This window comes from Dermacentor andersoni, chromosome 8 (assembly GCF_023375885.2).
Source record: "Dermacentor andersoni chromosome 8, qqDerAnde1_hic_scaffold, whole genome shotgun sequence".
Classification (NCBI taxonomy): Eukaryota; Metazoa; Arthropoda; class Arachnida; order Ixodida; family Ixodidae; genus Dermacentor; species Dermacentor andersoni.
The window spans coordinates 50,906,401-51,035,664 of record NC_092821.1 but is presented as its reverse complement, the minus strand read 5'-3'; the positions used below and the strand labels follow the sequence as shown (position 1 = coordinate 51,035,664).

The 129,264-nt window shown below is 46.9% G+C and overlaps 1 protein-coding gene and 1 pseudogene across 2 annotated transcripts; one reads left to right on the top strand and one right to left on the bottom strand.

The window, feature by feature from the left end:
* Nucleotides 1-13,142: 13,142 nt before the first annotated feature.
* Nucleotides 13,143-71,238, top strand: LOC126526272 (uncharacterized). Of its 2 annotated transcripts, XM_055068080.2 has the most exons (7): nt 13,143-13,309; nt 20,879-21,000; nt 22,910-22,979; nt 24,533-24,622; nt 45,786-46,006; nt 53,849-53,999; nt 70,925-71,238. In XM_055068080.2, the coding sequence occupies exons 1-7, from the start codon at nt 13,228-13,230 to the stop codon at nt 71,167-71,169; spliced, it is 981 nt and encodes a 326-aa protein (XP_054924055.2). In that variant the 5' UTR covers nt 13,143-13,227; the 3' UTR covers nt 71,170-71,238. The 2 variants fall into 2 exon arrangements, with proteins under 2 accessions (XP_054924055.2, XP_050030137.3); XM_050174180.3 differs by lacking the exon at nt 24,533-24,622 and having other exon boundaries at nt 13,144-13,309.
* On the bottom strand, nt 46,819-51,959 carry LOC140219944 (uncharacterized; annotated as a pseudogene).
* Nucleotides 71,239-129,264: the final 58,026 nt, after the last annotated feature.

The window sequence follows — 129,264 nt, the reverse complement described above, 5'->3', positions numbered from 1 at the left end:
CGCAAGCAAGGATCACTGAGACAGTACATAAGTAACTCCAAAACGACACCAAGCGTAATCGCACTACAGGAAACAGGCACACACCCAACTCAAGCTGGCTACAACACACATACCACCACGCCTGAAAGCCGCGTGGCCACACTTACAGCTAAAACGCTCACAACCACACAACACACAATAAACGGCAGTGACGTCGATCATAACCTAATTGAGATCCTGCCGCTCCAACGAGGCCGAAAGAGCCTTTTCATACTGAATATATACAGCCCACCCAAGCAGAAGCAGGCCAAGTTCTACTACTTGATCACTAAAGCGATTGGCATAGCCAAAAATAATAGTCTGCTGATTGTAGGCGACTTCAACGCTGCTCACCAGGCATGGGGCTACACGACAGCCACATCAAAAGGCACTGCACTCCAGTGCACGATACAGCAGCACCGTCTCACCATCCTCACAGACCCCGCATACCCCACACGTCTAGGAAACAGCGTCTCCCGAGATACATGCCCTGACCTCACCCTCACCAAAGGGATACAGCAAGCTGCCTGTCACAACACGGAGGAAACTCTGGGCAGTGACCACTGCATACTTGCCACCACATTGAACGTTACGCATGCACGCCACCCGATAAAAAAGGCAACACTCACAGATTGGACAGCTTTTCGCAAAGAGCGAGTGGATGACTCCTCAACGGGTATTACGGATCTCGAGCAGTGGGTACGAGAGCTCCATCAAGACGTAGCCAGACATTCAAAACAGATCACACTCACCACAGACATACCGGCCGTAGACCCACACCTTCTTCACCTCTGGGAAGCACGTCGAGGCCTTGTTAGGAGATGGAAGCGCCAAAAACATAATCGTAAATTGAAACTATGTATAGCGAAACTCACGGCAACCGCGGAATTTTATGCTGGGGAGCTCACCCGTCACAACTGGCGACAACTATGCAACAAGTTGCAGGGTAATCTTAGCACGGCCAAAACATGGTCGCTGCTACGCCATCTTCTTGACCCCACACAAAGCAAGGCAATTAGCCAGCAAACAATCCAACGTATCCTCCACAACCATCCGGGTTCTGATGACGAAATCCTGGAGGAGTTGCGGGCGCGGTACATAGGCGATTTCGAACCCGCACAAGGACAACCTCCAACCTACAGCGGGAGCGACAATTACGACCTCGACAAGCCGATCACTATCACTGAGGTGCAACAAGCACTTCATGCACTCACACGAAACACCACCCCAGGCAAGGACAAAATAAATAACAAGCTCCTGCGCAATCTGGATGATGGCACCATTCAATCTCTTACTGACCTCTTCAATCATCACTGGGAAGCGGGTACACTACCAGCAGACTGGAAGCACGCGGACATCATACTCATTCCGAAGCCAGGCAAACTCTCCAGCATAGAAAATATGAGACCAATTTCACTGACTTCATGCCTAGGCAAGCTTCTGGAACATGTCACTCTGAACCGGCTTCAACCTTACCTAGAATCCAGCGACCTCTTTCCCGAAACAATGTTCGGATTCCGGCCCCACCTTTCTACCCACGACATCCTTCTTCAGCTGAAGGAACAAGTCCTTGAACACATCTCACCGCACAACACCGGAGCGATTTTAGCACTCGATCTCAAAGGCGCTTTCGACAATGTGGCTCACCATACCATCCTTACAAACCTAAGCCTCACGAACTGTGGTTGTAATACTTACAATTATATACGCGCCTTTCTAAGCAAACGCACGGCCACAATAGGCATTGGCTCACTCAGAACCCCGACGTTACCTACCCGCAACACAGGAACCCCACAAGGTGCTGTTCTATCACCCACCCTTTTCAATATTGCTATGATGAAATTACCTGACAAACTCAACGCAATACCAGGAATCAGGCATGCAATATACGCCGATGACATCGCTATCTGAACCACCGCTGGTTCCGAAGGAGAGAAACAAGACGCCCTTCAACAAGCTAACGACGTCGTCCAGCAATATGCACAAACAAGTGGTCTCCGGTGCTCCCCCGAGAAGTCAGAACTATTAGTCGTTCGACAGAAATCCCGAAGAAAACTCAATGAACTACCAAACATCACACTCACCCTCGACGACAAAGAAATACCCACAGTAAACCGCGTCCGCATTCTCGGACTCCACATACAACAGCACGGCGGAGGCGCATACACGATCCAACGTCTCAAGCAGACCACCTTCCAGATCATGCGAATGGTCAGCCGTATCACCACCAAACAATACGGACTGAAAGAAGACGACATAATACAGCTCGTCCAGGCCCTGATAATCAGCCACATTGCCTACGCTGCCCCGTACTTGCCCCTCACTCCCAAGGAGATAGATCAATTAGACGTACTTCTTCGGAAAGCCTACAAGCAAGCACTCGGCCTACCCCCGGGAACAGCGACACTCAAGCTTGAAGCTCTAGGAGTCCATAATACTATAAGAGAAATTATAGACGCCCACCTCACAAGCCAACGAGAACGACTAGCCCTCACACCAACAGGAAGAACAGTCCTAGCGCGCCTAGGCTACCCCACACACAGCAAAGGCCACGAACAAGCAATCCATCTGGCCCCCAACTTCCGAGAGCACATCAAGGTAGCCCCTATCCCCAGAAGCATGCACCCGGAACATCATGCCGATCGTCGCCAAGCTCGCGCAAAAGCTCTACAGACAAGATATGGCAGTCTCCCCACCACACTATACACAGATGCCGCGCAGTACCCCCAAGAAGCAGCCTTGACGGCCAGCGTTGTCGACTATAACCTACAAGAGGTGGTCTCGATGACTGTCCGCACTGCCAGCGCCCTCGTAGCGGAGGAGACAGCCATCGCCTTGGCCATCACCTCTAGTCTGACCAACGAGTACATCACAATTATTACCGACTCCCAGGCAGCTTGCCGTAGCTACGCGAGAGGTCGAATATCTTCAATCGCCCACCGACTCCTCAAACAGGCCTCCGCATTCCCGGACGTTGAAATAGTGTGGACACGAGTCCCTCCGTGGAAATCAGCGGGCGCACGCTGTAGCCCGAGCTCATGCCTCCCGGGCGCCACAAGAGAGGGATACGGACGCATCCATGGAGCCCGTACCTTTAGAATACAACGCCATACTACAACACCACAGATTGAACAGACGAAAATACCCACCTCCACACAAGACCCTCTCACGTGAAGACGCCGTAACATGGAGACAACTACAAACCAATACATACCCACATTTAAGCAGACTACACGCAATCCACCCTACACTATATTCATACAAATGTCCCCTTTGTAATGATTACGCCTCCCTATATCCCACCACATGGGCGTGCCCCAACGTGAAGGCGGCCCCGCAAGTACCCAACCCCACACCCGAGCAGTGGGAGGCCGTGCTGACTAGTTCGGACCCTCGTAACCAGCAGCAACTGGTGCGGCGGGCCCGGGAGACAGCAAGAGCCGCAGGAGCCCTGGACTAAGGGCGCCTCCCGCACAAGCAGAAAGACACCTGCTTGTCGTTTCTTTTTTTTTTTAAATAAATGTTTCTCCTCCTCCTCCTCCTCGGCCTATATATTATGTTTGGCTGCCTATTTTGATAGAGAGTACAGTTTATGTAGCTTTTAAACAGCAGCAGTCCTGAGATACTGCCCTGGTGCATCTGTTTGCTTATAGGTAGGCATCGGAAAAATAAAACGATTCAGACGTACGTATTTTGACCCAGAGCATAAGTAAGATATAAGATTCAATGCTTTCCCACGGATGCCGTAGTGTTCATGATTCAAAAATGTATCTTGTGGTTGTTTGCGTCGATGGCCTCGCTAAGATATATTAATATACCCAGAGCAAGAGCTTTATTTTCCAACCATTCCTATATATGCACTTTTTGCACGACCCAGGCAAGTTGGGTGGATCTGTTGCCTGCGAAGTCATATTTATGTGTGGTTAAAATTGAGTGCTCTTGAAAAAAAATACCAGGATGGAAATAGGTGATACGTTCCAGACTTTTAGAAAGGTACGGGAACACCAATATTGGCTTTATCGGTGTTGGACGTTCGTACCAGGATGTCCTTGTAGCCTATTTTGTATACAACCACTGCTTTTGCCATTTGAATTTCAGAACGAAACTTCCCCATCTATCGAGCGAAGTTAAAAATATGCGTCAGACTAGGTACGGTCTCGGGGAGAACTATTTTATTGTCCTGCTTTGTAGGTTGCCCCTGTCAAAACTGCTTGATTTTTGTAAGCTGTTAGAACGAGTGGACTTCACGCTCCACGGTTGGTTCTAAGAAAAATGATCAAGCTGTTCGTTAGCCTGAGGAATGAAGTATTTCCCCATTGCCAATCACAGTTACAGTATCACCTCGGGTAGTGAAACATTTATTAAACGCATTACCCATGCTTACTCTTGATAGTTTATTACCGCCGACTTTTATGCTTTCAGGAGTGGTACGCTGTTAACGTCTATTTAACAGCAAGTTTACACACCTGCACCTTTCTTTATAGTTTCTTTAGTAAGACGAAAATTTAAAAAAAGATATCGTTGTAATATTCATTTATTGGAGACATAATTCCGCGGTCAACATATTTAAGGGTAGATCTGGAGCGTGCAAGGGCGTCACTGTTTCTTTAGCTGTTTTTTTTTTGTCGCATTGAACTTGCATTTTTTTTAACGACGAAGCTAATGAATAAGATGACGGCTCATTCATGGTTTTTGCGCTTTCGAACAAGGCGCAATATTATTAATAGAAAAACAGTCCTTATCAATTTCAATGGCAACACTAAGAAACAGAGAATCAACGTTTTCTGTAGGAATTGCGATGCATCCAATCAACTCCTGTGATGCGGCTTTAAACGTGTCAAGCGTATGCGGAGTGATAAGCTGACGCTGCGTCTGTTGAATGGTTTCACGGTGCATGAGCCGGTGAACACATAACATCGCTGATGTAGTCAGTTGTAGGAACTTTTAAGGAGGCGTTGTTTTTATCATTTGCATGGGGTCCAAAACGGATGAGAAGGTAGTTTTGATGCGCTTGCCTTATTGATAAGGATGTGGAAAGCGGCAGTTGAAGTGTACCTGACCACTGTAATTGCGCTGCCAATATCAACGTTTGAAATTACCCGCTACGTAGCCGAAATTATTTCCACCAGAAGAATAGTAAAGTTCTTGCTCAAGTATATGAGGAAATTTTGTGAAATTTCCTTGACGTGGGGCGATACACGATACCAAAGATGCGGTGGCCGGTTCGCACAGTAGGCATTTCCTAGTCACTATTTAGATTTGCGAAGGTATGCGAAGGTTGTGGGATCGTTCCCCACCTGCGGCAAGTTGTTTTTCATCGACTTTCATTTCCAATAATTTATCGGTTCTTTATTTCATTAATTAAGCGCAAGTAATTTCCCCTATGTTGGCCTTGCTGACAGTGTTTGTTGGCTCCTTATGTTATGAATAATAAAAATCGGGCCTCTCGGTTAACCCCCTTTCTTCTCGCCTAGTCAGTGTTTATGATATTTCAGCTGGACCACTCGTCGCATGTGAAAGCATTCTTTACCAATATTGCAAGGGATCTGCCACGTTTTGCGTCGCGGTTGAGAAAAATTGACTTGTGGCAAGGAATACGTACAAAGTCATTATGACAACAATACCAGGTATCGTGCAGAAAAATGTCAACAAATTCCAAACTCTCGAGAAATAGAAGTCAGCTGTTCTGCCCTAGTTTCTGTTGTCTGCTAACGAAAATAATGTAAAGTAAAAATTTGGTTTTCTTTTCACTAAAACTTACATTCGACTGAACTGGTTAGGAAGGGGACATTGAAACCTGTCAGTGACATGTAAAATGGGCCATATGCATGAGAGTCCCGCCTGCACTTTACGTTATTCTTGATAATTCTGCCTGAGAGGTAACTTGAATGACATCAGAGTCATTGGTTTTTCACTCAAGAAGAATTGTATTTTTCTTCCGCTCGTGCTTCCACCGGACTTCTATCTTTTTTCTTTGTAAATAAAGCTCCAAGCATACGTTTGTTTTGAGGTGTCCGATGCTGGTTTACATCGACAGGTTGGCCATGCAGGTTAAATGAATCTAAGTGCTGGAGTTGGCAGCTTCGCTTTATCAGCGGCAGTGACCAGAATGCATTACCTTTTGATCTAGAGGAAAAATTATCGGCTACGTTCTCTCATTATCTTTCTTATTTAGCACACTATGCGCAATTTATATATCGTGCTCCAGCCACTGTCTTTCATAATGGCTGGAAGTCCTTTTGTTTCCACATTGTTACTTAACTTCCACGTGGTTAGTCCCACATTGTTACATTATAAATACTCAGAAATTCGTGCTATGCTGCAGTCAGCTTTTGACTTATTCCTCCATTTTCCTCTCTGAGAACTGGATAGTCATCTTTCATCCTGCTTAATTTATAAGCAATACTATCTCCTATCAAGCCTATCTCCTACAAGAGAAATCACCGGTTTTTGGGCGTCATTGTAGACCGGAACCTCACTTGGAGCCCTCATGTTGCCCACTTAAAGAAGAAGCTCACATCTATTGTTCACGTCTTCAAGTTCATCGCCAGCAAAACATGGGGATCGTCAGTGGGCTCCATGCTACAGATATATCGAGCACTATTCATCGGATTCCTACGCTATAGCTCCCCTGTGCTTGCTAAAACATGCAAGTCAAATCTTCGAGAACTTCAGAGCGTGCAGGCGCAGGCACTACGTGTTTGCCTAGGCCTTCCGCGCAGCGCCTCAACAGCTGGAACCATTATAATCGCTCAAGACCATTCGATCACGACTAACATTAGCACCGAAACGCTTAGAGCCCATGTTCGTCATGTTTCACGGATGCAGTCATGCTCTCTTGCGTGCCTGCCAGAACGACGACCACAGGCGTCCTTCTACAACAAGGTCAGCATCCATCGTGCCTCCTTAGTATCGGGTTTCACACCCTCTGCACGTTCAACCTCAGCTTTGTGGTGTCTAAAACAACCTCAAGTGCGTCTTACGGTTCCAGGGATAAGAAACAAGACCGACCTGCCTACCTTGGCCTTCAAGCAAGCAGCTCTGGATTGTTTGCACACTCTCTACTTTGATCGAGTCCACATATATACGGATGGCTCTTCCACTCAGACCAGCGCCGCCAGCGCAGTGGTTATACCATCGCGATCACTAAGCATCCAATACAAGATTTCTCACTTGACAACATCGACCGGATCGGAACTTGTTGCCCTCCGAGGTGCCATTGATTACATTAACAACCAACCCGCTAATCGGTGGGCAATATTCTGCTATTCGAAGGCGGCCGTACAATGTCTTCTGTCATCTGTTCGTCGCGGGTCGTGTGAACAACTCGTGTCGGAGATACGAGAAATGCACCATCACATGATCACGAAACGACACGACGTCGTGTTTCAGTGGCTGCCTGGTCATTGCGGTATCTCCGGCAACGACCTCGCTGACGAAGCTGCTAGAAAAGCACACGAAGGAGCAACCCTTGTTTCAATACCTTTATCGCGGACCGACGCAGCCCAACACTTAGGCAAGCTAGCGCGCTGTTTGACATTGGAGAAGTGGCGCACACCTGAATTCACTCAACATCGCTTGCATTCCCTCGATCCCTCTATGCAACTGCGGCTGTTACCAGGTCTTCTGCGAAATGAGGAAACAGTGCTGTGCCGCTTACGTTAGGGCGTCGCATTCACCAATGCTTATGCATTTCTGATTGGAATGGCTGATAGCACCGAGTGCAATGCCTGCGCTGTCGAGGAAACCATAGAACACCTACTGTGCTACTGCCCATCTTTTGAAAATGAAAGGCAAGACCTCTGCACAGCTCTCAATCAGCTACATGGAAAGCCGTTCACCTTGAACAAGATCTTGGGACCATGGCCTCGCATATCGCAGCTACAAAAGGCCACAAAAGCGCTGCTACGATATTTGAAAGCGACCGGATTGAGTCAGCGTCTGTGATCCGGACTGAGTGACCGACTGATATCTCCAGTGGACTTTCTCTCTCCTTTCTTTTAATCTTTCCGTCCCCCTTTCCCTTTCCCCAGTGTAGGGTAGCCAACCGAGCCCAGTCCTGGTTAACCTACCTACCTTTCATTTATCATTTTCTCTCTCTCTCTCTCTCTCTCTCTCTAGAGCTCGTTAAGAGCCACCCTAAGTTCGTCAGTTGACTCGGAACAGCATTTCAGGTTCTCCTTCACAATCCGCTACTTCACGACCATTTCTCACTCAAAGTCCTTCAGTGTCTTCACGACTTTCGCTGTGTCTGAAAACGTGTCCGCACCACTTCTAGCGCGCAATAACAAAGCAAATAAAAGAGAGAGAGAGAGAGATAGATAGATAGATAGATAGATAGATAGATAGATAGATAGATAGATAGAGAGAGAGAGAGAGAGAGAGAAAGAGAGAGAGAGAGAAGCAGCACTTAGTCGACAGTAGCGCAAATAAAGAACAAAGGCTAACATAAAAATGGTCAGAAACTGAGCCGCGAGTGAAATGACCGAGGCGCGGAGCATGAAGAAGCGGAGAGTGTTTCGATTGGGCCGGCCTAGCGCCGTAAAAGTAGACAACCGCGCGAGGACGGTAGGGCCGACGTCGGCGATCAGCCCACTTCTCCTTCTTTGCTTTCAGTGGCAGGTACAACATAACTCGGCGTGCAGCTGGAACAGATCCTCAGCGAAGAAGAGTTGGCAATGTGTTGTACGTGTCTAAAGGGTCCAGTAACGGTGTACTGCCACGCAAGTGTTTTGATTATGCGCGACTAAATCCGTTCTCCCTGACAGTTTCAAGTGGCCAGGGCGAGAGCAATCGGCGGGCAGCCATCTCCTTTAAATTTGTGAATGGGGCAGTCTTCGACTATTCAAAAGAAAGATAGCTTTTATTCCGCATGCTATTGCATCTTTAAGGCGCACACGTCACATGGACGCCTGGAGTGTTCGCTGTTTCGTGACGTCAAGGGACAGGGCGGAGCCCCCAAAAGTTCCAACAGGAAAGCGCTAATGGTGAAAAGGACGCAAAATCGAGACGAAGGAAGGAAAAAAGACGAAGACGAAGGAAAAAAGGTGATGCGTAAAACCTAATGTTAATGACGTGTTCCGCCTCCTGCAATTGCTTCCGTAGCGTGCATCGAGCAAAAGCATTGCCTTTGGGATCCGAATTTTTAACGCGATAGCGTTAAGGGCACCGTGTCGCTGAAAATCCGGCTTCAGTGTCGGCGTCATCGCCAGCGGCTACGTCCATATGAAAAAAATCATCCCTAACCATGCACCGGAATCCACGCAGGCCCTCTAGGTGGCGCAGAGGCGCTACCGAACTAATTGAATTTCTCAAAGTAATATGCATCAGAATATTTGTAAAGTTCAACTTACAAACAACCTACAGACACGAAAGCGTTGGATTGTAATCTGAATATACGAGCAAACACAAGTATGTAACGCGGAAACTCAAACAGAAACCCCTTTTCTAGCTGACATTTGAGGTCAGTCCTAGTAGCAGCGGAGCGCCACGCTCGGTTCCTTGTAACCCCATGCAGACCACACTTGCCTCGGCGCAACCGCGGCTGTGGCGGCGCCCGCCGTGGCGGGAGAACTAAAGAAAAAATAACCCGAGAGCGTGCCTCCGTGCATAGCGTTCGCCGCCAGCGTTTCCACGAAAACATTACTATTACATAGAGCTGCAGTTGCCGAGAAGCGCGATTAGCAGTCGGGGATCTTTGAATGTTCTGGCGTTCCCCTCTGAAAGGCGAAGCTTAAGCGTCCTCCAACTTTTGAAATGAGCTTTCACTTCCTCTCAATTCAACTGAAACGCTGGTTATGAGAGCATAGCACCGAATTTCTGAGATCATTCGACAATTCCGACGTCTGTAGGCTTGGTGGGACGTGTCCGCATAGTAACAGCAGAAAGGTTGCTAATGGATTGTCGTGGCTCAGATACGTTTGTCCCGACGCACCAACAAACGTCTACCTTTCGTTTGCTTTCCCGTACGTCAAACGAAAAGCCTTGAAGGGACGCACATCATACGTCCTGCAAAGGTGCCCGCGTTTAACGTAGGTAAGGCGACAAACGCTATTCTTTAACTGTCGACCTGTCTAAAAATGCTGCTTTGACTAATCTTAACTAGATGGCGAGCCAATCAGGTTTGGAGCTTTGACTACTCGCACCTAGATGGCACGGTGAAGTTTTGCGTTTCGCGGCGCATCGTTGTTTTTCCCTATACTGAAATTCAATCGAATGGTATCCCACAAAGGTTTAGCATGCGGAACACGCTAACGCTAACGCAAGCACATTACGCTATACTAAAGCTGCCTACTTGCTGGCTATCAACGATAACGAGAGCGTAGCCATTAGGAAATTTAGCGCAGAAGCTAGAGCCGTGGGTGCCGCCATGTGTGAGAACTCTGTTCTTTAGCGTACGTGAACATTACGTACACTAAACTCACCAAATAACGTACCTGAACATAGCGTTAGTAGGTCGCAGAAACAAAGTAAGGTACGGAGCACGGGCAGTAAGGACAACGATAATTCTTTACTTACGCAATGCGTTTAGTTTGATCGCAAACGATGTTGTAACGCTGTTTAATAACGGCACACTGCAGGTGACAGTAACTTCAGTAAGCGTTACTTTGACAAGATATTGTTTAAAAGCTCGTTAGTGGAACCATGATCCTGGTGAAACTGACACCAGGTGCATGTAAGTTTCCACGAACACCAGATTCACTCAGGGAATTGCTAGACGTCTACTTTATTGCTGTTTTAGAACTGAAAACACGAAGAAATATTAGTACTCTCAAAACATGTCTATTGTGCATCGCTTCTAACCCAGAAGTTTTCTTACGAACAGAATAAAAGCTAAACGAAGCCTATAATCCCCGAAGGCCACAATCCGAATAACACACGGGAGAGCACATTTCGCCGACGGTAGTGTGGAGGAGGCAGGATGGGATAACTGAAAGAGGGAAATTAAGAACTGTCACATTTTATACAGGACATCTCAACAGCCGTGTGGCCTCTAGAGGGTGTTGGTAGTGAGGACGAGTAAGTTGGGAGAAGGAAAGAGGACTAAAGAAAACGAGAATGAGTGGACTGCACCACGTGCTCAATCGATAGCCAGAGCCAAGCACGCACTGGATGAGTCAAAGTTATCCCGCCACCATGCTTCAGTGTCGATATAACTAATACTAACCTGTGGGGAGTCAATCGTGAGGCAAGGCATCATCTCGTGTCGAAGTGCATTCAACAAAAAGGCTAAAGAATGCTAAGAGCAATGTAAAACAATATTCAGTTTATTGGGATGACCACGACCAATATTTGCATTAAAACGTGCGGGTGCGGTGAAAAGGCAAGTATTGTCATATCGATGACAGGCAGGCTCAGGTGCAAGCATCAAACAGGCGTGCTCTCTATAAAAGCCCTCCCAAGAAATACCTAACCAAGCAAGTATGTGGGTGTTCCGGAGGAAATAACTTAGCAACCGAGGTTTCAAAGAAGCGTGTATCGTTACTGTGATATGCTACAAGATCTTTAGCTTCAACAGCACGGGGAAAATTCATGCATGGGGGACAAGGGAGAAAGCACGCTGAAATGGGGTTACCGACGAATAAGTGGCTTAACGATGTCGAATGGATACATGAAAAAAAAAAAAAAAAAGAACGAGCCAGGGGCCCTATAACGTAAAACTATTCCAATATGTTTTTATTCCAATCTCCTGACGTCAAATTTGCGTAACCGCCGACGCAAGCATCGGGCGGTCATCCGCAGGGTTGTCTGAACAGACCAATCAAACGCTCTCCTCGTTCATAGGAGGTTACATTTGTTTGCTTCAAAAACGAATACCATTGCCTACACTGAGCGGCTTGTTTTACCTCATTGGCTGACAAGAGGCGAGGAGCACGCTCAAGTGGAGAGGGATTCGATGGGGCCGAGCCACTGCATTGAAAATCGATAACTGGATGAAGAGGGTGACGCCGGCGTCTGCGATTGGTCCGCTTTCCTTTACATAGCTTGCGGTGGCTGGTCGAAAATCGCGGCGGCATGCAACAGAAATTTAAGAATTACGCTAAAAAAGATAGCGGAAATACCAAGCGACTAAAATACTAAAAAAGTGGAAATGCCAAGCGACAAGTTCTGTGCACTGGTTGAAAGGGGCTAGCTAGCGACCTTCGCGTTTCCCGTCACCGATGGGCAGTGACAGTCGTGCAGACGTAATGAGAGAGGCGTTGCGAAAATGCAAGACTGCGAACTATTAAGATTCAATAGTCGGATTTCACTGCATTGATATTTTTCTTAGGGAGCAAACAATGATTTTTTTTTTTTTTGTAACAAAGCTACTTATCGAATGTTAACTGACTCTATACAGGAAGAGATGATAAAATAGGCGAGCTTACGAAGCGGAACATGATGAGGAAATAGACGTCCTGACCTAGGTTAACCTGTACGTGAATGTTCCGATGGCCGTTTCGGGTGCCAGAAAAGCACCTTCAACTTTGAATTCCTCTAACTTAAGTCCCTGCGAAGTGATTGTGGGGTAGTATTTATAGTCATATAGGCCTGTCTGTATAGAACTGCCACCGACGTAATATCTCCTCTATCTGTAGTTCACTGCGTTCAAGGTCTAACTTAGCTTTACCGCATCAGTTAGTTTTAGTTAAGCATCCCGAGACAATTTCTGCCCAATTACATCATGGACTAAAGATGAGGTGTCTAGGTTGCTGCAGAGTGTATTGTTTCCGTTGCCCTCCCTCCCTCTCTCCCTCAAAAATAGTCGCAGTAAAAACATATTTTACGCATGTTTTCGCTTCGCCAAGAACACCGGTGGCTATAGCTAATCTAAGCTCCAAGTTGACCCGGTAAAAAGGAAGGAACCAGTGATTTATGAATGGCTAAGGGGGGCAGATCTGCAGTCGGCGTTATGAATTCGGTTCAGTAAACGCACTCCGAACGATATTTTCTACCCTCGCGAACTAGTAGCAGGAACCGCGCGAGGTCCGTTGATGCGCCGTAATGTCCGACAAAACTTGCATATATAAGGAAAAAGGAAACGGCCTCAACTGGTGGCACTTGACACTCTCACACCACGAAAGACAAGCGGCGGCGCGCAGGAGAGAGGGAGGCGGTCGTGCCAGGTCGGATGCGGCGGCCACCGGGCGGGGTTAAACGGCCAAGGACTCGGGCGAGGCCGTCGAACGGGGAGACGCTGCTTCCGGAGGTGTTCTTTCGCGGCCGAACATGCGATCCCGGCCGATGACACCGGTGCTGCCCTTGTGGTGGTTGTTGTGGTGTTCTTGCTGCTGCTGCTGTTTCAGCGCCGGTGAGTAACAGGCGCGATTCTTCTGATACAACGAGGCTGTCTGTATTTGTGCAGAGAGCAGAGGAAGGAAGACGGGAATTTTGAAATCTAATCGTTCCACATGTTTCAATGAGTCAATGTCAAAGCGATCTCGCTGCTTCTCAGGGATTTCCGTCGCTTATAAGTAATCCAGCGTCCCCGCACAGAGGGCGACAAGTGAAAATTGTGACTCTATTTGTGGCGTTTTAAGTGGAAACATAGAAGAAGAAACTCGTTGTAATGGTTTGACGATTCGTTTCTTGAATATAGAAAAAAAAACTAAGTATAAGAAAACAACTCTAATTAAATTTCAATTAATTTATTTCCTCCACACGGCCTAACACACTACATGTGCGGTACAGGAGAGGGGCAGATGGACATGTAAACATCAGATAACTACAGAAAGGAAAATTTGACAACCGACGTGGTTGCTTAGTGACTATGGTTTTCGGCTGCTAAGCACGAAGTTGCGGGATTGAATCCCGGCCACGGTTGCTGCATTTCGACGGGGGCGAAATGCGAAAACACCCATGTAATTAGATTTAGGTGCACGTTAAGGAACCCCAGGGGATCAAAATTTCTGGAGTCCCCCCCTACGGCGTCCCTCATAATTATATCGTGGTTTTGGTACGAAAACTATATATATTTTTAAATTTGACAAAAACCATGCAATTACAACAGCTATTACAAGAAATGAAAACAAAACAGAACCTCTTTCTAAGACGAGTAAATCTACATTCAAGATAAAGGCAGAGTAAAGCAGGCGTGATGACGAAAATTAGAAGTGAGGAAAACTATGTCGCGGTATCAAGAACAAATAATAATAGTAAAACAAAATGAATAGAAGGAACTACGAGTAAGGGAAGTCTGAAATACGGAAATGAACTTTAATTCTGCTTTCCTTCTCAGATGTTGGGAAAGTTAGAGACACGTACGTTATTGTGCCTTTTATTGGTGCCTTGTTTTAGCCACCTATGGTAATACCTGTGGGGCAGGTAAAAGCGTGATCGTGAGGCCCAATTTGCGACTGTCCACTGCGCTCACGTGCACAGTCTTTGAACCCCTGCAACTTGAGCACGCCCCCAAGTGCCTCGACCTGTACAACCTCGTTAAGCGCTTGCTGCGTTATTTAACTAGTCACAAATGAGTGAAGCTGTTTCACGCGGTGGTTAAATGTCTATGACGCTTGGTTGTTGAGCATCAAGTCACGGAGCCCTTCGATTTACAGTCGCAGCAGCTGCCTTCCGGTACGAAACAACGCTGGTGCGCTTACACATATATCGTCGAGGTAAATGATCCCTCATGGTCATGGTTATTCCGGATCGCCCCCCCCCCCCCCCCACACACACACACACACATACACAAGGTCCTTCTGGCCCGTGTGATGCTTCGAGAGGCTAAACCACAAGCAAATCTTAGTGTGACCAATGAGTAACGTTGGTGACCAGGAGGCGCTACGCCTATGATTGGGTAAAATGGCAAGATCATGACACCACAGGGCAGGAATTCTGCAAAAAAATGTCATCGCATTTCTAACACTCATCGACGCGCGTCAGTATCAAAGCTTTGTGTAGGCCATAAAGTATAGAGCCAGGCCACGTTCACGGCTGGGCGCGTGCAGAGGAGCGCACGCGTTTCTGCTTTCTATAAAACACCCCCGGTGCCCAGTTCGGTGAGAAGCTGAACACTTGCGGCTGAAGATCAGGCGTAAATTTGCCGCGGAGTGAAATGGTATTGCGGCTTGCTCCGCTTGCGGGGCTATGCGTTGCGGCGCTGTTGTTGGCACGCAAACTTTGCAATGGCTGTTGGCCCATTGCTCAACGAGAGGGCGCTCAAGTTGACGCATGAGACGCATATTCGCACCGCAAAGCATTCTGCGCACCTGACGCTTGAGATTCGCGACCTTCAGTTTGTCGGACGCAAGACAGCTTTTCTAGCTGTTCTACAGGTTTCTCCGTAAGTTCAGCCTTTCTTTTACTACACATAGATCGTAACCTTGTAAATTAAAGAAATAACAGTGGAAGGCGTAAATGCGACGTGCTTACCTCGGTGAGAGTTGGTGAGCGTAACCGACTCTGAGCACGCACACACAACGCCACGTGCATCGTTCTTCTTTACCACCCACACTGAAACGACTGAATGGCAGATGGTAAACTAGTGAGCGGCTATGCCCAATGTTGGAGTTGTAATTTTATTCTGTGGATTAAACACACAGAAAGAGAATATTCCAGTTCTTTTCTGTAATGCCGCCAATATAAATCTGAAAAATTTAGGATAGTAGTAAAATACATTCTTTGATTAGGGTTATTTGATTTATGAACCAACGTTGACCGATAACGTTGAGCTTGGCAAACGCTACAGCAACAATGAAAGTAATCACAAAAAAAAAAAAAAAATTGAGAAAGCATCACATGAGTGGCAGCCAATCTTCGTCTAGGTGACTAGAAAAACCCATGATGTTAGGTTCTACGAAAGCTGCAAGTATGGCGGTTCAGCCAGCGTGCCGATTTAATTATTTTAAATATAAATAAAGAAAATAGCTTGTCGAGGCTAATGCGATAGTGGATGCCGCGCAAAACAGACTAAAGTCCGATGAAGGACACTAATATGCATGCAGTTCTCGTGCAGGGGGGAGTGCATATGCGTAAGGAAAGAAAAAAAAAAAACAGAGAAAATGAATAACGTTCAAGTTATTTCCCCTTCCCGTACCACTTTATTCCTCCTGTTAGGACAAAATATTCCACCAACTAGCCCACCAATTCGCTATTCCACATCCACATCATGTGCAGATTGCAAGGTCAAAAACAGAACGCTAGCGTACATACTAATGCCCAGGAGGAAGCCCCAAAAGTACTATAAAAGATTTATTATTGTTCAAGAAGACTTCAGTGTATTCTGTAAATGCAGTGCTCGTGCTTGACCTGACCGACAGTTCCAGAGTTCAATAAATCGCGGGAAGTGGATTATACTATAAGAAATCCACATGAGTTTGCAAGAGTGAAATATCCACAGTTAGCGGCCGTTAATTTTCAATTACATCGTTGCAGGTTAAATGGGGTCATTCAGGAAAACAAATGGTGTGCAAAACAGAAGAACTGGGACAGTGCGTAATCCACTTCGTTAACTTTCTTTGCAGCGCAAAACAGCCCACTCGCTTACACGCACACACTCTCACACCTGGAGTAGCATGTCAGGCGAACATCTCAGGCACGCCATTAAAGGTAGTTTCGCTCTCTCACACACAAACACACAAAAAGGTTCACCGACGCTTACGATGCTCCTGTTGCGAATATTAAGCGCAACTGTCTAGGCGTTTGGAATTCGCGATATATTGTGGCAATGAATTTGATTCTGAACGGCAAGGTCCTCCCGGTGGCGGTGCTCAGCCTCTGCTCGGGCAGCTTGTTTAGCAGCCTCCATTGCATCTCGATCCTTCTAACTCACCGTGCAGCTGCAAGATCGCGAGAATACTTAGATAAGCAATGAGGTCGGAAAAGAGAGGGTACGTTGAAGCGAAATACGGGTTCACTTCGTGGAACGAGGATCGTTTTTCTGTCTGAATTTCTCGTGCCGTTTCAACTATAGACAAAGCTTTCTTTTGAAGTGATTCGACTGTATCTGAGTCATGAACAGCACATGGATTACCTAAACATTGCCTTTATGGCTTGATCCTGATTTGCAGTTGTCTAGGTCGACGATTTGGAACAATATCTTGCGTCATCAATGCATCAGCGTACAATGATTATGAATCGGAAGGACGCTTATTGCGTTGCCGGAATTACAAAATTATAAGCGCAAAGAGTAACGCTGTACCAATATCTGAGTCAGAAGCACAAAAATTAGACAAATTCACCTATTCTGCTGACAGTCCTCATCACAGCTGAATAATTGAAGCGCGATAATTCCGTCTAGCATTTACTGAGTGCCTCTGGTTCTGTTGCCTAACTAGGCTCATCGAAACCAAAACAAGAAATAAATAAAAACAATAAGTGCATAAAGGCGAAAAAAAAAAACTTTCTTTCTCGCTTTTCTTCCCCTCTATTATTCATTACTGAGTACAATCTTGCTCATCTCCCGCCCTACCTAGCTGATTCGACACACGCGTTTTGGGAGTTCTTTGAGAGTTCTTTATTGTGCATAATAATAAGGTTACAGATGGGGATTATGCATACATATAGAGGGAGGTCCCATAGTCAACAGACTGTACAGGGGACCTCCCATTACAAATGAGTAGGATATGTAAATACAAAGCAGCTATATGCAAACACAAAAAAAAAACACCATATTAAGTTAGTCACTAGCTTACGCTGTAAAATATTTAACGACACAAAGCATTTATTACTATAATTATAACGATCAAATTGTTATATTGAGTGCAAAAATTTACGAACGTTTGATTTGAATGTGTAAAAATGTGAGAATATCTTAATATGACACGGTAATGAGTTCCAAAGTAGTGTGGCTGAAAAATGACTAAACTTACCATAATTACTTTTAGGTTTTCGTAGTAAATAGCTGTTGGTAGAAGCGAAACAGGTAGACATGGAATATGGATACTGACTGTTAGTAATTATAGGGAACGGGAGCTTTCCGAGTGAATGGGAGCTTTCCGTTTGCCCTGAGATAATCAAGTTCTTTTTTCCCGAGTACAACAGAAGGAGCACTGACACAGTAATCGGTTTTATTGGAGATACAAAATGCTTCAAAAATTTCCCGGTTTTTCTGATTGCTATATTTGCGCTACACACATGTTCGTTCGAAAAAACGCCTTGCATGCTGGCTTGTGCGAGCAATGGCGAATGTGGTCGGCTAAATGACCAGTGCCACTTAGTGAAGTAGTTGGCTCTCTACCACCGAGGCCACGATTTCTCCGTGGAACCTGCAGCCTTCTCCAGACGCCTTAGCTGGCCGTCGACGCTGTCCCGAACTTGATGTTCACAGGACTTCTCTAGAGCCTCTAGTGCCTCGGTAATAGAGAGCCAGATTCGCGAGGTAAAGGTTGGTGGGAGTCGCAGGCTGAAAAAAGACGCGCGCCTGCTACAGCGCCCTGTCGTAGTGCCCTATTGGCACCAGGCTTCTCACCGCCTCAAGAAGGTTGGCGACAGGTGCGGGGTGCGTGTTGTGTTTTCAGCACCGGAAAAGCTGGGACGAATGTGTCGCCTAGTAAACCAATCTCAGAAGAAGCCAGCCCTCAAAATAAAGCACACCAAAGCCGTCGTTGAATGTGACGTTGGTGTTGTGTATAGTATTATTCCCCTTGCCTGTGGGAAATGCTATATTGGCCAATCCGGGCGCTGTCTGAATGAACGCCTGCTAGAGCATCGCAGGAATGCTACTTCACTAAGTGGCGCTGGTCATTTAGCTGACCACATTCGCCGTTGATCGCACAAGCCAGCATGCAAGGCGTTTTTCGAACGAATACGTGTGTCGCGCAAATTTAGCAATCAGAATGACCGAGAAATTTTTGAAGCCTTTTGTATCTCCAATGAAAACGATTACTGTGTCAGTGCTCCTTCTGTTGTACTCGGGAAGATTATTTCAGGGCAAACGTGTGTGTCGAATCAGCTAGGTAGGGCGGGAGATGAGCAAGATTGTACTGAGTAATGTGAAAAAGAGGGGAAGAAAAGAGAGAAAGAAAGTTTTTTTTCACCTTTTTTCACTTTAGGCTCATCGAACTCTTTGTCGCTGATGTAGTGCTTTGTCATAATAAGTTTATAGTGTGTTGTACTGGAACACCAAGAAATGAGGGCGCCTCGCTGCGGGTTAGAAACCCGAAATATAAACTAATATTTCTGAAGTAAAATAAGTGTTCTGGGATTCCTATTTAAAATACTCAGCCTGTATCGCACGCTTGAGAGAGTTGTAGGGTGTCCGCGATTCCGGTGGATGCAATGGCGTTTGCCCAATCCCTTGACACCGGACGCTGACAGCGCCACCTTGTGATACGTGGTCTAGTCTTAATGCCCTATAAACAGTTTCTTGTTGTCCTTGAGTATTATAGTCGCAAAAGCATTCGAAACGGTGGCGTGTTCACAATTACCCAGCTCCGCAAAATTTATACCAGCAGCGAAGTAGACTACGCTTGGTTACTGTCATATTAGATTTGTGTTTGTACAGTTTAGTTGTGTTGCCACCAGGTGGCGCCACAAACCAAACTGCTCACGTTAACGCCTCCGGCAAGTTTGCGGGCAAACTAGAACTATCTATTTGAAACGAACTTAAAGGAAATTCACCGATATTTACGATACTCCCTAATCGGAAATTTGAGCCAGCTCTATAAGTGTTTTTGTTCTGCGATATAATGACTCGCGCGGACAATCTGTATCGTGCGGTACGTTGCGAACGTAGTGAAATGTGGCGCGATTAACAGCAACTGCCACCGACAGACCTCGCGGACGACGCGCGCTACTGTGGCGCCATCTCGTAGTCATCGTAGCTGCATTGCGCTATTCTTCTCACGCTTTCGTCATCCCCTCCTCCGCTTTGCGCCTCATGGTTCCGCTGCATCCTGCTCTCCGCATATTTCCTCACGTCTTTCATCCCGAGCTGCGCTCCGTGTGCGCTTTCATCTTTCGCTGTGCTCGTTGGCACGGTCACGCCACCGCCGGCACTCGCCGCACCAACGGGCTTATGAGCTGCGCTCTAAAAGAAGAGCGGTAAATCTCAGACGAATGAGACCAAATGTAGATATTTAGTAAATCAGGTACTGCGACTATATTTAACGTACGATTAGTTATTTAAATAGTAAAGCTGAATTATTCATAATTTAGTTTACTTGGCTTATAAAATTAATCGTATTTGAAAAGTTGTACAGCGTTCTGTTTACGGAGACACATACAATGAAGTGGTTTTCATGATGTCTCTATTGCGGTCGTTTGTTGAGGGCTCTGAAGAAGCTCACAAATTATCCGCTGCAGTAGACCAGCGGCTGTGGCACTGCGCCGCTGATCTCCAAGACGCGGGTTTGATCTAAGCCGATGGTTGATGTGCACAAATGCTTGTACACTTACATTTAGGTGCACACTAAAGAATCCCAAAAGGAGATAATTGTTGGGCCAGTTGGCCCAACAATTATTGGCTTCAACGAAAAAACCCAAGGTGGCCAAAATTATTCTGGAGTACACCCTTCCGCCCTCCCCCCCTCCGACGCCTACGGCACGTTTCGTAACGAAATCATAGTTTTCGCACGAAAAACCTCAGAATTTACTTAATTTTAGAGCCGCTACGTGCTGACGGACTGCACAGGCGGACTTTGTTTCCTCCAATTTTTTTCTAAATGTTTTCAAAACACGATTGAGAGTGCAGTTATTCATAGAAGCAATAAAACAGTAAACGTCATATTTTTTTTCTCTTTTCATAACGCTTGATAAGATTCTGTAGTCATATCAAGAATCGCAAATTTTCTTAGTGAGAATCCATATTGCATCATAGGTTGCGAACAGAAAAAAAAAAAAAAAAAACGTCATTGTAGTCGTAGTACGTGGCGCTCTGTCGTTGTGAAATCAGTGCCTGAAACCACATCGTGCATGGCGTTTCTGTGTACATTAACAGAGTTGCCTGTGACTGCAAGCGATGTCCAAGTTACTACTCTGCCGTCGAGCAGCTCCGAGGCCGCTCCCACAACCATCTTTGCCGAGGCGACGACAGAACCCCTACCATCTAGCACACCAAAGGTAAGAACGGTGTACTTTTGTGCACAACAAAGCAGAAGAAAAGCGCTTCCAAAGTTTGTGCGCTGCTGAGTCACTGCCTAAAACTGGTGACGCACATCGAACACATGTTGTAAATTGAAATATGAATGGATTCCTTATTCCATTTACGAAGACAACATTCAATGGTGTATATCTGAGGTCGCTTATTTTGCCTTCATATTTCAGTAGTAAGCTGTAACAAGGTTCGACGAGGAGTCCGTTGCAGTGGAAACATTTTCCGCAATCACGACGTACAGAAATGCACAGGGTCATTGTACCATTATCTTTGCGAAAGCGACGTATTTAATGTGTTGCCGCTATGAATTTCTCTTCAGGTTCTTTCGATCACTGCTCGTCTAGCAGTTGCATTTTTATGTATTTCCTATGCATTTAACATAGGAAAATTACCTTGTGACGGACTTCTTAAACGCCCCACCCTTAGTAGTTAATGTCTTGACTCCTTGCCACAATATTTCGGGGCGACGAATAGCGATAATTTCTTGGAGGATCATCGTGAGTGAAATATAGTTCGTGAAACCCTTGAGTTGAAACTATTATTCTAGGCACGCTTAAAATGCATTCGACATAAATAAGTGAAGGTATTGCGGAAACGAATACAGTGACGGAGCTTTTTTCTGCTTTTTCCGTCAGGACAGTTACATTGTATTCCAGACCCGCCATGGTTGCTTAGTGGCTATGGTGTCGGGCTGCTAAGCGCCAGGTCGCGGATTCGAATCCCGGCCACAGTTGCTGCATTTCGATGGTGGCGAGAAAACCCGTGTACTTAGATTTAGGTGCGCGTTAAGAACTCCAGGTGGTCCAAATTTCCGGAGTCCCAAACTACGGCGTGCCTCATAATCAGATCGCGGTATTGGCACGTAAAATCCCGTAATTTAGTTTTGATTATATTCCATAGCTGTGCCATGCAGAGTGACTTTTTATGCTGACGAGTAGAGACCATAACAAGGGGGCTGCTGAACTACTTATAACGTACACAGATCGCAATTACCACAAGAATGAGCTTAAAGTAGGAATTTCTCATACCAACAGTTTGTTGCAGTCTACACAACTGGCTTGTCTACACGAAATGCCAAGCTTGTACAACACAACCAAAGCTTAAGAAGCTGCCGAACATGAATCCATTAATTCTTAGTGTGGCGCATCCGTTTGTAGGTTTACTATGGCCGCGTGTTTTGACACTGTTTCAAGATGTACGTATGGGAAGATATATTGCGAAAAATTGCACCTTTTGATGACATTCATTTCGTATAGATAAAGCGTTAATTGTACAACGGTTATTCTGGACATCACCACGTGACGCGATGTTTATTTGTAGCTTTGGACAAGCCACACGAGAAATGACTGCTAGTGCCAAAAGGGACCTGGAGGTAGCTTGACAGTGGTGATAATTTATCTATTTACACGCCGTAAAGCAGCGTAGTGTGATGGGAGATGCCTTGATAGTAGTCAGGATGAATTTGGCAATCGAGGGTCCACTGACGTACACACAATATTTATAAACCAATGTTTTTTTTAAGTTATCGGACAATGATTCTTGTAGCGCGTCTCCTGTCGTAAGCTTCAGCGAAAGCGCGAACCCAGTGTTAGGGAAAAATTGTAAAGTTTTGTTTTCACTTGTTCTGTTCTGCATCAACAAGGGCGATGATCATGGCTCAGAAGAGCTAACAAGTAGTGGTAATGGTAGTGGTAATGGTAATGGTAGTAGTGGTAATGGTAGAATTGGTAGTGGGAAAAAGTAGTGGTAGTGCATAAATTTAAGTGTCCACCCATGAGGCAGGAAACAGTTTTGGCAAGGGAAGCGCAGAATGAGTACTCCATGACCATAGTTACAGGGAACCCTGCAAGTGAACCGCCGTTACTACTTTTTCAGACGCCCACTACTACAGATTCTCCAGTGACGAATGACACCACTGAAGCTACATCTACGCAGGAGACTACAGGTGAGTGCAATTTCCGCAGTGCGATGGGGCTTTCCTTTGAAGTTCCCTGAATAACAGATGCACCAATAGTTTTGCCGGGGATGTAAAGGCAAAGTGTATGAACATTGCTGTGTTAGTCCACGGAGGAAAAACCACCATTTTTGAGTAGGGAGAGTTGAGGCGACAAAAAATACACTCATGTACATATTCCTTAGTCTTGGTGACTGTGTTTCCTAAAGATGAGGAAAAAATTATTATTTAGAGCAATCCGTGTTGTCGCTTTTTGCGAAGTCTGGTCGCTCCACAGTTAAAACAAACTTCTGCAGTGGGCACAACCAGAGTAATACGCAGAGGTAAATTTCATCCTAGCGTACATGTAGAGTGGAATGATACTTCATGTGCAAAACCACTGAAGTGTAGAAGTGTAGACCACAGAAGCATGTGCATGGCTTGGTATATAGGCTTGGTCTCTTTGAAAGAGGAAAATGATATGCAGCAGTAGCATCGCTCCAATATGCACAAATTAATAGGCGTCATGCAAATTCCTGCTTTAAATACAGTAAAAGAAAAAATGAGAATTTCCGCATCTCTGACCGACGCGCGTGTTTTGAAAATAGCATATGCGGGCGCAATGATAATGTCTTGGCGACGCATGTTTCTTTCACTATGCTCTTTTTACTCAAGATAATTTTTATGCCGTTCCTAATGTCATATAAACGAGAAGAAGGGGAAGCCGCGGGGCTCGGGTTTTTTAAGTCACGTGCATGTTTAGCCAACAGGAAATAGAGCGAAGGTAAGCATTGGGTAATTAGCTGTAGTTGAAATTGAAACATAGAAAATAACGAGGGAAAAGGTAATAAAATTGTACGAAAAGATAACTTGTCGCCGGTGGGCACTGAAATTTTCTCCCCTTCGCAATAGCCTTCACCGCTCACAGCCATGGCTCTGTGTGGCGCTTGTCAACATAAAAATTAAGAGTTTGACGAAATCTCGCCTGGTCGGGATCTAACAGCATAATAGGAAAGTACAGAAAAGGGCTTTCGTGTGGAAGCCGGAACGTTTAAACATTCTTTTTTTTGACAACCCCATTTTGGTCGAAGTTCCGTACTTTCCTATTACGCTGGTTAACACTGCTAGAGCAACATCTAGTACACATAAATACCCAAGTTAGTGGGCGGATCGATGGCCATCGCTGTAACTCAAGTGGAAGTGCATCGCACGTGTAATCCTAAGGTTGTGGGTTTGGTGCCCACCGGCAACAAGTAGCATTTTATTTTGCTTTCATGTCCCTTTTTCTCATAATTTTCTGCCCTTCCCTTTCAACCACCACTATGTACCCCTGTGCTCTGCTTGAATTCATTGCCTGTGAGCTTCATATGGTCGTAGTGTTATATAAATGTGTTTTTTGTGAGATGTAATATTATTATTAGCTTTTTCTACATCACCTATTCCAAATGTGTACGTCGAAGTGTACCACCTTTGTAGCACTGTTCTTAATGTAATGCCGTTGACAAAAATGAAAGCTTTCTGTACACCATGCTGAGCGATGCCTGGGTGGCGTCGCTTGGTTGCAGGGGTGCGCCAGAACCAAATCCAGATCCAGGTGTGCGTCTTATACTTTATCTGTATAGAAACTGCTACCGAGGATCCGCTGCGCCAAAGAGGTAACTAACTCACCTTTTCATACGTCTATCCCCAGTTCTATCCCGACAATGACAAACCATTGCTTTAGCAGTGGGCTTCAGCACACTGCACGGTATTGAAGCAAAGGTTTCCTTGCATAGTGTTCGGGCTTCCATGTATTTCCATCGGTCGGTTTCTCGGCGCGTAAAGTTGGCCGATTCCGGGGTCCATGTAATTAGCAAACTTATCCTACAGCGGAGATGGCGCACACAAAACTGGGCTGATTCCAGGTAGTGGCTCGCTGGGCCGATCCTTATACGGATGCATGCTCTTTCATGTGTAATTTCAAGAGTTTTGAGGCAGTGTTTAGCGCTAGCCAATCCGCCAAGCAGTGCAACGACAGTAGTCCTAATAATGCTGTGGCATTAGAGTTTCCCTGGTCTACTAACTTTCCTTGCTTCTTCCACTGGGTTTGACGTCGGTCTTGCGCCCAGACGGCATAGAGCGGAGCCGTGGCCTGCACTAAGCCGTGGCGTGCAGGTAAAAAGCAGGATAGTTACGGGACAGGGGACACTGGCAAAGGACCACGAACGTTTTCCAGGATAGACTCAGCGGGAGTTCTTCGCGGTCGCGTTGGCCAAGGTTTGTGGCCAAGGTCATATGTTCGTGAGAAGTGTTGAAGCGGTAAACGTGTATAACTATGTTTACCACATCCCTGTACGTACACATCTGCCCCGCAGTGCTTCGTTCATTCCTCACAAATCGTCTCATTAGGATATAAGGCATCGCTGCATGTAGGTTGAATACCGTGACGCTATGTGAAGTTGAGGTTACACTTAGAAAGTCGCTGCAAACAAGTGCCCGTCTTGTAAATAAGAAAATTGAACGCATGATCAGTCTCATTTCATAGTATTCAATAGAAACAACTAAAGAATGCTTAGATCAACATATATTTCAACAAGAGCTTTCAATTTGCAATAATTTCTACTTTTACAGAGTACCCGATTCCATGCTTCTCTGATAGCAGTATAGAGGTAGCAAACTTTCATGCAGTCCAATCACTTATCTTAAAACAAACAGTGCAGCCGGTGTTTAGACTTTTCATAATACCGATAAAGCTCTGGGGTTCTAGGATTAATTTATTTCGGCAAAAAATGTACGCGGTCGGCAGATGAGGCGTAGAAAATTTAGACAATTTCTTGACAAGTAGGCAACAAAGTTGAGCAATTGCTTCGGCTTTGAACAAACTTATTGTGACAGCAGGATTCTCCCACAGTGAAGACCACCACATAGTTTTTGCTTGCTTTCTTTTCCCTGAAATAATTGCGTTTACTCACTAGTGGACGCTGCGCAAGAAGCGAGCAACCACAGGGTTCCTATTTACGGTGGGGCAATGGTGCTCCCTTAGAATAATATAATAATGTTGAGTTACAACTTAAAGAAATACGTATTTATATCAACGTTGAAGTTATAATAATAAATTTTGTTATAATAGAGGATGAAGTAGTCGTATAGAAAAGTCAGTTTAAATTATTCTTTCTTGTAGTCCATGCAAACGCCTTAATTATGGTGTAGTTGTGAATCTTGTTAAATTGTGAATCTTGTAAAAACTAAAATAGCTTTCGTTACTGTAGGTTACATTTATTTAAGATAAATGTTTTTCTTTATGGAACCTTATGTCTGGAGGCTGATATACGTTTCTTTTTATTTAAGGTTGTCAATACTTTATTACTTGAATAAGCTTGATCGACACAATTCAAAACATATCCTACTTGTTTCGTATCTTTTTTTGTCATAATGCTGAGGCCAGCCACATTGTGGTCAGTGTCGTAGGCTTTGAGAAGTCGCGTAAAACAGTCATAATTTCTATTTGCATAAAGTCGGACAGCGTACAAACACGTACCTGACCGGCGTGTCTGCAACGTGGCCTCTGGTCTTGCCTTAAAAAATGAAGTTTCCTGACCCAATTTTGAAATGAAGTGTTTGTGCATATCGGTGTTAAAGCCGCAGGAGATGAGGCAGTTGCTGCGGTAAACTCTTCGTGGTTTTCAGGCTTCATGAGTCGTTTTGAAAGGCTCGGCGAGAGTACTTAGAATCCACTGACTAGTGTGCCATGCACCATCTCTCCTCAAGGAAGAGTATGGCGCCCTTTCCTACGAATGTTTCTGAGAGCCGCGGAGGGGCACTCGTCGTCGGAAGGGTGCACTGGCATGGCGGAACTGGAGGGTGCAGTAGCAGCGTTCCAGACGAGTTTGCATATGCATGGACTGTCTGGAACGCGCGTCTCGCGTTTGGAACGAGACGTACCGTCCAGACCGGCCCGTTGCATGCATTCCTGGGCGTACCCGTCCAGGTGGAGCACTTGCAGAGTTCTAGCTATGTTTCAGTAGGTCAACGCTTGCTCCGGTGCGGGCAAAAATAAATTTCTTTTGTGTGCGCTTTTAACAAGCAATATCACAGGAAGCCCTTTTATGATTCGGTTGGTGGACGAGGGCGAAGAGGCAACTGCTGCAGGAGAGAATGAAACAAGCAAAGGCAGGGATGTTAGTCTGACAGATGTCCGTTTGGATACCCGGAACGGACGAGAAGGGATGAGGGAATAAAGAAAGAAATCAGTGGTAAAATAGTGGTAAATGCGAGAAAAATACGTTAGCGTTACATCATCAATACGCCCACAAGATTGAGCACATGTTTATCACATTGAAATGTCATGTTGAGGGGCTCACTAGATAAATGTCCTGTCTCCTCGAAAGGCGAAGTACAACTGACGGTGGTTGTGAGTAAGTGACCGTGAGTGGCACTGCACACACACACACACGCACACACGCACAAACACGCGCACGCACACACACACACACACACACACACACACACACACACACACACACACACACACACACACACGCACACACGCACGCACACGCGCACGCGCGCACACACACACACACACACACACACACACACACACACACACACACACACACACACACACACACACACACACAGACGCGCGCGCGCGCGCGCACTTTCCCACGCCCTCTCTACCTCTAGCCCCTTACTAGATTCCGGCACTTCACGCACATGAACTTTCTTCCACTTTGACACCAATGAGGATGACACACTAAATAGGAGGCGGATGTTGTGAAGCATTCAAAGCGAGAGCGGTGGTGGAAAGAACGGAAGTATTTTGTGCCGCTGAACAGATGCGGAAAAAATTCGTGCAACTAACCTGTGTGTCCCTTCGTTCGTCGCACCATCCGAACCCGGACGTCTTACTGAAGGGGATAAATAATTGGAAAGGTCAGAGAAAAGGATGACGCCAACAGCTGCATTGCATGAACATCACTTTAAGAATAAACTAAACGTTATTTATCGAAATAAATTGCAAAGTTTCAGCACGATGTGTACCTTAAATGCCCCACATATTACACCAATGTAAAATTGGTATAAAGTATTGTATTGTTTTGTCAGGAATTCGGGCCTTTGGCATAGATAGCCGACAGAGCACGAATAACACTTTCTAGCGCTTGTCTAACGAATGTATTGAAGACTGTCATTGGCTGACGCTCTTGAAACTCCGCAAACATAGAGTTCATTTAGACTTTGGAAAGCTTCCTGCGAAGTTCGTATGATAGGCTTGAAAAGCTCTCTAACTTTTCCATAATTATATTCTACAAATGTAGTAATTAACGTGCACACTTCAAGCTTTCGGTACACGTGAAATGGAGCATCGCATTCATAATTTGCAGTATACAATTGCCATAAACATAACCATAGCGCTTGGTAGCGTTTGATATAACGAACAGGAAACAAATGATGGTCCAGCAATTATTATTTATTACTTACTTAAGCAACACACCTGCAGCAATTCCTGCATGCCAAAGCACCCTGTAGGCTCTTTAAATATAAACTCCGCGCATTATGTCGTAATTACGGGGGACCATATATAAACACGAATAATGTCTTCAAATGCTGACACCAACAACGCCACTTCGCCGGCGGGTACGATAGCGCAGGACTCGCCTAGTTGGGCACAGTCACACTGAAAAACTCGCATACTTTCAGCCACAAGCGCCGTGAGGCGGCCACCATTGGCTTTCAGTGTATTTGGGCATCGCCTTAAGGCTCTCGCTCAACGCACTAGCCAATATATTCTAGGCACTATACGCACGATCGGGAGTATACAAGTTTGAGGCCAAGACTTCTACAACTAATACCGTAAGCGAAATGACGGAGTGCCACCGAGGAGGCTTAAGCAAAAGTATTTTTATTCCCGGTACATATGCAGCGCTGGTATATTGAGTAATCGGGAGATGTCAATTCCGCGAGCTAATATGTAATAGACTATGTCGCGGAATTATCTATTATTTTTTTCTGTGCTTTCTACCAAGGCCCATTTTTAGGTTTAGTGTAGACCGTGCTTGAGGCTGATCACCGTTGTTCTCTTGTACGAACCACTTTTGTGCCGCCGACGCTGTTTTCAGCGGAATGAGAACGAAGGGTTACATGCCAACATACGACCATCTTGGCAAGAACAATTTGTATACAGTGCACATATTGCCATTACCATACAGCATTGCTTGTATCGGCACAGAAGTGTTTGTTCTGGCCTCATGCAAAACTCATGCAGATACGTCGCTGCTTTCTAAATCTCTGAAACACAGTTCTATCGCAATTGCCCGCCGTTGTTCTTGCATAATTGCTGAGTGGTTAGCGAGCCCAATTTCAAAATGTGCATTATTGTAGTGACGTGAGGTTGAATTCAAGTGGTGGCGGCTTGACTATATAATATGTTTGAGCCTTGTCATCTCATTGTCACATACATCTCTTTTGTGCTATCGGCGCTGTTTTCACGAGCATTAATGTGACGCATTGTACGTGAGCATACCCCCAACCTAAAAGAAATGCTTTCATCATGGTCCACTGCAAGTTTGCTTATTCTGCCACCAAAATACATGCAAAGATGTCAAAGATGCAAAGCTTACAATACATTCTCGGTTGTGTATGTTTCGCGATGGCTCAGAGTTTATCGCGCCTAATTCCCACAAGTCACTAACTGGCGATCATGAAGTCTTGTTTTATTCAATGCCGAACATAGTCATTTCTTAAAAAGAGTATCTGTAATGCCAATGCATATTGTCGGACACCTTGAAAATTAATATGCCGCAACTGGTGCTGTCCAGTGAGTTCATACATGTCTCTATGGCTACATCATTATGCATTAAACTCGTGCATAATGATGTTCGTCCATACTCTTACACTTTCTCTGTTAAGGTCCTCAACCATTTGTTGCAATTCATCCCTGGTGTTGTGGAACAGCGCACTATCATCTTGCAACCGAAGGTTGTTGAGATATTCACCCTTGATCCTCACTCCTAAGCACTCCCAGTCTTATAACATAAATACTTCTAAGCGTGCAGTGAATAGCACTGCAGACATTATGTCTTCTTGCGTGACTCCTTTCTTGAAGGGTACGGATCGCCTCCATGACTGTTAGTACCGCTACTGAATCGAATCTTAATATATGAAAGCCATAGAGACGTGTATGAACTCACTGGACAGCACCAGTTGCGGGATAGTAATTTTCAAGGTGTCCGACAAAATGCATTGGAATTACAGATACTCTTTTTAAGAAACGACTATTATAGGCATTGAAGCACAAAAGTAACTGTAACACCAATGCATTTCGACGAACACTTAATATGTGTAGGAACTTGTGCTGTCCAGAGAATTCGTTCTAAGTGAATCTGCCGTGCGAACTCAGAGGCTACAATTCGTAGATTTGTATATGCGGCACAAAGTAATTAATTAAAAAGGTAATTAGCGGATTTACATCACTAATTCATTTGAAAATTTTGATTTCTGGTACAAGTAATGGCCGCATCATCGAGTAATTTAGAGCAAAGGATAGAATTGTGCTATCTGCCATGGGCAATCTTTAAAAAATTTGGCGCAGCTAAACAACTACCTGTATACTGGTGACATTAAAGATAGCAAAAACTGGCATTCCGCAAGGATCAGTACTCGGTCCAATATTCTTCTCTCTCTTCATTAACGATTATCCCAGATCACTCAGATTTTCTCATTCTATTGTATACAGGGATGATACAGCTCTAATGATTCCACAGCAGTCACTACAGGAAGCAGAATAAATCGCTCAAAGTGAACTGCAGAATATTTTGACATGGTTTGACACTAACAAACTTGTTTTAAACTCCAAAAAAGACCAAGTGTATACTGTTTGCTTCTAACCGGAGAACTATTCCTACTAAGTGCATATTGTACCTGAGATATACACAAATCCAACAAATTAGTAGTCATAAATACCTAGGAAAACGTCTTGGCTGGTCACTACGCTGGGCTCTACATATTGAACAAGTAAGTAAAAAATAGTTTTTGGTTGTTATACCTCATTAAAGGCCCACAAACATTTCTATCCTCCAACATTACGTCTCATATATCTCAGCATTTTTCATTGCTACTTAACATTGCATAAAATCTTGGGGTTTCACGTACGCCTCGTACATTGATCCTTTAATCAAAATTGAGAAAAGCGCTGTGAGAATCATTTCATTGGCGACAAAGGACGCGCCCTCTGCACAGCTTTTTGCACATTAAAGTATAATGCCACTTATTCAAACTCGCGACTACAACATAGCCATACTAATCCACAGAATAGTAACGAAGAACAAGCCAGATTTCTCATGAATATTTATCACGCCTACAAGCGATGCTAGACAAGCTGAGCATAATAAATTCAACTTGCGAAAAATTCTTAATATGTACGGTTAACGTTCCCTATCCTTTCTCGGTGCAAAAATCTGGAATGAAATACTTAGCTTCATAAGAAAATTTCCAAATGCTGTTCCATCATTAAAACACCACTTTAAATAATGTATATAAGATAAACATATTTTGCTTTTTACTTTGGGTTGCAATTTATGCTGACTATTGCGGTAGAGATCCAAAACTAGCCGCATAGGCTAAGGATCCAGATGATGCTGTCAATCATGGGCCCTAAAACGTAAAACTATTCCAATATGTTTTTATTCCAATATCCTGACGTCAAATTTGCGTAACCGCCGCCGCAAGCACCAGGCGGTCGCCCGCAGTGTTGTCCGAACAGACCACTGAAATACTCTCCTCGTTCATAGGAGGTCACTTTTGTTTGCTTGAAAAACGAATAACATTGCCGACGGTGAGCAGCTTGTCTTACCTAATTGGCTGACGAGAGGCGAGCAGCACGCTCAAGTGCAGAGGGATTCGATAGGGTGGAGCCACTGCACTGAAAGTCGGTAACTGGATGAAGAAGGTGGTGCCGGCGTCTGCGATTGGTCCGCTTTCCCTTACTTAGCTTGCAGTGGCTGGTCGAAAATCGCGGTGGCATGCAACGGAAGCTTAAGAATGACTCTGAAACGGATCCTCAGCAAAGAAGAGTTGGCCGAATGAGGTCGTAAACGTGCCGAAAGTGCTCGAAAACGTTACATGGCCACGCAAGAAGTTTCATTATGCGCAAATAAAACCATGCTCTCCGGCAGGTGTGAGTACCCAGTTCCTGAGCGATCGGCGGCAGCCATCTTTTATTCCTTTCGGAACGAGGTAGCCTACGGCTATTCAGAAGAAAATTCAGTTTTGTTCGGCATATTAATGCATCTTTAATGCGTACAAGTCACTTTGACGCGGTGAGCTTTTGCGGTTTTGTGACGTTGCGTGACAGGCAGGTGAAGTGGGTGCAGCCCGAAAACTTTTGACCAATAGCCGGGGGCTAATGGCGAAAAGGCATCCAATCAAAAATAACTATTTTTCTTTTTGCGGTCAAACCATGCAGAACCAGTGTGCACGGGTCATATCAGATGGAGAGCTATCGCAGTTTTTGTGACGTCGCGTTACTCACAGGTGAAGTTGGGGTGGTCCAAAAAAGTTTATGACCAATCGCCGAGGGCTGATTACAGAATCGGAATAGAAAAGTTTGGAATAGTTTTACGTTGTAGCACGCCATATTGCATTGTACTATGCTGCAATAAAGATTTTTATTCTTTTCTTTTTCTTTCTAAGAAAGCTTTTCAAGCGACAACCGCTTTTCTCTGAATCCCCGCTGTTTACTTTAGCGTGAATGTTCGTCGATTTAATAGCGTTAAATATGGCCTCAGATTTCGTCCTGCAATTTTGTGCCTTGGAACCTTGAGAGGGAGGTGGTGCACATCGTCGTCTGGATGGACACGGTCTCTGCAGACTAGGGGCACGTTTAACGCATATGCTGGAAAATGTCGCAGGCAGTGCAGTAATGTCTCAAATTTTCTTTGTTCTCTCATCTTTGGCGGCACTGACAATATTGTACATGGGTGTATAAAGAAGAGAAGGATCCAACGAGTTAGATTTTACGCACAACGAAGCTTTATGTTAGTACATTAAAAGTGGGAGCACGTGTTTGCGTTTATTGAATGTCCGCACAAAGGGACATGGAAGGCTCGAATGAGGCAGTGTAGAGAGGCTAATTTGTTAGCTTGTAAAGGAAACACACATGTGCAATAGATTGCAGCGGGTCCTGGCGTTTTTCTGCATCTTATTCTGTGTCCTGCATGGCCGCCACCACTGAAGTGGCGGATGCGCGGAGGCGAGCGCCATCTGGTGGTGGCCTGAAGAACCCAGTGGCAGTGACGCTGCGCGCGTCCACCGCTGTTATTAAAGCGAAGTTTTGTTAGCTTATTTATTCGATTTTTCCACTGCTGCTGCTTCTGCGGCTGCTGTCTTGCACTTCCCGTGAGGGGATGGTTCCGAGAATGTATATTGATGTAGGGAACGTGGCAAGCAGAAAAGGTGACGCGATAAAAATTGTTTGGACAGTTCCATTACGTCGTATGTGCACAAAGACCTCTGGAGCTGCATGGGCGTCGACACATTTGTGTCTTGACAGCTGTTTTTATCCGTGACCTCCACAGAAGCATTGCAAAAAATCCAGCACTTACCTTTCTGCTAACGAGCAAGTCCAGAAGGGCGGTAGCCAGAATGGTAGACAGGAGCGGGAGAGGAGGCATAGAATGGGTAGAGCCAACGAAGTCGCGAAACGACTGAGTTGCACCCTTGCCACTCTACGCTCGCTGTTCCCATATAGGTGGACAGGGCGGGAGAGGGAAAAGGTGACGTGATATAGGCCCGACAATGGTTGCGGGCCTACTGAAGGTACGCTACGCTTCGTATCTGCTATTTCTGAAAAATAAACACCGTGCAAATTTGTCAAGCGAACAACTGTCGTCGGGCATGCAGACGCTAAACCTCATTAAATCACCGTAGGATCTAGGCAACACTACGAAAGCGGTCGCACATCCAATCAACACTTCTGCACCTGCCGCGGTGGCTTTGCGGCTGTGGCATTACTAGAGGCCGCGGGTTCAATCCCGACTGAGGCAGACGCATTTAGATAAGAGCAAAATACAAAAAAATTATAGTATACTTAGATTTAGGTGCTCGGCATAGAAGGCCAGAAAGCCAATAATAATCGGCTGTCCGCCACTACATCATACTTCATAATCCATTTGTACTTTGGGCACGTACAGCCACGTAATCTAATTAAAGTTTAATACTTCGGCCCCGATGCAATGTGTCGTGTAAGGCAATGATAATACTGAACGTTCTCAGAGATTTTTGAGAACGGCGTGCACAACAACGTCTCAAGAAACCACGTCCCCCTGTGTGCTGTGTGTACTACACAGACAAACAACAGTGGAGCACGCAACGTAACGTTTAACATCAGCTCAGCTCTCTCGTATTGGATCAGACGGTGAAGAAATTAAACATTCACCGTTAACGTCACCTCTAATTACCGTCAATCAAAGCAAATAGCACAGAAAGCTTCGCTTACATCGATTCCCATAGTGGGTTGGATCCGCATAACTTTTTTTGGGCCTTTATTCTTACCCCCGCACGGTCGTCGCCACCGCTGACGCGGACGCGTGGAGGCGAGCGTAATCTGGTGTTGCTCAAAGAAAGCCAGCGGCGGTGACGTAGCGCGCACCTCCGATGTGATTAGTTGGGCCATTCGCCAAGAGAACAGCCAAGCAGGCCCCACGGCCCTGGAAACCCGGAGAGGTTCGCAGACGAAAGCTTCGATTTAAGATAACTCGAAACTTCTACATTGTTGATGAGACCAGGCACCTTCGCTGAGAAATATACCTGGTTTTATCAAAGACTTTACAGTGAAGATGTGGAATAACGAGAAGGTTGCTGCCGTCAGAGGAAGAGACGCTTTTTAGTGGATACTGGACAGGTTTGCCTGACGGCACGTTCGGGAAACCTAATAATAATTCCATGATAATCGCGTTCCGATCAAGGAATCAGGGCCCATGTCAAAGCGATATGGGCCCTGATCATGCAGGAGAAGGGTTGCGTCAATTACACAGCAAAAAGCGTCACTAGAAACTTCCGCGAAATTAGAATACAGAAAATGGATCCCCATAGGCGTAGTCGTGAGCACAGAGACGAGTTTAGAAAAAGAGTCAGCTTCTGCCAAGAACGAAGAAAAAAGGGGCAGTATTGCTGAGAATGGTGGCAAGAGCACGTACGACTTTCAGAAAGGCATAGAATAAATAACGATGCTAGGCCTATATTGCCGTTATTGTTATGTTTATTGTGACATTGTGCACAATATATTTGGCGGAATCACAGAGGGAAAGGAGAGCATATAAAACAGACGTTTTTTTTTCTCAATCCGTGCATAATACGTGCCACGAACCTAAGAAAGGTTTTTTTTACACTGAAACAGAAGAAAAGCTGATGCACCTGTAAAGAAACCCTGCAATTCTTCTTGGCTTCCTTACTTCTCGCAATAGCCTGTCACTACTTCTGCACACCACAGTCACTTCATCAAGTCTGTGGGTGCTTCTGATTTCACCTCAGTGCGACGCAATATGCTTCGAGAAAACACTCGCGACATTGTGGTTATGCTCTTTGTCTCAATCACTGAGGCCCTTGCCAGATTTAACTACGTAGATCTCGGAACAGGAAACCAGAATGGAATAAAAACCATCCTCGATAGATACAAGAAAGTGCTTACGGTTATGTATTGGGCATGTGCGATTTTCCTATGGTTCTGAATAAGAGGCCTGCACAACTTTTGCAGTGAAATTCACAAGCGCTGAAACACACGTCAGCATGCAGCAGTTCTTTTTCAGATATATAATTTTTGAAATCCTGCCATATGCTATAGAGAGTAGGCACCATAGAGGATGCTCCTTTATTGAACGAAACGTTCAAAAAATTTGCATAAAGGAGCTTTTTCGCATGTCGTAGCTGTTTTTTTCCGCCAAAGAAGGCAAAAACGCTTGACAATAACCTGCCTCCACTAATGACCATGTTTGCTTTTAAAAACTGAATTGCATTACCTGCTTAAGGCAATTGTTTAGTACATTATGAAGGCATGGCTGAACGCTGCCTACGTTTACTTTAAGTGCACAGATCGGAATGGCAAGATGGTAGTGTTACATATTTTTTTACCAGTGGCCCAACGAACTTCTGCAGTTGAAAAAGCCAGCCTAAAGTATCCAAGCAGCGAGAAAGCCTTTCAATCCGAAGTGTAAGCACTGAAATGATTATTACGTTGGTTAAAGTGCGAGAACGTTACTAGCTGCATTTCAGTTTCGTCACTAGGAGGAGCAGCTTCTAGAGCATAAAAAATCAGAACTATTTTATCACGAAAGCTTTGTCGCGCATCTTACGGTGTCTCAAGGAGTGCAGATTAACCCCGAGATTTGATGAAGCGTCTGTGTTGGGCACAAAATGGGACGTGACAAGCAACACAAACATGAGAAATTGCAGGATTTCGCGCCCTGCATGTCAGCATTACGTTCGCTGCCCTGTCAGAAGAATAAGTAAATTTTTTTCTGAAGGTCTGCGGTCTTACGTGCCAAAGCCACGATCTTATTATGAAGCATGCCGTAGTGTGGTTTTACGAATTAATTTCTACCAGCTTGGCTTCTTTCACTTGCATCCATTGCACGGCACACGGGCGCTTTTGCATTTAGATATCAGGAAAATGCGGCCGCCGAGGCTGGAATATGATCTCGCACCCTCGGGCTTAGCAGCGCAATGCCAAAGTCACAGCGCCACCACGGCGGGTAATCTTTTTCTTAGGCACGTGTAATATGTAAAAAAAGTGCCGTTTAATATGTTACCCTTTCCTTGTAATAATGTGCTCTACATATTTCGAAACATGACTCTACAGTTAGGTCTCAGTTGTGTAATCTATGATCTCGAAAACAGCCCAAGCTTCGCATACCTTTTGCGTAAGGGGGCCAAAACTGACGGAAGGAGAAACTTTTTGTGTGTCATCCTGCGCTCTCAATAAAATAACCATTGTTACGGGAAAACAAGTTAGTCAGCGACATACAAAAACATGGAAAGTAACCCACAAATTGATGCGCAATAAATCTGTCTCCACACATATATACGGCGTCTATATCGTGCACAATCCGTTGGTGGGCTAGTTGGTGCGAATCCATAATTACTTTGCTTAGGGCAAAACAACGGACACAAGAAAGACCAAGGAAGTCGTCTTTTGTGTGTGCGTTGTTTTGCGCAAAATAAAGTAAGTATGGTCTATATCTTGATTTATTTTGTGGCCACTACCTCTCTCTCTCTCTCTCTCTCTATATATATATATATATATATATATATATATATATATATATATTGTAGTGGGTAATATGCATGTGGCACTGTGCGGACTGCCATCGCTGCGGCGCGAGACACGAGCGCGGGTTGTTGATGCGAAGCGCTAGGACTCGTGATCTAGAGCTACCTGCGATCCCTCGAACGAGCTACAATAAACCCCATTTCATTTGGTGGAGCTGCGGGGTAACCTCGAAAACTGGAAGTCCGAAGCCGGACGCTGCCGACTGCTGCGACCATGCCTGACGAAACCACCCAGGAAGATGCACCACAGCCTCCGACGATCATCGTTTCCGGTGCATTGCGCCAGCGTGATCCTGCCATCTTTAGCGGCACCGATGATCATGACGTGGAGGATTGGTTGTCATCTTACGAAAGGGTGAGCCAGCATAACAAGTGGGACGACATCACGAAGTTGCACAATGTGCTGTTTTACTTAACCGGCGTCGCGAACCTCTGGTTCCGAAACCACGAACACGATTTCACAACGTGGAGCAGATTCAAGACAAGTTTCACAGAAGTGTTCGGGCGCCCCGCTGTGCGCAAGCTTCGCGCAGAACAACGCTTACGGGGGCGCGCGCAACATCACGGTGAAACGTTCACAAGTTACATCGAAGATGTCATTGACCTGTGTAAGCGCGTGAATCCGTCAATGGCGGAACAGGACAAGATAAAACACATTATGAAAGGCATTGATGAGGACGCATTTCAAATGTTGCTAGCGAAGGATCCGCGTACCGTGGCCGAAGTTATCAACTTGTGCCAAAGTTTTGACGAGCTACGGAAACAACGCATCTTAGCTCGGCGCCCACCGCCTACGGAAGATTCGTTAGCAGCACTGGTTATTGGCGACAACCACACAACTTTGCTGACGCAAATAAAAGAATTTGTGCGCGAGGAGGTCGCGCGACAGCTCTCGATTTTGCCAACCACGGAGAAGCCTTCTCAATATTTGGCTCCAGCGATCCGACAGGTAATTCAAGAGCAAGTGACCGAAGCTCTTCCACCTCCGTGTCAGCCGGCTCCTGTGGCCGCGCCTCTGACGTATGCTGAAGCCGCTGCACGGGCGCCTCGTCTGCCGGGATTCTCACCTCCGCCTTCAGCGCCTCTCTAGCCGGTGTTCTCTCATCCGCCCTCGCCTCGCCAGCAGGTCGCTGCCTTTTTCAGCGCACAGCAGCAAGGTACAAATCCTTGGCGCACTCTTGACAACCGCCCAATATGCCATGCCTGCGGTACACCGGGACATGTAGCGCGCTTCTGCCGCCGGCGCTTGCCGGCCTTCGTGGGCACCGCGCGACCACCCAGCTCCGGCTTCCGACCTTTCCGTATGCCTTCACGACCACCACCGGAAGTCTACGCTGCTGATGACATACCAGCACCGCAGTCACAGCTCTACAATACTCGTCGCTCACCTTCCCCTCGTCGGCGCTCACTCTCACCCATGCGTCGTAGGCCCAGTGCCAGTACTACTGAGGCGGAAAACTGATTTCCGCAGTTCCTGAGGCACGAACTGCGTCATCGTCGGAACATCAAAGTCCTCGTTTTTCCCCCGCTAACGTTATTGAAGTGTCTGTTGATGGCATCAAATGTCTTGCGCTCGTCGATACAGGTGCTGCTGTATCTGTGATTAGTGAGAAACGTTGCCGTGAATTACGGAAAGTGACCATGATGCCTTCGGTATTATTGCTTAGAACAGCCAGTGCACAACAAGTTCAGCCAGTCGCTATGTGCACTGCCAGGGTGTTGATTCGAGACATTTTGTATTCGATTGATTTCTTTGTGCTAACTTGTTGCTCCCACGATGTGATTCTCGGTTGGGATTTTCTGTCGTGCCATCACGCGGTCATTGACTGTGCACGTGCTGAGGTTCAGTTCTCCGTTCTGTGCGATTTGCCATCTCACGACTTTCAAGTTCATGATGTTACCAGGATCTGTGTAGCTTCAGATACTGACCTTCCCCCTCACAGCGCGGTATTTGTCCCTCTCTCATGCGCATCGCTTGCCGAAGCGACGGTCATGTTTTCACCCGCTGCCGTCTTCATTCGCCGCCAGCCTATATTGTTGCCTTTCGCCCTCCTCACGGTTCACCATGGGGCTGCAGAAATACTGATTTCTAACCCAAATTCGTACACTTTGGCTTTGCACTGTGGCGAGACTATTGGTACCATCCAGACTGTGGACGCTGACGTTATTGTGCAGTTCCCTGTTCCCGACGACGTGGCTACTGCCAACGTAACAGCACTGGCACCCCATGTGCCATCTAACCGAGTACCACCGGATGTTTTTTGTCGCTCTATTGCCGATGACCTCGAGCCGACACAACGTGAGCGGCTTATTACTCTTTTAAATGATTTTCACGCCTCTTTTGACTGCAACCAAGCATCATTAGGCCGCACGAGTACCGTCTCTCACCACATTGATACGGGACACCACGCACCATTACGCCAGCGTCCGTACCGTGTGTCATCCACCGAGCGTCGTGTCATCGCCGAGCAAGTTGAAGACATGCTTGAACGTGGTGTTATCAAGCCATCCTGCAGCCCTTGGTCATTTCCTGTAGTACTCATTAAGAAAAAAGATGGCTCGATTCGTTTCTGTGTGGACTATCGTCGCCTCAACAAGATTACACGAAAAGATGTCTATCCTCTTCCGCGCATAGATGACGCCCTGGATTGTCTTCATGGTGCCGAATTCTTTTCTTCTTCGGACTTGCGATCGGGCTATTGGCAAGTGCCAGTGGATGAATCCGACCGCTCGAAGACAGCTTTTATTACGCCTGATGGCCTGTATGAGTTTACAGTAATGCCATTCGGCCTCTGCAATGCACCCGCGACATTCGAAAGGATGATGGACAATCTTCTACGAGGCCTCAAATGGAAGACGTGCTTGTGTTATTTAGACGACGTGGTAGTTTTCTCCCCTGATTTCACCACTCACCTCTCTCGTCTCCGCGAAGTCCTTACTTGCCTTACCACCGCCGGCCTTCAACTTAACTTGAAAAAGTGCCGCTTCGGAGCCCGCCAGCTGACCATACTTGGCCATGTCGTGTCCAAAGACGGCGTCCTTCCCGACCCTGACAAACTTCGTGCTGTCGCAGAATTTCCGCGGCCGACTACAGTGAAAGAGCTCCGCAGTTTCGTCGGTCTTTGCTCTTATTTTCGCCGCTTTGTGCGCAATTTTGCCTGCATCATCGCTCCCCTGACGAAGCTCCTGGCTGGCTCTGGTGACCTTCGTGACTGGACTCCGGCATGTGACCAAGCCTTCACCACTTTGCGTTGTCGGCTTACCTCACCGCCTGTTCTACGCCACTACGACCCGAGTGCACCGACTGAAGTTCATACCGACGCCAGCGGCGTTGGTCTTGGGGCCGTCCTTGCACAACGGAAGCCTGGCTTTCCAGAATATGTGGTTGCATATGCGAGTCGTGCTCTCACGAAGGCAGAATCCAATTATTCTGTCACGGAAAAAGAATGTTTAGCTATAGTTTGGGCCTTAAACAAATTTCACCGTTACTTGTATGGCCGTCCGCTCGACGTTGTGACAGACCACCACGCGCTCTGCTGGCTTGCGTCACTGAAAGACCCGTCGGGGCGTCTTGGACGTTGGGCTCTTCGGATCCAAGAATTTGACATTCGCGTCATTTATCGATCCGGGCGCCAACATTCTGATGCAGATGCGCTCTCCCGTGCGCCCATGCGATCCGACGAAAGGCCACCTTCATCCATAGAGTGCCCGGTTGCTACGCTTGCTGTTACTGACATGCCGTCTGAACAGAGAAAAGATCCGTGGATTCTGTCTCTCATTGACATTCTTAGCAGTTCTTCAACGTCTACATGCCCTCGAGCCATTCGTCGCCAAGCCACCCACTTCGTGCTACGGGACGCCATCTTGTACCGCCGAAACTATCAGCCCGACGGTCGCAAATTGCTGCTAGTCCTCCCTCGCCATTTGCGTTCCGACGTATGCACGTATTTCCATGCAGACCCACAACAAGCTCATGCTGGCGTCCTGAAAACCTACGAGCGGCTCCGCCAGCGGTACTACTGGCGCGGCATGTATTCTTATGTCCGCAAATACATTCGGTCATGTGCAGCCTGTCAGCGACGCAAGACATCTTCTCATCCGACAGGCCCTCTGCAACCTTTACCGTGTCCTGCACGTCCTTTTGATCGGGTTGGCATCGACCTTTATGGGCCTCTTCCGTGCAGTGCTGCCGGAAATCGTTGGATAATTGTCGCAGTAGACCACCTGACAAGATATGCTGAAACTGCTGCACTTGCTTCGGCTGCTGCTCGCGACGTCGCCGCATTCATCTTACGGCATTTCGTCTTACGGCACGGCGCACCGCGAGAACTACTCAGTGACCGAGGCCGTGTCTTCTTGTCCGAAGTTATTAATGAGCTACTCGCCGCGTGCCGCACTATTCACCGCACCACTACGGCGTATCACCCACAAACTAACGGTCTAACGGAACGATTCAACCGCACCCTTGGGGACATGCTCACCATGTATGTTGCGTCGGATCATTCAAATTGGGACGATGTCCTCCCTTTTGTGACGTACGCATACAATACCGCCGTTCAGGCTACCACAGGCTTCTCACCATTTTTCCTTCTTTATGGGCGTGAACCATCCACTACCCTCGACACCGTACTACCATATCACCCGGATGCCTCTGAATTCACCCCTCTTTCCGAAGTTGCTCGCCATGCTGAAGAGTGCCGCCAACTGGCTCGCTCGTTCACGTCGGATACCCAAGGAATCCCCAAAGATCGTCACGACAACGATCAGCCCACACAGTCCTTCGCCGTGGACTCTCACGTCTGGCTTCGGCTGCCCTTCCAAGCTCCAGGCCTTAGCCCAAAGCTTGCTCCGAAATACCAAGGTCCGTACCGGGTCGTCGCGTGTACTTCGCCTGTAAATTATGTGGTCGAACCGGTGACACCATCTTCGGACAAACGCCGCCGTGGCCGCGAGACTGTTCACGTCAGCCGCCTGAAGCCGTACCACGACCCCCTTATCGTATCATCGCCTTAGGTCGCCAGGATGGCTCCTCTTCGCCCCGGGGGTAGTTGTAGTGGGTAATATGCATGTGGCACTGTGCGGACTGCCATCGCTGCGGCGCGAGACACGAGCGCGGGTTGTTGATGCGAAGCGCTAGGACTCGTGATCTAGAGCTACCTGCGATCCCTCGAACGAGCTACAATAAACCCCATTTCAATATATATATATATATATATATATATATAAGGTCGCAACATAGTTATTAAAATTTTGTTCTATTTCCTATCGCGTGTGTCCACTTCGTTGATTCGAAATCGACGGCATGTGGGGAGCCAGTGCTCTGTGCTGTGCGAGATTGACGGGCCATGTTTCTTGCGATATTATTTAAGTATATGGATTCTCACTGAGCCCACTCGGCAGATTTCTGATTTTGTTGTGAAGTGAATTCATGACCAGGATTCCACGTATCGGCCATGTCTGGGAGGTCATGCACTCATTGCCTTATCCCATATGCATTCTTGTACACTTGCGATTAAAACAGCAACCACAAATCACAAGAAGGGGAACAAACTTTTTCGCACCTAATTTTTATTTTTTCTTGTGAAAACAAACAGAGGTGATGAGAAGCTCACGTATGAAAAAAAAATTAAGCTGGAAAACTCAAAGCGGTTTCTTGATTATGAAGGCGTAGAATATTTCTGGCCATGTCGAGGCTGAAGCTTGGAACTATAACATTTAGAATAATGACACATACAGCGATAGAGTGCCTGCGTCAGCGATTGGACAAAATTCCACTGCGAATTATTGATAGGCTGCTAATAAATGTTATTCTGCGATGTAAGGCAGTTAAAGTCACTCCATATCTTCACACTCCTAGGCAAATAATTTCCTACACCATTTGAAAGGCGTGTTACGTGTAAACTTTACGCGGTATTCGCGGTGAATAACATGGTGTTATTGCCTTTTATCCTACCGGAAGTTTGTCATCCGCACTGATGACTAATATCAAGTCATCGTTACCTTTAGAGTGCAGCTTTTAGGCGCCCATTCCTTCGGCGAGCATCAGCGTTGTTCCTGGTAACGCAGCGAACGAACACAGCTACGGATGAAAGCGAGCGAGGAGCGCAGCGGTAGAGTAAAGACGGCTATAGCGAAGAGAGCGGGAGGACGATGATGAGGATAGCTGTAGGAGCTTGCTGGTACGGCATACGTTATTTTGTTGTGACGCAAGGTGAACGGCAAGGACCACAGAAAGGCATATATGACACACACAACGCTGTGTACGTCAGATGTTCCTTTCAGCACTGTAATAGACGAGAGAGAGAGAGAGAGAGAGAGAGAGAGAAAACATTTATTCGAACCATCGAGGTGGTTGCTCTTGAGGTCGAGTGGGTGGTGTCCTCATTCTAGGACTCCACTGGCCATGGCTGCTCGACGTACTTGCTGGACGAGAGCTTCTTGTCCCACCAGGGTATCGCCGGTCAGCTGTACCTCCCACCGCTCAAATGACGTACTAGGCGTCTTTAATTGTTGAGGTTTGCCCCGCACCCCCACGAGGTGTGAAAGAGTGTAGGGCGTGTGTCGCCGCACCAGGGGCAGATGCCGCGATATGTATGTGGGAGCATTTTACTGTATCTGTGTAGGTTTGGATGGAAATGTGTTGGTCTGAATAAGTCGGAGAGCTACGGCACCTTCAGTGCTGAGCTTTCTGTGAGGCGGAGGATAAATCCTGCGGTTGAGTCGCTGGATCTCGAGTCGGTCGCAGTAATTGGACGGCAGGGGCATGAATAAACGAGAAGAAAGGGGGTTAACCGAGGGGCCCGAATTTAATTAGTCATATTATAAGAAGCCAACAAACACTGACACCAAGGACAACAAAGGAGACATTACTTGTGAAATTACAATATAACATAGGGGAAACCTTCGCATTTGGCGAAAGTCCGTGAGTGGTGGCGCTGGCTAACACTCCCAGGCTTCTACATACCTTCGCGAAGTGCGAAGGTTGTGGGATCGTTCCCCGCCTGCGGCAAGTTGCTTTTTCATGCACTTTCATTTCCCTTAGTTGATCGTTTCTTTATTTCATTCATTAGGCACAAGTAATTTCCCCTATGGTGTCCTTTGTGTCAGTGTTTGTTGGCTTTCTACGATATGACTAGTAAAAATCGGGCCCCTTGGTTAACCCCCTTTCTTCTCGTTTATTACATAACGAGGGTCTCTAATTGGGCAACATTGATGCCTTCAGGTAGCATGTGTGGGTTTATTGACCGGTTGTCTTCACCTAAAAAGATAAAAAGATCACGTTCTCGAAAAAAAAAGGATGTTCCACATCCGCCGCCAAGGTCTGGGAGTGCTAAAGTTGGCTAACACTCCCAGGATTCTACTAGGGAACATAAATACCCAAGAATGTAAATGGCGAAACGGCGCCGTGGTGGCTCAATTCGTAGAGCATCGCACGCAAAATGCAAATGTTGTGGGATCGTTCCCCGCCTGCGGCAAGTTGTTTTTTCATGCACTTTCATTTCCTTTAGTTGGTCGTTTCTTTGCTTCATTTATTAGGCACAAGTAATTTCCCCTATGGTGTCTTTGGTGTCACTGTTTGTTGGCTTCCTACGATTTTTAGCACTGTGTGTGTCAAATGTGCCTTTCTGTTGTCCACATCGTTCAACTTGCGTTACGGCAAAATAAGATGTGCGAGGAAGACAGCGGAGGAGAAGGGTGCAGCGGAACCATGAGGGGCAAAGCGGAGGAGGACGTTATGGCGAAAGCATGAGAAGAAAAGTTCAGTCCCACGCAAGACGGGCTTTGTGGTTACGGTAGGTACGGGATGGCGCCAAAGAAGCGCGTGTCGTCTCTATGAAAACAAAGCGCTGCATGAGCGGAGGCATGCCTGCGGCGCCTGCTATGAATCGCGCCCACGTCTCACCGACGAGCCGCCTCTCACGATCTCCCGATTAGCGAGGCAGTTGCACAACACTTTGCTCCGTTTACAACGTGCCGCATGACACAGATTGTCCGAGCTAAGCAACGTATAGCGAAATGAAAACACGCATACAGCTGCGCTCAAATTTCGCATTAAGTAGCGTAGTCATCTGTGAATATTTTGCAATCCTTACCATTTCTTCGTACGAATCCTCTGTTTCCTAGAGTACCGAAAAATATAACCAACTTTCCCGCCTCATCGCTTGCATTGATGACGCACACTCCCGCAAGGCCGTCTTTATGTAGCACTCTTGAGAAGAAGCTACACTCCTATTTAGTGCAATATTTGTAGCATGATTGTTAGTGTGTTTTTCAAAGAGCTGAAATTTGTGTATGTGAATATCATGTGCCTCTAACCTCCACAAGTAAGCCCCTTGAACGCTGAGGGCATTGCAATTAATATATATCTGAATAACATATATTGAGCGCGCGCTGCCACACAGTGACTGGACAAGAAATTACGACACGAGACTGGTGAACTGTAGTGGTTACCTCGACCCCCCGGCTTCTGTCTATTCAATTCGACTCAGTCGTGTCACTGCGTTCGCATCTGCGCAGTGGCCACAGCGGCACCAACGACCACATCAACGACCGTGAAACCGGTGCCGAAGCTCTCCAACGTGTCGGCCCCCTGCTCCGAGCGGCTGGGGACATTCATGCGTCGCATGCTGCGAGGCTTCCCTTCCCGCCTGCCCGAGCTCTGGGAATTCCGGCGCCGACGATTTCTGCGTGCCGCGGTTGTCGGCGGCCTGCCACAACTGGCTGTGGAACGCATGCAGGTGCTGTAGTGTTCAATTGAAAGCGGTATGCGCAATGTGATTGGCAGTAGCAGGGAGACCTTTAAGGTAACTGAACAGAGGTAATTGAAGTGAATTCCGTTTACTGAAAAAAGAAATGTGTGCATGCGAATTCATTGATTGTTCCACAGAAGCTGTATGGCTTATGCGCGTGACTGTGCGGCCTGTAGATATGTTCCATAGGTTGCGGAAAAAATGCGAATTCTTCACGATTACATTGCGCGGAGTATTACAGTGGCAAAAAGATGACGAAGAAGGGAAGAAGGACGCAGACGGACGTCCGTCAGTCCTTGCGCTTCGCCCGGCCGCATCCTTCTTCCCTTCTACATGATCTTTTTCCCACTGTAATACTCAGCGCGACGTAATCGGGAACGTGCACCAACCAGCGCCTTTCATGGCATTACAAATTCTTATTGTGAAATCATTTCTGCGGGAGAGGTAGCAGTCGTGCTTTTTTTCTAATCGAACAAAGAAAGAAGCAGTACCGAGAATTACAGATTAGCTTACAAGTTGCAAATTACGCAGCGCAGCTATTGTTAGGTGAGGTATTTGGCACTTATTCACATTGAGCCCAAGAGGTATGCGCCTAAAGTTACTCCTCTCTGTGTCTTTGGCGCCGCGGAATCTGCTAGCCTTCAACACGTTTTTTCTTGCTCCATATTTTTTGACACTGCTTTATTTCCCTTTTTCTTCAATAAGTATGCGTCAAGTAACCTTAGCATGTTGATATTGGATTCGATTGGAGAAACTTTATTTATGCCTGCAGTTGGGCGCTCGCGCGGCCTGACGAGGGCCTACGTCATCCTCGAAGTTGCCGTTACTCGGCGCGGGTCTCCGCTCGCCGTTGCCGGCTCGCTGGGTCCGTGCCTTTCGAGTGCCTCGAGGACCTGCTGGACGGCCCAGAGCTGATCGTCTCGGTCGTAGCTCTTCGCGGCTGCCTCGAACCGCGGTGGGAGTGTTCTTGATTTAGCGTCTTCTGGATATTTAATGCAGTCCCACAAGATGTGCGTGTAGTCTGCGGTCTCCCTCCGGCAGACTGTGCACATATCTGTCGGATATGTCTCGGGGTACATGGGATTCATCAGTTTCGGGCTCGGTAGCGATCCGGTCTGGAGCTGTCTCAGTACTACCGCCTCCGCTCGACTCAGTCTCGGGTGCGGGGGTGGGAGAGTCCTGCGAGCCAGGTGGTAGGCCTTCGTGATTTCATTGTAATCCGTCATGCGGTCCTTGGTTGCGAACCACGTCGGACGGTCTGTCGCCGGGGCGCGGTTGGTTAGCGCTCGCGCCGCTGCGTGTGCCGTCTCATTATGGTTCTCACTGCGTTCCGACGCGTCGCCCGCGTGCGCCGGGAACCACTTGAGTCGTACTTTTCGTTCTTCTAGTTTTACCGCTCGCAGTACGCGCTCAGCCTCCCTGCAGATTTGCCCTTTGGCGAAGTTTCGCACTGCCTGTCGTGAGTCACTCAGCACCGTGTGGCAGTCTGCGTCGGCGGTGGCCAGGGCGATGGCTACCTCCTCCGCTTGTTCCACTCCGGCGCTTCTCACGCTCGTTGCCGTCCTCGTGGCGCCGGTTGACGCCTCTATGACGACCGCTGCGAAGGCGTTCTGTTGGTATTCGGCCGCGTCCACGTACCGCGCGTGTTCGTCGTTGGCATGCTGGTCGATGAGAGCCTTGGCCCTCGCCGCTCTTCTTCCCTTGCTGAACTCGGGATTCATGTTCTTCGGTATGGGGCCGATTCTGGTCTGGCGTCGGACCTCTTCGGGGACGGGGAGCTTCATCTCCACCTCGTTGGAGCGTCTAATTCCCAGATCGTCCAGTATCTTCCTCCCGGCTTTGGTCATGGACAGCCGCTCCAGTTGAGAGGTCCGTTGCGCTTCGGCTATTTCTTCGAGCGTATTGTGTAGCCCGAGTTGTAACAAGCGGGTTGTGCTTGTGGACTCGAACAGGCCCAGCGCCGTCTTGTACGCTCTTCTGATGAGCACGTTGATTTTGTTTCGTTCGTGTTGCAGTCATCTGTGGTAGGCTGCAACGTACGCGACGTGGCTGATGACGAAGGATTGGACGAGCCTAATTAGGCTCTCCTCTCTCAAGCCAGCCTTTCGGGAAGTGACTCGTTTGAGGAGTCGAATCGCGTTGGCTGCTTTTGCCGGGTGATGGTTTCGCCGTTTCTTCCGTGCTTTTCGATGACCATGCCTAGGATCCTAATTTTGCCGACCTCGGGGATCACGTTGCCGGATTTGGTGACGATTCTGATTTTTTCGTTCTCGCGTTGTCTGGTCTTGCCTCTGCCATTTTTCGTAGGTGGGAGTATGAGAAGCTCTCCAGTCTCCGATGGAAGACTGGAGAGTAGGCAAGATTGTCCCAGTCCCCAAAAAAGGTCCTCCATCGTTGTGCTCTAGTTATCGTCCCATTTCACTCACCAGTGTTTGTTGCAAACTAATGGAGCATGTTATTTACTCTCAGATCGTAAAATTTTTAGTATCCAATAACCTCTTTCACCCAGCTCAACATGGCTTCCGTAAAGGTCTTTCATGTGACACCCAACTAGCTTTATTTTTTCATGATCTAAGCTCTAACCTCGACTTGAACGTACCTGTAGATGCTATTTTCTTATACTTTGAAAGGGCATTTGACAAAGTTCCACACCAACGGCTACTGCTAAAGCTTTCCCGTCTCAAGATTAATCCATTTGTACTAGACTGGATACGTAGCTTCCTCACTAACCGACAACAGTTTGTAGTTGCTAACACACAGTCATCTAAAAGATCTTCTGTCCTTTCGGGCGTACCACAAGGCACAGTTCTCGGACCACTACTCTTTCTAATTTACATTAATGATCTTCCTACTGAGATCTCTTCTAACATTCGATTGTTCGCAGATGATTGTGTAATTTATCGACGCATAACTAACACTTCAGACATGCATTTGCTTCAAGATGACCTAAAACGCATTGAATTATGGTGTAACAAATGGTTGATGTCTTTAAATACTAAAAAAACCTCGCTAGTTTCTTTTCATCGCAGACAGCATCACCAATCAGGGAAATACACCATATACGGCGCCGAAATCTCATCCGTAGACTCATATAAATACCTCGGCATAACCTTTTCAGCTACCCTAAATTGGTCACATCATGTCATTAACTTAGCCAATGCCGCGAATCAAACCCTCGGTTCTCTCCGCCGGAATCTAAGACTTGCTCCCCCATCAGTTAAATTGTTAGTTTATGTTACATATGTCCGCCCTAAGTTAGAATATGCATGCTCTGTCTGGGATCCTCATCAACATAACCTATCTAATACACTGGAATCAATTCAAAACCGTGCAGCCCGGTTTATCTACTCTGAATATTCTTATCATGCAAGCGTATCTGAACTAAAATCCCGTGCCGGTCTTACTAATCTAGAATCGCGACGTCTTATCTCTAGACTGTGTCTTTTTCGCAAATTCTTTCATTCACCACTCCACATTTCAGCTATATTACCAGCTCATCGTCAGTCCAGCCGCATTAACCACAGCAAAGCCGTGTATCCTCCCCCGGCGCAGCCTACCTCTCATCTACGATCATTTTTTGTGAAAACCGCCAGGGACTGGAACGGTCTGTCTGCCGAAATCACGCACCACTCCGACACTCATCACTTCAAGGCTGCTCTCGAATTACTGTTTTGTTAAAGCCCATCCCTCATGTAATACCCCATCTCTGGGGCCTTTGAGGTATAATAAATAAATAAATAAATAAATAAATAAATAAATAAATAAATAAATAAATAAATAAATAAATAAATAATTAAATGAATAAATAAAAAAAAAAAAATTTGCTCGGCGAACATCTCAGTCCGGTACCTTCCAGCTGGTCTTCTATTGCGTCGACGGCGGCTTGCAGCGCGCCCTCGATGTGGGCGTCACTGCCACCGGTCACCCATATCGTGATATCGTCCGCGTAGATGGTGTGCCTGACGTCTTCGATGCGCCCGAGCTTTTCGGCCACTACGATCATTACCAGGTTGAACAGCATCGGGGAAATGACCGATCGCTGCGGTGTGCCGGTGCTCCCGAGCTTCTTCTCTTGCGTCTGTAGGTCGCCTGCTCGTAGCTCGACGGTCCTGTCCGTGAGGAAGTCCTTGATGTAGTTGTAGGATCTTTCTTCCATGTTGAGCTTGGAGACTTGGGACAGAATCGCCGAGTGTTTCACCTTATCAAAGGCGCTCTGCGGGTCGAGCCCAAGGATGGCTATGTTGTCGCGGGCGCGGCCGCCATCATCGATGATTTGGTGGTTGAGCTGCAGCATCGCGTCCTGCTTGCTGAGGTGCTGTCTGAAGCCGATCAAAGTGGCCGGGTACAGCCCTTCTCGTTCCAGGTAGTCTTGCCACCTGTTGAGCAGGACGTGCTCCAGCACCTTGCCCACGCAGGACGTGAGCGAGATGGGCCGGAGGTTATCCGTGTCCGGCGGCTTCCCCGGCTTGGGGATCAGGATGGTCTTGGCTGTCTTCCACAGCTTTGGCAGCGCACCCGCTCTCCAGCACTTGTAGTATTTTGCGAGCTTTTCAATCGAGCCGTCATCGAGGTTCTTGAGAGCCTTGTTCGTGACGAGGTCCGGGCCGGCTGCCGACCGGCTGCTGAGGTCGTGCAGGGCCGCGCGTACCTCCTCGACGTCGATGTCACGATCGAGCTTCGCGTTAGGCAGGCCGCTGTACGGCGCGTGTTGTTCGGTAGGTGTAGTCGGCAGGTATTTGTCGTTAATGCGCCTGGTGACTTCGTCGACGCCGTGTGCTGAGACCGCCCGATGTATGAGCCTGGCGAGTCTGTCCCTTTGGTGCGACTTGGTCTTGGTTTCGTCGAGCAGGTGCCGCAGTAGGTTCCACGTCTTCCCGCTATGCATCTGCCCGTCTGCCGCGTTGCAGATCTCGTTCCACTGTTGCGTGCAGAGAGCGCGGCAGTGATACTCGATCGCTCGGTTCAGCTCCGCCACCTTCTTTCTCAATCTGCGGTTAAGCCGTTGTTTCTTCTAGCGATTGAGTATCGACTGTTTGGCCTCGATGAGATGCGCAAGCCGGCTGTCTACTTTGTCGATCTCCGCGCGCGTTTCAATCTCTTTGGTCGCGTCGCGTACGCTCTTGGTGATTTCGGCCGTCCACGAGTCGATGTCTTCGATCTCGTCGTCACCGTCGCTCTTCTGGCTTCTGGCGTCTCGAAAGGCATCCCTGTCTATCCATCTGTGTGTTTTGATGCTGGTGTCATTGTGTTCCGGTATGCCGATTTCCACGATGGTGTGGTCGCTGCCTAGGTCGATCCCCGTGTTTCTCCAAGTGATCGCGCCCCGGATGTCGTTCTTGACGAACGTGAGGTCCGGAGTGGTGTCCCCGGACACGGAGTTACCAATTCTCGTCGGATGTGTCGGGTCCGTGATGAGGGTGAAGTCGAGTTCCGTGCCGTCTTGGTACAGATCGCGGCCCTTTGCTGTGTACTTGTTGTAGCCCCAGGCAGGGTTCATCGCGTCGAAGTCTCCGCACGCGATCAGCGTGTTGCGGCCCGCTGCGGTGCTGGCTCTGTGCAGTAATAACTTGAATCTCTGTTTTCTCTGAGATGGGTTGCTGTAGGCGTTGAGAAGAAATATGCTTCCTTTTCTCTTCTTGCCCGGGATGATTTCGGTGAGTGTGTGCTCGATCTTGATGTTGCTTTGCAGCTCATGCTCGACGAACGTGTGTCCCTTCCTGACCAGCGTGCACAGGCCTCTGCCGTCGGGCGGTCCCTTGTGCACTCTGTAGCCGGGGAGGGACGGTGCGTTGGTTAGTGTTTCTTGCAGTAGTATAACGTCTGGCTTGCGCGCGGCATGTACGATGTGCTGTTGGATGACTGCCTTCTTCCTTCCGAAGCCGCGACAGTTCCACTGCCACGCGGTTACACCTGCTGCTGCTGGTGTCGCGTTGGTGGCCATGATTGCGTTGGCGTGTACGGGGCTCCCTGGTTGGGTGGATGTTGCGTGAAGAGGGGCGCAAACGTCGGGTGGCTTACCATCGGCTGTAGGGTCCTTTCGATGCAGGCGACTCTGTTCCTGTTCTCGGCTTGGTAGGTCTCCCTTGTTTGTTTCAGTGCTGTCACTGCTGCGATGTTTGTCGTGATTAGCTGTTCGAGCTTGCTGAATGTCGCTTCGAATTTCGCTTCGAGGCTGTCGATGCGGTCGTTTTCTGTTTGCGTGCGCGTGGCCTCGGCGGCTCGCTTCTTCGGTGCCGGTTCCTCTATGGCTTTCTCCTGGATGTTCGTTGTCGTTTCCTCGGTCTTGCCTGTGCTTGGCGTGGGTATCTGTAGAGGCTCGTTGTTGCATAGCAGCAACTGACGGATCTCGGCGATCTCTTTCGTGAGGTTGTTGATGGTCGCTCGCAACGCCGCGTTTTCTTGTGTTAGGATCTCATTTGCCTCACGCACCTTATTCATATCTTCTTTCTTCGTGGTTTCGGTGATTTTCTGCGCGTTCCTTATATTGTTTCCTTTCGCTGCGTCGACCCAGCTCACTCGCTCACGTGATGGTGATGTTTTCCTGCTGAGGCTTCTCTTGCAGCAGCTGCTGTCTCTGGATTTGGGCGCGCGGTTTTCCGATAGCGCTTTTACATATCTGCCACTTCGTGCTATAGACACGTACAGATTGTTCTGTTGAGTCGTCCTGCAGAGAGGCGACATCCATTGTTTTATATTTTATTGGTTATCCATAAACCTGAACCTAGCGGTAGTATGGTGGTAGGTAATGCACAAAGTTTCTTGCAAGGTGGTTAATATTTGCGTACTCAATTATGCCCGCGACCTCACGCCGAGAGACATCATGAATAACTAAAAAAATTCGTCAAGTAGTTAATCACTAATCAGGAACACACGAGCTGTTCTGTTTTAAGACCACATAACATTTGCATAGTCAACTATGCCGGTGCTTTCATAGCAAAAACACGTTAAATTTATTTTAAAAAATTTATCGAGAAGGAAATTACTAATTAGCACCATACAAGCTTTTTTATCTTAAGAACACCTAATATTTGTGTAGGTAATTATGCCAATGGTTTGATATTGAGAAGCATGCCGGATATATTAAGAAATTCACGAAGAAGAATATCACTAATTAGGAGCATAAGAATTATTTTATGTTAGGAACACGGCAACGTCAAGCAACCTTATCATTGATATAACATGTCGAGATATGTTCCATTTGACGTGACCGACATGTACAATTTGACTTGTTGAGGAGAACAGAGAGCCAACATTGCTCGTTTTATGTTTTATTGGTTGACCATAAACGTGAAGAAGGAGGTCGAGTTGTGGTAGGCTTATACACAAAGTTGTATATAAAGTTATAATACTATGGGGTTTTACGTGCCGAAACCACTTTCTGATTACGAGGCACGCCGTAGTGGAGGACTCCGGAAATTTCGATCACCTGGGGTTCTTTAACGTGCACCTAAATCTATGTACACGAGTGTTTTCGCATTTCGCCCCCATCGAAATGCGGCCGCCCTGGCCGGGATTCGATCCCGGTTATAATACTATTTGCGAAGCCAATATGCAGGTGGTCACATATCCTGAAACATGCTAAATATGTAAAAATATTTCACCAATAAGGAAATCATCAATTAGGAGCATGTGAGGTGTCTTATGTTAACAATACAGCAAAGCCAATAATTGCACATCAGGGGTGAAGCTGGGCAAATACGTATCGATAGGAAAGATACAATAATTTCAGAAATAGACAGAGGGGGTGTTCATATTTTTGATGTAATATAACTGAGGCGCTCGAACCCTGACGTACGTGTACACTAACAAGCAAAATGAATTCATTCACAGGTCAACTGCAATTTGAGCTCAGCGCACACAACGTGGAACGTGAGGCTCCGTGCCCAGCTCGATGGCATCTGTAACCTAGGCATCACGGGCCTACCACGGATGTACCTGCGCTTCACCGGGCCTGTGGTCGCCAACGCGCGCTTTGGGGCGGGTAAGTACATGAGTACGTTCATCGCTTGACCTGATTGCATGGTTCAATGTATTAGTAGCATAAATAACTAGTTTTTTTTCTCTCAGCTGCGCTTGATGCAGTGATGACTATTCTCTTCAAGAATACTGAGTGGCGCTCTCTCGTGTCATGAAGGGGACTTCACTGCCACAACGCGCATGCTTGCCAGCTCCGTGAATGCTTGCGCACAGCTGCGAGTGGGATTGCACAGGGCGTGTTATAGTCATTCAAACTGCGTGAGTGGGCATGTCTGGGGGTGGGGTGTAATAGTCAAATGATTGTGCACACGCAAGCTCCCGTTACCAGTGAACTTCACTGTGGTCTTATTTAATGTTTATGTGCTAAACACGTCACGTTGGTGAATCAAGGAGCTGAAGGACACACATGACAACACTGTACAAACTACCATGTTTCGTGTTTCATTGTATACTGCGCATACAAGTGTTCGACAAATAAACACCAAACACCATTACGTGTAAGAAACTGGCCAATGCCAATAAAACAAAATGAAAGAAGCATTAACCACGGAAGGCTGGAGTGGCATCAGTTTTATCTTGCAGGCTAACACAGCTGCATTTATTAAATACATAAATACACGCGATTCAAAAATGCGTACTGGTCCCGTCATGTGAATCAATGCGCATTCACTACGTTTATCACATACCCTCCCGCCATCCCTACGCTGAAGCCAGTTCCTCGTACTGAACAAAATATGGGTTGGTTGAAGGATTTTAAGTACATTACATACCGGAATTCCGTTGCAGGAAGGCTGTTAGAAGCGTGGCGAAGTAAGAAGGTAGATGCTGAATATCTCGGCAAGTGCTGGATGAGAGCAAATACCTTCAAATCACACTAGTAATATGTTCTACCACGATAACTTTGATCATTTGGATGCAGATACAAAAAAAGGATGAGCTAGATGCATCCTTCGCGTTCAGTTTTAAACCGAAAATGTGTTCCATGAAATATTTTAGTACGGAGCCATGAGGTGGGGGGGGGGGGGGGGGGGCTTATCTATTCCCAGGAACAGCGCAGTTTAGCGGAGCCCATGGGATCTATTGAACTGATTAATGTAATCATAGTAGCCCTTTCTTGACACAGTGGCTGAAGACATGTACAGTTCAACCACCATATAGAGCACAGCTATTAGGCGTTTGTTCCTGCGGCGAGTGTCGGCGTTACCGAGCGAACAAGCACAGCAGCGAAGGATGAAAGAGCGGAACGCAGCGCGGAATGAAAGGCGGCGGCAGCGAAGAGAGCGCAAGGAGGAAAGCACGAGAAGAAAATCATAGTGCTGCGCATGACGTGCTCTGCGACAAGCGCTACGAGATGGCGTCAGAGCACAGCGCGTCGTAAAGCCTTTAGCTGCGTGTCTTGTGTTCACTTTGTCTTCCTTTGGCCACTGCTTTTCGCGGGCTAACAAACGCTAAACGTTATCCGTCGAGGCACGACGCGCACGCATATAAGAGAAGTTTCTCGAATGTTATCCATAGTTCGATCAGCTGACTGTTGTCACCATATATTTCTGCAATGTGATTGTGTGCGCGACGCAAACTGTGCAGTATTTTCTGGAAGCCACGCGGGTGCCAGCGATCACACTGGAACCTTCGACGAGCCAGGTGTAAAAACTTACCCACTTGACCTGCAGATCATATTTTCAACGACCGCCGACTCGACTCGCCAATTTCGTTGTGCTTGCGTGTTACTTGTTTTGCTGGGCACAAGTTCGGCCCACCCAGGCTGCGGGGGCCTCCAGCTATCACAACAAACGAGCCTTCCACCCTAGAACGACCCTACAGTGATGGTATACGAAGTCAATGGCCAAGACATGAGCCCGGAAGACTTCACCGCAGACGCCGGGTGGACTATCGTGGCGCCACGCCCATCAGTAATTAAGACTGCGTTGATCCAGCCCAACCTCGTTAACCACCAGCGAAAGGGAGGGAATACGAACGCAACTGTCTCAACAGCGAGAAACTTCTTGATCAAAGCAAGCAGGATGCCCGCGCTGCCCCAAGATGACATCAAGATCGCGATTCGCATACGTGGCGGTATCAACATAGCCAAGGTAGGCCAACTTAGGTCACCAAAGCAATTTGCATGGCTGCTTGCATCGAACCTAACGAGCGAAGCGAGGACACGATATGCCCCAATTTGAAGCAGAACATCATGGTGGTCAGCACACCGTCCAAAGCGAACGCAGCAAAATACCTCAGGAACCGCAGCATTTCCATAGGAGAGCAAACGTTTGAAACCACTGCATATAGGACGGCGCCGCACGAAACGTGCAAAGGCGTTATAAGAGGGGTTCCGCTCGATGAGACGCCGGACTCCATAAACCGCAAGATCGTCAACCCACGCAACCCTCTCGCTCTGGCGGCAAAGAGAATCAAGGAAACTGGCACGGTCATCATTGCCTTCGACGGCTTTCGAGTCCCGAACTATGTCAGATACGACAATGCCCTGATCAAGTGTTCTCTTTACCGCAAGCAGATCGCTATGTGCCATGTGTGCGGCAGACTCGGCCATCGTGCGGACGTATGCCCCTCGCCCGACGACGCAATTTGCAAAGGCTGTGGACTAGCTAACCCTAACGCAGATCATGTGTGCACCTCGATCAAGTGTGCGCTCTGCGAGGGAAATCACGTCATGGCAAGCAAGGAATGCATGAACCGCTTCCAACTCCCCTACGTCGTCCGAAGAAGACGAGTTAAAAGAAGAATCGCAGCAAACGCATGCAAAAGCACCACGAGATCAGGACCAATCGCCCTGAGTCAGCACGACTTCCCGCCGCTCAAGAACGCCGAGTGTAGCGCCATCAACGACAACGTGGCCGTCAACGCATATGCTCGCTTGTCTGGTGAGCGGGGCCGCTCGAGATCGAGGAACCGCGGTCGCCTGTCGTCACGATCGCAAGGACGCTCCAGGAACCTGAGCCAGAGATCCTTGTCAAGGATACGATTCACCCTCAGCCCACGAGTTGGCGGTGATGACCGGTTGACGTAAGCCCAACGAATTCAGCAGCACCAGCAACAGGAGCGACAAGAACAGCAGCACCAACAGCAGGCCGCCAGCCAGGTGAGTCCGATGGCACGGCCAGAGCAAGTAGAAATAGCGAATACAATTAAAAGTCTAGAACACGAAAACAAAGAGTTAAGGCAAACAATCACACAACTCGTCGAGTAAATCAGACAGCTGAAAACGCCACCACCCTCCGACTCTAATCAAACGGAAGCCAGATCAGAACCCATGGTAGTAGAAGTACCCGTCGCGGAATCCACGCACAATCCGCATAAGAGAAAAGCCGTGACAAACACACATCCATCGAGCACGGACAGCGACATTAAGGGAATCAAGGAACTGCTCGGCGGGCTCACAACTACCGTCGCGTCACTGAAGGAAAGGCTAGACAAACTTGCGACGACTGTAGGGACCCTCAAGGAAGATTACGACAGGATAACGCTACAAATCAACCACATGATGGAGATGATCAACATCCATGGGGCAAGGCTCAACGCGCTAGAAATGGCAGACCACCCGTCTGTGACGTCACATTCTACTGTCACCAAGCTATCTCGGGCGTTGTCGCTCGATAGAGAAAGCAACAACGTGGCCTCACAAAGGCCACCCGATGCCAACAACAAAGATGGCTGTGCAAACTGAAACGTTTCACCTTTGGCAATGGAATGGTAAGGGCTACGTCCGCAAAAAGGCCACCCTACAACAATACATTCGAGCCAAAGAAGAAAAACCCCATGTCATTCTCCTACAAGAGACAAATACCGCTACACCCTCGCTATCCGGCTATGACGCGACTGCAGTGACACCGCAACACAAATGTAGAGGTATCGCTATGTTGGTCAGCAACAAGCTAGCCCACACGACACACAATATTAATCACGACCGCAGCAATTGCGAATCCATTCTCACGGAAGTCTTCCCTAGAGCCAAGATCGCCAAGAGCATATTCATCCTAAACGTTTATAGCAGCCCCAAGCACAGAGTACAAAAATTTAGGCAAATACTCCAGCTCGCCCGCAACCGTGCCGGCGACAACCCCATTATCATGGCCGGGGACTTCAACGCCTCTAACACGGCCTGGGGATACGTCGCCAGCAGAGCCAAGGGCAAGGACGTATTAAACGACGCCGATGAACTTGACCTAACGCTCATCACGAATGCCGAATACCCCACAAGAACGGGTAACTCGGTCAACCGCGACACAACGCCAGATCTCACTTTCGTCCGCAACGTTCCAAACTATCAGTGGAACAACCTCCTCGAGGATCCGGGCAGCAATCATCACATTGTTGAGACAACGATTGACACCCCATCCAGAGGACCCAGAAAAATGACGTACGTCGACTGGGACAAGTTCCGCGAGTTCAGACACGAACGCCGAACAGGCAAAAAATCAAGGAAACAATGGACGTCGCAACTAAAGGCCGACATTAAGGCGGCCACGAAGGAAATAGAGACAGATCTCTCCGTTCAAAGCATGGACAGCCGACTGGCTCACATGCTCGAAGCCAAACTATCGCTCACCAGGAGATGGAATGAACAAAGACACAATCGATGGCTGAGGAAAATAATTTCTTCCCTCAACCGGCTGATTGCAGAACATTGCACGCAACTATCTAACCAACAATGGAACGAGGTGTGAGACGCCGCGGACGGCCGCATCAACAGCGGGACGACGTGGCACCTGCTCAAACATATTTTAGACATAACCAGAAGCAAAGCGGACCAGGGTCGTACGCTGAACAGGATCATGCACGAGGAACTACAAATTACCACGGAAAATGAGCTCATTGACTGTCTCGCCGACAAGTACCTCCCGCTGGCCAAAAATGCTAGAGGCACGACCGCCGAAGTATATCGCGGCAAAGCCAACCCAAAACTAGATCGGGACTTCTCAACCGAAGAGATCCGCACGTCGCTTCAGAACCTAAACAGCAAGTCAGCGCCGGGGCCGGACGGCGTAACTAACAAGGCACTTAGAAACCTCGACGAAACCTCAATCGAAACCCTCACAGAGGAAATAAACAAAATCTGGAGGAACGGAGCACTACCCGAAGACTGGAAAACGGCCCTCATCGTGCTCATCCCAAAGCCTGGCAAGGCGCCCAAGGTCAATAACCTCAGACCTATCTCGCTGACGTCTTGTGTCGGCAAGGTAGCCGAGCACGCGGCCCTAAACAGGCTCTCGAAACATCTGGAAGAAAAAGATGTCTACCCCACAGCAATGACCGGCTTTAGACCCGGGCTATCCACCCAAGACGCCATGAAGCTCCTCAAGCATGACATCATTGACGCAGACACGAGAGACGCGAGAGTAATCCTAGGGATTACTCTCGCGTCCTTTTCGAGGATTTCCTTTTCCCTTTCCCTTTCCTTTTCGAGGATTACGAGAGTAATCCTCGAAAAGGGATTTAATAATTTATCACATGACTACATACTCGGCACGATCTCCCACCTCGACCTCGGTACGAGACTCTACGCTTATACAAAATTGTTCCTGACCGACAGCACGGCCACCCTCCGTCTAGGGGAAATCAAGCCCCAGAAATACAAACTCGGCGGCAAGGGCACCCCGCAAGGTTCTGTCATCTCTCCGACGCTTTTTAACCTTGCGCTTGCCGGCCTAGGCAAGAAACTGGATGAAATCGAGAACGTCAAATACACGATATACGCAGATGACGTAACGCTCTGGGTCCCCGGAGGTAGCCTGGGATCAATTGAAAGCGCTCTGCAGCAAGAGATCGACGCGATCGAGGAGTACCTCGCTCCCACCGGCCTGCGATGTTCGCCTGCGAAGTAGGAGCTCCTCGCCTACAAACCATCGAGAAGCGGTCCCAAGCCAAAGAACAAAATCAGAGACACACACTCCATTACTCTCAGAACAAAAGACGGAGGAACCATGCCACATGTCAGCAAAATCAGAGTCCTTGGGATGCTCATTGAGAGCAACGGCTCAAACGCCGCGACGGTGGAGAAGATCGTGACAAAGTCGAATAATGCTTTGAATTTCATACGATGCGTAGCAAACAGACAACACGGCCTTAAGGAAAAAAATCTCCTCAAGCTAACACACGCCTTTGCGCTATGCCACTTCACCTATGAGGCGGCCATGCACAGATGGAAGGTAGCGGAGAAGGACAAACTCAATGTACAACTGAGGAAGCTAGTCAAACTAGCGCTGGGAATCCCCAAGAACACAGGGACAGCACTCCTGCTGCAACTGGGGGTACACAATACACTTGAAGAAATCGCCGAAGCTCAATAACGGCCTCAATGGACAAGTCTCTCTGGAACCAAACCGGGTAGAGAAATCTCATCGAAACTAGGTCATGACACCACAGTAACGGAGAATCTATATCAAAGCGTTCCGACGGACACACGCAACTCCTGCACGGTTCGCCCACTCCCGCGGAACATGATACCCGCGCACCATCAACCCAGAAGGCTGGCACGCGGATAGTTCATCCTGCGCGAAATACGTGATAAGAAGATCTTAGTCTGTTTCGTAGACGCGGCACAGTACCCGACCAGGAAGGCTTTCGTTGCCACCACGATCAATAAACAAGGTCAAGTCACACTCTATCGTCACACAGCCATTGCACTCGCGCTCACAGACCCGACCACTACCCACGTCTACAGCGATTCACGCTTGGCCGTCAAAGCCTTTCAGAAAGGAGCAGTTGCAAGCCAAGCACTACAAATAATAAATAGATCCGCACCGCTGCAGCATCACACCATCTGCTGGTTCCCGGCACACCTCGGAGAGATCGAGGATGCCCCTCGCAATTTCAATGAGATGGCTCACAGGAGCGCGCGAGACCTAACCCTCCGCGACGCCACCTATTCTGGTCGTGACCATCCAAGCGAGAATCGGGACCCTCCCTCCACATACAACGAGATCACAAAGCGCTTCTATCTAGACGCAGAATACACAGCACACCTCACAATAAGCTCACCAGGCCTCAAGCCCTCACGTTCAGAATGCTTCAAACAAATACGTACCCCAGACTACATCACTACATGCCTGACCTATAGAAAACATCATATTGGGAAAGTTGCCATAGCACACTAGACGTACATCACTTGCTCTGGCCGTGTGGTCGGACCCACGCAAACAAGGATCAAGACTCCGCCAGGCTACAAGAAGCATTACGCAGCACGGACCAGGCGGAGCAGCTCTGGGCTGTCCAGCGAGCCCACGATGCGCCCAGGGAGTTACAACTCCCGGTCCCAACGTGAAAGTAGCCCGCTCTGTGGGACCTTGCGCCCCGTAGCTCGCAGGACCTTTCATTAAAGTTATTCCATCCATCCATCCAAGTTCGGCCTATAAATAGTTAAATTTGTAATTCACAGTTTCGACACTGTTTCGTGCTTGGCTGTAGCTACTCCGTGACAATATAAATCACATTACGAAGCCAGCTATTTCTGAGCAATAAGCGACGCAACCGGTGGAAGTGCCTCGTCTGCCGCAGAGGCTCAGCACAGCTGTCGAGAGGACCCTATCGTTCAGTATCAAATTCTTTGCCACAATATATCGTGCATTCAAAACGCCTAAACAGCCGCGCTCGAAATTAGCATTAGGGAATTTCGTAATCGTTGGTGAATTTTTTTATGCTGAGCACTTCTACTGCGAATAGCATTCTTGGCATTGTTAGACAAGCTCCATTTGGAGCTATCGAATTTGCTAACATAAAATGTGGGCCATTTCCGAATACAGTGCAGTCTAAAAATGAAGGCCGATCCCGCGGCTACCACTAGCACTTTGCAGCACGACTAGACGAGGACAGAGAAGAAAACGAATCGTATACACCACGCTGCACACCGTTCCGACCCCGCTTCAGGGACTCGTTTACACATTTGTGGCAACACCTACAATAGGTCAGAGGCAAACCTGCTGGGCTCAACGACACGTCTGCGGCGGCGGAATTTCGATGGAGGCACGATATAAAAAAATAAATAAAAAATAAATAAATACTACTATGGATTGGGTGGGTGGTCTAAAATCCCAGTTGGTGAAAAATACTCCGGAGTTGCCCATTACGGCATCGTGGTTTGGGGCGCTCGATACCCCAGAATTTATTATATTCTTAAATGAACTCAACGGCAAACGGGCAGCGCAGTCTAGAAATGGGGGCGCGATCGGAACTATTCATTGAAAAAAAAAAAGAAACGTTTTGAACGTCTCCGTTGCTGGGTGAAAAAGAACCCGCGCCGCATGGATTCTACAAGCGCGGTAGCCTGACGCTTGAGCACGCTGCGTGAAGAGCACCCGCAGAGAGGCATATATTATTTCTCAATGTCGGCAAAAGGGAGGAGCGCAGGTGCACCACGCATCTCCGGGACAACTGCTCGACTTCGGAGGCATACAGCTATGTGGCGCAGCGTGTCCAGAGGGAATGCGCAAGAGAGGAGCCCCGCTGCAGTGCGCGTGTCATACGTGGGGCGTTTTGGATATTTGGATAGTCATCGCAGAGGAGTTCTGCCCGATATTTTTTTTATTAAAACTGTCATACCTACACGCATGATGTTTTTGCGGATAGGCTACATGGCTTGGCCGAATAGTAGCAGCGGAAGAAATTGCAGCGATGGTTTTGCGAAATAAGTGCGAAGTGTGAAATTACTTTTTAAATTATTACTTACTCTTTAGGGCGCATGTCTCGCTTGCCAAATTCAAGACGAGAAGCAGTAAAGTCACGCACACCTTCCAGGAGTCTAAGGCTGGCGCTACATTCGAGATATGCGTCCGAAAAAACGCATTGACGTGACATTTAGCATTGTCCAGAACAGTTTGACCCAGACTCTTGCGAAAGCGTCAAGTGGAAAGCCAAAATATTGAGCAGTACATTTGAGGGTCGCATATCTACAAATTGGCGCGAGTGTTAGGATTGCTGCTCAGTACGCGTGAATTCACTGCTTCTAAGATGCTATTGTGCAATTCTGATGCAGTAATTAGCATACCTTAGCAATGAGATATATTGAAAATTTTCTTGTTACGTCCGCCAAGCATTTGGCCTATTAGCCACTATCAGAGAGACCTAAATATGACCGTTTAATAGACTCCAGCAGAAAAAAGAAACACCTGGCGCTGTATTGCCACATTATGTTTTTCGGCTTGCTTACGAGCGATGAAGAAGAGGACGTAGGCGACGCGCCAACTTGAGAGATGTTTATCGTGTCGCATATTTTTCTAAGTAAAGCCCTTGTTTTACTACAGTGCGTGGCCAAACTGGGGGACGTGCTGAGTATCGGTTAGAGTTCGTGAAATGCCAGAGAATATAAAGAACCAAGGAGTACATAGTTAAAAACCACATTTTGAGATTTGTAAAAGAGAATCTAACAGTGCTTCTTGTATTTCTTGTACATGACCATTACTGCCACATTACAATGCTGGCAACGATTTATTTCTTCCTGGTATGGGGATAAAAAACAATACTGTCACGTGGTGGTGACGTTGGAGAAAGAACACAGTAGCAATACTGTGAACAAGAAAACTAACTTTTATTGGGCGAACCTGTGCCCACAAAACAGGCTACACTTATAGCGCAACGATAGCGGCGAACACGCTCGGCGATCGTCGAAAATCTGCTCAGCGGGTCAAGCGCGTCGGCTTTTATAGAGCAGTCGTCGAATGTTCCAGACTAATCGTTTGGACCCGCGTGCTTTCCACAAAGTTCTACACCATTCGCGCTACGCGATGAAATCAGATAACACAAGGTTCGGCGACAACAGACAGCCGGGTAGAAGCATCGATAACTTTCCAGAAACGTCGGATACATGCAGGCGCGTCCCGCGCTGTGCGATTGCATTTGTTAAGCGGCGAAACGTGGTCGCCCGATAAAGATAAGTACACGTGTCAATACCCCCCTCTTAAAAAGCATCGACCCGATGCTGCAAACAAACGAAGGTAATAAACAAAAGCACTCGTAGCAAAGAAAAGAACAAAATGACGAAGTTCGTCAGCGTCCGTAAAAGGGTTTAAGGCGCACCACGTGGACCACTTCAGATCGTGCGCGGCGCCGCTGTGAATGCGAAATGCCGTCTGGCACGACCTCATAGTCCAGAGCGCCAATACGTCGGATGACCTTGTAGGGTCCGAAATAGCGTCGGAGTAGTTTCTCACTGAGTCCTCGTCGGCGTATCGGGGTCCAAACCCAAACACGGTCGCCGGGCTGGTACTCAACAAAGCGTCGTCGGAGGTTGTAGTGTCGGCTGTCGGTCCTCTGTTGGTTCTTGATCCGTAGGCGGGCGAGCTGTCGGGCTTCTTCGGCTCGCTGGAGATAGCTAGCGACGTCAACATTCTCTTCGTCAGTGACGTGGGGCAGCATGGCGTCGAGCGTCGTCGTCGGGTTCCTGCCGTAAACCAGCTTAAACGGCGTGATCTGTGTTGTTTCTTGCACCGCCGTGTTGTAAGCGAATGTTACGTACGGCAGGACGGCATCCCAGGTCTTGTGTTCGACGTCGACGTACATCGCTAGCATGTCGGCGAGGGTCTTATTCAGCCGCTCCGTAAGACCATTCGTCTGCGGATGGTAGGCCGTGGTTCTCCTTTGCCTTGTCTGACTGTATTTCAGAATGGCTTGGGTGAGCTCCGCTGTAAAGGCCGTTCCTCTGTCGGTGATGAGGACTTCTGGGGCGCCATGTCGAAGCAGGATGTTTTCGACAAAGAATTTCGCCACTTCGGCTGCGCTACCTTTCGGCAGTGCTTTAGTTTCAGCGAAGCGGGTGAGGTAGTCTGTCGCCACGACGATCCACTTATTTCCGGTTGTTGACGTCGGAAAGGGTCCCAGCAAGTCCATCCCGATCTGCTGGAATGGTCGGCAAGGAGGCTCGATTGGCTGTAGTAATCCGGCTGGCCTTGTCGGCGGTGTCTTGCGTCGCTGACAGTCTCGGCATGTTCTGACATAACGGGCGACGTCGGCGGTCAGGCGCGGCCAATAATACTTTTCTTGTAGCCTCGATAGTGTCCGGGAAAAACCGAGGTGTCCAGCGGTCGGATCATCATGTAGGGCGTGCAATACTTCTGGACGAAGTCCTGACGGGACAACAAGAAGGTAGTTGGCGCGGACTGGTGAAAAGTTCTTCTTCACGAGGAGATTGTTTTGAAGCGTGAAGGAAGATAATCCGCGCTTAAATGCCCTGGGGACAACGTCGGTGTGCCCTTCCAAATATTCCACCAGGCCTTTTAGCTCCGGGTCTGCCCGTTGCTGTTCAGCGAAGTCTTCCGCGCTTATCATGCCAAGGAAGGCGTCATCTTCGTCATCTTGCGGCGGCGGGTCAATGGGGGCGCGTGATAGGCAATCGGCATCGGAGTGTTTTCGTCCTGACTTGTAGGTTACAGTGATGTCGTATTCTTGTAGTCTGAGGCTCCACCGTGCCAGTCGTCCTGAAGGATCCTTTATACTCGCTAGCCAACACAACGCGTGATGGTCACTGACGACTTTGAATGGCCTGCCATAAAGATAAGGGCGAAATTTAGCTGTAGCCCAAACGATGGCGAGGCATTCCTTTTCGGTTGTAGAATAGTTGCCTTCCGCTTTTGACAGCGACCGGCTAGCGTAAGCTATCACCTGTTCGACTCCGTTTCTCCTCTGGACTAGAACGGCACCGAGGCCTAGGCTACTGGCGTCAGTATGGATTTCTGTATCGGCGTACTCGTCGAAGTGCGCAAGTACCGGCGGCGACTGCATGCGTCGTTTGAGTTCTTCAAATGCGTCGGCCTGCGGCGTTTCCCACTTGAACTCAACATCACATTTAGTTAGATGTGTCAACGGCTCGGCGATGCGTGAAAAGTCCTTGACAAAGCGCCTGTAGTAGGCACACATGCCAAGGAATCTACGCACTGCCTTCTTGTCGGTGGGCTGCGGGAACTTTGCGATGGCAGCTGTTTTCTGGGGGTCGGGGCGTACTCCGGATTTACTGATGACGTGGCCTAGGAACAGAAGCTCGTCGTAAGCGAAGCGGCATTTTTCTGGCTTCAGAGTGAGCCCTGATGACTTGATGGCCTCTAGTACTGTGGCAAGCCGCCTAAGGTGATCGTCGAAATTTCCGGCGAATACAACGACGTCATCCAAGTAAACGAGACAGGTCTGCCATTTCAATTCCGCTAAAACCGTGTCCATCACGCGCTGGAACGTTGCAGGCGCCGAGCACAGTCCAAATGGCATAACCTTGAATTCGTAGAGGCCGTCTGGGGTGATGAAGGCGGTCTTTTCGCGATCTCTTTCGTCGACTTCTATTTGCCAATAGCCAGACTTGAGGTCCATCGAGGAGAAGTACTTAGCGTTGCAGAGCCGATCCAATGCGTCGTCTATCCGTGGAAGGGGGTATACGTCCTTCTTCGTGATCTTGTTCAGACGACGATAATCGACGCAGAAACGTAGGGTTCCGTCCTTTTTCTTCACCAGGACAACAGGGGATGCCCATGGGCTTTTCGACGGCTGGATGATGTCGTCGCGCAGCATTTCGTCGACTTGTTCTCTTATAGCTTCGCGTTCTCGCGGCGAAACTCGGTAAGGGCTTTGGCGGAGTGGTCGAGCGTACTCCTCGGTGATTATGCGATGCTTGGCGACTGGTGTTTGTCGAATCCTCGATGTCGTCGAAAAGCAGCTTTTGTATCGTCGGAGCAGACTTCTGAGCTGCTGTTGCTTAATCACGGGGAGACTTGGACTTATGTCGAAGTCTGGCTCGGGAACTACGGTTGTCGGGGTAGATGCGATAGAATCCGAGAGGACAAAGGCATCGCTGGTTTCCACAATTTCCTCGATGTATGCGATCGTCGTGCCCTTGTTGATGTGCTTGAACTCCTTGCTGAAGTTTGTCAGCAACACTTTCGTGTTTCCTCCGTGCAGTCGAGCGATCCCTCTTGCGACGCAAATTTCACGGTCGAGCAGTAGACGTTGGTCGCCTTCGATGACGCCTTCTACGTCAGCGGGTGTTTCGGTGCCGACCAAAATAACAATGCTGGAGCGAGGCGGGATGCTCACTTGATCTTCAAGCACACTCAAGGCGTGGTGACTACGAGGGCTCTCCGGCGGTATTGCTCTATCTTCCGACAGCGTTATTGACTGTGACTTCAGGTCGATGACTGCGCCGTGTTGGTTCAGGAAGTCCATACCGAGAATGACGTCTCGTGAACACTGTTGGAGGATAACGAAGGTGACAGGGTAAGTCCGGTCGTGGATGGTAATTCTTGCCGTGCACATTCCTGTCGGCGTAATCAGGTGTCCTCCAGCGGTCCGAATTTGAGGGCCTTCCCAAGCAGTCTTAACCTTCTTCATCTGGACGGCGATGTGTCCACTCATGACTGAGTAATCGGCGCCTGTGTCGATTAAGGCGGTGACTGCGTGGCCGTCTAGAAGCACGTCGAGGTCGGTGGTTCTTTGTCTTGCGTTGCAGTTGGGTCTTGGCGTCGGATCACGGCTACGTCGTGTTGAATTGAAGCTAGTACGTCGCGTCGTGAAGTCGTCTTTCGTCGGTGCAGTCTTGGCTTCCTGACTTCCTCGGGACGGCGGCGCGTCGTCATTATGTCGTCGAGATGGTTTCTTCGGCGCTTTCGTCGGCGGCGGAGGATCTTCGTCAGTTCGACGAACAGCAACCGCACCTCCATCGGTTGCTGCTTTTAGTTTTCCGGATATGGGCTCGCTGACCGGCCCCGGGCTGGGCCACTGTATGGTCGGCGCTGCGGCGACAGGTAGCGGCCTGGTGATGGCGAACGCGACGGTCGTCGAGAGCTCCAATGAGTAGCGGCGAGGTAGTCGGCGATGTCACGTGGGCGCTCTCCAAACTGTGGACGCGGCGCGTTAACGGCGAAACCTCGCAGTCCCATCTCTCGGTATGGGCATCGTCGGTAGACGTGACCTGCCTCTCCGCAGTGGTAGCAGAGCGGGCGGTGGTCAGGAGCGCGCCAAACGTCAGTCTTCCTCGGGTAGCTGCGCTGGGCGACGGGTGGGCGTGCTGGCGGCGGCGGTGGTGGTCGACGGAATTGCGGCGTTACGGGGCCCTGGCGCGGTAGTGGAAAGGGACCTTGACGGCGGGCGACGGCGGCGTAGCTCATCGCTTGCGGCTGAGGCTGCGGTGGTTCTGGTTGCACCTCAGGAACTCCACGCGATCGGTGCACCTCTTCTTTTACGATGTCGGCGATCGAAGCCACTTGAGGCTGCGACGAAGGCAAGACCTTGCGCAGTTCTTCGCGCACAATGGCCCTGATGGTCTCGCGCAGATCGTCCGTGGCCAGTGATTGAATTCCTGCGTAGGGGGTAGAGCTTGTACGGCGGTTGAATTGCCGGTTCCGCATTTCGAGTGTCTTCTCGATGTTCGTCGCCTCACGAAGAAACTCTTCGACGGTCTTCGGTGGGCTTCTTACCATCCCGGCGAAAAGTTCCTCCTTCACACCACGCATGAGTAGGCGAACTTTCTTTTCCTCGGCCATATCCGGGTCGGCGTGGCGGAACAGACGGGTCATTTCTTCCGTAAAGATGGCAACGTTCTCGTTTGGTAGCTGCACTCGGGCGTCCAGCATAGCTTCGGCCCTTTCCTTGCGCACGACACTTGTAAAGGTGCACAGGAAGCCGCTACGGAACAGGTCCCACGTAGTCAAGGTCGACTCCCTGTTCTCAAACCACGTTCTGGCGGCGTCTTCTAAGGCGAAGTAGACATGCCGCAGCTTGTCGTCGGAGTCCCAGTTGTTGAATGTCGCGATTCGCTCGTAGGTCTCCAGCCAAGATTCCGGGTCTTCAGTCGCTGCTCCATGGAAGGTCGGTGGGTCCCGGGGTTGTTGTAGGATAACGGGGGACGCTGGGGCAGCCATTGAGGTTGTCTTGACCACGATCTTCTTTGTCGCCTCAGGTAGAAGTCCGTGCTCTGGGGGCAGGCCTTGCAGTCTGCGGCTAGCACGCTGGTCTTGGGCGGTGTCGGTTTTGTCCTCGGGCTTCGGGCTTGGATCGCGGCTTTGCGGGGGTGTTCGGTACATGAACGCACAAGCACCTCCACCAGATGTCACGTGGTGGTGACGTTGGAGAAAGAACACAGTAGCAATACTGTGAACAAGAAAACTAACTTTTATTGGGCGAACCTGTGCCCACAAAACAGGCTACACTTATAGCGCAACGATAGCGGCGAACACGCTCGGCGATCGTCGAAAATCTGCTCAGCGGGTCAAGCGCGTCGGCTTTTATAGAGCAGTCGTCGAATGTTCCAGACTAATCGTTTGGACCCGCGTGCTTTCCACAAAGTTCTACACCATTCGCGCTACGCGATGAAATCAGATAACACAAGGTTCGGCGACAACAGACAGCCGGGTAGAAGCATCGATAACTTTCCAGAAACGTCGGATACATGCAGGCGCGTCCCGCGCTGTGCGATTGCATTTGTTAAGCGGCGAAACGTGGTCGCCCGATAAAGATAAGTACACGTGTCAATACTGACATTTACTCGGTATTGTAGAACGCCCTTTCACTCACCACTCCTCTTCTACTCGAGAAAGTTAATGGCTGCACTGCCCATTCTGAGGTGGGTTCAGGGCGCTCCAATGACACGTCTAACTAATTCTTGAGAAGCGGGGCATCTTTTCTAGCCGAGGAGCGGCTCTTGAGCCAACTTGGTCGAATGGAGAAAATGCTTCCAGTCAACGATCGTTTCCCCAACCAAAACTCTCAGGGAGTTGGGCTGAGAAAAACTGTAGCATGGCGGACAATACGTGTGAACGCCCGCAGGTAGGCTTATGTTACTTTGTCAAATCAAAAATTTTTGGGTCCCAACAACATAGAAATATCCATAAAACAACCGTACTGTTTAATAATGAACCAAGTATGTCCTGCTCCACTTCTGTGTTTTATTGCCACTTGAAATAAGTAGGGTTTGTGTACGCCCTGTAATTTAATGAAAACGATAACAAAACGTTTATCTGTGCGAATTTTGTGTGCACAGAGGGGTCCGTAATATCATGCACCTATGTTGCTCTCCTAAGACACCACAAAGGAAAACAAATATTTAAGGAACACCTTGTTAATCGATGGTCTTTACCATCGTCAATATTAGCCTTTTTTGTATGTCCAGTGCAGGGCGAAGGCCTCTCCCTGTGATCTACAATTACCCCCGCCCAGCGCCAAGTGATTCGAACTTTCGCCTACGAATTCCTTAATATAATCATCCCACCTAGTCTTCTGCCATCCTCGACTGCGTTTCCTTTCTCTCGGCACCCGTTCTGTAACCCTATCGGTCCACCGGTTATCTGCCCTACACATAACATGACCTGTCCAGTTCCATATTTGTCTCCTAATGTCAACCAGAATATTGGCTGTCACCGTTGGCTCGCTGATCCACACCGCTCTCTTCCTGTATCGTAGCGTTGCGCCTAATGTTCTTCGTTCCATCGCTCTTTCAACGGTCCTTAACTTGTTCGTGAGTTTTTTTGTTAAACTTTAAGTTGCTTTAAGTGCAGGTAGAGTGCAATGATTTTACATTTTTCCTTTCAACGATAGTTTTAAGCTTCCAATGAGGATTTTGTAATGCCGGCCGTATGTACTACGACGCATTTTTATTCGTCTGTACATTTCATGTTGATGATCAGGGTCACCTGTAAGTAATCGACCTAGATTAACGTGCCCATGAAAAGAATGTACAGGCTGACTGGCGATAATTCATTCTTGTTCCCTTGGCAGACTGTTGAACGTTATTATTGTATTCTGCATATTATTCTTCAATCATATTCTTGCACTTTCTTGGTTAAGGTCCTGAATAATTTGTTGCAAAATGTCTTTATCAGCCGCTGTAATTGCCTTTCTTAATGGGACAATCATTCCTGCACATAAGATTTGTGAAATTAATCGTTCATTATATTTTTCTTGTGTGTTATTGATGGACTGTCATTTGCCACTGATATGCCGCAGCGCTGTCGGACGACTCAAAGCCTCAGCTAGACGAGCTGCAGATCTTGTCGGCCGACGTACAGGAGATCCACTACCAGAGTGTGTTGGGCTTCGAGCAGCCATTCGTGGAACGAGCTTCCAAGTACCTCCTCCAGAGAGCGCTGCGCGAGGAAGTGCTCGGACCTCTCCGAGAGGCCATCAACGCGGAGATCGAGAACCCAAGCCCTGACCCGCCAGCCACAACAGAAGATACCACTTTCCCCTGAGAGATTCCCTTGAGATTTCATCATAGCTGTGCCATAAATAAATAAATAAATTATTTATTTGCTATTGTACAGATCATTGAACAGAAAACGTTAAATATATTGCGGGGCTACGCGTGCCGAACCTGATTTACGTGCCAAACCAGATTATGAGACAAATTGTAGTGCGGGGCTCCAGAATATTTAGACCCCCCGAGGTTGGTGAAGGTGTACTCAATGCATGCTACACGACCGTTTTTGCATTCCGCCTCCATCGGAATGCAGCCGACGCTGCCGGGATCGGACCCACGACCACGTGGTCAACCGCGCAATAGCGTCGCCACGAGGTTTCTGAGGGAAGTGTTAAAAAATTAAAGGCTGACTGACGCAAGAGATGTGTAAATTCCTTATTAGTTTCTTTTCCTTCCTCACTCTTTAGCCACGAGCTTCGTCCTCACATCTACCCATGCATCATCTTTTGAGAAATATCCCACTTCTACCGTCCTCAGGGAGTCATTTGCATGCACCTTTCCTCACCTAGAGCGCTCAACATTCCATCCTTCCACTCTCACTCAGCCTCTCCATCAGCTAGCAAAGATTTTGTCGTCCACTATTACATTCAATTTGTTTCGTTTGAATAATAGTTCACTTGTCACACGCGTTGGCACTGACCATACAACTTGGCACTGTTGTAATAAGGCATAATTCATTCTCTGAACCGGCTATAATTAGGCTGCGTTAATTTTATAGCCTAGGAAAAGAACTTGGTAATATTGTGGTTTTGATATCCCTTATGTGTTTCAAATAAATTTCTACTGCGCTTTAGCGATATTTCTACAGGACCTCCCTTATAACGTTAGTCAAGCTGTTAAAGGAACTTGTACAATGTAGGATTATAAGACACACGGCTTTCGCTAACCATTCCTCTTGCGCAACTAGGATGGAGTTATCTGGCTATAGGGAAGAATTTTTAACCAAGTTCTTTTCTTTCTGAACTTAAGAGGTCACTTCCGATGGCAGCCTAAATAAGTTTCAATTATTCGTTAACAGTAAATAGATGGTTTTGTTTGCGCTACTTCCTGCGTAATGATATGTTTTCATGCTTTATTTGTAGCGCACAATAGAGCAAAATGTTTCCCGTAAATATGCTCCCGCACGCCGTGACACTAGCGGCCGGAAAAGTATTCTGAAAGGATTACCTCTGCTCAATACCCGGCTCGGCTACTGTCTTAAAGTGGCAATTAAGCTCTCGGTGTCAATTTTGGCTAGCGCCCATGGTGATCTGCCCGTTCCGCCTTACGGCCGTACCCTACGCAATGACGACAGGGTTGTCAAGGCAGGAAATAAGGCAACGTTTCCTTCCAAAGCGCTTGGGTTATAAGCTGACGAAGAGTTTAAATCAGAAAGAGACGACATCAGTATTAGTAGAGAAAGGCGAGAGATAGGAACGGTATCGTCCGTAACTAAAGTAACATTATGGGATGAAGCAGAGATAGGCAGAAAACTAGGGTGCAACATGGTTAGTAATCAGCTAACATCGATTATGTAATTATTTCTTTTCACCTCTTAAAGAGATGTCATCAGCCATTATCATCATCATAGCAAACAAACTTGGTTAAAGCCCCAAGACAAAACTATCGAAAACATGGAAGCCGATCGCAGCTGATATACTTGACACTTCTACCTTCATCGTCTATTTGCTCTCCATGTACGTCTTCAGCGTTCAAATTTCTGACGTGAGGAATTTCTCGCTGTGCTTGTGTATCCGTCACACATTCGAAAATGGTAGACAGGTTCCACACGCACTGTATCTTTGCATCGTTTAATGCGTTTCTCGGTATTGGAAAGACGGACTCCAGTTGGTCTCGGGTATCGCACGCTGGCCGCACGAAAGGAAGACGCGAAGAAGAAGCAACGTAAACTAGGCGTTCGGCCCCATTCCTCTCGTCTGCTGCTCTCAGTCGCTATTGCATAGCCTAAATTAATAGCCTACGGCAGCCCGTTCCTAAGGTCAGTCTTCGCCACACTTTGCCGTCTTTGGTGACTTCTGCTGCCAAGGAACGCCGTCCACCTTTACATCGCCATGAATATCTGCCCCCAGGACACCATCAGACTCTGAGCCACCAAGGGATGCCGTATATACTGCCTTGGCCATGTATATCGTTACTGCGAGTACCGGGGTTGCTGTATCCACTGTGAACGCCACCCGTGGCTCCTCGAGAGGCTCACCTTACTGCCTCGCGGACGTCGTGCCAGACGTGTTGCTGCGTTTATAGCAAATTAACTACGTCATCTCGGTAACCTCCGGATTTTTACCTGCTGCCTTACCATCGCCAGTTATTTTGGAACTACTGGAGTTCTACGGGTTCTGTCAGCTGGAAACAGTCAACGCACTCGGCGCTCGTCATGTTTGGCCAGACCACAAAGCATGACCGGTTCCAATAAACCAGATTTGCGGCACCGAAACACAGTATGAGTACAAAGGCAGCAGGTGCCAGTCCTGGCCTGAATGGACGAGAGTTTTGGTAGCTGCTTTCGTTCAGCTGTCCTATGCGTATGGAAATGAGGTACATCACCTCGACGCGCAATCGTGCCAAGTAGTGCCTCGAGAGAGAGAGGCCCGCAGGCTGCGCTCACGTAAGCCCTTGTTCATCATACGGTGGGAAGGGCCCGGTGATCACCGCTGCAGCTTTGACATGACAACCCAGCCTATCTTGGAGCAGTACCATCTCGCCGCTGCAGCTGCGCCCGGCAAGGTCTTCTCGCACGGGATCGTGGCCTTCTTCACTGTAGGCCACGGTAGCGAACTAATTTTTCTACCGCGGGTCTCGCACACTGTTCGGTACCCTACATCACACCACGAGTTCTAGAGCCCGAGATGGCTTCCCATCCATGGGAGTTGGTGACGCAACCTCCAAGCTCGCCTTCGCTTGGGCACATACATGAGACAGGTAACCGGACGACGATGTCAGCTCCAACCCAACTGAGATAACGCACTCGGCGGACCACCACTCCCTATATAATCCGCTGCCGAGAGGCCTCCAGTCCCGTCACCCGGAGCTCAACTTAGAACTACCGGTGCCGGGAACAAAGTTTTTTTCCTACTTGACATCGCGAGCCCATTAGCATCTTACGATGCCGCGGTTAAGAATCAACCATAATTTCGTACTTCGTCGAGGTGCGATGATGCAGCTCAACCATTCAACGACAACATCAATATGTCCACGCATCATAGAAACGAAATACTGATGAATCGATCGGAACGACACTTCCGGACTTCCCTGCGGTCGTTGACCGAATACGGTAACATTCCTTCCGCACTGCGGGACTGCAAGGGGCGCAGGAGCCCATCGACGTGCAAGATGCCCAATAGACGATCGCATGACGCGGCAAGTGATCAGGCGCGAACGAGACACCGGCTTCAAAATGGGTGACCCATGTTCCACCTTCGGACAAGGACTACTCAGTAGCGCGCCAAATGTCGAGCTCGGCTCATTCGATCGCCTCGGCGACCCTTTATCAGCCAGCGGCAACGCTGCGAAGACGCATGCGACGGCTGAGCAGAATGGGTATTCAATGTGTAGGATCTCATGCTGTACGTATCCGAGACTTCTCTGGCTGGCCACAGTGAAGTTTGGGGTCGGGCATGAAATAGCTGGTAGCTGGACAATGCCGTCGTCCAACTTATCTACGCTGAGGACTTTGTTGAAAAGAAGGACTGCTTCTCATCGAGAGCGAGGAATATGGGATTTATTTACAATAGCTACGTGAGAACCTTACAGTTCATCAGTGTAACATGACTGCTGAAGAGTGTATTTGTTGACTGCTGAAGAGTGTATTTAGGGAGCCGGCAACAGCTCCTTAAATACACTCGGTCTTCCCTAGACCCCTAGGTGAGGGAAAACGGCCGTTCGACCAAACGGAGTGTCCAGTCATCCAGCCTTTGACAGGGATGTTTTGCGCACTCACTTCCCCACAGGTTTCACCGACCACACCGAGGTGAGAGGGTTCTCAGAGACACGGGTCCTGACCCGAGCAGGCGTCTCTTCATCCCAGTGTCGACCCTGCAGACAATGACCGCCGTGTCTGTCCATGACTTCTAAGCCCCGTGAGACGGCCGCAAGACATCTTCTCCCAACATTTCCACCACTTCTAACAAGCCGTGACTGCGACGGCGAATCCACTAACAATACTTGTTCCGCCGACCGCGTTTAGCCATAGCGGCGCCGAGGGGGTGTTGATGCGGCACATCGTCGCCCCTACAACACGAGTCGCCGCAGCAGGTGGGGAAGGGTTCCACGGTCGCTCCTCGGAAGCTCGCCACCTGCGCAGCTGCAGCTGGCTCGGAAAATTTTGTAGGTCGGTACTCTTGGAGGCCGTTCGTAACACCACCCAAGGGAGCGACAGCAGTGTAAGTGCTCTTCACCTTATTCTCATAGGTTTAGCTTTTTTCGCTTTTCATTGTCAAACTTGGTATTGAATTATTCATAGGCGTTTCGCAATAAAGAAAAGAACAAGTTTCATTACTTTAGTTCATTTCTGACTTTGCTTTTAGCGAAAAATAAAAGTAAACAAACCGGCAGTATTCGAACCAAAACGAGTATTTCTTAATTTTTTTGTTGTAAAACGCTTGGAGCAGTGATGCTGACCTTTTCCATTCCTCGTTAGCAATAACGAGAAGAATATTCAGAGAAAATTTCATGAACCTATTATAATTAAAAAACAAGATATTTGCTAATGAATACAAGTGTATTTCCTGTGTTCGTCCCAATTATCAATCCCATGTGTACTAATTACTAATCCACTCAATTCTAAATAACGAGGCGTCATCTGTAATCAAAAAGCTAAAATTAGGAATGTACGACCTCGCTTGAACCTAAAACAACCATTATTTCAGTTTAGTTTAGTGGTATAGTCTTACTGTAAGCGAGGGATAAAGCACGTAAAAAATCTAAACAAAGGCGGCCATATTAAAGCCCATAGGTCGCATATTTCGTCCACGTCAGTCAGCTCTAAAACAACGTACAAAGTTATTTCGTTCTTAGTTGTTAGTAATTAAGGGATACATTAAACAAATATTTAAGAATATTTCAATCAATTACGTTTTTTGCATTAAAAATTCAGTAATACTCTAGGATTTGCACACACTGCACAGTGCTATCAGTTTATCCTGCATACAACTCGTCGGAACGCAGTTTTTTGATGGATAAGGATTTTGACTGGTGGGAAGGAGACTCGGAGATGGCGAAGAAAGGTCACAAGGAGACACAAAGCAAGAGGCTTGTGAATAGGATGCAAAGATCCATGAAGAACCTGTTTCTACAGGTGAACTTTTGAGTGACACTAATCACACAGACCTTCCATTTGCGTGCACCAAACGCAACATGGAAACCAGAGAAGGAGCAAGACAAATGAAATGTGTCATGGACATTTATGAACGCTTCATAAAACCATTGCTAGATGTCCGACAAGGCTCACCACCGACAAAAGAGGCAATAAATGCCCTTTTGCACGAATTTCAGAACATGAAGACAGTGGCTCTACGGACAATAGAGTACAACGTATATTTGGCTGGAAAAGCTAAAACCAGCAAACATGACAATACCCCTTCACAGGCACTTTCAGGGGTGGTGAGGAATCAAATAACAGCATGCATGGAACGAAAGAAGTCCGGAAGAACGCTAACATAATCCTAATCCATAAGAAAGGCGACGCCAAAGACTTGAAAAATTTTAGACCGATCAGCTTACTGTCCGTTGCCTACAAAGTATTTACTAAGGTTATTGCAAATAGAATCCGGAACACCTTAGACTTCCGTCAACCAAAGGACCAGGCAGGATTCCGTAAAGGCTACTCAACAATAGATCATATTCACACTATCAATCAGGTGATAGAGAAATGTGCGGAATATAACCAACCATTATATATAGCTTTCATTGATTACGAGAAAGCGTTTGATTCAGTCGAAACCTCAGCAGTCATAGAGGCATTGCGGAATCAGGGTGTAGACGAGCCGTCTGTAAAAATACTGAAAGATATCTATAGCGGCTCCACAGCCACTGTACTCCTCCATAAAGAAAAAAACAAAATCCCAATAAAGAAAGGCGTCAGGCAGGGAGATACGATCTCTCCAATGCTATTCACAGCGTGTTTACAGGAGGTATTCAGAGACCTGGATTGGGAAGAATTGGGGATAAGAGTAAATGGAGAATACCTTAGTAACTTGCGCTTCGCTGATGATATTGCCTTGCTTAGTAACTCAGGGGACCAACTGCAATGCATGCTCACTGATCTGGAGAGGCAGAGCAGAAGGGTGGGACTAAAAATGAATCTGCAGAAAACTAAAGTAATGTTTAATCAGTCTCGGAAGGGAACAGCAGTTTACGATAGGTAGTGAGGCACTGGAAGTGGTAAGAGAATACATCTACTTAGGACAGGTAGTGACTGCTGATCCAGATCATGAGAGTGAAATAATCAGAAGAATAAGAATGGGCTGGGGTGCGTTTGGCAGGCATTCGCAGATCATGAACAGCAGGTTGCCATTATCCCTCAAGAGAAAAGTGTATAACAGCTGTGTCTTACCAGTACTCACGTACGGGGCAGAAACCTGGAGGCTTACGAAAAGGGTTCTACTTAAATTGAAGACGACGCAACGAGCTATGGAAAGAAGAATGATAGGTGTAACGTTAAGGGATAAGAAAAGAGCAGATTGGGTGAGGGAACAAACGCGCGTTAATGACATCTTAGTTGAAATCAAGAAAAACAAATGGGCATGGGCAGGACATGTAATGAGGAGGGAAGATAACCGATGGTCATTAAGGGTTACGAACTGGATTCCGAGGGAAGGGAAGCGTAGCAGGGGGCGACAGAAAGTTAGGTGGGCAGATGAGATTAGGAAGTTTGGAGGGTCAACATGGCCACAATTAGTACATGACCGGGGTAGTTGGAGAAGTATAGGAGAGGCCTTTGCCCTGCAGTGGGCGTAATCAGGCTGATGATGATGATGATGATGATGATGATGATGGAACGAAACTATAGCACTTTTGATAGACTATACAACAGGGAATGAGAACCCACAACGTGAAACAAGAGACGAATTGGAGACGAACTTTGAACCAGCTGAATTCGGGCTCATAGATGTGGAAGTTGAAAACATCGAAAATGGCGTCGCAGTAGTTGCTGCTATGTCACAAACATCAAGAAATTCAAGAGTTAGGCCTTAAGGATAACCAAGAAACTTGCTACTTTTCTACAGGAATTTCCGAGAGTTTCTCCCCAAAGGTTAAAGCTGTTGGTGTGGACCTCGCAGTAAATGAAAATGGAGATTCCAGGGAGAATCATTCATCAAAACAGCCTCGTCGGAAACGAAGAGAATGTCAAAGTAGTATGGGAGACAAAAAAAGAGTCATCAAAGTCCGTCACTTTAACAACTAAAAACAGAGAACTCGCAAACGAAATTGTGAAAAGAGGTGACATTAACGATGGGTGGAATCGCTGCAAGGTGTATGAGAATGTACTTGTTGCAAAATGTTCGAGATGTGCATGATTTGGGCATACTGAGAAGCAGTGCAGATTTGAAGAGGTCAGATGCACAGAATGTGGTGGAGCCCACAGTTATAACGAATGTGAGGCAACGAATAAGTTCTGCTCTATGTGCAAAGAAAAGGGTTTCAATTATAAGAAGCACTCAATGTGGGATGAAACATGTCAGGCAATTGATGAAGCATATGAGGCGCAGATGAAGAGAATGAGTTTTGTCTCGCAGTAACTATTTTAAGTTCTCCTTTTGTTATAATATATTTCGTATTTTAAAATTTTCTTTTACTAAATAATAATAGGAAGAAGAAGAAGCCATGCAGTGCGGATGCACATCGCATCAGCTCCGCATTTTCTTATAATTCTCAGCGAAAAATAGCATTTTGTGGAGAAATTTATTCACCATCAAAAGAACAGGTGCCAAGGACTCCAAGGACCCCATTCTCTACCAGGTGAGCCCGTTTTTCGGCCGTCAATCGGTCCTTCCTCTCGCTACGCGTGGCGGGAGACCTACAGCTAACTCCAACGCCTCGACACCTCGAACGCCTCCGCCACAGCGGTGGCTGAGAGAGCTCGGCCTACCGCGCCGACGGAGATACCCAGGCCCTGCTCCATGATGGAAGTCGTGAGCGTGGAAGGCGAAGAAATGCAACCGGAGGAGTTCGGAGAAGAACCAGGTTGGTGCGAAGTTAGAAGAGGCACAAAGAAGCGATGCAGTGGTGGGGCCGGATTGGCGGGACACGAGCAGCAGGGAAGAGCCTTCGTCGGGGAAGCAACAAATAGAAACAAATGGAAGAACGAACGCAAGGCGCGACAAATCTTCAAAGCAAATAGGCTGCCTAAGTTGCCAAAAGAAGACTACAGGGTTATCGTGCGTCCTCGTGGCGGACTTAAGTTATCCGACTACAAGCTGGATCGCATATATTACTGCCTGCGGCCGAGAAACAGCGGAGGAAGACAGCATATGCATAAACAGCAAACAAAATATAATGGTGCTCAGCGCGCCTTCCGGGGACCGGGCCAGGAAATATGTTGCTATCAATAAGCTACGCCATGGAGAATAAGAATTTGAAGCATGTGCTTACAGAGCAGCTCCTGATAACACATCCAAGGGTCTCACCAGAGGAATATACCAGGAGGAGAGTCCGGAGGACATAGTGATTAGTCTGGTCATGCCACGCAATCCTGGAGTCTTGCACGCCAAGAGAATGGGTAACACAGATAACGTGATCATTTTATTTGAAGGTTTTCACGTCCCAAGATATGTGAGGTATGGAGCGATGCTTATCCAATGCTCCTTGTATAAAAAACACGTCGACATATGCTATGGATGTGGAAGAATAGGGCACAGGACTGACGTGTGCCCCAACCCTGAAGACAAGGTGTGGCGGGGGTGTGGGTGCAAGAATCCACAGCAGGATCACAACTGCGACGCGGACTGCCAACTGTGCGGCAAAGACCACCTCACGGGAGACAAGAAGTGCCAGGCAAGATACAAGATACCGTACCTGGTCAGGAGACGCCGCTGGGAGTGACGGAGGAGGGAAGAAGAAGAGGCCGAAGAGGAAGAGTACTACTACCACAACTACAAAGAAACCAGAGGGAGCAGCAACAATAATCATAAGACTGTAGCGAGCAAGCAGCCCTCAACCGACAAAACAAGCAGGAAAAACTATGGAAGACACCGCTGCGGTTCCTTCCCGAGACTGCCAGGCGAAGCCGGTCGTGGGCGCTCCAGGTCGAGGTACAGGACCAGATCGTGGACGAGATCAAGGTCGAGGTCCTGTTCGAGAACTAATCGAGGGGGAGACGGGAGCAAAGCACAGGTGAGCTGGGCAAGCGCGGTCTCCGGCACTGCTACTCAATCGCCTAAAGTTAAAGGGTCCGCCCTAGAACAGGAAATGACACAGATTAGAAACATGTTAGAACAGATTACCCGAGAGAATGCAACGCTTAAAGATGAGATCAAACAGCTTAGGGCAGAAAACGCGAAGCTTCAGCAACAAAAGAATGGCAACGCACCCTCAGCCAGTACGACGTCGACGCGTAGTCGGGATCCAAAGCCCGTTCCCATGCAAGCGAACGGAGAAGCATCACCACACAAAAGGAGGGCGCAAGAAACGGTTGAAGAAAAGAATGTCTTTGCAATCAGCGAGGTTATGGGAACGTTTAAAGGAATGTTCGATGGGTTACAGCAACAAATCACAAACATGTATGTAGAGATTAAACAATGATTCGATGGATTAGAGAATAGAGTAGCGGCACTAGAAAGCACACCAAAGGATATTAGGCCGGCAGGCGCAGGACCGGTTAAAAGCAAACCGGATAGCAGACCGAATGCGGTAGAAAATAGCAAGGCCACCGGGGAAGAACAGATAAATCAACATGGCGCCGCGTAACCAATGCGCGATTTGGCAATGGAGCTGCCACGGGTATCGTCGCAAGCGTGCAAACCTGCAGCAGTTCGTAACAAGTAAGGAGGCGCCAGATGTCATCACCCTGCAGGAGACCGGGGGGATCGCAAAATTATCGGGGTATAAATCTTACAGTGCTTCCGGCGAGAAGGCAACCGTCACGACGCTGATACACAGAAACCTTTCGGCAATCAAGCACGATACCGGTGTGCGCGGCATAGACCACGTCCTGATTGAAATAATCCCCTCCCGTAAAGAAAAGGGAAGTCTATTTATTCTCAACATATACAGTCCACCCCGACACAAGCCCAAATTCGGCCCACTCTTCCGCAAAGTGTCGAGTGTAGCGCACAAGCAGGCACTAGTCGTGGTCGGCGATTTTAACGCGCCACACACGGCTTGGGGATACAACATAGAGAACATTAAGGGCCGAAGCCTATGGCCAGACGCTCAGCACGAAGGACTAACGCTCATAACTGACCCTCAGGCACCAACCAGAATAGGAAACAACATAACCAAGGACACGACACAAGATCTCACATTTACGAAGAATGTAGCAGTTTCTCAATGGACAAACATGCAGGAAAGCTTAGGTAGTGACCACTACATCGTCGTCACAACGGTACAAGCCGGCCCAAGGAAAAAGAGGGGGAGAGAATTGAAACTAGTAGAATGGGACTCTTTACGCGAAATCTGACAAGATGATGCGGAAGACACTATAACGGACATTAAGAAATGGGCAGAGAGAGAGAGAGAGAGAGACAAAAGGGAAGGAAAGACAGGGAGGTTAGCCAGTGTAAATACCGGCTGGCTGCCCTGTGCTCGGGAAAGGGGTAAAGGGAATAAAAGGAGAAGGAAGAGAGAAGAAAAAAAATAAGAAAAATGCACACAGTAACGCGATGTTACGCGCAACAATAGTCAAAGGCGTTCGCACAATTCACATGACCTTAAGAACTTGAGCAAAGCCCTTAAGGACTTGAGTGCCGAAACCCGTCTGGACCAGTGTCCTAGGACTTTCTCTTCTGTGAAGGGGCGATTGTCCAGTTTTTTGAGCATGGTCACGAGCACTTTTCTTTGCACATTGTAACGTGGACAGTCACAGAGGAGGTGCGCGATCGTCTCTTCGCAGCCGCAGGTGTCGCAAGCACGGCTGTCGGCCATTCCAATACGGAAGAAATATGAGTTCGTGAATGCCACGCCGAGCCATAGGCGGCACAGAAGTGTTGCTTCCGCTCGTGGCAACCCTGGTGGAAGACGGAGTTGCAATCTTGGATCCAATCTGTGAAGACGTGTGTTCGTGAATTCGCTGGTGTTCCACAGAGTTAGCGTAAGCTCGCGTGCGAGGGAGCGAAGACTTGTGGCTGCATCTGTTCTTGACAGCGGTATGGGTACAATCTGGGCACCATCATGGGCCGACCGGGCAGCGTCATCCCGCACTGTCATTTCCCGATATTCCGCAGTGACCCGGTATCCACTGGTAGATGATGTTGTGTCCCTTGTCGATTGCATAATGGTGGAGTAGTCGGATGTCTGCGACTAATTTTACATGTGGTCTGTGGTTGAAAGGGGACAGCAGACACTGGAGAGCTGCCTTTGAATCACAAAAGATGGACCATGAATGTGGTGAATTGGGACCTACAAACTCCAGAGCAGCACGGATAGCTGCGGGTTCTGCAGCCGTCGATGATGTAGCGTGAGACGTCTTGAATTTGATAGTGACAGATTGAGCGGGAAGTACCACTGCTCCAGCTGAACTATTACAGGAGACAGAACCGTCCGTGTAAACGTGAATGCGTTCGTTGTGTTTTTCATGTAAGAATGAAAGGACGGTTTGTTTGAGGGCGATAGATGACATTTCCGTTTTCTTTTTAATGCCGGGAATAACAAGAAGGGCCTGGAGTGGATGCAGGCACCACAGCGGCAGAGATGGCCGTACTGCATGTGTGAAGTTTGACGGTAAACTTCCGTGGTTGGCGGCAATAATTCTGCCAAACGCTGAACGAGGTCGAGCGGCAGGAAGGGAGGCGAGATGATGCGATGGAAGTCAGGCAAAGTTCCTGATGTGCACCCGTAAAGAGTCGACATGAATATACGTATTGATAGGGTGGTCATGCGCGATGGCTGCAAGAAAACATTAAACGAGCTACCAAAACTATTCCAGAGGAGGCAGGTATAGAGGAGATGGATAGCAGATCATTGTACATGTGGAAAGCGAAAGGTAGCATGCTGAAAAGATGGAAAAAAGCATAAACATAATCCGAAATTGAGGAAGAGAATTGTGGAATTAAACAAAAAAATCGAGATATATGCAAATAGTTAACCCAACAAAAGTGGGAAGCCACGTGCGCCTTGATGGAAAACCAGATAGGAATGTCCAAGACCTGGAACATTCTCCGATGCCCCTTGGACCCCGGAAGTACAAAAACCATACAAAGACACAATCTACAGGAAGTTATACACAGCTACAACGGCACAGAAAAAGAGCTCTTCCGAGAGCTCCAACAGATGTACGTTGGAGATGCGGATAGAGGACTACTTCCGGATTACCTAGTTAACGAGAATCCTGATATTGATACCCCTATTACGGAGGCAGAAGACAGATATGAACTTACCAGGCTCAACTCGAAATCTGCACCAGGACCTGATGGGATAAGCAACAAAACACTCAGGAATCTGGACGATGTATCCATCCGAGCTCTCACGGACTACAGAATAACTATTGCGAGCAAGGCAGCATTCTATGTCAATGGAAATCAGCCCAAATCATTTTTATGCCAAAGCCTGGAAAGAAACCGCTACTGACGAACTTAAGGCCCATATCGCTGACATCCTGTGTCGGTAAACTCATGAAACATGCGGTTCGCACACGTCTCACGACATACATGGATGATGGAGGACTTTACCCTCATACCAAGGTTGGATTGCGACCAAAGTTATCGATGCAGGATATTTTGCTCAAACTAAAACATCAGATCATAGATGCCGGTGAGAAAAGTCTAGACACTAAGGCAATACTAGGTCTCGATCTAACTAAGGCCTTTCACACCGTCGCGCACAAGGCCATACTACAATATCTCCAAAAGCTGGATGTAGGACGTAAAACATACGCGTACATCAAAGACTTCTTGACAGATCATACCGCAAAGATTTCAATCGAAGAATCCAAATCGGACGCGCTCAAACTAGGTAATAGGGGTACCCCGCAGGGTTCAGTCCTATCTCCCTTTCTATTCAACGTGGCAATGATCGGTCTTCCTGCGAGACCCGAAAAGATAGAAGGACTCGGAAACAGCCTCTACGCGGACGACATCACCCTTTGGGTGGCGGGTGGAAGCGATGGGCATGTGGAAGAGATCCTTCAAACAGCAGTAAACACGGTGGAAGACTATATCAAAGACAAGGGACTGAGATGCTCCTCGCAAAATTCAGAACTTCTGCTCTATAGACCCACAAGCCGGGGTCGAAAAAGCATTAGGCAAAGGCTGGGCATTGTGGTCACAGTAGAAGGCACCGCGATACCGAAAGTGAAGAGCCTGAGAATACTGGGACTCCGCAAATCCGAAAACGGCCATAACGGAGAAACCATTAGATTAATTGACAATAGTGTTCAACAAACAATCAGATTAATAAAGCGGATATCCAACAGGCACTATCGCATGAAAGAGCACAATCTCATCCGATTAATAGGAGCTTTCGTAATCAGTCGTATTGTATATGTGGTTCCTTACCTCAAGCTCTACGATGCGGAAAAAGCCAAGATAGACTCCATTATTAGAAGAGCGTATAAGCAAACGAGAAATTCTTGGCGCTCGGCGTGCACGACACATTAGACGAACTTATTGAGGCCCAGAGAGTAGCGCAGTATGAAAGGCTTACACAGAGTTTGACGGGGAGAGGCATCTTAGATGACATTGGAATAACCTACGAAGCACAGCACGAAGTGCGAAGAGATATCCCAAGGAAAATAAGGGAGCATCTATCAATACCCCCAATCCCCAGATACATGCACCCGGAGTTTCACCAAGATCGAAGAAACGCAAGAGTGAGAGCTCTCCACAAAAAAATTCCGTAGTGCCAGGGACATGGTCTATGTGGACGCGGCGGAGTACGTAAATGGACAGAGTTTGTCGATAGCTGCTACGAGTCTAGAGGGTGACTGCAGAGTTAGCGGGATGGTAAAAACATGGAAGGCAGAGGTGGCGGAGGAAGCTGCTTAGCACTGGCAATAGCCTCCACGGAAGCTAACATCGTAGTAAGCGACTGCGAGACAACCGTCAAGAACTATGCAAAAGGAAGAATCTCGCCGGAAGCACTGATAATTTTAAACAACTTTCGTGAAGATCGCGACATTCACATTATATGGGCACCCGAACACTCCTCCATTCACGGGAACGAAATAGCGTACAATCTGGCTCGAGAACTGACATGCCGAGCAGGTGACACGCAACAAATACTAGGAACGGAGAGAGACCGGATGGCCAGCTTTAACAAGATCACCAAACTCTATAAATTGGGAAGGGCCCATTCCCCCCCCCCCCCCGGCTCACTCCTCGTTAAGTAGACGGCAAGCGACGGCATGGCGCCTCTTACAAATAGAGACATATCCGAACCCGGTGGCCTACCACCGCTACTACCCGGACCTTTACACGGATAGATGTAGATTCTGTAAAGAAAGGGCGGACCTACAACATATGGTTTGGGCTTGTCCTCGCACACCCATACAGAATAACATAAATAAGACCAGAGAGCAGTGGGAGACCACGTTGCTCAGCTGTGCACCGGAAGACCAACTCAAGGCAATCCAGCAGGCTGAAGATGCCGCCAGGGCCCAAGGGCTCGAGGCCGACATTTAGGTAGAGGCCTAGGTCTCAAATCTGCTGTGCACGAATAAAGTTTATTCCTCCTCCTCCTAAATAATAACAAATAAGTGTAATAAGTCATTAAATATCTTTCAAGTAAATGAAGCTAGATCAATTAAAGCTACAACACAACTTAATAGCTTACAGAGTCATTTTCAACAGGATATGTCAGTTGTTGTTGATGATGTATGGGGTTTTATGGCGCAAGGGCCAGGTACGGCCAAAGAGCGCCATGTCTGTGGTAATGAGTTTACTGTGTAATTATGACTACTGTGAAATTGGTGTGACGTGGCTGTAAAGGCGCTTTAAAATATACGCTCTAAAGTGCGTAAAAATCTGTATAATAAAATTATGGCGATGACGTATGACTTGTACTATGAACATTTAGATGCACATAAAAAGAATGATACGATAGGTAAAATATATCAGATTATAAGAAATGCTAGAGCACTACTGCCTCCTTAGAGCCCTTGAAGCACAAGGGCCTGGAGGCATGTGCTATGCAAAACAATTATCGCAGTGGCATCCTCTGGAGAGAGGAGGCGCTACGAATGCATGGGACTAATAACATGTAAGACGGCATCTCTGAGGAAACCTAGGACTGTGTCTGTATTAAAAAGCGGTTCTGGACCAAGAAGTATTGCAGGATGAAGAGGAATGTGCTGTCGGTATGCTAATGAAAAATGTCTCTTTCTCTCAGATTCGGCTTCCCGACACTCCAGGAGGACGTGGAGTACGGTAAGCCACTCCCCGCATCTACCACAGGTTGGAGGCTCACTTCCGGTGAGCAGAAAATTATGGGTGGCAAACGTGTGTCCTATTCTGGGACGACAGAATAGGACATCTGTTCGGCGCGATTTTGTAGTAGAGGGCCAGAACCCTAACTGTGGTTTTATCAGGTGGAGGTTATTATCCGTTTCCGCGTCCTACATGCGTTGCCAGTGGTCTCGCAATCTCCTTCGCAAGAAAGGCCTCAGATCTGTGACAGGCACCGCAGCGGTAGGGTTAGCAGCTTGCGATGCGATTGACGTGGCCATCTCGTCCGCCAGAACGTTACCCTCGATGCTCCTATGGCCAGGCACCCAACATATAATGATACGCTGGTTAGATCTGTACGCTATACACAAAACGGAATATAGTTCATTAAGTACTGGATTTTTGTGTGTATAGAGTGACATCAGGGCCTTCACGACACTTAGGGAGTCTGTATATATCGCTGACTTTCGTAGTTTTCATTTTTTTATATGCTTCACAGCAGACAGTAATGCGTAGGCCTCGGCCGTAAATATACTTGTTTCCGGATTTAGTACATCGGATTCTGAGAAGGATGGGCCGACGGCAGCATACGACACCCCGGCATTAGACTTCGAAGCGTCTGTGTAGAACTGTGCGCAGGAGTGCTTGTGCTGGAGTTCTAGGAAATGAGTTCGTATTTCGATCTCTGGTGCGTGTTTTGTTATTTCTAAAAAGGATATGTCACATTCTATGACCTGCCACTCCTAAGGCGGTAACAACTTGTTTGGATGCATTAGGCGAAGCTCGAGGAGTGGGACACACATTTCATCACTAAGCTCCCTCACTCGAAGCGAGAAAGGCTTTCTTACAGAGGGGCGATTATGGAAAAGTGTAGTGCAGGTCATATCGTTGACAGTGTTAAAACATGGATATTGATGATTGGATTGGATTTTAGGAAATATCTAAGGCTGATGTAAGTTCTCTGTAGATGGAGGGACCATTCATTTGATTCCGCGTATAAGCTTTCAATCGGGTTTGTTCTGAAAGCGCCAGTGACTAACCGGATACCTAGATGGTGAACAGGATCTAGCATCTTTAGCGCGCTCGGGGTGGCAGAGTTATATACTACAGCACCATAATCCAATCGAGATCGAATTAGGTTCTTGTATAGGCTCATTAAACCCTTCCTGTCACCACCCCATGTGGTCTGGAATAGAAGTTTCATTAAGTTCATTGTTTTTAGATATCTTTCTTTCAGATATTTAATGTGTGGATTGAAAGTGAGTCTGTAGTCAAGTATAATACCCAGGAATTTGTGCTGTTTGTTGACAGGTATTTGGTGTCCATACAGTTCTAAGGAAGGATCCGGAAACAGGCCTCTCTTTCTCCTAAAAAGAACACAAGAGCTTTTGTGGGGGTTGATTTTAAATCCGTTTTTGTCTGCCCACTTGGAAATCTTGTTCAAGCCCTGCTGCACCTGTCTCTCGCATACTGAGAGGTTACAGGATTTGAAGCCGATTTGAATGTCGTCAACGTAGACAGAATAAAGAATGGCAGGTGGTAGCGAAGCACGAAGCGTGTTCATCTTCACGATGAAGAGCGTACAACTGAGCACGCCTCCCTTTGGTACACCTGTTTCTTGTGTGAAAGGTCGCGACAATACGTTGCCGATTTTCACTCGGAAGATGCGATTCAACATATAGCTTTCAATTATTTTCAGCATATTGCCACAGATGCCCATTTCCGACAAGTCTCGCCGGATGCCGTAGCGCCATGTTGTGTCATATGCCTTCTCCATGTCAAGGAATATTGACATGAAAAACTGCTTATGTACAAATGCGTCTCGAATATATCCTTCAATGCGTATAAGGTGATCTGTTGTCGACCAGCCTTCTCTGAAGCCACACTGATAGGGATCAAGTATATTGTTGAGTTCAAGGAAATGTATGAGTCTGCGATTAATAATTTTTTCAAAAACCTTACACAGGCAGCTTGTAAGAGCTATCGGGCGATAGCTTGCCGCCATGGATGGGTCTTTCCCCTGCTTGAAAACAGGGACCACAATTGCTTCTTTCCATGCAGTTGGAAAGTATCCCGCAGCCCACATAATGTTGAAAATTGTGAGTAGTGTAACTTGGGTGTCATTGTGTAGGTTTTTGATCATTTCATACATGATTCTGTCAGAACCCGGTGCGGAGCTCTTGCATGATCTCAAGGCAGCTCTGAACTCGGCAATACTAAAAGGACAGTTGTATGGTTCATTCTTTTGACATTTTCTCATGAGTGGCTTACATTCTTCTATTTGTTTGTATTTGAGAAAGGATTCTGAATAACTTGTTGGACTGGACACGCTCTCAAAGTGCTCTCCAAGTGAGTCTGCCTGATCGTGCAGTGTATTGCCCTGTGTATTTACCAGATGGAGTGAGTACGTTGGTCGACCTCTAATTCTATTTACACTGTTCCAGACTTTGGCCTCATCTGTAAACGAGTCAATACTCGATAAAAAGTTCTGCCAACTTTCTCTTCTGGCCTGCCTGCGGGTTCTCCTGCCTTGAGATTTTACTTTCTTAAAGTTGATAAGATTCTCTGCAGTGGGGGAAGCACGTAGCAACTCCCACGCTTTGTTCTGTTTCTTACGAGCAATCCTACATTCGTCGTTCCACCACGGGACACGCCGTCTGCATGCCAAGCCACTTCCTTCAGATATGCATTTAGGTGCGGCATCTATTATGAACGCTGCAAAATACTCCACAGCGGCATCAATTTCTAGAGAAGACATATCAGCCCATGAGATGCTAGATAGAGTTCGAAATTTCTCCCAGTCGGCTGTATCTATCGTCCACCTAGGAGCTTGTGGGGGAAATTCATTTTCTTTAGATGTTCTTAGCAGTACGGGGAAGTGCTCGCTCCCGTAAGGATTGTTCGTAACTTCCCATTTGAGTTCGGGCAGTATAGACGCGGAAACTATACTAAGATCTATTGACGAAAAGGATCTGTTTGCAAGAGAGTAATATGTGTGTTCTTTCTTATTTTGAAGGCACACTCCAGAAGAAAAAAGGAACTGTTCAACTAGACGACCTCGCGCATCGATACGAGAGTCTCCCCACAAGGTGTTGTGTGCATTGAAATCGCCAAGAACAACATAAGGTTCTGGCAATTCATCTAAGAAGGACTGAAATTCAGGTTTGTTTAATTTGTAATGTGGGGGTATGCAAAGCGAACAAATAATGATGAGTTTGTTTAGCAGGACAACTCGAACCGCCACTGCTTTGAGGGCCGTTCGTAGCTGTAAACGTTGACACGCTATGCTTTTTTGAATTACAATGGCGACACCGCCCGATGATGATTTCGCGATCTTTGCGAAAAGTAACGTGCTGTCGAAGAAAATTTGTGTGTTTTGGTTTTAAGTGTGTTTCCTGTAGACACAGCAGTTTTGGATTGTGTTTGTGGATGAGTTCTTGCACATCATCGAGGTTCCTAAGAAGACCTCTGACATTCCATTGAATAATTTGTGTATCCATTTTAAAAGCAAATTGGTGCTGTGTGTACGGAAACGGAAGTGATGCCTTAGATTACAGAGCTCTTTCGAGGCCCTGTAACCGGGGTTCTGCCCTTTCTGGAGCGTTCGAGGGAGCCTCGCCGCTCCTTAGGCGTTTGGTGCGCCTTGAGGACAGGTGTAGTGTCCATTGCCTCTTGTGAGGCGCCGGACGCGTGCTCTTGCGTGCGGGAAGTTACAAGAGAGAGTCCTGCCTTGGAGGGCAAGACCCCTGCGCCCACCAGCCCAGAGGTCGATGGGGCACCCTGCGGGATTTGGCTGCGCCGGCTGTTGCCAGCGCTGGAAGGGGCCGGGGAAGTTGGGGCAGCCTCGGCTGCGCCCACCTTCGGGGTCGATGGCCCCCTCGGCTGTGTTGACGGAGCAGCGCTAGCTGCAACCGCCGCGGGGGCAGATGGCGTGTGGGTCTGTGGGTCGGACAGCCGCCGGAGGCCGTTGTGACGCTGCCCCCTTACGCGCCACATCGGCAAAGCTGCTCCTAGACAGGTATGACACCCGCCTACGTGCCTCTTTGAAAGATATGTTTTCTTTGACTTTGACTGTCACAATCTCCCTTTCTCTTTTCCAGGACGGGCAGGACCGCACGAATGCGGCATGCTGGCCATCACAGTTGACACGATGTGGAGTGTTCTGGCATGTTTCGGAGGAATGTTCATTGTCACTGCACTTGGCACATGTCAGCCGGCCTCGACAGTTCTGTGAACTGGGGCCGAACCTTTGGCACTGAAAGCATCTAAGAGGATTGGGCACGTATGGCCTAACACGAAGTTTGATATAACCGGCCTCGATGGACTCGTGGAGGACACTTGAACCGAAAGTGAGTATCAGGTGTTTCGTCTTGATCTCTTTACCATCTCGCCTTATCTTAGTTCGCTTAATATTTATGACATTCTGTTCACTGAAGCCCTCCAAGAGTTCAGCTTCAGTGAGCTCTAGCATGTCATCGTCCGAGACAACGCCGCGGGTGGTGTTCATGGTACGGTGCGGGGTTACTGTTACTTGGGTCTCCCCAAATGACACAAGTTTCGACAGTTTCTCGTACTGCTTCTTATCGTGGAGCTCCAAGAGAAGATCACCACTTGTCATTCTCGACGCTTTATATCCTGTTCCAAAAACTTCAGTTAAAGACTTCGAAACAAGGAACGGTGAAATGTTACGCACTAGTTTGTCTGGGTTTTCTGAGTGAATCACATGGTATCTTGGAAAGTTCTGGACTTGTCGTCCGAAAAACTGAAAGAGATCTTCGGTTATCTATGGTCGATAAAATCGTGGCAAATAAAATACAAGAAGGGAGGTTCTGGAAGAAAATTGCCTTAGTGACCATAGGTATATATCAATAACAGCGTTTAATAAACATTCAGAACCAATAAAACGCCCAACTATGAAGGGAGAATATCAAGTACTAGAAAAACTAAAACAAAACACATGGGTCCAAGAAATAATAGAAGAGGATATAGTACATCCTACCCAGATAGAAACAATAATCAATACCTTCTATACAAAAATCGAAAATTCAGTAAACAAGCACGCCAAAATAATAAAACCAAGAAATTCAATAGCAAAACGATGGTGGAACATATAATAAAAAATAGAAAGGAAGAAAGTAAGAGAATTAAGAAGGTATCAAAAGGCAAATGAGAACTACAAAAAACGTTTTAAAGAAGTGTACCTAGCAGCATTACAAGAGCACAACAAAAACATAACCGAAGCAAAGGACAGGTCTTGGAAAGAATTGTTCTGCCGTAAAAGAGAAAAAACCCATTTTCTTTACCATGAAAATTAGCAACAAATAAATTTAAGAACCTTCTAATAATTCCTATTATTGAAAAACAGCATAGTTCTCAAATAAAAACAGAAGACGGATCTGTCGTGTATTTATTAGGAAAGTTATACAACTTTGAAGAAAGCGTTAGAAAAAGACATGAAGATCCAAGTGTGCCAGAAGAAATAGGAAACCTTCAGGAATTCTTACTCGTTACCGCTATAGAAGTGGATAACATCATTCAATATCTTAAAATACCAATAGAAACCAGGACCTGATTATTCAATAACATCATTTATTCAGACACTCTATTATTCACATAAGCGTTTCTTTATAAAAAATTTGAACAGTTATATTAAATTAGGTCATTTTCCAAAACGGTGAAAATCTTCAAAGATCATTTTAATGCCTAAAAATAAGATAACAGATAAAGCAGTAGAATCTTATCGCGCTATAGCGATTAATTCCATATTTGGTGAGTCTTAGAATAATTGATAAACAATGGAATTTATAATCTCTCTGGTAAATTATTTATTAGGAGGAAATTAATATGGATTTAAACATGGAACCTCCGTAATTGATGCACTAGATATTATAAAAGGAGTAATAAACAAAGCAAAGCTGGATAAATTACAGTTCCTATTAATTTACTTGGACCTTAAACGCATTCGGAAACATTAAAGGCGGCATGGCATGGTTGCCCAATATTTTGCTGTTTTCCGCGAGAAAGTGTAGTCGAGGGTCTAATATGGCTATACACGGGTGAAAACTGGGCAGGAAAAGCACATTTCTGTCCAAAATATGAGCTAGATCTCGCTGTCTCTAAGCCCCACCCTCCGGCACCCACCGCTATATTGCCAAGACATGTGATACGTCATGAGGTGCATAGAACCGAGCCATCGCCTGCTACAAAATCCGCCACCGCACCATGGCAGGTCATGGCATAGCTGCCGTTTGTTGCTGTATTGGCTGCAGATGTCGCGTGCCACGTCTTCGACACCTCAATCTTCGCGTGATGAAGCAGCCGACGAATATTAGAGGAGTAGATGCAGCGATGGCGCAGTACCCGCTGCACCCACAATTTTGACTTTGACCTCATCGCCGCTGTCAGGCGACAAAAAGAGGGCCTCTGAGATTAGCGTCCGCCGGCTAGTGTGCGCAAATCTTGGAGGCCATGGACGAAGTAAGCGTAGTAAACGTGGTCAACATACAGTCTAAAAACAGTTGCACCCTTTAAGGTGCAACTGTTTGCAACATTGGAGTGCAACAATATAGTCAACGTAGGCAATAAGACATAGGATTACTAAATGCTGGTGGTTTCACTGACTGATATTAAAAATAAAGAAACGAATAAATGCACTTACCTTACTGAATTATACACATCAATAGAAAAAATTCTTCACTTTTAAAATATCATAACGCGTAATATAAGGAAAACAACTCAAATGAAAAACTTTAGCACCATAGTACTGACCTTTATATGCAAGTACGTCCATTATATCTTACAAATTTTTTGTCTGAGAAATAGACGATCTAATCAATAAACAAAATTTTAAGTGGGAAATAAAAAAATAAAGAGTTTGTTCATATTTATGAATACATAATTTAGAGGTACCTAAATGTGAAAAGAAATTCGAAGTGGTTAGAATATATTACTTCATTTTATTGGAGTCTTTCATGTACCGAGCAGAGTATATATAAATCGTTATATATATCGACCAAATTTTTAATCGTCGACAGAAAAGGATTTACAAAGAGCGTACGAATAACGAATTATGAATAGAATGGTCAGTTGCCTCTCGAAATTTGCTTAAATATATTTTCTATGCTTTTTCCAGATAAACAAGAACAACCCTGAAGCAGTGAAGAATGATTCCATCTCTACTGAAGAATAGGCCCCTTACATGACAAGCAAGAAGCAGGAAGCCGCAAGAAAAGACAAGAAAGAACCTTGAAGCAAGATACAAGTGAAAAGAGTACAATAAATGAATGGTCAAATAAACGCCGCTGAATTGCTTGTCCATTCCCTTGGTCGTGGCCAGCCGGATAGTAGCTCTACCCCTTTGCCCCCTTTGTTTCTTTTTTTCCCTCTCTCTTTTTTCTTTCTTTCATTTATCCAGTCATACTTAGTGGCACGGAAGGGGCCTCCCCCTTTTTTCTCTTCTCTATATATTCTATTAATTTTTTTTACGTATTTATTTTTTATACTTTATTTTCTTGCCCCGCTTTAACGTATGTACGTACCCAAATGCGACGGCATGATCATTAGCGATAGTTAGACCAGCGCGCAACAGTCAGGGACAGCCGCCAGAGACGTTGTTGGTAGCTGGACGGCTTACCATCTATGACCGCACTGCTGCGTAAGTTCAATACATGCAAAGTTGCGTGGCTGCAATCCATGCTGGAAACTTGAAGCATGGCCGACGGTACAGACGAATTTCACTTAGCCTCCTGCGCGCACATGATTGACGCAAGAAAGGAAGACGTGAAACAAACGAAAAATAGACGTTCGGAGCGACTGCTCTTGTTTGCTTCTCTGCGCTGTAGTGTTTGCTGATGAAGCCATGTAGACAATATCATATCGAAGTGATAAACTTATCCAGTCTTGGAACATGAATTGGAAATGACGGTCGGAAGTAAAATGAGGTCGATATAAATGAATGTAGAATTTAGAGCTTGTAGCGACCTTCCGCCACTTAGTTATACCTTCTGTAGGGTCATTGCCCCTTTGCTCCGGAAACCCAGTTGCGCCTCGCCGTGGGGGACATTGGCCCCTGCTGACACCGAAATGACTACCCGACTGGGGCGCCACCACTGTCACGCGGCAAACCTGCGTTTACTTTTCGAAAAAGCCAGTCGACTGTCCTTTCCCAAGCTGTCAAAACATGTATTCCTTGCCTCCGCTAAACAGAGCTCGCAAGAAGTGGTGACCCAGCCTAGGACCTTTACGTTTTTCAACACCTCCTATATGAACACAACAATCAAACCCCGGCCCTCAGTCCCCAGCAGCTGCGAAGCAACTGACCACGGCGGCGGTCAGACCTGCGACGCTGCAGAGGGTGCTAAGAATCCCTGGCTCCGCACAGGCCGCCATTGGAATATGAACCTGGCAACGTTTAACGCTAGAACGTTATCTAGTGAGGCGAGTCTAGCAGTGCTATTGGAAGAATTAGAGGGCAGTAAATGGGATATAATAGGGCTCAGTGAAGTTAGGACGCCAAAAGAAGCATATACAGTGCTCAGAAGCGGGCACGTCCTGTGCTACCGGGGCTTAGCGGAGAGACGAGAACTAGGAGTCGGATTCCTGATTAATAAGAATATAGCTGGTAACATACAGGAATTCTATAGCATTAACGAGAGGGTGGCATGTCTTGTTCTGAAACTTAATAAGAGGTACAAAATGAAGGTTGTACAGGTCTACGCTCCTACATCCAGTCATGATGACCAGGAAGTCGAAAGCTTCTATGAAGACGTGGAATCGGCGATGGGTAGAGTGAGAACAAAGTACACTATACTGATGGGCGATTTCAATGCCAAGGTAGGCAAGAAGCAGGCTGGAGACAAGGCAGTGGGGGAATACGGCATAGGCACTAGGAATAGCAGGGGAGAGTTATTAGTAGAGTTTGCGGAACCGAATAATATGCGGATAATGAATACCTTCTTCCGCAAGCGGGATAGCCGAAAGTGGACGTGGAGGAGCCCGAGCGGCGAGACTAGAAATGAAATAGACTTCATACTCTGCGCTAACTCTGGCATCATACAAGATGTGGACGTGCTCGGTAAGGTGCGCTGCAGTGACCACATGATGGTAAGAACTCGAATTAGCCTAGACTTGAGGAGGGAACGGAAGAAACTGGTACATAAGAAGCCGATCAATGAGTTAGCGGTAAGAGGGAAAATAGAGGAATTCCAGATCGAGCTACAGAACAGGTATTCGGCTTTGACTCAGGAAGAGGACCTTAGTGTTGAAGCAATGAACGACAATCTTGTGGGCATCATTAAGGAGTGTGCGATAGAAGTCGCCGGTAACTCTGTTAGACAGGATACCAGTAAGCTATCGCAGGAGACGAAAGATCTGATCAAGAAACGCCAATGTATGAAAGCCTCTAACCCTACAGCTAGAATAGAACTGACAGAACTTTCGAAGTTAATCAACAAGCGTAAGACAGCTGACATAAGGAAGTATAATATGGATAGAATTGGACAAGCTCTCAGGAACGGAGGAAGCCTAAAAACAGAGAAGAAGAAACTAGGAATTGGCAAAAATCAGATGTATGCGTTAAGAGACAAAGCCGGCAATATCATTACTAATATGGATGAGATAGTTCAAGTGGCTGAGGAGTTCTATAGAGATTTATACATTACGAGTGGAACCCACGATGATAATGGAAGAGAGAATAGTCTAGAGGAATTCGAAATCCCACAAGTAACGTCGGAAGAAGTAAGGAAAGCCTTGGGAGGTATGCAAAGGGGGAAGGCAGCTGGGGAGGATCAGGTAACAGCAGATATGTAGAAGGACGGTGGGCAGATTGTTCTAGAAAAACTGGCCACCCTGTATACACAATGCCTCATGACCTCGAGCGTACCGGAATCTTGGAAGAACGCTAACATAATCCTAATCCATAAGAAAGGGGACGCCAAAGACTTGAAAAATTATAGACCGATCAGCTTACTGTCCGTTGCCTACAAAGTATTTACTAAGGTAATTGCAAATAGAATCAGGAACACCTTAGACTTCCGTCAACCAAAGGACCAGGCAGGATTCCGTAAAGGCTACTAAACAATAGATCATATTCACACTATCAATCAGGTGATAGAGAAATGTGCGGAATATAACCAACCATTATATATAGCTTTCATTGATTATGAGAAAGCGTTTGATTCAGTCGAAACCTGAGCAGTCATGGAGGCACTGCGGAATCATGGTGTAGATGAGCCATATGTAAAAATAGTGGAAGATATCTATAGCGGCTCCACAGCCACTGTAGTCCTCCATAAAGAAAGCAACAAAATCCCTATAAAGAAAGGCGTCAGGCAGGGAGATACGATCTCTCCAATGCTATTCACAGCATGTTTACAGGAGGTATTCAGAGACCTGGATTGGGAAGAATTGGGGATAAGAGTAAATGGAGAATACCTTAGTAACTTGCGCTTCGCTGATGATATTGCCTTGCTTAGTAACTCAGGGGACCAACTGCAATGCATGCTCACTGACCTGGAGAGGCAGAGCAGAAGGGTGGGACTAAAAAATAATCTGCAAAAAACTAAAGTAATGTTTAACAGTCTCGGAAGGAAACTGCAGTTTACGATAGGTAGCGAGGCACTGGAAGCGGTAAGGGAATACATATACTTAGGACATGTAGTGACTGCTGATCCGGATCATGAGAGTGAAATAATCAGAAGAATAAGAATGGGCTGGGGTGCGTTTGGCAGGCATTCTGAGATCATGAACAGCAGGTTGCCATTATCCCTCAAGAGAAAAGTTTATAACAGCTGTGTCTTACCAGTACTCACGTACGGGGCAGAAACCTGGAGGCTTACGAAAAGGGTTCTACTTAAATTGAGGACGACGCAACGAGCTATGGAAAGAAGAATGATAGGTGTAACATTAAGGGATAGGAAAAGAGCAGATTGGGTGAGGGAACAAACGCGCGTTAATGACATCTTAGTTGAAATCATGAAAAAGAAATGGGCATGGGCAGGACATGTAATGAGGAGGGAAGATAACCGATGGTCATTAAGGGTTACAGACTGGATTCCGAGGGAAGGGAAGCGTAGCAGGGGGCGACAGAAAGTTAGGTGGGCAGATGAGATTAGGAAGCTTGGAGGGTCAACATGGCCACAATTAGTGCATGACCGGGGCAGTTGGAGAAGTATGGGAGAGGCCTTTGCCCTGCAGGGGGCGTAACCAGGCTGATGATGATGATGATGATGGACGACGCTGCTGCTACTCCTGCAGACAGAGACGACACCACGATTAGGTCTCTTGTTATCACCGCAGAGCTTCAGCTTCCCGGCTTTTGAGCCAAGAATCCCAGAGTTTGGTTTATGCAAGTAGAGGCCCATTTTCAGCTCCGGTGCATCATTTCACAGAAAGCAAAGTGCTTGTACGTTGTCACCGCGGTACCTTGCGACATCACCGATGCCATAGACGACTTGCTAGCGACTACTACTTCAGCCACCCCATACGACAACCTTAAACGCACGGTCCTGCAGCGCCTTGAACCCTAGCGCCTCTAGCCTCCTTGTACCTCGAGACTCGCCGCCGCCGTTGTGCTTGTACCACCGTCGCTTTCGCGAATAAGCAAGTCGCTGCACCCAGCCCTGTTCGTGGACGGGAAACGCACCGGCCAGTCGCTAACGGTTAAATTAAAATAAAAATATGAAGTTTTACGTGCCAAAACCACTTTCTGATTATGGGGCACGCCGTAGTGGAGGACTCCGGCAATTTCGACCATCTGGGGTTCTTTAATGTTAATTTAAATCTAAGTGCACGGGTGTTTTCGCATTTCACCCCCATCGCAATGCGGAGTCGCTAACGGTGGCATGCGACAGCGGCCCTCGCGCAGGCTGCCTATTCTTCGTACTCGACCGCATCACCGAACTCGCCTCATCATCGACACCGGAGCCATGCTGCCTATCGTTACTGCCACTGCCGCAGATCGCCAACGCGGCTAGTCCACACCCCTGCTCCGCGCAATGAGCAACCCTGTAATTTCGCCATATTGACACGTGTACTTATCTTTATCGGGTGACTACCTTTCGCCGCTTAACAAATGTTATCGCATAGCGCAGGACGCGCCTGCATGTATCCGAAGTTTCTGGAATGTTATCCATGCTTCCATCCGCTGTCTGTGACGGAACCTTGTGTAATCTGATCGCATGTGTGCGCGACGCGAATTATGTAGAACTTTGTAGAAGGCACGCGGGTCCCAGCGATTACTCTGCAACATTCGACAACTGATGTATAAAAGCGGACGCGCTTGACCCGCTGATCAGATTTTCGACGATTGCCGAGTGTGTTCACCGCTGCCATTGTTCTTCGAGTGTAGCCTCTTTTTGAGGGCACAAGTTCGCCCAATAAAACGCTCGTTTTGTTAATCACAGTTTTGCTGCCTTAACCGTCAATACCACGTGACATCTGGTGGAGGTGCCAGTGCGTTCATGTACCAAACGCCCCCGCAAAGCCGCGATCCAAGCCTGAAGCCCGAGGAGAAGACCAACATCGCCCAAGACCAGCGTGCTAGCCGCAGAGTGCAAGGACTGCCCCCAGAGCACGGACTTCTACCTGAAACGACAAAGAAAATCGTGGTCAAGACAACCCCAATGGCTGCCCCAGCGTCCCCCGTTATCCTACAACAACCTCGGGACCCACCGAGCTTCCATGGAGCAGCGACTGAAGACCCGGAATCCTGGCTGGAAACCTGCGAACGAATTGCGGCCTTGACAACATGGGACCTCTTCCGTAGCGGCTTCCTCCGCATCTGTACGAGCGTCGTACGCACGGAAAGGGCCGAAGCCATGCTGGACGCCCGAGTGCAGCTACCTAACGAGAACACTGCCATCTTCATGGAAGAAATTAACCATCTGTTCCGCCACGCCGACCCAGATATGCCCGAGGAGAAGAAAGTCTGCCTTCTCATGCGTGGTGTGAAGGAAGAACTTTTCGGCGCAATGATACGAAGCCCACCGAAGACCGTAGAAGAGTTTCTTCGCGAGGCCACCAGCATCGAGAAGACACTTAAAATGCGGAACCGCCAATTCAACCGCCGCACGAGCTCTACCAACTAAACAGAAATTCAATCACTGGCCATTGATGATCTGCGCGAAACTATCAGAGCGGTCGTACGGGAAGAGCTGCAGAAGTTGTAGCCCAGGTCGCAGCCCCCAGTGGCCTTAATCACCGAAATCATCAAAGATGGGCTTGAGCGATCCCTTGGAGTTCCTAATGTGCAGCCAGCTTCACCGCAGCCCCAGTCGGAAGCGATGACCTACGCCGCCGTCGCCCGCCGTCAAGGCCCCCCTGCACGACTGCGCCAGGGCCCTTTAAAGCCACAGTTCTGTCGTCCACGGCCGCCGCCGCCAGCACGCCCGCCCGTCGCCCAGCGCCACTACCCGAGGAAGACGGACATTTGGCGCACTCCTGACCACCGCCCGCACTGCTACCACTGCGGAGAAGCGGGTCACGTCTACCGCCGATGCCCATACCGGGAGATGGGACTGCGAGGGTTCGCCGTTAACGCGCCGCGACCGCAGATTGGCGAACGACCTCGCCATATTGCCGACTACCTCGCCGCCACTCAGTGGAGCCCTCGACGACCGTCTTGTTCGCCATCACCAGGCCGCTACCTGTCGCCGCAGTGCCGATCATACACTGGCCCAGCCTGGGGCCGGTCAGCGAGCCCATATTCGGAAAACTAAAAGCAGCAACCGATGGAGGTGCGGTTGCTGTTCGTCGAACTGACGAAGATCCTCCGCCGCCGACGAAGACGTCGAAGAAACTACCTCGAAGACATAACGACACGCCGCCGTCCCGACGAACTGTGGAAGCAAACAATACGACGATGAAAGACAACCTGATGACGTCATATACCAGCCACAGGTCAACGCGACACAGCCGTGATCCCACGCCGACCGAAATACAACGCAAGGCAAAGAACCACCGACCTCGACGTGCTTCTTGATGGCCACGCAGTCACCGCCTTCGTCGACACGGGGGCTGATTATTCCGTCATGAGTGGACACATCGCCTAGTTGAAGAAAGTAAAAACTGCATGGGAAGGCCCTCAAATTCGGACCGCTGGAGGACACATCATCACGCCGACTGAAATCTGCACGGCAAGAATTTCCGTTCATGACCGGACTTACCCTGCCTCCTTCGTTATCCTCCAACAGTGTTCACGAGACGTCATTCTAGGCATGTACTTCCTCAACCGATACGGCGCAATCATCTACCTGAAGTCGAAGTCGATAATGCTGTCGGGAGATGGAGCGATACCGCCGGAGAGCTCTCGTAGTCACCATGCCTTAAGCGTGCTCGAAAGCCAAGTCAGTGCGTTCCAGTACTCGCTCCAGTATTGTCATTTCCGTCGGCACCAAAACACCTGCCGACGTAGAAGGCGTCATCGAGGGCGACCAACGTCTACTGCTCGACCGTGAAATTTGCGTCGCAAGAGGGATCGCTCGCCTGCACGGAGGGAAAACTCAAGTGTTGCTGACAAACTTCAGCCAGGAGTTCAAGCACATCAGCAATGGCACAATGATCGCGTACATCTACCCCGACTACCCTGGTTGCCAAACCAGACTACGACATTAATCCAAGTCTCCCCATGATTACGCAAGAACCGCTCAGAAGTTTGCTCCGACGATACAAAGGCTGCTTCTCGACGTCATCAAGGATTCGACAGCCACCTGTCGCAAAGCATCGCATAATCACCGAGGAGTGCGCTAGACCACACCGCCAGAGCCCTTACCGAGTTTCGCGGCGAGAACGTGAAGCTATAAGAGAACAAGTCGACGAAATGCTGCGCGACGACATCATCCAGCCGTCAAAAAGCCCGTGGGCATCTCCTGTAGTCTTGGTGAAGAAAAAGGACGGAACCCTATGTTTCTGCGTAGATTATCGTCGTCTGAACAAGATCACGAAGAAGGACGTATACCCCTTCCCACGAATAGACGACGCATTGGATGGGCTCGGCAGCGCTAAATACTTCTCGTCGATGGACCTCAAGTCTGGCTATTGGCAAATAGAAGTTGACGAAAGAGATCGCGAAAAGACCGCCTTCATCACTCCAGACGGCCTCTACGAGTTCAAGGTTATGCCATTCGGACTGTGCTCGGCGCCTGCAACGTTCCAGCGTGTCATGGACCCGGTGTTAGCAGGATTGCAGTGGCAGACCTGTCTTGTTTACCTGGATGACGTCGTCGTCTTCGCCGGAAATTTCGACAATCACCTTAGGCGGCTAGCGACAGTACTGGCTAGCGACAGTACAGACAGGATTGGCCACCCTGGTGCAGTCTTGGCCACAACCTCCTATATGAACACAACAATCAAACCCCGGCGCTCAGTCCCCAGCAGCTGCGAAGCAACTGACCACGGTGGCGGTCAGACCTGCGACGCAGCAGAGAGTGCTATGAATCCCTGGCTCCGGAGAGGCCGCCATTGGAATATGAACCTGGCAACGTTTAACGCTAGAACGTTATTTAGTGAGGCGAGTCCAGCATTGCTATTGGAGGAATTAGAGGGCAGTAAATGGGATATAATAGGGCTCAGTGAAGTTAGGAGGCGAAAAGAAGCATATACAGTGCTAAAAAGCGGGCACGTCCTGTGCTACCGGGGCTTAGCGGAGAGACGAGAACTAGGAGTCGGATTCCTGATTAATAAAAACATAGCTGGTAACATACAGGAATTCTATAGCATTAACAAGAGGGTGGCAGGTCTTGTTGTGAAACTTAATAAGAGGTACAAAATGAAGGTTGTACAGGTATACGCCCCTACATCTAGTCATGATGACCAGGAAGTCGAAAGCTTCTATGAAGACGTGGAATCGGCGATGAGTAGAGTGAAAATGAAATACACTATGCTGATGGGCGACTTCAATGCCAAGGTAGGCAAGAAGCAGGCTCGAGACAAGGCAGTGGGGGGGATATGGCATAGGCACTAGGAATAGCAGGGGAGTTTTTAGTAGAGTTTGCGGAACAGAATATTATGCGGACAATGAATACCTTCTTCCGCAAGCGGGATAGCCGAAAGTGGACGTGGAGGAGCACGAACGGCGAGACTAGAAATGAAATAGACTTCATACTCTGCGCTAACCCTGGCATCATACATGATGTGGACGTGCTCAGCAGGGTGCGCTGCAGTGACCATAGGATGGTAAGAACTCGAATTAGCCTAGACCTGAGGAGGGAACGGAAGCAGCTGGTACATAAGAAGTCGATCAATGAGTTAACGGTAAGAGGGAAAATAGAGGAATTCTAGATCAAGCTACGGAACAGGTATTCGGCTTTACCTCAGGAAGAGGACCTTAGTGTTGAAGCAATGAACGACAATCTCGTGGGCATCATTAAGCAGTGTGCAATAGAAGTCGGTGGTAACTCCGTCAGACAGGATACCAATAAGCTAACGCAGGAGATGAAAGGTCTGATCAAGAAACGCCAATGTATGAAAGCCTCTAACCCTACAGCAAGAATACAACTGGCAGAACTTTCCAAGTTAATCAGCAAGCGTAAGACAGCTGACATAAGGAAGTATAATATGGATAGAATTGAACATGCTCTCAGGAACGGAGGAAGCCTAAAAGCAGTGAAGAATAAACTAGGAATTGGCAAGAATCAGATGCATGCGTTAAGAGACAAAGCCGGCAATATCATTACTAATATGGATGAGATAGTTCAAGTGGCTAAGGAGTTCTATAGAGATTTATACAGTACCAGTTGCACCCACGACGAAAATGGAAGAGAGGATTATCTAGAGGAATTCGAAATCCCACAGGTAACACCGGAAGAAGTAAAGAAAGCCTTGTGAGCTATGCAAAGGGGAAGGCAGCTGGGGACGATCAGGTAACAGCTGATTTGTTGAAGGATGGTAGGCAGATTGTGCTAGAGAAACTGGCCACCCTGTATACGCAATGCCTCATGACCTCGAGCGTACTGGAATCTTGGAAGAACGCTAACATAATCCCAATCCATAAGAAAGGGGACGCCAAGGACTTGAAAAATTATTGAGCGATCAGCTTACTGTCAGTTGGCTACAAACTATTTACTAAGGTAATCGCAAATAGAATCAGGAACACCTTAGACTTCCGTCAACCAAAGGACCAGGCAGGATTCCGTAAAGGCTACTAAACAATAGGCCATATTCACACTATCAATCAGGAGATAGAGAAATGTGCGGGATATAACCAACCCTTGTATATAGCTTTCGTTGATTACGAGAAAGCGTTTTATTCTGTCGAAACCTCAGCAGTCATGGAGGCATTACGGAATCAGGGTGTAGACGAGCCGTGTGTAAAAATACTGAAAGCTATCTATAGCGGCTCCACAGCCACCATAGTCCTCCATAAGGAAAGCAACAAAATCCCAATAACGAAAGGCGTCAGGCAGGGAGATACGATCTCTCCAATGCAATTCAGAGCGTGTTTAGAGGAGGTATTCAGAGACGTGGATTGGGAAGAATTGCTATAAAAGTTAATGGAGGATATCTTAGTAACTTGCGATTCGCTGACGATATTGCCTGGCTTAGTAACTCAGGGAACCAGTTGCAATGCATGCTCACTGACATGGAGAGGCAAAGCAGAAGAGTGGGTCTAAAAATTAATCTGCAGAAAACTAAAGTAATGTTTAACAGTCTCGGAACAGAACAGCAGTTTACGATAGGTAGCGAGGCACTGGAAGTGGTAAGGGAATATATCTACTTAGGACAGGTAGTGACGGCGGATCCGGATCATGAGACGGAAATAATCAGAAGAATAAGAATGGGCTGGGGTGCGTTTGGCAGGCATTCTCAGATCATGAACAGCAGGTTGCCATTATCAATCAAGATAAAAGTGTATAATAGCTGTGTCTTACCAGTACACACCTACGCGGCAGAAACCTGGAGGCTTACGAAAAGGGTTCTATTAAGTTGAGGACGACGCAACGAGCTATGGAAAGAAGAATGATTGGTATAACGTTAAGGGATGAGAAAAGAGCAGATTGGGTGAGGGAACAAACGCGAGTTAATGACATCTTAGTTGAAATCAAGATAAAGAAATGGGCATGTGCAGGACATGTAATGAGGAGGGAAGATAACCGATGGTCATTAAGGGTTACGGACTGGATTCCAAGACCCCATTGACTCGCCGCCGAACGATGACGAAGATGACGATGCCTTTCTTGGCATTTTAAGTGCGGAAGAGTTCGCTGAACAGCGGCGAGCGGTCCCGGAGTTGAAAAACCTCGTCGAGTATTTGGAAGGGCACACCGACGTTGTGCCTTGTGCATTTATGCGAGGATTGTCTTTGTTGTCACTTCAAAACAACCTACTCGTGAAGAAGAACTTCTCACCAGTGCGCGCCAACTACCTTCTTGTTGTCCCGTCAGGACTGCGGCTAGAAGTGTTGCACGCCCTGCATGACGATCCGACCGCTGGACAGCTCGGATTTTCCCGGACACTATCGAGGATACAGGAAAGGTATTATTGCCCGCGCCTGACCGGCGACGTCGCCCGTTATGTCAGAACATGCCGAGACTGTCAGCGACGCAAGGCACCCCCGACAAGGCCAGCCGGATTACTACAGCCAACAAGCCTCCTTGCCGACCATTCCAGGAGATCGGGATGGATTTGCTGGGACCCTTTCCGACGTCAACAACGGGCAATAAGTGGATCGTCGTGGCGATGGACTACCTCACCCGCTTCACTGAAACTAAAGCACTACAGAAAGGTAGCGCAGCCGAAGTAACGAAATTCTTTGTCGAAAGCATCCTGCTGCGACATGGCGCCCCAGAAGTCCTCATTACCGACAGAGGAACGGCCTTTACAGTGGAGCTCGCCCAAGCAATTCTGCAATAGTCAGAGAAGGCATAGGAGGACAACGGCCTACCACCCACAGACGAATGGTCTTACGGAGCACCTGAATAAGACCCTCGCCGACATGCTAGCAATGTACGTCGACGTCGAACACAAAACCTGGGATGCCGTCCTTCCGTACGTAACATTCGCTAACAACACGGCGGTGCAAGAAACAACACAGATCACGCCGTTAAAGCTGGTTTACGGCAGGAACCCGAGGATGACGCTCGACGCCATGCTGCCGCACGTCACTGACGAGGAGAATCTTGACGTCGCTACCCATCTACAGCGCGCCGAAGAAGCCCCAGATCGCCCGGCAGCGGATCTAAACCAGCAGAGGACCGACAGCCGACACTACAACCTCCGACGACGCTTCTTTGAGTACCAGCCCGGCGACCGTGTTTGGGTATGGACCCCGATACGCCAACGAGGACTAAGTGAGAAACTACTGCGACGCTATTTCGGACCCTGCAAGGTCATCCTACGTATTGGCGTTTTGGACAATGAGATCGTGCGAGACGGTATTTCGCATTCACAGCAGCGCCGCGCACGATCTGAAGTGGTCCACGTAGTGCGCCTTAAACCCTTTTACGGACGCTGGCGAACTTGCCTATTTGGTTGTTTTCTTTGCTACGAGTGCTTTTCTTAATTACTTTCGTTTGTTTGCAGCATCGGGTTGATTATCTTTAAGAGGGGGGTAATGACAGGTATACTTATCTTTATCGGGCGACCACCTTTCGCCGCTTAACAAATGTTATCGCACAGCGCGGGACGCGCCTGCATGTATCCGAAGTTTCTGGAATGTTATCGATGCTTCCATCCGCTGTCTGTGACGGAACCTTGTGTAATCTGGTCGCATGTGTGCGCGACGCGAATTCTGTAGAACTTTGTAGAAGGCACGCGGGTCGCAGCGATTACTCTGGAACATTCGACGACTGATGTATAAAAGCGGACGCGCTTGACCCGCTGATCAGATTTTCGACGATGGCCGAGTATGTTCGCCGCTACCGTTGTTCTTTGAGTGTAGCCTCTTTTTGAGGGCACAAGTTCGCCCAATAAAACGCTCGTTTTGTTAATCACAGTTTTGCTGCCTTTTTAACCGTCACTACCACGTGACCATATGGGCTCCGGTCAATAACGCTAAAAATCAGTCTCCGGCGCTTGCGCAGATGAGTGTTTGTGACCGCCGACGTGAACTTTGGCATACTGGGAACGGACTTCCTCAGCCATCCCAATCTACCTTCAGTCCAACCTCACCTAATCTGAAATCTGTAGGTTTTGGCCAGTCTCAACATAAAACAACATATTTGCTGAGTACCAGCAACTCACGAAGCCCCGGAACAATGTGCTGCCTGTGAAACACAATGTGACGCATCATATCACCACCAACGGCCCACCTGTTGCCGCCTGGTAACGTAGGTTCGCTGTACAGAGGTTGAAAGTCACCCGCCGTGAGTTAGAACGCATGCTTCTGCTCGGCGTAGTTCGTCCTTTCTCCATCAGCTGGTCTGCACCCCTACATCTTTTTCCAAAGCAGGAGATTGGTGACTGACCGCCTTGTGGTGATTACCGAGCTTTGAATGCCATTAGTACTCGGGATCAATATCTCCTTCACTACATACAGGACTTCAGCGCCCGTCTCGCAGGAACCAAAATATATAGCAAGATTGATTTGGTGAGCGCGCACCGCCAAATTCCTGTCGAACCAAGCGACACTCCGAAGACACCAAAACTACTCTATTTGGCATATTTGAGTTTGTCTGTACGCCTTGCGGTTTGAAGAATGCGGCACAAACATTTCAAAGGTTCATGGAGGGGGTAAAGTCCGGACTCCCGTTCATTTTCGTTTGCCTTGACGACATTTTCATTGCAAGTGGCACAGGCAAAGAGCACAAAGAACACCTTCGCCTTCTATTTGAGCGACTCGATGAACATGGCCTGGTCAGAAAGTCACAGAAAGACATTTTCGGAGTTGAAGCCCTGGATTTTCTCAGCCATCACCCCAAGGCGTCAAGCCACTGGAATCACAGATGCGGGCAACTCAGGATTTCCGCTCTCCAACCTCTTTCCGAAAGCTGCGCGAGTTTTTCAGGCTCATAAATTTTCACAGGCGCTCTATACCATCCTGTGCAAGTTCTTCAGCGGTTTACCGACCTACTGTCTGGCTACTCCAAGAAAACGCCTACCCCACTGGTTTTCGGAGCACCAACACTCCTTCCAGGATGCGAAAACGCGGTTGGCGCCCGCATTGTTGCTGGTTTATCCGTTGCCCGACGCGCCAAGACCCATTATGATAGACATGTCGACCACGGCAGTGAGCGCGATACTGCAGCAGCACGATGACACAGACTGAAGACCGCTGGGCTTCTTCTCAAAGCTCCTCAAACTACAGAAGCTCGCTACAGCACCTTCTGGAGCGAAATTGTGCTGTCAAGCATTTCGTTCTTTATCTTTGAGGATGTAGCTTTTAGATTCTGACCAACCACAACCATTAACCTTCGTTTTCAAGAACAACAATTCTCGTATTCAGCACGTGAGCTTCGGGAACTATCGTTTATCTCCCAATTTTCTATGGACATTTGCCATGTCTCTGCGACCAAAAATCAGGCACCTGACGCACTGTCGTGGCTCGGTGCTGTGCCAGATGGCCCTGTGGATTTCCAAGCTCTAGCCTACGCACAACAAAATGACTCCGAGCTTCAGCATTCGAGGGAAAGGGCTCGTCGCTCCTGCTGGCGGAGGTGCCGCTTCCATTCACAACAACATTGGTCATGTGCGACATATCGTAGTCAGCTCCTCGCTCGTTCGTGTCCCATCAGTTCCAGCGGCCAATATTAGATTCACTGTACGGGCTAAGCCATCCCGGCATCAGAACGACACAGATGCTTATCACAGACCACTTCGTCTGGCCAGCGATCAACAAAGGTGTTCGAAGCTGGGCATGAAGAAGCCAAGCCCGTCAAGCAGTGATAGTGACATGGCGTGACCTGGTTCTGCGGTGCAGCCGTTTACACCATCAGATAGCTGTTTCGATCACGTGCATTTATACTTGGTGGATTTTCTTGCGCCCTACCACGGTTTTAGGTACCTCCTCATGTGCGTCGATCGGTACTCAAGAAGGCTTGAGGCGATGCCTCTTCAAGGCATCACGGCCGAAAGAGTGGCGGAAGCACTTCTTGCTATGTTTGGGTCGCTGTACTGTTGCCCTTTGCGCATAACCACTGAATGAGGCCAGCAACGACAAATTTCTGCCCTGGAGAGACTGCTCAGGACGCGCCGTCATAACACTGCGGATTACCACACAGAGAGCAACAACGCCGCTCCGCTGCTATTGACCGAGCGCAGTCACGCGCAACTCCAAGATATTGCAGAGCTGCCGACCCTACGTGTCGTGTGCGACGCCGTCCCTCTTTTCGATCATGCCGACACTAGCGCTATCGCTATCACCGCAGCGCAGTTTGAGCTGTTGGTTTAGGCTGAGCCGTTTTGACACCTGCGCAGCTTTTATGCGATTGCATTTGATGTTGTGATGAATCGTCTAAGAGCCTCCTGTGCTGTGCCTGTACTTGGGTTTCCAGCCTGGATTTCAGTCTTGGGTTTCCAGTCCAGCATACAGGCTGCAGTAATCGTAGTGAGAGTACCATGGCATTTAACTATATAATGTGCGCACGGTAAGCCATCGGACCCCGACTGCAATATCTTTTGCAAATAGGCCGCGACAGCCAGCTCCAACACAATCAAGAATATACGAGGTAATGTAACTCCTAATAATGAGGAGTTTATGGTTGCTAGCTTCAGGAAAAACCTTCATTCAAAACAGCATAACACAAGAGTCCCCCAGTCACCTTCTTGCCCTTATTTCGCGTTTATCACTGTGTCCTGCTGCATTAAAATTTATTTTGTGCCACCTGTGCGCTGTGTGAAATAAAAAGCGATCACTAATTAGTGACATCTTGGCAAGCCCCAAACCATGCGTAACAAGTCCAGGTGCTCACATGTCTTATTGAATGCAGACACTTTGCCCGGTATATTTAAAAAAAACGAAACTTGGCTATCAAGGTGACTGTTGAATGCGCAGTGACGTGTCACTCTGCTGTGGTGCAGTAAAAAGAAGTTGCTCTGTAATACCTGTGAACCATGTGGAATAAAAATGCGCATAACAGTGCGAAATTATAGCACACCGCAATACCTGCCTTCTGATGCCGGCAGAATGGAATAATTTTCCGATAGCTCGATTCTTGGGTAGAGTTTTTCGGCCTGTTCAAGTACCCCCGATGTTCAAAATGGTCCTCAATCTTGTACTACGTTAGGCACCGCAATTTCGCTTTACTGTGAAACAGACGCCACAATCCGACTTTGCCACTAGCCAAATTAGACTTCGCCCTGACGAATTTTGCTTCAGCTGTGAGGCTTTTCTTTCGAGAAACCCGTATGCGTTTCCTTTGTAGCAATTGCTATGATTGGGTAGATGTCGCACTTTCAACTAAATAATTACTTCTGTCCACCTTGCGGTTTTCCGCAGAACTATTACATCATCTCTTGCCTTTGCTTAGAGTTGTTGACAAGTTCTACTTCGCCCTGCCATCTGCTAGCCGCCTGGTTAGCTCAGATGGTAGAGCAGCTACCTCGGAAAAGCGGGGATCTCGGGCTCTACTCCCGGACGAGGACATTTCTTCAACTGCGAGGCTTTTCTTTCGAGGAACCCGTACGGGTTTCCTTTGTAGCAACTGCTGCGATTTGGTGGATGTCTCATTTTCCCTTAAAAAATTACTTCTCTTCACCTTGCTGGTTCGCGCAGAACTATTACGTCATAATAATACTATATTTACGTTTTATTGTTTATTTTAATCACCACCGTGAGCGTACATATCATTCAACAATTAAGGACGGCGGTCCATTTTTCGTGTCAATACTATCTTTTTCCTACTCACGAAGCTTGGCAAAACTATCCCTTTTTCAGCAGTTCCAATGTGTAACTCTCTAAGAACCAAGTAAAAGATCCCTCCAGTTCCATAGTCGGAGTTTAATGACTTATTACCTTTGCAATATTAACAACAAACTTAAAATAATAATCTGCATTATATTTTACACATTAAGCATTTTGTTTATACTACCAGTTGCCCAATATTGCTTTTCACTGTCTGTGCATTTACTGTTTTTTATGACACCAGAAATGTTTGCAGTGCAATTCATATAACGATTCATTCTGAATCAGATCTACTCGATTCTTACGCGCATCTCTGTGTTTATGTATTTTGTCCGCATGTATATGGTATTTCTTATACACTATCAAATTTATTCTGATATTGTTTACATAACATTTTACGCTTGCTTTTTGTAGTCATAATTTCGCAGTCATAACTGTTCGTATGTAGTAGATACCTCCTAGAGTTCCTATTTTCGGACATGTTTGCCGTATTACTGTGATCATAGGGTTGTTTTGTCAACGTGATTAGCATTCTTTGCGTACTGCATGCACATTGAATCTATCTATCTATCTATCTATCTATCTATCTATCTATCTATCTATCTATCTATCTATCTATCTATCTATCTATCTATCTATCTATCTATCTATCTATCTATCTATCTATCTATCTATCTATCTATCTATCTATCTATCTATCTATCTATCTATCTATCTATCTATCTATCTATCTATCTATCTATCTATCTATCTATCTATCTATCTATCTATCTATCTATCTAATCAAGGCTCTTACGCCTGTCTAGTTACTCAAGTTGTCGAGTAGCTTCGTTATGTGCTCGAGCACAAGGAGTTATGTGCTCGTTGCCGTGAAAGCGTCGTGTTCATGTCATTGTGGTCATTGCAGTTTTGTCATGCGACTGTTGTATCTTTATTTATCTTCAGATACTGCCGCCCTTAATGGTGCTTTGGCAGGAGTAGGGAAAATGAGTGCAAATTTGCCCCGGCGGCATCGTACGTCAACGTCATGCCGCCGCGGTGAATTTGCCCGTCTTTTTTTTTGCTTCATCATTCAATTCTCGTAGTGTCGTTGTCGTCACGCCATCGTCCTCATAGAGCCGCCGTCATGCAGTCGTCATCACGCCATCGTCGTCGTGCAGTCGATATCTTGCCGTCTTCGCATTATCTTCGTCAAACCGCCATCGGCCTTCCATCGACTTTGAGCTGTCGTTGTCATTTCCCCCATCGTCGTCACACATTCATCACTCGGTCTTTATGATGCCGCCGTCGTCATACCGTGGTCGTGATGTCGCCGCGGTGGCTTGATTTTTATCATCCCATTCTCATCCATCTTTGCTATACATTTGTCGTTAGCTCATTGTCATTATGCCGTTATACCATCGTTAGAATTTCAATATCCCCATCCCATTGTCATCAGGCCCTCGTCGTCATACCATCTTCGTCGCTACATCAAGGTCAATTTTTCTTCGTCATTCATCGTCTTCATTGTGTCGTCCTCGCAAAGCCGTTGTCATCCCGTTATGGTCACGGTTGTTTATGGCGCACGAAAGACGCAGCACATTGGGCCGACCCAGATATAGTGTATATCACATATACTGCAGTATATGCAGTATACTGCAGCGGTGCAGTAGAGGTAGAACACCCGCCTCGCGTGCAAGAGGTCCGTAGTTCGAATCCCGGTGCCACGCAATTTTCCACCGGATTAAAAAAAAGGAAATCCGCGTGTTAAAAAAGTTGCATAAACAGGCCTGGAGTGTGGCCTGATCCCGGTGACCAGAACCGGTAAAGCACTCCCTCACCAGAGCAGGATTGGCCACCCTGGTGCAGTACTTGGCCACAACCTCCTATATGAACACAACAATCAAACCCCGGCCCCTCAGTCCCCAGCAGCTGCGAAGCAACTGACCACGGCGGCGGTCAGACCTGCGACGCTGCAGAGGGTGCGAAGAATCCCTGGCTCCGGACAGGCCGCCATTGTAATATGAACCTGGCAGCGCTTAACGCTAGAACGTTATCTAGTGAGGCGAGTCTAGCACTGCTATTGGAGGAAATAGAGGGCAGTAAATGGGATATAATAGGGATCAGTGAAGTTAGGAGGCCAAAAGAAGCATATACAGTGCTAAATAGCGGGCACGTCCTGTGCTACCGGGGCTTAGTGGAGAGACGAGAACTAGGAGTCGGATTCCTGATTAATAAGAACATAGCTGGTAATATACAGGAATTCTATAGCATTAACGAGAGGGTGGCAGGTCTTGTTGTGAAACTTAACAAGAGGTACAAAATGAAGGTCGTACAGGTCTACGCCCCTACATCCAGTTATGATGACCAGGAAGTCGAAAGCTTCTATGAAGACGTGGAATCGGCGATGGCTAAAGTCAAAACGAAATACACTATACTGATGGGCGACTTCAATGACAAGGTAGGCAAGAAGCAGGCTGGAGACAAGGCAGTGGGGGAATATGGCATAGGCACTAGGAATAGCAGGGGAGAGTTATTAGTACAGTTTGCGGAACAGAATAATATGCGGATAATGAATACCTTATTCCGCAAGCGAGATAGCCGAAAGTGGACGTGGAGGAAACCGAACGGCGAGACTAGAAATGAAATAGGCCCCATACTCTGCGCTAACCCTGGCATCATACAATATGTGGACGTGCTCAGCAAGGTGCGCTGCAGTGACCATAGGATGGTAAGAACGCGAATTAGCCTAGACCTGAGGAGGGAACGGAAGCAACTGGTACACAAGAAGTCGATCAATGAGTTAGCGGTAAGAGGGAAAATAGAGGAATTCCTGATCAAGCTACAGAACAGGCATTCGGCTTTAACTCAGGAAAAGGACGTTAGTGTTGAAGCAATGAACGACAATCTTGTGGGCATCATTATGGAGTGTGCAATAGAAGTCGGTAGTAACTGTGTTGGACAGGATACCAGTAAGCTACCACAGGAGACGAAAGATCTGATCAAGAAACGCCAACGTATGAAAGCCTCTAACCCTACAGCTGGAATAGAACTGGCAGAACTTTCGAAGTTAATCAAGAAGCGTAAGACCGCTGACATAAGGAAGTATAATATGGATAGAATTGAACATGCTCTCAGGAACGGAAGAAGCTTAAAAGCAGTGAAGAAGAAACTAGGAATTGGCAAGAATCAGATGTATGCGTTAAGAGACAAAGACGGCAATATCATTACTAATATGGATGAGATAGTTCAAGTGGCTGAGGAGTTCTATAGAGATTTGTACAGTACCAGTGGCACCCACGATGATAATGGAAGAGAGAATAGTCTAGAGGAATTCGAAATCCCACACGTAACACCGGAAGAAGTAAAGAAAGCCTTGGGAGCTATGCAAAGGGGGAAGGCAGTTGGGGAGGATCAGGTAACAGCAGATTTGATGAAGGATAGTGGGCAGATTGTTCTAGAGAAACTGGCCACCCTGTATACGCAATGCCTCATGACTTTGAGCGCACCGGAATCTTGGAAAAACGCTAAGATAATCCTAATCCATAAGAAAGGGGACGCCAAAGACTTGAAAAATTACAGACCGATCAGCTTACTGTCCATTGCCTACAAAGTATGTACTAAGGTAGTTGCAAATAGAATCAGGAACACCTTAGACTTCCGTCAACCAAAGGACCAGGCAGGATTCCGTAAAGGCTACTCAACAATAGACCATTTTCACACTATCAATCAGGTGATAGAAAAATGTGCGGAATATAACCAACCTTTATATATAGCTTTCATTGATTACGAGAAAGCGTTTGATTCAGTCCAAACCTCAGCGGTCATGGAGGCATTGCGGAATGAGGGTGTAGACGAGCCGTATGTAAAAATACTGAAAGATATCTATAGCAGCTCCACTGCCACCGTAGTCCTCCATAAAGCAAGCAACAAAATCCCAATAGAGAAAGGCGTCAGGCAGGGAGATGCGATCTCTCCTATGCTATTCACAGCGTGTTTACAGGAGGTATTCAGATACCTGGATTGGGAAGAATTGGGGATAAGAGTTAATGGAGAATTCCTTAGTAACTTGCGATTCGCTGATGATATTGCCTTGCTTAGTAACTGAGGGGACCAACTGGAATGCATGCTGACTGACCTGGAGAGGCAAAGCCGAAGGGTGGGTCTAAAAATTAATCTGCACAAAACTAAAGTAATGTTTAACAGTCTCGGAAGGGAACAGGAGTTCACAATAGGTAGTGAGGCACTGGAAGTGGTAAGGGAATACATCTACTTAGGACAGGTAGTGAATGCGGATCCGGATCATGAGACTGAAATAATCAGAAGAATAAGAATGGGCTGGGGTGCGTTTGGCAGGCATTCTCCGATCATGAACAGCAGGTTGCCATTATCCCTCAAGAGAAGACTTTATAACAGCTGTGTCTTACCAGTACTCACGTACGGGGCAGAAACCTGGAGGCTTACGAAAAGGGTTTTACTTAAATTGAGGACGACGCAACAAGCTATGGAAAGAAGAATGATAGGTGTAATGTTAAGGGATAAGAAAAGAGCAGATTGGGTGAGGGAACAAACGCGAGTTAATGATATCATATTTGAAATCACGAAAATGAAATGGGCATGGGCAGGACACGTAATGAGGAGGGAAGATAGCCGATGGTCATTAAGAGTTATGGAATGGATTCCAAGGGTAGGAAAGCGTAGCAGAGGGCGGCAGAAAGTTAGGTGGGCGGATGAGATTAAGAAGTTTGCAGGGACAACATGGCCACAATTAGTACATGACCGGGGTAGTTGGAGAAGTATGGGAGAAGCCTTTACCCTGCAGTGGGCATAACCAGGCTTGTGATGATGATGACATGCCTAAACAACTGAAAGCTTGGAATGGCCACCACAGATTGTAAGTAGAGGTGTCTTCAGCAAGACGGTGTGGTGCTGTGTTAGTCGATTGCTAATCGCAAAAATGTCGATAGTGATCGCGAGATGGATTCCGCCCAAATTTACTTCGCCAATAAAATTTTCATAGGTTATTCTCAAAGTGATGCCCTTGAGCCTCTCTAACTTGGCCAGTCACCTTAAAACGAATAAAGGATTCCTTCTTCATGGGTTCAAGGATTCGATGCTTTTGTGCTACTTGGATGACGTGATGGTTTTCTTCCTTACGTGTGAGACACTTCTTGATTGCCTCTTAGCGCGGCTTCATGTGTGCCTCAGGACGAGTGTTCAGTTAAACCTCACCAAGGATCCAACTAGACACCATCAGATCTATTTTGGCTCACTCGTTGAAGTCCTAATCAAGACAAAGCTTGCACCAATCCTAAATTTCCTGTCCGTATGTTTACCAAAAATATTTGTCTCGTGTCTACCAAAATCGTTCAACATGACGAGAAATCCTGGACCAAAAGGAACAAATGCCGCAGGATTTCAGTAATAGCACAGTTCGCTGTACATTTGTAGGCTTCGCATAACAGGCATATTGTAACTCATGTGATCGCATATCTAATCATAAATTAGGGCACTATTGTATAAGGGGGCACAAATAAAATCTACTGAAATGTTCACATGGAACACTCGACCAAGACTAGGCACATAGGCTTCATTAGCGTCCACCTGAGCCCAGAACTTAGAAGATGGCTCCCAGTGTCTCTTCAACGCGTTCAGGCGCTCCTGACCCGAAGCCCATTGTCTCCTTAATATCGCTCTTAATATCGGCAGTAACAGCCCGTACACCTTGTGGGGTTGGCGGTTATATTAAGACTCTTATTTTATAATTTAAATTGCCGATCATAACAATCGTAAATGAAAATCAGAGTTTTTCACTTGACGACATACTATTCGATGAGGACAATTTTTTTTTTATTCTGACTGATAGAGCCATAAGTTTTAGTTGCAGGGAGGAATCGCATCTACCATGTCTGAAAGCGACATCGAAGCACCAATTGAGCCTGCATATGGATGTTGACATGTAAAATTATTCGAACATCAGCATCTTGCGGCGTGGCCTAGTTTAAGCCGTCTGTTATACAAGCACAATGCAATGCACCACCCGACTGAATGTCTGTGCTAGACGCTTGCACAAGATTGCCCGATATTTTTTATGTATCTTCATCACCTTAAATCTCTGTAGCGCGTTCTTTTTCTTGAAGTTGTGCTGCCATGTAATAAAGAAAAAAAATTGTTCAGAGCCATTCCACTCTGTTAAGGTGCATGACCAGCGGAGCTGTATATAAATATAAAGAAAATCAAATAAAACAACAAAACAATATAACACATGTATGCACGTTATGTTTATTTGTATTTACGTTTTTCTTATGACCACAATAATTATGGCTTTGTGGGCGCTATTATAGACGGCCATGGGCTATACGACTTCACTGGTGATGTTCTTAGGGAACGTTAGGTCTATGAGCGACCGCTTGAGTGTCGTAGAGACATTGGCATTGGTGCAACATCGAAGGCCGGGCGTTTCCAAGTGAAACGCCAAGAACCACTTTCTGTCGCGATGAAACACATCGACATTAAAGTCACCCACAGCGATGATCGGATTGTGGTCCCCCGGAAGGATCCACAAAAATGTGTTGTTTATAAAGTCGTCAAGATCCCCGTTTGACGTTTCGGGATGAACGTATACAGTGGCGACAACGATTTAGTCCCCAGTCTCTGCCGCGCATGCGTCGGCACTGTCCACGACGAGCGTCCCGCGCGTCGGTGGTAGGACACATATAGGAGCAACGCTGGTGCTGTCTTGAAAAATAAAAATAGAATTATCAGGATTTAGGTCCCAAAACCACGATCTGATTATGAGGCACGCCGAAGTGGGGGACTTCAGAAGTTTGGACCACCTGGGTTCTTTAACGTGCACCCAAATCTAAGTACACGGGTGTTTTTCGCAATTCACCCCCAATGAACTGCGGTCGCCGTGGCCGCGATTCGATCGCACAGCCTCGGGCTCAGCACCCCAACACTAGACGGCCGCGCTGTCTTTGTTTACGTAGATCGCAACGCACCAAGCCATCATCCATCACCGGTTTTCACACATCTGGCCTGAAACGCAGTTGGGACATGTACGCTGGTACGATTTCACGTGATAAATAAGTCGTTTGAGTTCTGTAATAATAATAATAATAATTTTATTAAATCCATTCAATTCACAGCTGCACATCCTGCCCGCATAAGCAACAGTGCTTATTTGCGAGGCTGGACAGTCAGCAGGTACAACCAAATGTTCAACGTGCACAAGGGATTAAAGAAAGCTAAAGAATACACTTCCATTGTTTTTACCTACGCACATCACGAAATTCTTGAAGTTAGCCTAAGACAGCTCCACCGTAAAAAGGAATTACGACGTGTCATAGTGGCAAAACAGTTGACTTGTGATCTGGTTGTCGAGCGAATGGATTATTGACAGTCTTGAGCCTTCTTAAACATTTCTTTTATTTTATTTTACTTAAACGGTGTCTCTTGCTTTGTTATTTATAGGAAATATATATGGTTGGCAGGCACCGCGTTTATCTAGCTCCTGAGCTGCTTTCTGCAGCAGTGCCCAGTGCTTGCCAGTATGCCGCGCCAGTCCAGCACCCCAACAACCAGCGTGACAAAGGGCCCATAATCCCCCATGGCAATGGACTCTAAGAGCTGGGTTTTGCTATAGGGATAATCTGAAAATCTCATCAGCTTGCTGTGCTCGTCCGGGAAGGGGCTATTCAGAACGAGGTTCTGGACAGGGGAAGGAGCAAACACCTCATTAAAAGTGCTCGTGAAAACTGATGAGGTTTTCATGTCGCGATCACAGTTAGGGCTCAAATGATCACCACATCCGTTTAGTAGGACATGAATTTGTCCACTCTGGTGTACTTTTCCAAGTTGCTATGCCGATTAACTCTTTAGTACAAATACAGCGAGCGTCCGAAGTCCTGATCAATGCTTCCGCTAAAGAATGCTGGGTGCCTGTGTCGCGTCACACCAGAGCTGGTGACAGCAACAGCAGGTGGCCAGACAGGTATTTGGTCCTTGGTATTGTGCGTCATGGCGTCAGATATCGGACTTCTTCGGAACTTCAGAGCTGCAGTCCCAAATGCGACTGCGCACATCTGAAATTAAAATGAGCGCTCCAGCCTAGAACAACCGATACAACTCGGACGTCATTCTCCTTTTCCTGGGGCTTCATCTGCTTAGCCGAATTCTGTAAAATTGTGCTCAACTAGCAACATGGTGGTTTAGTCTTTTTAACACTAGAATGAATGTATGCGCGCCAAGAACAACGATGATCTAAGGCACAGCGAGAATATTACAAAAATAAAAAAATTGATGCCACTATGTTAATTTAGGGGGACAGCTTGCTTTCTGCTGGCCATTCGGCGAGGCGTACGGGGACGATAGTAGAATAAGTGTGTGAGCATCATTCTTGTTTAGCACACCATTCGTTTCCTAATGTCGAACACTTGGAAAGGGGAACACTGTCGATAAGTGAAAACTTCGTGGTTACGTTCGCTCAAGTTGCGATCGCGGTGTGGTAACAAGACAGCTATGAACCCATGCATACGTGATCGTGAGACAAGAGGATATGTCCAGTAAAGGTGAATGGCTAAACACTGGCATGCAAAATTGAGAATTTTCTTGTAACAACGAAAGAATCCGGATAACCTTTTTTGCAAAGTTTTATTTAACGACATCAATTGTACGATTTAGGTCTACCGATGCAGTAGGAGCTTTCAGATGGGCGACGAAGCATTCGCTTATATCCAGCATTCCACGGTGTCCCTCTGTAGTGATGTACAGTTTGGGCCTCCACCATTGCACGCACCCAGCCTGCAGTTGTATTCTGTATCGTTCCGCAGGCTCCGGTATGTAGTAATATTCATATCCTAGAACCATAGCAGAACGCAATCAACTTCTCTGCCACGTTTAACCTGTGCAAAATTGCGCTGATATGCTATACAACGAGGCGTTAATTGCGCTACCGAAAAGGGCAAACATTTCCCTTAGTACAGTGGTTGCTACATAAGCCCGCACGCATAAGTTGTTGCGAATAGAAGGAACTCGTTGAAATATAACTTCATGTGCTAATCTGGGTTAATACCAGCACAAATACCAGCACAAATATTTACGGAAATGTTATTAATTTATTCTTGGGAACCAATAGTCCTAAGGCCATTACATACCGGGGACAACAATACAGTATGCTTACGTTCACGACGTAATTAAAGCAATGGGGAAGCATAAATTGTTCAAACAATACGCGACACAATGCAATAGTCAGCATTCTATACTATACAGCGTAGATTCATTACAATGCAATAGTGATCACAAGCGTGAAAAAGGTAAAAAAATTTGCCACTCTACATGGAAGGAGTGCCTAAACTTATAACGAAATGAATCGTGATTGCGCAGTTACATCGTCGCTCGTAAATTTCTTCCAATGATAAGTTCCAAGAAAAAGTGGCAAATTAGAAAAAAAGATAGGGAGAGCGCACGTGGGCTGTAGTGGAAATGCGTGATGTAATTGGTGGAAAAATGAGATGGGCTGGTTTATTAGGACATTCCATAATAAACCACCATTATTCCACCAATTATGAGTTGGCAGCAGAGCGCAGGCCGCGCGACCATCTACTAAAGGTATTCTGCTTTTGTGGAGACAACGAAAGGATCCATATCTCGGGCTGCAGCTGATCCAGGGAAGCAAGTGTATCTCTGACTGCAACTGTGCTGTCACGGAGCTAGCGCCGTAGATCGCCGCAAAGAGCACCCTCTGTTCAGCGCGTGCCGACTGATCGGTGTTAGGAGCATCGATCAACCAATTGGCGTGGGCCAGCTGTTGCCCTGGGCCTTCAAAAGCGGACGCACCCTCATCTGTCCTCTTAGTTGGCAGCAGTGCGCAGGCCGCGCGAGCATCTACTAAAAGTATTCTGCCTTTGCAGGTAAGCACCCGCTAGTAGCAACTTCTTGTTCTTTTTAGGCACTGCGCACTGCTGCCACACACACAGTTCCCACTTTGTATTGTTCAATTTGTCATTCTTCTTTTTCTGATATGTCTAAGGATTTAGCAAAAGCCTTCGACGATTTTAAGCGTGAAATGAGACTAGAACTTCGTGCTGTGAAAGAGAGCATGAAATTCTGCAGCGACACTTGCGATGAGACGAAGAAGATCACCGCTGAGGTTAAGGCACTGAGAAAAGAAGTTAGCGAACTTGTTAAGTGTAATGAAGGTTTGAGGAGCGAGAACAAGCGGTTGACACGACAAGTTGAAGAGCCACAACAGCACACGAGGCTCAACAATTTGGAAGTAAAGGGTGTCAAGGGGAATTCAGAGCCTGTTGATGTCATAAAACGAATTGGTGAATTTGTTGGCGAACCAGTCAGTGAATTAGACATCGATACATGTCACCGCATTCCCACTCGGAACTCGGACGAGACGAACATTATAGTTCGTTTTGTTCGACGAGAAAAAAGGAACACGTTTCTTTCTAAGGCAAGAAAACAGAGACTTAATAACAGTATGCTTGGTTCCTCGGATGGAGGGGCTGTCTATGTAAATGAGCATCTATCTCAGTTTAACAAGCAGTTGTTAGGTGCTGCCATTGCACGTAAGAAATTAGTGTCATAGACATATGTCTGGGCTATAGGGGGTAAGGTGTTCGCACGTCAAAGTGAACTGACTGTTGCTCTGAGGATCACCGCTCATGGTGATCTGGAGAAAATGACTAGGTAAGGTCCGTTTCCTAAGATGGACTGTCGCACCGCCATGAACTGCGAGCCAACTTGTGCTGGCTATAATGTTGAAGGTTTCAATACGAAGCTCGGCTCTCCAGAAAAAGGGGTCAGTGCTATTCATTTTAATGCTCGAAGTATCAAACACAAGGGTGACCATCCGAACTTGTTTTTTGTGTCCATAAAGCATAAATTTGATTTTTTGGGTCTTTACAGAAACATGGCTAACATCCCATGAGGATCATCCCCGCTTTGACAATTACACTTATAATGGATTATTAAGGCTTCACTGCAAGGCTGTGTGCTGCAAGGGTCTTGCTGTGTATGTAAATAAATTGTACAAACATTCTGTAATAGATGAATTTTGCGTAATAGATTCTAATGTGAAATGCCTTACTGTATCTACTAGAAATGTAGTGGTCGTTGCAATATACAGACCTCCCACCGGTAACAACCGGCACTTCGACTTCCTTGAAAATTTACTGGTGTGTCTCACTTCTACCGGATGCGTATTTATTATTATGGGTGACATAAATATTAACTTATTGTCGAACTATTCATGTGCAACGCAATTCAATGATACCATTGCATCATTTGCATGCTGGAATTGCATATCTTTACCCACAAAGGTAACTGTTGAAACAAGTAGTCTACTAGACGTATGTATTACAAATCTGGAGTCTAACAACATTCTCTCTGGTGTCCTGTCCCATGAGATCAGCGATCATTTGCCAATATTTTGCTTCCTGCCTGTCATTCACGACGCAGATGTGAAGGTCTCACGGTTATACAGAGTAATTAATGCTAACACGATGAGTATGTTCAAAACATTAGTCGAAAGTTCACATTGGGATAATGTGTACGATACAACTGACGTTAACAAAGCATATAATGCATTTATTAAACAGTTTCTTTGGTGCTACGACACTGCCTTTCCACTAAAGGAAACTAAAACATGCAAAAAGTTTAAAAAGCTTTGGATGACTCAGGAACTATACAAAAGAATTAAAACGAAAAACCATTTGTATCACAAGTTTATCAAGAGCCGTGATGCCAATACCCTCATTAAATTTAAAAAATACAGAAATAAACTTAACTAGGATGTTAAAATAGGTAAATCTACTTACTATATTGATTGGTTTAGCAAAGTACGCTCTGACAGGAGAAAAGTTTGGCATGAAATTGCCTTTTTAACTAATAAATGTAATCCGGACCCGCCCCTTACTATTATGACAGTCAATGGCGAACTTACAGGCTCTGATCTCGCAACCACATTCAACGATTTTTCCATTAATGTAGCAGATTCTGTATGTACGTCATCAGCGCCAGACGCACTTTATAATCTAATCACTGCCTTACAAAATTCTATTGCGCTTATGCCAACTACTACTCATGAAATGGCTTCATTAATACATAAGGTAAAAAATTATGTTTCACCAGGGCATGATGGCATACTAGCGGTACCTTTGAAGCATGTATCTTCTTTTATATGTGACGTCTTGTGTTACATCGCAAATCGTATGTTAGAAAGCGGAGCGTACCCAGATCAGCTGAAGATAGCACGTGTATGTCCAGTTTACAAAAGTGGGGAAAAGAATGACATATCGAATTATAGACCCATTTCTGTTCTACCCGTCTTATCAAAAGTTTTTGAAGGTGTCATTAATACTCGTATCGAAAATTTTTTCCATAAGTTCAGTGTTATTACTTCCTCGCAGTATGGATTTCTGAAAAACAAATCAACAGAGCAGGCGCTTTTAACAGTAAAAGAAAAAATGATTAAGAATATCGAAACGAAACAGTACACTCTTGGTCTTTTCTTAGATTTCCGATAGGCATTCGATTGCGTTCATCACAACATCCTGCTACGCAGGCTCAACAGTTATGGCATACGTGGTATTGCATCTGACTTGCTAAAGAACCATGTAAATAAGAGATTACAGTATGTTCAAGTTAATGGCATACCCTCAGAGAAATTGGCAATTCAGCATGGTGTTCCTCAAGGATCTATAATAGGGCTGTTATTGTTTTTAGTATACATAAATGATATCGCTAGCATATCTTAATCGCCTAATCTGGTCATGTGCGCTGACGACACGAATACATTTTTTTCATCCCACTCCTTGTCCCAATTGGAGGCTACGGCAAATGCATATTTAAGAAAGTTACATAACTGGCTATTCACGAATAGGCTAAGCCTCAATTTATCAAAGACAAACTACATAATTTTACATCCTATGAACACAGTAGAAAGTATCACTGAAAATTTTCTACGAACATGCTGAATTAAAGCGTGTTTCAAACCAGAAATTTGTCGCTGTTTGGATCAATGAGAATCTTTCTTGAAATTTTCATACCACCAAATTAATGTCTCATTTAAGTAAAACAGTCGGCTGTTTGTATAAGATATCTAATTTGTTGCCCCCTGCCCCCCTGGTTAAAGATATCCATGTAATACGCACTTCTGTACTCAAGGTTACCTTACAAGGTTCCCCGTACAAGGTTACCCTTGTATGGGGAACTAGGACGTCCAGCAATTACCTCAAACTAATTTCAATTCAGAAACGCGCTATGCGTGATATTGAGGGGTCTCATGGCACACCTTCAGATTTACCTACGTCACCGCTATTTCGGAAATATGGCATCCTTAAAGTAAAAGAAGTATACAACTTCTGTCTACTTAAGTATACTTCTATCATCATAGATTGTTCTTTTCTTGTCCAGATAATTCCAGCAGCCATTATGCATTTCGGACCAAACGTAAGCTTGTTCCTATCACACGCACCAATTACCGCAAGCAAACACTAAGCTACCAGATGCCCACGGTAATAAATAACTTTCCCTTTGAAACTGAATATTACCTTCCACAAAAACGTTTTAAATCTACAATTAAAAAAATACCTATTGGAACAAACGGAATGATATATTTATTTAGTCGAGATACTTTGTGCTTATTTGTATTTATTTTACTACCTTTCAAATGTTCTTTCTATATTGCACATGTTGTAAGCTGTGTGATATTGTTTCTGTGTTTTAGGACTGATATTTTTATGTTTTCAAAAAAAAAAACTAATGTATCTTTATACCGCTCATATGATAAGTTGTGTATTCAATTTATTCTTATCTTGCACAAATTCTGTGCATGTTATCTTACTGCTTCATGCTTTTACAATGCTTGAGAAATTCATTGTGAATTTGTTGTGAAGTGCTCGTGCACAATGCCAGCTGTTTTACGGGTGACCGGGACCTTGTCAGGCTCTTGCCTTTTGTCTTGGCGCCCTCTTTTCGTTGAAAAGAAAATAAACTTTCACTTTCACTTTCATATTAAAAAAGGACGAATCTCCGTGATGAAGCCGACGGAAGTGCGAGAGAAGCAAGATAAGCCTTCGCTTCTCTTCTGCGAGCAGTTTCATTAAGTCTTTGATGTAGTTTACAATACAGAATCGTGAATATTTCCCCAGCGATAGAGGGCTGCTTCATTTTGTATGGCCTGAAATTTGTTCCTTCGGTACACCTCACTAGGGTTCCAAATGAGGGTGGCATGGTCTATTTTTGTGCCAAGTGAAGTTATGTGTGCATTTGTTTAGTAGTCTTGTTGGCAGAGTGCTATCTTAAGCAGTACGAGTGCCACTAACCTGAAGTGGACCTCACTAGACATATTTTACTAGGTAAAGGTGGCATAATCTATTTTGGCATGCGTTGTATAACGCGTACAGAAGTTGTTTTTTTGACCGGTTAAAGCAGAGCGCTGATTAGGCTTAAGTAATCGGTGCACTCCAAGAGAGACCAGATTGTGAATGAACGACAAAATATTTTAGTGCAGATACGTTTTCGAGTGCCAGACTATTCATTATGTAAGATTACAGCTCAGGGTTATTATGTCGTCTAAATGTCCTATATTTATTTTGTGGGGCATTATTTCAGTGTGCCTTTAATAACACAAGCGATAAATTTGGGTTAAGCCAGATTGCCTCGCATTGATAGCCTCGCTATTATGAATCTGCCCTTGTGGAAGACAATCATCCGTAAATCATCTCATCGGCGATCACAGGTGGTTACTGATTTCGTTAACATGAATTAGAAGTAAGGCTCGCGCCAAAACAGTGACTTGCGGAAGGCCCGGCATTACATTTATTAGAGGCGGTGATCAATTGCACAAAAAACTATCAATTTATTTCGAAGCCCTACTGTTGATGTTTGTAGAGGCAAGTTTCATGGTTAAACCATTATGGGGAGCCTTGTCGCAGACTTTTGCGCTATTTAACATCATCCAGCTTTGGCGTAGTAGTTCTGCGGAAACCCGCAAGGTGGAGAGAAGTAGTTAATAAAGGGAAAATCAGACATTTTTTTCTTTATTATCATTCATCTTTGTTGGACGTCAGAACTTGGTTCGCATGATGTTGGTCTTCAATGAACCTCTTTGATGCACGCGTGCATCACCAGCTATGCACCAGCACGTGTGTGCCGCTCTACAATGGCAAAAAAAGGTGTCTTGAATAGCACCAATGCTCGGTACGGTGAGCAAATCGAGAGCAAGGTGAAAGCAGAAGCCAACGTTTCGACAAGTGGACTTGTCTGTTAACGGCGAGGGTCGCTAACACTCTCGCCACTAACACACCCTCGGCCATTGCCTGGACCACCCGCCCCACGCTCTCCCCCCTTTAGAAGAACCGTACCTAGGCGTATTAACCCATACTAACCTAACCGTACTTCCAATACGCAGAAACTGCGTCCACTTAGTATTCTTCGACACACTGTGCCAATCATTGTGCCATAGCAAATCAACCTTTGGTGGACCCGTATTCAAGAGGCAGATTATAAGTTCGAGCGCATTTATTACAACCAGAAATGAAAGTTTATCTTCTTGCGAGAAAATACGTTCGAAAACGCTTCTCGTGGGCTGTAAGTTTCACAGAATTCATTACCAGCAAACGTAGTTACTCAGAGTCATCGTATTTCCCAAAAAAACACTGCTAACCGGTTTAGTAAATGGCAAGAATTTTTGAAATAATTAATGTCTGACCAATCAATCTTTTTCATGAGGCTAATTGCCTTCTGTTAAGTTTCATTACAAAAAATTCCTTTTTCGTTCAACTGGTATTTTAAAATATATAATGTACTTGCATGAATTGGTGAGGGCACTTATGTGGTTTATTCTATCACTTATTACCGATAAAATCATTGCTGTCTGCTCTCCTCTCGCCCCTATGCAATGTCATGCAGGGCCCTTGCGGTTAAACAATAACAAAATTGCAAAAAAATAAAATAAAGAACACTTGGAGGTGCAACTTGTTACGCTTCGTCTAACTACAACTTATAGACGCGTTATAGGCGACATAAGTGTTCTTGTGAAAAGAAAACCTTGGAAATGCAATGTCTTCACGATTATGTAGCTGCCGAAACTTTGCAACAAGCAGCGAAATATAATTACTTTCTATAAAGGGATTTATAGAGGGATAAATATATAATTAACTTATATCTCCCTTGGTGACTGCCATAACATTTCTGTATTTGCCTGGCTTACCACTGCGCCACCAGGTGCTCCCCGCAGAAAAACAAACAAAACAAAACCTGTGAGTAAGATTTACGCCTCTGCTTAATCAGTAATAAGCTTGCTTGTGGTGTAGTATAGGATACATTAAACAGTATTATGATCAGTGGTTGGTTCCGCAATTACAAGTTTAGGTTGGGAAGTCGGTGATTTAACTGGACTTAGAAATTCACAAGCGACAACCTATTTTTCCACGCTTGTGCAACCTCCACGTGAACTAACGTCAACTTTAGTGGAAAACTGTGTTCATTGTATGATTAACCCCACTATTTGTAGTTACGACATCTAGCTATGATGATTCTGTCGGCCACGTCCATCATGTTAACAAGTCCAGTAAGCGTCAACAAAAAAGCGGAATACTCACAACGCACTGCCCTTCCGGTCTGTATACGTTTACTGTTCCGCCATCGTGGCAGAAGAAGGTACAACCTACACTAGCCTGTGAAAAGGAAAAAGGCTGTGAGTGTATAGGCGCTATAATTCATGGACAATAACGTGACTTCTGAGTCCATATATGCATAGCTTATCAAGGAATTGCATCGATACTAAGAAAAGCAGGCGAGCGCAACAAGAATACGACGCACGCAGAAGTTTATACTGTCCTTTTAGTAGCTTAGACTCTTTTTCAATGAGACGAATAAACTAAACATTAATGAAACTGACCAGTTAACACCTAATATATCAAATAAACGCCCCAGTTGCTTGTGCGTTACAACTGAAGTGCTCTGAATTATACTTCGCACAAATAATGGCTCACCCTCGTAACCTAATTAAAGGATAGTCTGTAAGCCGTGATGAAGGGTTGATGACAATGGTTATACCAATTACTGTTTTAGCAACTATATTTTAATTCTGAAAAAATGCCTCCAGTTGAGGGAGGGTAAAGTATGTGAGGCCTCCCCTAAAATTGCAAGTGTTTTCGTCTTCCACATATCGGTTGAGGCGCAGAGTTTATGCAGGAGAGTTATGCCATTGACTGAGAAAACGTTCATACCAATCGCTTTGGAAGCAAGGTGTCCAAATAGGACCTATTGACACAACTACTTCTACTTGGAACGAAATAATCGATTGAAAATATATGTTTTCGCTTGAAACGACGGCGTCATTTGTACATTTTTCCCGGATCTAATGCACGCCCTTCCGAGCTCGATAGAAAGAGTCGAAAATAGCTAGATTTACTGAAATAAATCGGATGTTTCTGAATATTCTTTGCAACCTATGCATGTCAGTGTACCATGGGGCAGTATTGCCTGCCCGCTGTTTTTTGATGTCTGTTAAGAATAACCTGCAATACGGAACTCATGGTAAAAAGGTATCCTATGGATATGAAATTATTGTCTTTCTTTCTATTAGCGTGTCAAAAAAGGTTAATGAAGGAAAAGCGAGTAAAGTGTTACACTGGATGGGCGAGTTCACGGATGACAAGTGGCGAAGAATGAACTTCAGACAAGCAAACAGTTCGGTGTACTTGCTGAAAGTGATTGTCTCGAGGCTTAAGCGGGCACAGCACCGAAATCAAGCAAACAAAAGTGCGTTTTATTTTGAGATGAAAGCTAAAATATTCAAGCATGCTTGGCAGAAATGCCTGTCAAGGAACAAGCTTGTATGCGCGGTTAAAAACGTTTAAAAGTGGCGCTAAGCACATCTCACTGTGGCTGCACCTGCTAGTTGTGTAAGTGCTTGGTGATTTTCTCAGTGTTAATTTCGTTTTAGGAAAGGTTAAAAAGTGCTTCTGAAGAGATGTAGAATCATTTCGTTTTATGTTTTCAATAGTTCAGCATAGGCCGTAAGGTGATAATATGCTTCTTGTCACGTCAGTTGTTGCTTTAAGTGCATTTGGGCCTCTTATGACTTGTGACTGCCGACAGGATTGTTTAACAAGAAAACGCAGTAGCCATGGATAAAAATGTGATTCCTCCGAAGAATAGTGCTGTGACAGTCCAGTGTAAATCCATTTATATCTGGAAGAGTTCGCACGCCAACACCCTCGTTAAAAGATCGGGATCAGGAAAAAAAAAGAAGAAGGTTTGAGCGCTTTCTTCACCGTCAAACACATAACCCAAATATGCCTTTCAGAACTATTGTAAGACAGCGTGGGTTGTGGCGGCGAAATGTGAGCGAGTTTTTAATGAAAAAAGGTAAGGGATTTCATGAGCAACGATCCGTTTCGCAACACAACTTCGTCTGAGGATGCGCAAGTGGTTGTATGTAATGACGCATTTCTTTATGGTTTCTCCCTTGATTTGGAATGTCTTGTCCACTAAATCCTTTTGGCTAAACTTTTGTTTTCTTTCAGAAGGTGTGTAAAAAGAAACCATGCGACTATTTTCAGCGCTCTAAAGGCCTGTCCATGTGCAACTTTCTAACTTTACGTAGCTTTTATTTATTTTACACTTTTATTATTTTCATTCGACGAGGGTTTTCTGCAGCGTGCGGGAGTGCAGAAATGTGTCATACATCCTTCATATTTTATATAATATTTTGCTATCGTTTATTGATGTATTTGGGGTGTCTTTCAATGGGAGGAAGTTTTAAAGGTTTTTAGTTACG

What these genes read in the sequence shown, in the direction of transcription:
- LOC126526272 (XM_055068080.2), top strand. Translation starts at nt 13,228, where the DNA reads ATGCGATCCCGGCCGATGACACCGGTGCTGCCCTTGTGGTGGTTGTTG. An exon ending in CTGCTGCTGTTTCAGCGCCG is followed by an intron (nt 13,310 to 20,878) that starts GTGAGTAACAGG and finishes GTACATTAACAG; the next exon opens with AGTTGCCTGTGACTGCAAGC. An exon ending in ATCTACGCAGGAGACTACAG is followed by an intron (nt 22,980 to 24,532) that starts GTGAGTGCAATT and finishes GCTTGGTTGCAG; the next exon opens with GGGTGCGCCAGAACCAAATC.